The sequence below is a fragment of the Echeneis naucrates genome, chromosome 14, assembly GCF_900963305.1.
Source record: "Echeneis naucrates chromosome 14, fEcheNa1.1, whole genome shotgun sequence".
In the NCBI taxonomy this organism is placed as follows: domain Eukaryota; kingdom Metazoa; phylum Chordata; class Actinopteri; order Carangiformes; family Echeneidae; genus Echeneis; species Echeneis naucrates.
This window is the reverse complement of record NC_042524.1, coordinates 1,671,425-1,813,309: the sequence shown is the minus strand read 5'-3', so window position 1 is coordinate 1,813,309 and position 141,885 is coordinate 1,671,425. Positions and strand designations below refer to the sequence as shown.

The 141,885-nt window shown below is 43.0% G+C and overlaps 9 protein-coding genes and 1 non-coding gene across 13 annotated transcripts in view; 7 read left to right on the top strand and 3 right to left on the bottom strand.

Moving 5' to 3' along the window:
• Positions 1-38,128: 38,128 nt before the first annotated feature.
• LOC115054468 (rho GTPase-activating protein 24-like) lies at positions 38,129-42,423 on the bottom strand. The gene is made up of 9 exons (XM_029519712.1): positions 42,342-42,423; positions 41,794-41,907; positions 40,996-41,203; positions 40,752-40,884; positions 40,573-40,646; positions 40,258-40,379; positions 39,817-40,051; positions 38,689-39,636; positions 38,129-38,366 (listed from the first exon to the last, which is right to left on the bottom strand). Exons 1-9 carry the CDS (start codon positions 42,391-42,393, stop codon positions 38,129-38,131), a joined length of 2,124 nt encoding a protein of 707 aa, XP_029375572.1. The 5' UTR covers positions 42,394-42,423.
• A 9,303-nt stretch (positions 42,424-51,726) lies between these two features.
• LOC115054466 (dual specificity protein kinase CLK4-like) lies at positions 51,727-55,280 on the top strand. Its single transcript, XM_029519710.1, has 12 exons — positions 51,727-51,766; positions 51,852-51,946; positions 52,026-52,182; positions 52,563-52,629; positions 52,720-52,833; positions 52,956-53,104; positions 53,554-53,636; positions 53,774-53,894; positions 53,995-54,077; positions 54,526-54,605; positions 54,955-55,045; positions 55,125-55,280. Exons 1-12 carry the CDS (start codon positions 51,727-51,729, stop codon positions 55,278-55,280), a joined length of 1,236 nt encoding a protein of 411 aa, XP_029375570.1.
• Positions 55,281-57,874: 2,594 nt separating this feature from the next.
• gpr119 (G protein-coupled receptor 119) lies at positions 57,875-59,780 on the bottom strand. Its single transcript, XM_029519709.1, has 2 exons — positions 59,279-59,780; positions 57,875-58,557 (listed from the first exon to the last, which is right to left on the bottom strand). The coding sequence occupies exons 1-2, from the start codon at positions 59,772-59,774 to the stop codon at positions 57,875-57,877; spliced, it is 1,179 nt and encodes a 392-aa protein (XP_029375569.1). The 5' UTR covers positions 59,775-59,780.
• Positions 59,781-66,199: 6,419 nt separating this feature from the next.
• On the top strand, positions 66,200-76,253 carry slc25a14 (solute carrier family 25 member 14). Its single transcript, XM_029519931.1, has 8 exons — positions 66,200-66,323; positions 66,762-66,900; positions 67,801-67,895; positions 72,004-72,089; positions 72,238-72,333; positions 72,495-72,619; positions 72,764-72,977; positions 73,220-76,253. Exons 1-8 carry the CDS (start codon positions 66,260-66,262, stop codon positions 73,259-73,261), a joined length of 861 nt encoding a protein of 286 aa, XP_029375791.1. The 5' UTR covers positions 66,200-66,259; the 3' UTR covers positions 73,262-76,253.
• Positions 76,254-83,362: 7,109 nt separating this feature from the next.
• btg4 (B-cell translocation gene 4) lies at positions 83,363-85,760 on the top strand. The gene is made up of 4 exons (XM_029519947.1): positions 83,363-83,535; positions 84,089-84,226; positions 84,803-85,091; positions 85,545-85,760. Exons 1-4 carry the CDS (start codon positions 83,363-83,365, stop codon positions 85,758-85,760), a joined length of 816 nt encoding a protein of 271 aa, XP_029375807.1.
• Positions 85,761-88,326: 2,566 nt separating this feature from the next.
• On the top strand, positions 88,327-93,391 carry LOC115054149 (heterogeneous nuclear ribonucleoprotein A/B-like). The gene is made up of 9 exons (XM_029519199.1): positions 88,327-88,411; positions 89,467-89,657; positions 89,925-90,093; positions 90,400-90,558; positions 90,979-91,110; positions 91,256-91,358; positions 91,655-91,801; positions 92,366-92,456; positions 93,023-93,391. Exons 2-8 carry the CDS (start codon positions 89,491-89,493, stop codon positions 92,434-92,436), a joined length of 948 nt encoding a protein of 315 aa, XP_029375059.1. The 5' UTR covers positions 88,327-88,411; positions 89,467-89,490; the 3' UTR covers positions 92,437-92,456; positions 93,023-93,391.
• A 589-nt stretch (positions 93,392-93,980) lies between these two features.
• trnav-cac (transfer RNA valine (anticodon CAC)) lies at positions 93,981-94,053 on the top strand. Its single transcript has one exon. It is a non-coding gene; the product is annotated as a tRNA-Val (tRNA).
• A 5,064-nt stretch (positions 94,054-99,117) lies between these two features.
• LOC115054460 (cornifelin homolog B-like) lies at positions 99,118-101,415 on the top strand. Of its 2 annotated transcripts, none has more exons than XM_029519703.1 (4): positions 99,118-99,209; positions 99,387-99,500; positions 99,732-99,886; positions 100,414-101,415. In XM_029519703.1, exons 2-4 carry the CDS (start codon positions 99,395-99,397, stop codon positions 100,534-100,536), a joined length of 384 nt encoding a protein of 127 aa, XP_029375563.1. In that variant the 5' UTR covers positions 99,118-99,209; positions 99,387-99,394; the 3' UTR covers positions 100,537-101,415. The 2 variants fall into 2 exon arrangements, with proteins under 2 accessions (XP_029375563.1, XP_029375564.1); XM_029519704.1 differs by having other exon boundaries at positions 99,175-99,209; positions 99,364-99,500.
• Positions 101,416-135,232: 33,817 nt separating this feature from the next.
• Positions 135,233-136,721, top strand: LOC115054579 (heart- and neural crest derivatives-expressed protein 1). The gene is made up of 2 exons (XM_029519849.1): positions 135,233-135,796; positions 136,433-136,721. Exons 1-2 carry the CDS (start codon positions 135,317-135,319, stop codon positions 136,526-136,528), a joined length of 576 nt encoding a protein of 191 aa, XP_029375709.1. The 5' UTR covers positions 135,233-135,316; the 3' UTR covers positions 136,529-136,721.
• A 1,683-nt stretch (positions 136,722-138,404) lies between these two features.
• The window catches only part of sap30l (sap30-like), a 6,820-nt gene continuing 3,339 nt past the window's right edge, over positions 138,405-141,885 (bottom strand). For all 3 annotated transcript variants that reach the window (XM_029518684.1, XM_029518685.1, XM_029518686.1), the window contains one exon: positions 138,405-140,502. In XM_029518684.1, the coding sequence (XP_029374544.1) occupies positions 140,374-140,502 (129 nt within the window). In that variant the 3' untranslated portion in view covers positions 138,405-140,373. The remainder of the gene's footprint in view (positions 140,503-141,885) is intronic.

Here is a 141,885-nt window from a genome sequence, read left to right as displayed (position 1 = left end):
AGGTGCCATTTTAAAGATGGCCAACAGGAAGTGGAGGGAACCATCGACGGCTGAAAGGGAAGGTGGAAGGGGCGAGGAGGGGGCGTTCAAGTTCAGTTGATTCTCTTGAAAGTTTAGCCCGGATACAGTTAAAGTAAATCTCTTCTGTATATGGTTTCTTTTCTGTATGTTCATGTTCCATTATTACGTCTGTAGAGGTTAAATGTTGGTCTGTTGTTGGTCAGTCTCCCCCTTTGTGTCAAGAATGGTCTAGTCCACCTGTATTTAACCCTGTTCTGTCATTTACAGGTCAGGAAGTTAAGTTTGACTGCACACTGGTGGAATTGTTTAGTCCATAACACACCGATTTATTTAACAACAACAAAAAAAAAAAAAAAAGTGAAGGTAATCTACTTAGTGTCCGCCGATCAAAATTAAAAATGAATCTTTTCAAAGATTTTGAATCAGTCTTACTAACTTCTAATGTCTAAAAATACAAGTATGTGTGTTTTTTTTTTTTTTTTTTTGTCTGATTTTACCCAAGAAAAAGAAACGAAATACTTAAATACTTAATGTCTTTGGTAACCTGATGCATTCAAGGAGTTATTTAAAAGTTTTACAATTGCTAATGTTAGCAGTTCACTCAGCAGACTCAGCTTCAGAGGATTTGGGCTGACCTCAGACGGACCGGACCGGCTAACCGGACCAGAGCTAGCTAGTCGGCATGCTAACTTCAGAAGGAGAGAACAGGCGAAGTGATCTGAAGACCAGAAACAGCGGTCATGGTTTCACTTGGACGCAGCCGCAGTAACAGGTAGGAAGCAGAAACACATTTTGAGTGAAGAGCATGTTCAGTTTCAGCTCTTCCTGAAGCTCCTGTGTTTGAGCGTCCACGTGGATCAGGATCTCAGGGTTCATCAGTCAGGTCTTCCTTATGAGCGGATGCCATCATGCTTTAGATTCTGTGGAGAGAAAGTAGTTGAAGTAAAATATGCATGACGGTGGTTCTGTGAGCTGAACTGAGCAGCCAGGGCAGGATGTTACCGTGACGGAGCGGCCATGTTGTGAAACGGCTGGGGAGCTGCCAGGATTCCTTCAGGATGAGTTTCTGTGCGTTAACTCACGAGTCAGAGGAGAAGACCGGACCGGACTTCGACCACGCTCGTGTTTTTGTGGGCCCAGCTGGGCCTGTTCATGGGGAACCCATGACAGCGCTGATGTTTCGCCCCGGTCATTGTGTATAATGTTCACGGTCGCAGCTTGTTGCCTCTGTCGTTTCTTATTCAGGGTTTCTGTATTTTTCATGGCTACACCTTTCATTATCTCCACCGCTTCACGTACGTCTCTCTCCTTCTCGATCATCGCTGCTTCTTCTAATCTGCTGTCATGTCCGTCTGCGTCCTGCAGTCGGCCTGTTGATGGGCGGGAAAGGAGTAAAAAAATGTGGGGAGGGGAAAGAAATAAAAACAGCAAGCCAGAAGTAAAGAGAGGCCATGACAGAATGAGAGAGAGAAAGACAGACAGTAAATGAGACGGAGAAAGAGAGAAGACATATTTTGAATCAATAGATTAACTGAGTGCTCATGTATTATGCATCCGAGCCCTGCAGCACTTGCACATAAAGGGAATGTTGGGCAGGATTGGCGTGTAAAAGCTTTATAACTGCGGGCCTGTTTACTCCGAGCGTACGAGGGGACCGCCGTCACGTCGAGCTGAATCAAAGCGGAGTCCAACTCTGAAACCATCCCGATCGGAGCAGAGCAGCCTGATTGGACCTCAACACCAACGTCAGAGGCCTCGGAGCTCATCGTTACAGTAATAACAGAGACGAGTCCGCTCACGTGGACCAAGCGTGAATCCAGAGAACCGGCTCCGTTACTGAACTGAGGCTAAAGTTAGACTTTAATGAATAAAAAAATAAATGAAATAAATAAACATTCATGTTTTTGAATCATCGAGCTTCAGGTTCATACATTTTATTCAGTCAGCAATAAATGGCACCAGATTATTACATTTAGTTTAGTCTCCTTTATTGTTTTAAAGATGGCACAGAATGAAATGAGTCAACACCGTGATTGAGGATCAAGGAATTCATACGTCTAACTTAAACACATCCTGTCAACTTCTGGGGGAGAATAAAAGTTTAACAGCGCACAGCCACAGTTAGCTTTAGCACAACTGCTAACATCCACTTTCTCCACCTTTAATGTGGGAAAATCACATGAATCATCTTTAAACTTCCTCTTCGGCTATCAGTGGCCTAACAGTGACCTCACAGTTTTAAAACTTGGATCAGTTCAGTGACGGATCACACCGGACCAAACTAAACATCCTGTCATCCCGTTACGTGTTTGTTTGACAACTGAAAGCTTCATCTCATGTAGATAAAAGTCAGAGGCATTAATCCTCTAAAGAGCAGCCATTAAAATAAAAGCTGCCGCACGAATGAAATCGACTAAATGAATTTATTCTCCTTTCTGCGCGGTGAACTTTGACTTCTTAATGCAACATCTGGGTTCTTCACGCCACCCTGCTCATCTCTTCCCGTCTCCTGAGGTTAACTTTTCTCGACAGTGACGTCCCGACACGCCGCGGAGGGGCCAGGCATCAAACGGCTCAGCCCTCGGAGCGTTTCCCCAGAGAGCCGCCGGGCTGATTTCCATACAAACAAAATCCTCCTCTGTACTACAAGAATAGAGAGCAGTCGAACAAAGGGGAGAACGAGTAAACAAACAAAATGATGTGTGAACATGTCACTGGGATGAGGGGGGAATCACGAGGATTAGAAAAGAGGATGTATGTAAATTAAAATTACATACATCTGGAGGGAGAAGCAGGAAAAGAAACGGTGATACTCTGAAGAATCAGAGTTATTTGAAGAAGCTCGACTCCCTGATGTAGCCACGATATGAAGACAAGTGAATAACATTCAGCTGGATGAATGACAAGCAGAGCGGATACTACTGCTCCCATAATGCAGCTGAATCTCTACGATAACGCTTTCCTTGGTGAATCAGGCAGCGTTTTATTTCATAAACACTCAGCTGTTTCATATTCCTCGTTAGCCATTAGCATTTAGCTACTATAACAATGAGCTTTATTGGCGAGAAGTTTCATTGCTATTGAATGAAGCAAAAGGGACACATGCTAGCCAGTTAGCATGCTAATAAGCTAACATGGGCAGAGCATTAAATGTCCATCTGAACTTTGCAGGATTTCTCCTGGACTGGAAACGTTTTCCTTTAAGATGGAGCAGAACTTCCAGATTTTTGGCTGATGTGGGCTCGATGCTTTGCTGAGAAAGCACACTGGTTAACGTCATGTCAGCGTGATGGCCCAGCCCGGCTTAAAAACTCCCCGTTTCCATTTTTTTTTTTTTTTTTTTTTTTAGGGCTTTGGATCAGGATTTGTTTTATTCGGGGGCTTCATCTATATCCCGATCTAGCTGGGAGGTTTCGGCCTGCCAGCGGGGATCCTGACTCGGTGGGATTTGAACTGAAAACCCCGACATCCTGTCAGACTTGATATGACTGGATGGATGAGTGAGTGAATGAGTGAATGAATTTACTGTAATGTGCGTGCTGTCAGAGGGGTATTCAGGTCTCACATGGAGCGCGGGGCTCCAGCTGGTGTGGGACGGTGGGGTCTTTGTGTCCCATATAACTCCCCCCAATTTTCCAACACTCCTCCGTCTCCCACTAACAGGATTAGGAGACGGAAGGTGCTCGCTCAGCAGACCTCAGGACGTACACGTGTGGTAGACGGCAAGCTATAGTGGTGGTCTGTGTGTGTCTGTGCAGCTCTGAGGGACCCCCAGGGAAAAATGACACAACTGGGAGTCTGTGTGTTTTTGTGTCGGACCATGTGTCTCAAAGCGTATACACATTTCCCCCCTCACTATTTCTTCTATTGTCATTTTTAAATATGACAAACATTGAATAAATAAATAAATTACAGCCAAATATTTTCAAAGAAAACTAACTTTTGTTAATATAGTTAGCATAGATAGAAATACGTTTGGACTACAAACTTTGTAATAATAAAATGAAGGGAGCTTGAAGAGTAGGTGGTGAACTGAAGACAATCATAATTGAAAAGTTGAAAATTAATTCAGAAATGACCTTTAATACCCAGATTTAGGTCCAAAAGACAAAAAAAAGGATAATTTTATAAAAAGTCATGTGACATGTCTTTTATGCAGCAATAATGCATTTGAAACACTTTTTTAAATATGTATGTGTCAAATCTAGTCAGATATCTGAGAGTGAATATATTTGAGGAAGTCTTCTTGCATTTCAGCTTGATTCAAAACCAAAAATGGACAAAGTGAGAGAGAGAGAAAGAGACTGAGCAGTAAAAGAAAGAAATAACCGAATATCTACATGAGGAAATGTTTTGACTTGGAGCATCTTTCATAAGATTTTTATTTATTTATTTTTTTTTTTACGTCTCAATATCTGGAAGTGTTTCAGCTCACCTGTTGTGCGTCTGAAACCAAAGCACACACACACACGGTGACAGACACTGAAATATTTAGAGGCAAGTCAGCAGTGAAGTACTGCTGGGGAAAAAAAACAGGACAGGAAATTCCGTTTTTGTTTGTGTGTTTGTTTTTTACCTGCCCGAGCTAAAGAATGACAAAGCAGAGCAAAAAGTTTAGGCTTTGTTTGTTTTTTCACACTTTTTTCACTTCTTGGCTCCAAATGAGGAACATTTGGACACTAAAGTCTTGATGATGGCAAAAGAAATAAAAAGTTGGAGAACCTCAAAAACCAGAAAATGACCTTAAACCACACGGAGCTGTGTGAATCCTCGAACTGAACATAATCCAGGTTTCATGTGTAATTAATTATTTTCAGCACAGGTGTGGGGGGGTCCAGGTTCTCTGGGTCTTGCCTCTAGGTCGTGGTTTTCTGGAGAGGCCTACCTGGCAGCCCGGGGAGCTTCGGGAGGGCCGGCGCTCTCATTACAGCTACAATGAAATAATTATGAATGGCGCGCCGAGACCTCATCACAGCAATATCTATTGTATTATTTATTCAGCCGGTCCCCTGGTTCAGGGGGAGAGAACACATATAAACTTCCAGCCTCGTTCCTCTCCTCCTCACTCCAGCTCCTGTTTGCTGCTCAAAGCAGAGGTGCCTGCTCGCTCGCTCTTTCTTTCTTTCTTTCTCTTCATTCTTTTTCTTTGTTGTTGTTTTATTTTTATTTTTTTGTACTCTTGGAGATGTGGCACAGGGAGCATCCGTCGGAGCCCTTAGGCCTTAACACAGACCGGCCTGCCAGCTGTGGACGTGCTGCACTTGGCCTCATCTTTTTTATTTGTTGTCTCTTGTTTTTCTGTTGTCTCTTTTTTTTTTTCCACCTGAAGGACTACAAACAAGAAATAACTGGGATTTGTGGGATGCGTCTTCAGGTTTCACACACACAATTTGGCCTGAGACCAGATGTTTGTTTGTTCGGCGTTCCCTGATGGCTGCAGATTAACATCCTGCTCAGGTCTGTGCGGAAGAGAGGAAAAAGTAGACGCTCTTCTCATGACGGCCAAAGAAACTGGAGCTGGACTATGAGGAGAAGGTTGCAGAGTTTGGTGGGGGGGGGTTGTTAGGGTGGAGGACGGTGCAGCAACAGGATGGATGCTGCACAATAGGCCTCATTCAGAGGCAGCGCTGGATGAGAAGGTGGTGCAACAAAGACGACACAGAGAGGGAGAGAGAGCGAGCAGTGGCGTGGCTGGGGTGACAGCTGCATCATGGGGAAGAGGGGGAGGCGCCGCCGCCGCCGCCGCCTGGGGCACAACAGGTGAGTGATGCTGCTGCCCGGCTGACTGTCCGGCTGGCTGACTGGAAGCAGTGAGCGATGGCTAATTGTTCCTGATTGGCTGAATGAATTGAATGAATTCACAAAGAAGTGACTCACAATTAAAAGCAGTGACATAAAAGAAAGAAGGTAACTCGAGGCTGCATCTTCGGCAGCAACACGTCCAAAGACGGAAATAACACTCAACTTTCAGCCATGAAAAGTAAAAAGAACCAATCACAGGTTGGGAGGTAAAGTGTGAGTGACTCTGACAGGATCCTTTATTCTCGTCTCTGAATCTGTAAACTGACTGAAAGGCCGACGTCTGTCAGGTGTGTCAGCCCGTCAAAGTCCTGCGACACTCGACTCTGATCCCTGCTGCACACCGGCCTGCGAGTGTCGTGTTCAAACAGATCCTGTTCAGCTCACGCTGCACGTCACACACGCGACTGTTGCCAGTCTGACGGGTTTTGACATGAACTGAAACTCAGTCCAGCAAATAAGTCTTTTAATTTTTATTTTTTTGTCCTTTAAATTTGTGAACCTGCAAACTTCAGGTTTGCTTTGTAATTATAAAGAAGTTTATCAGTTTGAAATAGATAAATATCAGAACAGTTTGCACCAGAGTCTCCCTCTGTTTGCCAGCTTGTTGTTTTACGTTTGTTTGCTTGTTTTTTATTGATTTCTTGCTCATTACTTTCAAAGTGCTTCATGTCCTGGACCAGAACCAGAACCAGAACCAGCTCCTCACCAAACTGACCACTTTTTCTTGTCTAGAAGTCTTTGGGACAGATTTTAGAAAAAAAAAAATCTGATTTTGAAAAGTGCATTTTAGTAAACATTGTTCTAAACGTCACTGTAGTTTATTTGGTGCATTTTGCCAAACAAATCTAAAACAAAACACGCTTTCCGTTTTAGTTTTACTGTCAAGTTGATTCAGTAATTCAAGTAATTCAGAATCACTTTTTACTCCTTGACAAACAGCAAAAGCAGAAATTTCTCACTCTCTCAAGGAAAAACTGCTTTAGACATAAAAACTGAGTCTTTAGTCTTTTATTTATTTGGCTCTTGCAGGTTCTCTCTCTCTCTCTCTGCTGGGACAGTGCTGCTTGGTGGGACTCGATGAGCGCACTCCATCAATAATGCAGAATGTTTCCGTGGTAACTGCCTGGTAACCGAGGGTGCAGCGCTTGCATCCCGTGTGTGCGTGTACGTGTGTGTGTGTGCGTGTGTTTTATAGAGAGAGAGAGAATGAATAAGACGAAGAGGGAAGGAAAAGAAATGGGTGAAGGCAGACGGGGTGAGACGGTGGCAGGTGGGGGAGTAGAGGGGTGAGAGGAGGAGGAGAAGAAGATGGGGGGGGGGGCACCTGTATAACAAACAGTGTGTACTGTAATCTGAAGAGCAGCACAAACATACACACAACAGCTGCAACTGAGCCTGATGACTGTGTGTGTGTTTTCCCACAGTATTGTGAACTTTACATTACCTTTGCATCAGAGTTGTGTATCTGCGGAGATAGTGGCAGCGTGTGTGTGTCTGTTGTTGGTTCGAACAATGATGGAAAGATTTTACTTGATGTCACCTGTTGGTTTGGACTGATGATGATGATGCTCACAGCGTTTCAAACTCAAATATGAAGCTTAGCTTAGCTTAGCTTAGCTTAGTTTAGCAGAAAGACTGATAACAGCTCGACACCTGTCTCCAAAAAATCTGCCTGAAAGTGCCAATAAATGCTCGATGAATCACAAACATCACGTTTGTTGTCTCGTCACAGAAACGTGTGTTGAGTTGTGGTTTGTTGGCAGAGAAAGTTTGGTGTGTGTGTGTGTGTGTGTGTGTGTGTGTGTCCAGCAGGTCAGCTGGTGATTCTCTCTCTGTGTCCTTCCCTCGCTCCTTCCCTTTCTCTCTCCTTCCCTCCCTCCTTCCTTCCTTCTCTACTTCCTTCTCTTCCTCCTTCCTTCCTTCCTTCCCTCCCTCCTTCTCTCTCCCCTTCCCTCTCTTTCTCTCCTTCCCTCTCTCTCCCCTTCCCTCCTTCCCTCCCTCCTTCCCTTATTTCCTTCTCTCCCTCCCTCCCTCCTTCCCTTATTTCCTTCTCTCCTTCCCTCCCTCCTTCTCTCTCCCCTTCCCTCTCTCTCTCTCCTTCCCTCCCTCCGTGCTTCCTTCCCTCTCTCTCTCCTTCTCTCCTTCCCTTCCTCCTTCTCGCTCCCCTTCCCTCTCTCTCTCCTTCTCTCCTTCCCTTCCTCATTCTCTCCTTCCCTTCCTCCTTCTCTCTCCCCTTCCCTCCTTCCCTCCCTCCTTCCCTTATTTCCTTCCCTCCATCCCTCCCTCCTTCTCTCTCCCCTTCCCTCCTTCCCTTATTTCCTTCCCTCCCTCCCTCCCTCCCTCAGTCTGATGGGATAGTACAGATGGACGGGGATTCCTTCCTCCTCACTCTCCCATTCCCTCCTTCCCTTATTTCCTTCCCTCCCTCCTTCTCTCTCCCCTTCCCTCCTTCCCTCCTTCCCTTATTTCCTTCCCTCCGTCCCTCCCTCCCTCAGTCTGATGGGATAGTACAGATGGACGGGGATTCCTTCCTCCTCACTCTCCTTCTCTAAAACACGATTAATACTTGATGCTGAGATGATAGCTATCCTTTGCACAGTAGCATTTGGTGGATGCTGGAGACTATGGGGAGATGTCACTCTTTGTGTGTCTGCTTGTGTGTGTGTGTGTGTTTGTGAAGGGGTTTTATACAACTTTGTCAGGGTGATTAAGGCCACATGTTATTGATTGGCAGACCGCTTGAAGTGCAACATCATCATAAATAATTCTTCTGCCTTCCAGAATAAACTATCACCTTTGTTGGCCGTCCTGACATCTCCCATTGAAGAGGAGATGCATTTTTTATGTTTTTACTTAACCTTAATTTAAGTTGTACAAGGGCAATTTCTTATTTACGAGGTCTGGAGGAAATCAACAGATGTGTAAACCATTTAAGATACTCGATTTATATAAATTGTACATACTCGCTGTTAATATCTACATCTAATGTCTTTTCTTGTGATTTTTTTTTTTTGCAGCATCCCTCCTGAATATATTTAAAATTTTGCTCACTTCCACTTCAGATTTGCTCGTACCACCGAAACTGACAAAATGCCCCAAATCCTTCTTACCAGGAAGCTCCTCAGTTGTTCTTCAGTTAGCAGGTTAGCATTTCTCACAGCCGCAGTATCATCCCAACCGAGGTCGCAGATTCTGGATCTGGTTCTGGTCCAGGTTTCTGCCTCTCAACAGGAAGTTTGTCTCTGTAAATAAACAATAAACAACAAAAGGCTTCAAACCTAGTATTTTTTATGAAGCGCCATCAGCTGACTTCTGTTTCAATTATTACAAGCATTTGATGACAAATTATAATATGTGAATATTTAACCCAAATTAAAAGATCCAGGTCACTTCTGGAGAATCTAATAAAGTCATCACCATCAAACAGTTGTTGCTATCATTTTTATAATTATTATTTTATTTATTAATTTTTGCATATGTGTCATGACACGTTTTCATTAAGTCACGATTCCCCTCCATCGCGGCAGCCACAATACAATGACTTCCCCCTGAGAGAATATAAATATTTAAAGTTAACATTGTTGGCATTCATGATTTACCAGCTGTGGAAGTCAGACGCTCCGGAGCGGAGCCTGTTTCAGCCCAGGAATCTGCAGCTTCACCAGATTCTTCTGAAATAAGTGTTTGGTTATTAAAACCAAACAAAAGAAGATGTTCACCAACAGCTGTCCTTCAAGAGCAAAAGATTTCAGCTGATTTAAAGCGTTTAACAATCTGAAAGTGAAAATATGTAGAAATGGAAGTGTGAGGAGGAAAAAGAAGCGTGGGGGGGTGGGGGGGTAGTCTTTTGGGTTTGGGATAAAAGCAACCAGTGCAAAGAGTCTCTAAGCATTTTTCTGCATCTGAAGTCGTTCCCTCGGCCTTCTGGGAAACTGCCGGTTTGGTGCCTCAGAGACGACCTCATTCATATTACATCGTCTTTACCATGAGCTCTGATCGCTCCTCATAGAGACATAAAGGAGGACAGACAAGGAGGGAGGGGGGGGGGCGGCTAGAAAAGGAGAGAAGGAGAGAGGGGACGAGAAAGAGGATGAGGAAGGGGGGAAGGGGGGAAATGGAAAAGGAAGATGGGACGTCCAAAAACAGAAGAAGAGAGGAAGATGCTTTTATGCTCAATGACACAACAGACTTGAGTCATCTTTCTCTACACACACACACACACACACACACACACACACACTCTCTCCCATCAACCTCCTGTCCCTGTGCATTAGGAGCTGCCTGGGGGCATGCGAGGCAGGGAGATACTGAGAGAGCGAGGGAGTGGAGTGGTGGCGGGGGGGGGGTTGGCCTGTTAAGAGCTGTCATTTAAATAAAAGTTAGCTTTAGCTGTGGGAGTGAAGGGGAGCAGCCGGAGTGTGTGTGTCGGGGGGGGTGTTTATATTTTCCACTGAAATCTACATGATTTTATTTTATTGTTGCGTTAAGTGTTTTTATTGACTTGCATCCAGTGAAGCGTCTTTGTTAAAGGTGCTCATTCAATAATGTGTATTCTTCCCTGATCTTAGTCAAAGTATTAAGGAATGAGCCGACGCAGTTGTTTTTCTTCGAGGAGCCGAGAAAATGATGTTTCCTGTTCGTTTGATCTCTGAATGTTGCTCCACATGTCGCTCCTGAGAGAAACAGCAAATCCATCTCTTTACCTTTTAACTGATACACTTCTGTAAATAATGGATAACAACTGGAGCCAATCCCAGCTCGCTCTGGGCGAGGGGGCGGGGTCACCCTGGACAGGTCTGCAGTCCGTCACAGAGACGGACAGATTAGAGTCAACCCAAACATGGTGTCTTTGGACGGTGGGAGGCTCGGGAACCGAACCTATGACCTTCTTGTTGTGCGCTAACCACTATGCCAGCGTGTTACTATTCATGGACATAAAGTGAGCTGAATAGAGAGACTGAGGGAGGGAGGGGGGGTTGATGAGGGGGGAGGGTTGATGGGTTCTTTAGTGGCTCTGTGATCTCGGCCACCAGTTCCACAGCTGGTGCACCAGCAGGCAGCCCGGCCTGGCCATATGCTGCCTGGGCTGCTCCCATTGCTCCCATTATCCTCGGTGCAGCAGCCCCACCCAGCCCCCACCACCCCCCCATCTAAAACCCCAAACCACCACCACTATGCTGTCTTACCCTCCACCTCCTCCCCACCTCCACCACTTTCAACCCTCAAGTGTGCGTTCTTTACGCTGACTTTATTCTTTTTACAACAACACGTCTTCATGTTGGCTTTTTATTTCATTTGAAGACTTCAGGTTTTGTGAAACTTCACCCGACTCGCCGTCACGTAACGTCTTCTCGATCAGAAAATCCAAACAAGGACATTTAAGCAGGACATTATCATGTTAGTTTAGTTTAGCTGCCTGATGTGTGAGAGCGATGGGATTCCTTCACGTAACTCATGGCAGCGCTCCTGCTTACTGTAATTTAACAAGGAACTCATCTTTAGTCAGTTACTTAATGTCACTTAATGTCCAAAAATCCTGGCAGGTTACCGTGATGGTCCAAAAGCGACATTTCCAGTGAGTTAATATTTTAAATCGATGCCATTTAGACTAAAAAGGTGAAAATTATGTTTCATTCATTGATTACCAACGAATATAATTGATCTCTTTTTCAAATCTTACACCTGAGTCACAATAATTTGAAATAAAATTAGCTCCATGAAGGCAAACCTTTTTAGGCTCAGTTTTGTTTGTCATGTCGGACGACGTCTTCACGCCAAAATGTCCCAAATACACATATTTATGTACGTGGAGGGCGTCATGAACACGACCAGCTCCAGCATAATGAATATTAGTAGTAATAATAATAATAATAATAATAATAATAATAAATGGCAGCAGAGACGCCAACACACAGTCAAAGGATTTCACTCTTTAGTAGTTAAAACAAAGAGCCTCATAAGATTCAGTTTTCCAGGAAACGGGATCTTCTGTAGACCACGTCGGCTGATTTCAGGTCAGCCTCTGCGGTCCACGTCCTCATTGGGGATCCGTGTGTTAACTTCACTGTTGCCACGACGACGAGCATCCTAACTCGACTCTAACCTCCTTTAGCGTAGCGCCGTTAGCATAGCAGAGATAAAAAAGCCTCCTGTGGCCACGCTGTCCCATCATGCCCCCCCCCCCACGCCCCCCCTCAGCATTTACCCCCAGGCTTTTCTCAGGCTTCATAGCCCCTTTTAACCCCCCAGGTCTCCACCCTAAGCCTCACCCTCCCTCTCATCCTGTGTGGGCCCCCGTCAGCCGTTCAGAGTCGGCTACTGTTTCACAATTCCTGCTCTCACTGCTGTCACCTATCTGCTTAGTTGACCCCCTACACACACACACACACACACACACACACACACATCAGGCCACATAACTATACCACTGATGCATCGTTTTCATCATCTCCTCTGTTTTGCTTTTTTGACACATATTCTGAAAATCAGAATTTTACTTAATTTAACACTTAATTTAAGTGTTGGATTGTTGGTTTAAGAAATCATGTCACAAGAAGGTGTGTTCGATGAATGATACTGAATTTTAAAATTTTAAAACAGCTAAATAGTCAGATCGCTCAGAAAGAGGTCATCATTTAGTTAATGAGCATCTATCCTATTGTGTGACATGGAAGAAGTTTAACTGACCCATTTCTTCCTTTAACAATCTTAGAAATAAAAGTTTAAAACAAGTAACTTTAATTTGATGCAAAATTAAATGAACTGGTCTGTCAAATCCAAGTAATCATTTATTTCTTTAACACCTTTTATGCAACAATTTTAAATATTATTATCATTAACGTGCAGTTTGTAAAAACTGATTTACACCTTTAAATGGGACATTAATACATAATTAATACCTTAAATCAACAAGCTTTACAAAGCTTTTGTTGAATTTTAAACAAACCTGCACAAAAAAAAGGAAATAAAAATTATATTAGCTGTCAGCTAAAATGGTTTGATTTTAGTTTCAATTCATTCTTCATCTTTAATTTGTAGTTTCTTATCACCTGTGTTTTCCAATATTACACAGCTGACTTGCGGGCTTCAGTTGCGGTTTAAAAATTTTGTGGAAAAGAAAAAGTGATGACAATAAGTTGTCACGCTTCATATCTTCACTATAGAGGAGTGAAACTGGATTAGCGGACTGGCAGTTAGTCCTCATTACATATTGATACGGCAGAGCATACTGTAAAGTGTGTATTAAGTATTAAGCACTTTAAATTTTTCCCACTCTCCAAATTTGTGAGCCAAATTTGTGAGTCTTTCATGTTTTATTTACTCGGAGCTGGTGAGCCGCGGTATGATAATTTCTGCCTCTGCTGTGGGGAGTTGTGTCGCACTCAAGTGTATGACAGTGTACTGACTCACACACACACACACAGCAAAGGATGGACTGATATGCACAAACACAAGAGGAAATACATAAATATGGATTTAAATGCATAAAATCAATATGCACATGTGACACTGTTGCTTTTAAGTTCTTGTTTTGAATTTCATTTTTGAACATTCGATGAGCTTCAGTATGAAGCTGAACTCTTTAAATTTGAGATAAACACCAAAAATCAGCCATTGTACAAAAATCTCCCTTTTTTCTTCTATTTGGTTATAATGCATTAAGAAATATGACTGATCCTACAATACTTGGAACTCTCTCCCACTTTCTGATCACAGACTGAGTTTTAATAAGATTTTCACCCTAAACATGGTGACAAGTAGATGTAGCAGTTGATGACATGAGCATTAGATTGTTATTAATAATAATGATGATATTAATAATATTACGAAGAAGAAAAAGACAGCAAAGTGTGTTAGGGTTATGTGTCGTCATGACAACACCAATAAACAAGTTCATATGGCAAAGAAACGTTCCCGGTCCGGTCAGATTTACGTTTCAGGTTCTGGAGTCACAGATTAGTCAGCCAACTGAGCGAACACACAGTCACAGACAGGATGAGGAATAACCCCCACTAACAGTGTGTGTGTGTGCGTGTGCGTGTGTTGCTGATGCTACGAACCGTGGTTTGTGTGTCAGGCCTTCCTCCTCCTCTTCCTCACCACACGACGCAGCAGCGGTCAGTGTTTGTTTGGTTAAAACAGCAACAACAACAACAACAAGGTCGGATTTCAGAGAAGAGAGAAGGCAAAGATGACACCTCTGCTCAGCATCTCTCAGAAACACACACACACACACACAACACACACCTTTGTTTACTAAACTTTCCGCCTTTGAAATATTTATTAGATTTGGGAGGCTCTGTGTGTGTGTGTGTGTGTGTGTGTGTGTGTGTGTGTGTGTGTGTGTGTGTGTGGACGTGGGAGGTTGCCCAAGAGACACGCAACTATCAGAGGAACAGGTGATGAGTGTGTGTGTGTGTGTGTGTGTTTAACTTCGGCCTGATGGAGCAGTTTTATTGAATGTTTGTTTTTGTATTTTGAAAATTTCCACATTTCTGGACTGGAAAATAAAATCATTCATCATTATGAGTCATAACTTTAACTGTCACTTCAAAACAGCCAAGACATTTTCCAGGTTTTTTCAAGTTAAAGATAAATTTGGTTTCTTTTAAAATACTAAGAGGAAGTTTGAGGCAGGTTTGGTGTCACTGTGTACTTCAGACGTTATTTAACAATAAAGTTATTTTTCATAAATAAGCCAAAAGACACAAACGACTGTGTATTCATTTTTTTATATTTTTAAGGATTTTGATTCACTCGTCTCTTTAACCTTTGGCAGAGAGAGAACGCCAGAGGTCGTTGCGGGGTGTCACATGGGATGTAACCGAAGACAGTAAGGCAGGTTAAGAGGTCGAAGGTCACCAGAAAGTCATCATCTCTCTGTCACGTCCTTCTTGTTTCCTTCCTTCTCTGGTTTCACGCTCCGTTCTTCGAGGCTTTCCTTTGACCTCAGAGCCGCCGTCGCACACTTCTGGTGTGAAAACACACACACACTAACACAGTCACAATCTCTTGCTCGCTCTCTAATCTCATTTTGTTTCATTGTTTTAATTTGCCAGCCTTTCCATTTCCCTCCCTTCTCCCGATTCTCATTGGACAATGAAATCAGGAGTAAAGTGGGACTGATCCTCATAAATCATTAAGCAAGGTTTGTTTTGCCTTCGCGAATGTAATTAATACATAATTAATATTTAAAGATCGGCTCATTTATCAAATTTAATTTCTCCACCACAGCAGATACAGTGGAACGAGGAAAACAAACAAACAGAGAAGGTGGGCTTTGGTTTTTTTTTTTCTTGGAGGGGGGGGGCTGTTTGCTGAGATTGTGAAAAGAAGAGAGAATGAGAAATAAACAAAAGGAGGGAGGGGGAATTAGCACTAATGAGGCAGAAATGAGGCGGCGTCTTAATTAGCCGACAGGTAGCAGCTCGGTCCCAGAGGCACAGGAAGTTAACTCAGCAGGTTTTCCCGCCTCACTGACTCACATTTTTCTTTCTCAAAGTAAAACCGGCGTAAACAAGGGTGCTATTTTCTGATTTATAAATTCAAAACATAAAACATGTTTCTAGTTCATGTCACAGTGAAATTAAAAAAACAAAAACAATAATAGAGCTCGTTGTGATTTAGATTTAGTTTAAAAGTGACAGTTTCTTCAGTGCGTTGAAACATTCGTCTGTTTCATCACTTTTAATTTGGCCGTTATGGAATTAATATCACTGTCTGCAAAAATCTGCTCCATCTGCTCTGATTTATTTCTCCCCCTTCCTCCTCGTCCTTACGCCTCTCGAGACTGTCGTGAGAGCGAGACGCTTTGTGCCGTTAAGTAGGACCACTTTACCCTGTCAATACATCCAATAGATCTGAGCTACATCTGCTGGAGGGGGGGCGACCAAGAAAGGTGGAGGAGAAGACAGTCAAAAGTACGGAGTGTTATTATCACCGCCATGAACTGGGCAGTTTGAAATGAGATGTTTTTAAATGATTTCTTCATTAAATTCACATTTAAAGTTTGACTTTAAATGTGAACTGTATAATTAAATGAGATATGTAAAAATGTTTTTTTTTAACCGTTGTTCCGCAGAGACGCCAGAATATTTAGCTGAACAACACTAAACTAAATACACAAAAATACAACAACAACAACAAAAGAAAGGCAAACAAACCAAGTCAGGTCTGCACATCTGCATTCGTCTCATACTTTGTGTGTGTGCACGTCTGCATGAGTGAATGTTAGTGCTTGTGTATCGCCCTCACCATACACAAGCACAGACACGCACAGACACACACAGACACACACAGACACACTTCCTGGGCCCGGTGCTCCGATGAAAGCGGTTCCTGGCTAATGGGTTAATTTCATTCCACTGCTCTCTGCCATGTTGAGGACAATTAGCCCAGAATGGAGCTGTGAATATTTAATGATCCACTGGAAGGTAGAGAAGGAGAGAGAGAGGAAAACAGAGCGGGGGAGGGATGGAGGAAAAAGAAAAACAAGTGGAGAGCGTTGGAAATCTTGGCCGGGTGAGCCGAGAGGGGAGAAAATCAGAGGATATTTTAATATTGTGGCTGAGCAGAGACTGTTTGAGTTAGCAGCCACCTGAAGTTCTCCTGATGGGAGCTTTGGAGCACTCCGATTAACTTGTTCGTTGGTCGATTCAGCAAAAAAGTAATTTAGCCAAGGAGAAGCATCAGGGGAACACGTTTGCATTAAAACTCCTGAAACTACTGAAAAGTTTTCAAGGCACGAATGAAAGGCATCGCACATCAACCAATAATGCCACAACGGGTGCAAAGTCATAGCTAGTGACTAACACGGCAGACTGTTTTCTTCCAACTGTAAAGTTTTGGTTAGAAAGTTCTCTTTCCTAATCCAGGCGTCACCTTTTGAATGAACCTGAGTGACTTTCTGGATAAACCAAACACAAAGCAGAGGTGAGCCCCGACAACATGCTGCTGCCCGAGGCAAATCCTTTACATTATCCACAACAACAACGGGGACAGATGCTGCAGCCACGTCCTGCAAAATAAAATAGCACATGAAGTCTCAGTTTAGATCAGTAAGCTTACATCATTTGATGAAGGGAGATATTCACAAAGCGCAAAAGTGGCCGCTTTGTTTCGTCATTTTGTGAGCTTTTATTAATGCTCAGATTGTGTCATCATGCCATCGTGTCTGTTGTTCTTTAAATTTACAGCACGTCTTTGTCCGACTTTTCACTTAAAGGAAAACTTCGGTCCAAACTTTTACCCAAAAGTAAAAGTTTGGGCCAAAGAGCGGCAGCTCTGCTCCGCTGGGGCGTTTCTGTCTGTTGACTTCTACCACCAGAGTTGATACAAACTGAAGAAACGCAATCAACTTACACAACTTTTCAACACTTGGAGCTCAACTTGGCAGAAATGGAGCGTTGCTCGGCCTTCGGTCCCGGCGGGGCCTCGTTGATCTGTTTTCTAACGTTAACCTCTGTCACCTTTTGAATCAAATTTGCAGTTACAGCGAATGTGAGATGGCCGACCTGCAGACGGGTTTCTGATCTTTGTGTTTTCTGCCCCGAGGTGACAGCTGTGATGGCCGCGCTGTGGGCACGTCAGTCAAAATCAGCTCCAGCGTCTTTGATTTCCACAGAAAAAAAAACTCCACATGAGACCCTCGATTGGTTAATTGATCCTCATCTGCCAATCAAAGGTTTGAATAATTCATTGAAAACATGACGGAGTTCAGGCAAAGATCTGTGGAGAGAGGCGGATTGATTGGAGGATACTGATGGGTTGTTATGGCGATAATGGAGGACAGGGGAAGGTATTGATTGATTGTTTGACAACTTTACTGCCCCTCAATGTGTGCTTGTAAATGATTAGATCACAGTTTTGATTCCATTTAACATTTATTTTTGATTTCATCCACACAGTTGTTGAGTCCGTTTTCCGTTTGGAGGAATTATGCGATTCATCACGCAGCCAGTTGATGTTAATGACAGCACATTGACAGCAGTTCTACCGGAAACGTCATTACGCTGAAGATGTAGTCGAATTCGTTGGATTTAGTTCAACATATTATAATCGTACTGCCAAAGCTGCTTCTGTAAGACCTTTGATTCAGAGTCAGCTCTGGAAGAAATACGTCCAAACCTTTGACAGGCTGAAAAAAGAAACTTTTGGTTTAAGTCAGAAAACAATATTTCATGATATTTCAGGGATTTTACCAAAACTGTACAGCACGACACTTAAAATGATTCAAACCATTCCACATGAACAGAATCTTAGAAACAGTATCGTTCCTGTCGGACTGAGTAGATCACGTTTACGGCAGCAGGTAACGAGAAGCTGCAGCGCGGAGCATCTGGCACACGGACACACGAACCATCAGCTGAATACTATCCTGTTACTCTGCCGTGACAGCTGCTGCTCACGAGCGGCAGGCCTGCGCCAGAATCCACGCCGCAGCCAGAACAGCGTGTACATCTTGAATTAGAGATTCAGCCATGAAGGGCGAGGAGGAGAAGAGTGATGCAGGAAATTCAGCACAGTCATGTTCGCCTGCACTTTTATACATGAAAGCTTCCTACTTCCTCTCTCCTGCCTAAAGCCAGTTTTCTCAAACTTTCAGGTCACCGTCAGCTTCCCATCGCGCACTCAAAGCAGTTTTCTCCTCCTACTCCCAGGCGTACCTGGATAAAATTAAGTGCAGGAGCGTAATGCACCGTATCGATATCTGACATGTCAAAACACAGCAAATTACCATGCTCCATCCTCCAGGCTGGCTAAAGCCCCTGACTTGACCACAAGTACATAACATCCGCACTTGGAGCCCATCGAGCGCTGTCATTCACCCGCCGGCAAATGCATTCAGCGTCCTGCTTCTCTAAGCTGCACCGAAACCGGGTTCAACAAGTTCTGGACCAGGAGAGCTCTCCCCATGCTTTTGTATTCATACCAAAAGTTGAAATATTCACACATCTGACCTTAGAGCCTTTTACATTTTTCATATTCTGAGCGATTCAGATTTTTAGAGTAGAAATGTGACAGGAGGAATCAGAGCTCTTTAAACAAAAGACATGAAAACACTTTCTCAGCACATTATGACAGAAATGTTCACATGGTGTTCACTTGTTGTCGGTTTCAAGCATTCGGATTTCTTACAGTTGCTGTCTGACTCTCTGTGTGATTTTGTCTCACAGGACCGTGACGACAATGAGGGCGACCAAACTGGACCTCCACGGTTCGAGGACCATTCGCACCACGATGGAGAAAAAAGAATCCGGTTTTACTGGAAGCAGCTGAAAATCAATGTGAAAAAAAACAAAAAACAAACCTAAACCCTAATTCTTTAGTTTGACAGCTTTATATTCTGGTACTTCTTTGTTGTTGTTGGGTTTTTTTTGGCTGTGCTTTATGGATGTTTTGGTTTGAACTGAAAAAAACATTTGAATGAATAGTTTTTTAAAAATCCTCTGCCTTCAGTTTTGTCATTTTATCTTTTTATTTTTTCAGCTAACATGCTAAAACTCGAAGAACATGATAAACATTATATCCATTAAACATGCCTAAGTGCAGCCTCACAGGCCCAGATCAGTTTTTTGCTCCAAATGCTGTTGTTTTTTTTTTAACTCCTATTCCCCGGTGTGCTGGGTTGAAATGAAGTGCACGGGCGTAATGCACCATATTGATATCTGCACATGTCAAAACACAACAATTTACCATCCTGCCGTCTTGGTGAGAGACTCCCTGAGATTTAATCCATAGATCATCGGCACTCGGCACTCATCAGGCCGTCTCACTCACAGGAGCATTAATGCATTTTGTTGATATCAGCGTTTTAGAGGCCATTAAGACGGGCAGAGAGCACTGAGAGAAAAACTGTAGGACAAGAGAGAGCGCAGAGAGCTACAGACCTACCTGATGGTGAGTCATTCATGTTCGGATGTCAGTTCAGAACGACACACGTCCGGAGACGGTCGGTTATTTACATGAAAATTTGATTTCAGCTTCTGTATTTTACACTTTTCCTGTTTTATTTTGAAGTGTTGATATCCACATGGAGCTCTTCCAATTGGCTGACTGATAATATAAATGTATATACATGGCAGATTTCAGGGGGGCGTGGCCGAGGGCGGGGACTGCTTCGTTGTGATGTCACAAAGTGAGTAAAATTATTTTACACACACAGACACACACACACACGTGACTGTCCAGTGATGACACGAGAGAACACACACAGAATAGCACAGAAAAGCAGCTGCACAGCTGCATACCTACACACACACACACACACACACACACACCATGGATCACAGGCATGTTTACAGACAGACAGACAGAGCAGACGGATGAATAAATGATGTGTGTGATCTATAATGAATGCTCCTCATTCATTACACATTCTCACATTCAACAGGCCTTTCCACAGGCCACAGCGCCGTCCTCACCGTCTGCGTCCTGATGTGGCAGATCTGACCGTTACTTAAACGCCCGTGTCTGGTCAGGCCGAAATGATCCGATTGGTTCATTCGAAGCAGATATAGGCGGGTCCGGTGTGTTTCTCTGTTATGGTGGATTTTATCAAATATCTGAGCATCTGATAAAAACTTTGAACGCTCTCTGTCCTCAGAGTGGTTTCTTGTTGCTTGTGCAGTAATTGTTTTTGCCCTTCGATTCAGTAAACCTGAAGTTTGTCAGAAATCCTTCAGGCTTTGGACGGTTGCTTTATCGGAACAGGTTAATAATAATAATTAATAAGAGGCGGAAAAGAAAGATTAATAATTAAAAGCTCCTAATTTATCAGTCAGGTAACTCCTGAGACGAAGGCCGAGGATTAAACTGCAGCAAGATGAAGCTCAAAGATCAGAGCGGAGATTACGGGACAGAAAGAGGACAGAGAGGGAGTTACTGAGTCCCCCTGAGGGGACGGAGAGACAGACTGAAGGGGTGATGACTTTTTACAGACGTCATATAATTCCTCTCCTCCTCCGTCAGGCTCACTCAGCTCGTCCTCCAGGCACAACATATGATGGGCGGCATTTAAGGAGGGTGTGTGTGTGTGTGTGTGTGTGTCGTCCTCTTTGCTTCATCTGGGTTTTAAAATCAATTTAACAGGATCCTCCCCTTAAAAGAAAAAAAGGTTTTTTTTTTCATTAATCAAAAATAAACGAAAATAAACAAACCAACCAAAAAAAAACAACACAGAATTGTTCCACTTTGGAAAAACCGATATGAACTTTCACATCTCACAGCAAATACTTCAGATGATGAAACAAGTTTCAACTTTAACAGGACGTTAAAGAGATATAATTAAAAAAGAAGAAGAAAACAAAAGCCCAAAAAGAAAAAAGATTCCCAGCTCGTCGTCATTTTTCACACTTAATACTCACATTTACACGCCGACGTTTGTGTCGTCGGGTCAGCTGGGGGAGGGAAATACTAACACAACATAATCGGGGGCTGACTGATTGGGGGTCATCTGGGAAATAAGGCCTTCTCTTTTAAAAGCCCATATCGCCGTCTGACCCGGTCTGGGGCCCCGCCGAGGCCGACTGGAGCAGAACAATGGGACCTGCAGGGCAGCGCAGCAGCAGGGGTCGGCCATGTTCCCATACGCTCACGTCTGGAGCTCTTAGAGCGGGCTTCACTGCACACACACACATTCCCCCTTTACCAATGGTGGACAGTCAGTTTGCACCAAACCTTTCAGCACAGATAATAAACTGTGGATTTGGGACGTGCAGACATGAATGAGGGCTGAAGCTGCGATACTGAAGAGCATTTATCTCTTTTCTCTTTATGACAGAACCGTTCGTAGAGAACAGACAGCGGTGAGATGACTCAGAGAGTTGGAGGAGCGTTTTGCATCAAGTGAAACAGAGCTGAGGCGTCCAGTTTGGAGAAAAGTGTGCGTAATGAATAATAGTAATGATAAATAGACTTGATGATGCTGGACTGTTGCATCACGGATTACAGAATCAAGCGTCCAGTGTCACATTAAAGAAAATATACGTCATCACATTTTCTCTTCCACTGTGAGAGAACTCCTTTTATCGATGTGGTGGTTGTTGATTTTGAAATAACGGATCTGACAACGTGCAATAATGAAAATCTGCAGAATGTTTTAAGCCTGAAAATGAGCTCAGGTAAAGACTGAAAGTCCAAAGTGAGGCCGAACTAAGTTTTAAAGGAAACACAGATTTAAATATTTGTAGTTTTTACAACAGCCAATCTAACGTGGATATCTGTGATATCTGTCTCCCAGGAGGAAAAGCACGAGGAGAAGTAACTCTAATCTTTTTCCGTTAACCGCTCATCGTCCATCTGTAACTTTCTGCCAGATCTCTTCATCTCTTGGACTTTCCCCAACAAAAGCTTTTCCTTCCAGGCGCGGCTGGATTGTTTGAACAAAAAAAAAAACAAAACAGAGAAATTCCTTCCTCCCCTTTTGTCTGTCTTTGTTTTCCAGACAACAGAGAGCATGGCGGCTCAAACCGACACACTCCTCCCTCTGCGCGGCGCGTGTGTCGCCTCAGGTGGGGGTATCACATGACCCGATGAGTGCGACGCTGGCGGGAGGTTCAAAAAGCTGAAGGTTTGGTGTTTGTGACAGAGACAAATAAAGCTAACACCTGAGAATACAAATTATTGGACAGAACCGGCGACGCATACATCATTAATCCCGTCGTTTCGTGTCCCACCAGTTTAGCATCTATCAACAAAAAAGGAACTCTCTTCCTGCTAAATACTCAAACTGGACCTTTAATGTCTGTGTCCAAGATTTTAACTCAAGAAATCAATAATTACTTGCAGAATAAATCTTCCTGTGTGTGTGTACCTGAGTGGCTGTCGTTTGGCCTGAGGCCTGGCACATAATGCAGCACATCAGTCTCTGTCCCGCCTGCTTTTATCACTATTGACCTGCCGCTCTCTGCTCGGTGTCTGTCGCCGTCTGTGAATCCGAGGCCTCGCCGCCGTTCACCCTGCAGGAGGTAATCAAAGCGAAGCTTCGGAAACAGGCGTGTGTTTCAGTGTTCAGACTGTTAAAGCAGATCTGACCTACTGACGTTTACTTTCATTTACCGTTCTGCTTTTTAAAAAAGTTCATAAATGCATTTCTCATCAGCTTTCAAAATAAATGTATATGTAGTGAAATCAACTGCAGCGTGAATGTACTGCACTTGTAAAATTGTTAATTGTTCAGTTCACATCTCAAAAAAGTGAAATACTTCAGCCAACAGCAGCGTTGAATGACAGATGTAGTTCAAATGTCACTTCCTTTTCTTGATGTTAAATCTATTATATCTGTAATTTTTATGATGGTTTCATTTGTGCTAAAACGTATAAAATAAACTTTTAAAAATGTTGTTCAGACTTCTTCACCGACCAAACCTCTGGAAATGTATGAACGGTATTTTTGGCGACACGTTGCCTGAGTGGGGCAGTGCGCAGTGTAAAAGGTTTGTCAGTGTGTCACACTGTGACATCACTGGTGGGCGTGGCTGCAGGTGCAACAGAGCGACCTTTAAAGTTCCTCTTTTTGTGTTTTAACAGCTGCAGTGTTCACCGCCTGGCTTTCACAAAGGGAGCGTCCCAACGAAAGATGAATCGACCTTCAGGTGGAAGAAAAGCTCGTACCTCCACTAACTTCTCAAATGTTTCCCTCTCTGTGTTGAGTCACCTTTTCCATGGATTTCTCTCCACGTCGGGTCCTCGGCCTGCACTTCAGACATCGCACATGATGATTAATCGCTGGCTTCATCTACGAGGCATGGCCATGATGGATCATTTGATTCAGCGCGGTGTTACTAATTATGGGTGTAATAGCTGATCCCTCTGAGTGTCAACACCCATAATCACATGCTGCTTTTGAGGGGAATGCCAATAAGGCCGCCTCATGCTAAAATGTTGAGTGCAGATTGCATGCGACCGCTATTGACTGACCGATGGGGAAACGTCTGCAGTGATTGTGCCCGAGAGCCTCTGAAATGTCTCCCCGATGGGATGAATAATGGGTCTGTAGTTTGAATCCAATCAGGAAAAGAACAAAGAGGCAATTAAAAAAGTGGATTATTGTCTGTTTGCCATGAACTCCTGGTTTGTTACTGTGACCAACAAATCTTTACTATCTGAGGTGTAAAAGGAAAATTGGAATACATATTTATTTATTTTACTTCGGAAAAAAAAAAAAACATCTGAGGTGCTCGTTGCTTATTGAGGAATTAGAAAATCAACAGCAGTTTAGCTTTTGTCTGATTTCAGGATTGTCTCAAAAATCAGTCATCGGGTATCTGTGATGGTTTTACCGACTTCAGGATTCAGTGTGAGAGGTTGTGCAGCGGGGGGCGTTCGTAAAACTGACCGTTAGCTGACGTTTGTCAAAACCCGCGAAGCCCAACGTGACTCTCAAACCATCAGGAAAAGAGCGGATGGAGTCATGAGATCAGCCTGAGCCTGGACGGTCAGGACTCGCTGGTGGCAGCATCCTGATGGGAGGTTTTATGTGGAGGCGATCAGCGCCGGGCTCAGTTGAGGTTGTGACAGTCTCTTTGGCGTCCTGTTGGGCTGCCATCAGCTAAAATGCTCCTTTCAGGGATCTCTTGTTTTGGTTACTCGCAGAAAAGCACAAACATGACAGCTTTGTTCGCTCTGATGCTTATTTGAACAGTTAATTCCTTCGGTGGTGCAGATTTTCATGAGGTTGAACTCACTGTTGGTCATAAAGCAGTGTGTTCAGCGTCTCTCTCCTTCAGTCTGCTGCGGTGGGGACCCCCCCACGTGTCCCCCGTGTCCCCAGTGGAGTCTTGTCACCAGGTTGTCACGATCGGCCTGCAAACATAACACGGCGTCGCACCATCGATCAATAAAAGGCGACGGGACAAATGAGGTCAGTGACAGAGAGAAGATGGATGGAGAGTGGTCGCGTCTCGTTGGTCCTGTTCTGCATTACCTGGATCACAGAGCACACACTCCCTGTGGGGCGCACACACACACACACACACACACACACACATGCATGCATGCACTGGCAGAGAGGCACATTTACATACACTGCGGTGCAGCAAGCCATTTAGTTGGTCACTTGGAGTTCATCGTTTGGTTTTAATCTTTACTCTGTATTGATTACAAAAAGAATAAAAATAAAATAGATTTCCACAGAAAGTGTGTTCAGGAAATAGACCAAATTTATCACGCAGATGTTTGAGACCTTCGATGCTTTCCCTGCATTAATATAGAACAGAACAAACATCCAGTATCCGCCATTGCGAAGCACAAACAGTGAGCCGTTTATCAGTTTCAACACAAACACACAAACCCGAGAGGCTTGTTTTCAGTTCTGCCTCGTAGACTCGCCTTCCTCCAACTGTGTCGGTCCTTCACCAGGTTATCGTGCAGCGAACCCGTACGTACCTTCCTCGGTCTGTGCTCTGGCCTGGTTATATTTACCAGTGACCTCAAATGACCTTAATGCCAAAGTGAGGCGATCCCGTCGCATTTCCCGACTCCACAAGTGGACCTGAACATGATCCATTAACCGAAGTAGTGCACGGTGGTTCATTATCAGATGCTGAGGGCTGAAAAGGCTGCGCAGGTCTCATCCATTAAATTTGAGCAAGTGAAGACTCCATCTATGTCTCTTAGCCTTTCAAACTGCAGAGGTCGAAGTAAGCCATTAAAGATGTGGGCCCTTTGAGGAGTCAGCCCCTCCTGGTGCTTTACAGGCACCTGGTCCATGATGATGTTTGATGGTAAATCTCCTCGTGGCCTGATCAGTTTAAAAAGTTGACTAAGCTTCTTTTTATGAAAAGTTTAATGCTCGCTCATAAAGCGTCTTCCACATATCTGCTGAAGAACAGATTCAGTCCTGGAGAGGATTAAAGAGGTAGATGGGTGTGAACTCTGGGCTTTGTGCGTTTTTTTGTTTTTTTTCTTCTAAATGACTGCCTTGAGTCAGTTGATGAATAAAAAGCTTTTCCTTTCTTGTTTCATAATAGGGCCGGTGGACGAGGGGAGCAGATGGGCGGTGTTGATCCTCTGTTACCTGATTTCAAAAACACTTTATCTCATCTTCTGCTGCCATTTACGCCGACAGCAGGTAACTGTTCGGTACAGACAAAGCCCTCAGGTCCAATTATTATTATTGTTATTTTGATTGTTGACCTATATTTTACCAGGTAAAATGTTTCGAGAGCTCATTCTCATTTAAAAAGATGACCTGGATTAGGATTCCCCGTCTCTCTGATTCACATTCAAAGCCTGGCTTCCCACATATGTGGAGGAGGAGGATCTTTGTCAGCGCATCAAACCAACATATACTTAAATTTAAAGCTGAATTGAGATACAAACATGAAGGTTTGAGGATAAAAATGCTGAAACTGGTCAGCAGTGTTTGTGTCAGTATTATCACATGAATCTGCTCTGCATGTCAGGAGAACAACTTTGCCAGCAGACAGAAATTTCTTGAGAACAAGCTCAAGCAAAGAAAATCTTGTTAAATGGCAACCTGACTCATACCAAAAGTCAAGCCAAAAAAAAGGATGAGAAAGAGCCTTCCATTCAAACTGTCTTCAGACAAATATGTTAAGATTATTTTCAGATGTTTTTTTTATGTATTCTGGCTCGATGGTAAAAAAAAAAAGACTCAGGTGTGGATTGCTGTCACAAATACACTAAACAAGATACCTGGCACCATCTGATCCCGTAAAGAGGAACCTCCCGACTTCCCTGGAACACCAACAGATTGATGTTTGGGTAAAATAAAAAAAAAAAACAAAAAACTTCTGTCCGCCTCGGGATGTCGGTTGGGACTCACTGTCTCTCCATATCATCTTACAGCGGAGAAAATTAGAATGTGAGATTGAAATGTGCAGAAGAGGCCTGATGGATATCTGCATAGTGAAGCAATGTCTTATCTCGCAGATGTTAACGTCGGTTTTTAAACGTTTGTCCCTCAGATCCTTCGGCAGCATCCATGAGAAACTTTATTCGCCCAGAATGAAGCAGATAAATGTGAAGCTATGTCGCTCATCCTGTGTGATCACTGAGCTCTTGGGGGGCTCTTTATATGCTTTTTCAGTCTTTTGTTCGGTTCAGTTCATTCTTTATCATCAAACGCTGGGAATTTGGTTTGCAGCAACCCAGAAACAAACTCGCAGAAGAAATCTGCACACCTGTGGACAGACAGGTTCATGTGAGGACAAACTGTTTCAGGCAGCGACAACAGGCACAAACAAACAGGAAGATCTTATGAACGAAGTAACTTTAAAGACACGCAGACATGTAAAGCTATCTCTGCTGTGGTTTCTGATCGAAAGAGAAAAGAGAGACATTACATATTCAAAACAGAAATGCTATCATGAACAGAATTAAAGCGTAGCCTTTAAATTAGTATTTGCATTTGGCTTCTGTAATTTGCATGATTTGTTTGTAAATGTTTTATTTGAACTCTGCACCTCTATTTATTTTTTTTTATCAACTCAATCTATAAGTTAGAATGATGATGAGAAACAGGTCTAAATTTATACTTAAATATAAAGCTTGGCTGACTGTTAACGACATAAAATAGGCAGCAGAAATTCTCATTTACTGCTGCCGTGTGTGTTTATTGTAAAGCACTGTTTACAATGACTGTAATCATTTATTACTTGGATGTGTAGCTACAAAAACAAACAGACCCAGAAGCAAGTGAATATTCATATTTGAAAAATCTTTCCTTTTTGTTTTTAACATCATTTAAAAAATTACTTTGAAAAGCTACTTTGAAACTAATAATAATGATGATAGTAATTCACTGGTCTCATAGTTTGGTATTTTCTTGGTGGTTCCTTTTTCTTTCCACTTGTTTGTTGTTCTCATGCCAAGGGGAGTTTCGCAATCCCTTTAAATCCGCTTCACTGCAACTTCTCCCTAAACAAATACACATCCAACAGCTCTGTGCCAAGCAGGGAAAGTCAGGAGAGCTCCAGCGTCTTTGGTTGTCTAACCTGAAGAAGACATGGCTCGAAGCTTTGATCGTTCTGTTCAGCGCTCAGTGAGCTCGAGACCAGACCTACCTGAATCATTCATGAAAGACTTCCTCCGTGTGCAATAAAGTTTATCAGCACCCATAATAACCTGCAACACTGATCAGATGCCAAATACTCCTCCTTATGTGAGACATCTGATTCTCCTTCTGTGAGCGGGGCTTTCCGTCCTCAGCTTGTCCTTTCTGTCTGCAACAGCCATCTTGTTTCCCTGTCATGTGCGTGTGATAGTACAATACATCATTCATGCTGTCATCTTTCTTTCATGCTGGGGGGCTAGTGTGTGTGTGTGTGTGTGTGTGTGTGTGTGTGGTCCGTCTGCTTGTACTTGTTTGTTCACACATGAACGCAGGTTCAGAGGGAAGCAGGTTGTAGTGTCTCGTCACTGCCAACAGGTCAACACCAGACAGCCCCCCCCATCCTCTCTTAATCTCCGGTGATTGACACCTCTTATGATTTCAACATCTCCTGCCCTGCGACGTCTGACGGCTGGACCGCTTCAGGCTGCAGGCTGAGGATGGATGACGAGCGGCAGCCAAATCCCACAGCTCCTTTTCCGTGTCTGTGCTCCCATCCCACGTCCCGACCTCTGACCTCATAAGGCCCGACCTCCCTGGGATCAGTTTGCTGCATGCGGCGGGTCAGTCAAAGGAGTACAACTTTAATATTTAATCTTCTTCTTTTTTTTTCCCACTTTGTGTAATCCAGCCGCTCTTCTACCTGTTCTGTTGCCCCAAAGCAATGAGTGACAGATACATAGCACTGTATGAAAATTTAAAAATGTACCAATGATCTGCCTCCTCAGACTATGAAATAATGATGCTGTGATCCCCCCATCGGCTCTCCACATCTGTCTCCTCCTCGTCACCATAGTCTGCCAGAAGTCCTTCAGTCCTGTCCTCATTCAAGCCCCGCCGCCTTCTCCTTAGTCCTCCTTCCTCTCAATGCGTCAGTTAGTTGCAGGTCATTAACAATGCAGGCTGTGTCTGAATCAAAGATGTGCTCACAGCAGTGATACACTTTGACATTAAAGCTGATTGTAAACTTTTTGCACATCATTGCTTACAATGTGACGACAGTTCCCTGCAGCAGATGAGCCTTTCCTGCAGACATCAGGTGGAGGCTGATACTGAACATGTGTTGACAACACTCATAATCCAACAAAATACACAAACCAAGCTGTCTGTAAATACAGATGAAGCCGCACAGATGAAGTTTTTGGCATAAACTTTTTGCTGAGCTAATATATTAGGGGAGAAGACCATTTCCCATAGACTTCAATACAATCCAACCTCTTTTTACCAGTGAAGTTGCCCCCTGGGGAAAAAAGTTGTGGCTCCGACTCAAACCTCGGTTTGGACTAAGCTCTAATGGTGTCGGGCTCCACCTGCTGAGCCAACGTGGCGCCTCAGCTGATCGTTTTAAATGAGACTTTCTGTTTTTATCTGTCAAAAGAAAACAGAAAACATTCGCATCATCACGTCAGCAGAACCGGATGAGCAGATGACTGTGGGGAAACTCTGCAGGGTCTCCAGCCTCCTTTCCCGCTTTATCCTGAGGATGAGCTGTGGCTAAATAAAAGAAAAGGTCTTAATAGACTCCTGGAGGGTTGATGAGATAAATAATTTCCTTACTTTCCATTTCTCCGCTGTTATAAAAGCATGTTGGCAGAGAAGCTATTAGCATGGGGCTCGAGGAGGAGCACGACATTAGCCCGGCGCTGCTGGAGGGGAGGACTTGAAGGAGATTGATGCTGGAGAGAAGGAAAGACTGAGGAATTAAAATAAGAGCTGGTTACTGATGGAACTTTAAAAAAAAAAAAAACACCTCGACTGCAAACAGAAAAGCTGGCTCGTCCTGCAGAGCTGGCACATGTTGGCTCCTGCACATGTGTGGATGCTGTGTGCTTTGTGTGCGAGTGTGTGTTTGTGTCTCAGAGGTGTAGTAAAGTCAGGGAGTGGTGTGGGGGAAGGAAAGGCAGGCTAATGGATATCATCCTAATGGGCAGCAGCAGCACGACTGTTCGTGCAATTAGACGAGGAAAGAGAATGATTGGTGATGATGGAGCTGGAGTGACTGCTACCACTCAAACCCCTGAACTGATGATACAGACCGGCACCTTCACGGGACCTTCAGGGTCTTTATTACTTTAAAACAGGAGCTTTCAGGACCAGGACATGTGCCGATGTGCTGAAGCCAACCGTAAACATTATTTGAGATGAACGTCAGACACGTTCAGAGTAGAGGAGCCGCGTGAATAACTGCAGAAACAGCTGAGCAATACGTGTTCAGCTTTAACGCACAAAGAGTCTCCAGCAGCACAGCGCCATGTGAGTTTGGTTAACAGGCCAGGCTTCGACACTCACACTAACTTTCATTACGGCCTCTGAAATGCTGGATGCAATTTTAATGAAGCCTTTACATAAACCTTGATACAAACGGGCCGCAGAGTCGGCGAGGGTGTCAAGGCCGAGTTTAGAAACACATTCTGCTGCAGTCTAACCGCATCTGGATTATTCTATTATTGGTATTAGTGCAGGCTCAGTCTTTACTACATTTACTGTCTGAGCGTGTAACGACATCTACACTGTTAAAATTTTCATAGTTGAACAGTAAAGAACTGGAAGCAGCGTTTATGAAAAATTTATCTTTACAGTTTAATTCTGGGCTGTTTTGTTTTGTTTTGGGTTTTTTTTAATGAATCAAAAAGCATTTTATTTTCTGGCCTCACAATCGGCTCCAACTGTACATTATTCCACACCTAAATCCAACTGATGAAAAAAAGGAGGGAAACTCTCGCTTGAAATGTTGGATGTGAAATACAGAATACATTTAATTTAGTTGGATGGAGGAAAGTCTTTCCCACTCCATAGCTGGATGCTTTCTCGTGTTTATTCTTGTTCGAACTATCTTCGTATCTTCTGGGTGGATCCTGAAGAGAATGGCAGAGCTCTCCCACCACTGAAACCAAAGATACGTTAACGTCCAGCTTACCTTCAGCAAACCAGGTCCAAAACCCCAAACCAAGTCCATTCCAGTAAAGACATGAGTGTAGCTTTGCTTCGCTGGATGGTTTGATTTTTTTTCATACATCTTTGTCCTGCAAACATGGCTGACTGTTTTTTTCCCCTCCAAAGTGCATCGCAAAAAATATACATATCTCCAATGCAGTCAAATTGAATTAACCCCAACCCTTTGAGCTTTTTTTAACATTTGAATTAAAACAGGATTATGCTGCTGAAACTGTACAATCCTTTCAATGCAACGCTCATTTATTTAACAGGAAATAGAAAAACATTAACGAAGACTCGTCTAATGGGGGCTGATCTGATGACTCGCTGGGTGTAACGGAGACAGTTAAGCCGGAGCTTCCCCACAGCTGTTCCAGAGCTGGATGAGGTTCACAACTGAAACCAGCCAAACAGCCCAAGGGGAACCGTGACTCAGGAGGGCTGGATATGCTTTGGGTGTGACGACTGTTGAGACCACATTCGACATGCTCTGTTGACAGCTCTTCTGATGAAAGGCTGACTCGATTATCTGTAAAGATCTAACAAAACCAGAATGTTCTCACAGGGTTCAGTCTGCCGCTCTGATGCCCATCATTCATCTGAGTTCTCCTATCCATCACCTAGTCGGTCGAACTGGTCTTCGTGTGCACTTTGTAGCTTCAGCCGGTCTTTGGTTCGTCCTGAGACAGCGATGAAACTGTAAAAATTACCACAAGCAGCAGAACTTCAGTCAATTTAAGCTGATTCAGTTCATGCACTGGAAAAATGCAGAAGTGTGTAAATACGGAGATCATTTTACAGAAATGTCCTCTTCATCATCGTCTCTGTGGCCAAAACACTCCACTCTAAATTAATCTTCCTGCAGTAAACGTTGAACCTGCTAATAAAAAAGACTGAAGCAGTTATAAAATTTAGTTAGATGGGTTTTAATTAATATTTCTTTCTAACTTGTACCAATAAGCATTTAAATAATCATCATAATGTCGACTTATTTGTGTTTCTTTTTATATATAAACTATTAAAAACCTGTTAACCTCTGAATTTATATTTAAATGGCTCTTTTTGTTACATACTTTATTTTTCTCTCCTTCGATCTCGCCACAACTGAACAAGAACAAACTCCAGAATCCCATCAGAGCAGCGTTCTGTCTTTTTGTCCGGAAAACTCATCTTTTCTAAAAACCTTACTGTGGCCTTTAAATAAGTGCAGGAAATCTATAAATCTATCTATAATATCTATAACACTTAATAATTTCACCAAGGCCTGCACTGATGCCTCACCTGTTGAGCATCAAATCAGAACAAAAGAAAGATTGATATATTGATATATTTGATCTACAAAGTTTTTTTTATTGAGAGAAAAAAGTTAAAAAAAGTTGTCCTTTATTTAAAAAAAGATAAAATGTGTTTTATTTATTTAATTCATTGACAGAAAAATTTTGCAACTGCATTGAAATATCTTAACTCACCTCAGTTTTTGGATATTAAACTGCGTCTTCAAGCAAAAATACAAAAAGAAACCTGCCACTCTTTAAAGTGACGGATTCTCCTGTTCATTAGCTTGATGGTGTTTTGATTGGAGCAGGCTGTTGAGCTCATTAGTGATTTCTGTGTGTGTCTGTCATCATGTGGGCTTGTTTAGCGTTTCTGTCTAAATGCTTACATCTTAATTACCAGGAGTTGGTATCGTTTCGACCGCATGTCAGGAGATTTGCCCCTCTGTGGGCCCTTCTGTCTGCCTCTGTCTTCATTAAGTGAACATCAGGTGCTAATTAGCCCAGAATAACTTGTCCCTAATATAAATATGGCTCTATGCCAAGTAGAGGAAACTGTCTTTGACTTGGTGGGGGCCTCTGACCTTTACTGCCCCCTGGTGGAGGGTGGGGGCCCTGACGCCGACCCCCTCTGCACGCTGTGCGGTCTGCCTCTGCTCTCTGCTGGCAGGTGATCCACATGGAAGCTGAGGCCGATCACACACACACACACACACACACACACACACACACACACACACAACAGTACAAATGCAGGAGCACCTCAAAAATAAGAACACAACTTCAACATTTAAATACGGGTCATTTTCATAAAAAAAAATTCCTTTTGAACCAAAAAAAAACCAAAAAACAATAACTATAATAATCATTCATTTTCCAGATAAAACTGATTCGCTATTTAAATTTTTGACTGTTTCACATGTACAGATAGTAACACTGTACAGAAAATGATAATAATAATAAAGTGCCACCCTCATCTCCTCTTTGTCTTCTAATTTTTTTCTAAACAAATACGGTAGATTAAATTTTCTGAGTCTGTTTTAATTAAAACTAATTTTTTTTCTAAAATTGGGAAATTTCACAATGAAACTTCCCAATTTTAGAAAAAAAAGAGAAAATTATTTCCCAGAAATTCTGCGAGTGCCTCGGAAGTTAATGACGTCAATAAAAATAACAGCGACAGCGGGTCCTCTCCGGTCTGCCCACTGACCTGCCTGATAAAATTAAAATCGAGAAATAAAATCAAGGATTTAATTTCTTGGTTAGTAGCGGTTACAATTAAAAAAAAAAAGAGGAAAGATTGTATATACGATTAAATAACTTGAATAACGTTACGGCTTCAGCTGGCGTCTTCACCTTGGCAACGGTTGCTGAGGATCATGGGTATTGTAGGCTAATGTAGCCTTCTGCTAACGTCCAAAACCACCATTGATCTCTCAGAGTTGGAGAGGAAATTTAAACCGATAACATCAACCGGTCATAATGTTGGGATTAAACATAAGGTAATATACATTGAAGGCTGCACTTTATTTTGAATATTTTCACAGCTGTTAAAACAGCTCGTTCTTTTGGAGTTACACCGGAGTTACACTTAGCTTATTAATATGACAGGTCAACACAAACAGAAAGTCTGAAGGTAAAGAACTCCATCTGAATTTAACCAGTATTTTGTGGATCAGACTGTTTATGTTCATCACTCGGCTGTTTCTTTAACCTTACAGGGTGAAGTGAGTGTATTAAATGTACCAACAAGGTGGCGCTGTGGTGACCCAAAGACAATTGTGTGTAGTTGTTCCGAGCCTCACAGCGGTGTGTAGCCGAAGTGCTTTTCTCTGCCTGTGTTCAGAATAAAGTGTTATTTAGAGAGGATTAAGTTTGGGCAGACAGCTGTGTGACAAAAAGAACAAAAACAAAAGATGTTGATTTAAAAAATCAAAAATAACAGTAGGAAGTGCTGCTTCATTGACAAAAACAGGAAGAATGTGAAGGTCTTTTTTTTTTCGAAGCCAATTTGATTGATAGTGCAGATGTCTTGCTCAGTTCAGAGAAAAGACAATTCAAGGTTAAAGGACATTTTCACCCCAAAAACACAGCGCTATAAATTTCACTCAGGAAGCCTGGAGAGTCACTAATGCCATATGACATATGTGGTCGTGTTGTTGTAGATGGATTAAACACAGATGAGGTAATGTTTGCACTGTACAAGCTGGGTGTGTTAGATATAATGGCAGATGAGCCATTTACAGAGACACTGACAGTAAGATAAGATAAGATAATCCTTTATTGATCCCCATAGAGGAAATTCAAGATGACTGAAACACAGTTGGAAGTGACTGACTGGGTGTACAAAACACCAGAACTACGCCAATGCTGAGTCCGACTTAGGACATATACAGGACAGAAAGTAAATGTTTTAAGGGCAGCTGGAGTTGGTAGTTGTGACAGGAACAGGTCTAAGTTTGGCAGGCATGGAACTCAAAATCCACCACGTCCGGGAAGAGACCCCAGAGGGGGTACTGGGGGAATACAAACAGGAGCTGGGAAGATGTAAAGGGCCCCCAGCCAAGATTTATGTGGAAAAGGATGCAACCCCCAGGGTTTTTAAAGCCAGACCTGTCCCATATGCAATGAAAGGCCGAGTTGAGGCTGAACTTGGTCGTGTCCTACCCCAGCAGATAATTGGGCAGTGTCTGTAGTTCCTGTTTCAAAGCCAGATGACACAGCCAGACTGTGCAGAGACTGCAAACTGACTTTAAATCAGGTATCAAAACTTGAACACTATCCTATTCCCAGAAATGAGGATTTGAGCAATGGGTTAGCAGAGAGAGTCTGTGCAGACATTTAAGAAACAAGTATTGTGCTACAGTGAGGAAACAATCGGAAAGGGAAACCAAGCTGCCCAGTTACCTTAAAGATTTTCAGTTAAACTAAGAGGACATGTTAAATGTGTGGGCAGGCACTGGGGAGAAAAGAAAAGAGAAAAAGTATTGTTTCTGTTGATTGCATAGAAAGGATGTAGTAAGGTGAAGTGAAAGCATTAAGTGTAGCCACAGGGTGGTGCTGTTGTGACCCACAAGACAAGTGTGTTTGTTGTTCTGAGCCTCACAGCGTGTGTAACCAAAATGCTTTTCTCTGCCACTGAAGTGTTAGTGTTAGTGTCACCGCCGAGGAGACGCGCCACCACCACCGTATGTCCGATTCCCTGCAGGTGAAGATAACACACATCCAAAATCCACCACCCAGACGCAGCTGATTATTTATCAGTGGATGTCGGGACAGAACACAGTTTGCTGCTTCATTCTCCACTCTGACATGAAATAATTAGAGGAAGTGCAATTTGGATAAAAGATCCGTTAGTCTGAAGACTTATCAGACGCTGCGCTGCAGTTTGTTTCACTGAGCGAGGGGATTTCACAACTCGGGAACGTTGCCATGGGGACGATCCTTTTTCTGTTTCACTGTAGAGATGTGACCCCCAAGTTAGAAAGAGGGGTCAGCACTCAGTCCAGTTTGGTTTGAGCAGCAACATCTGAGTGATTATTGAATCCATCCATCTTCTACCGCTTTTCCAATTGCAGCAAACGTTGTACACCCCAAACCAAATCTGAGGGAATTACCTTTCACAGGTAAGACTTAACAGTTACCTTTGACAGAATTTGGTCCATAGACTGCATTATTTGGCCATTTTAACATAGTTTTGAGAGCATAATTTGCTGATGTTGTGGAAAACATTATGGATTCCCATGCATTCATTCATTTATTTAGATTTATTCTGCTAATGGTAGTATATATTTTCAACAAAATATATACGGTTAATAATTTAACAACTCAGTTTACACATCCATAGTAGGAAAGGAACAGGAGGAAGAACAGCTATCTTGTATGTTACCTCTAATTCAAAACATAAACCATGAATTAGCACGGTCAAACAATGAAGTCTTCATTCTTATTTTATTATTTTGCCCCAAACATTTTAGTAAGATTGTTGTTAATTGCTTGGCAAACTTTTGTCTTACTGCATCGGTTTCCCAAAGATAGCAACAGGAGGAAACAGTGGGAAGTAGCTCTCTGGAGGGATGGGTTCAATGCAAGCGCGTGTATGTGTGTGTGTGTGTGTTTGTTGTACATAGCCTGAATATTGTGTGGGAAAAAAACATTTGCTGTCTGAAAAATAGACAATAAATAAATAAATTAGAGAAGTGAGAAGATGTTTCTTTATTTTTAAGCCACGTTCAATTCTGTGTGTGTGTGTGTGAGCAATAAAGTTCTTATTTTAGTCATCTGAGAAGATTAAATACATTAAATACATTGTTTTTGGTCTCTGTCAGCCCGCAATAAGAAGCGTGCAGTTTCATTTATTTTTTAAGTCACTTGATGATTAAGAGACATATTCCTTGATTTATACAGTCTCCATGTAGTTTATTTTTCTTTGCTGAAATTTGAGAACAAATGTTACAATCTCATAACAAAAACAAACAGAACTGCTTTGCTTTATTTTTGGTTTGAAAAAAGTTTTTTTTTTTTTTTGTAGGGCTCCACAAAACAGAACAGTTTGTTCTCGTTAATAATGTTCCCTGTTGATCTGCAGTAATTTATTTCAGCCTGCAGAGACTCGGTTCACCATCGATTCACTACGACAGGCAGTAAAGAACAGAAACAGGCACATCCTACACAAACGTGTGCAAATAAGACACAATGAAGGAGTATAAAGTCTTTGTGGCAGCATCTGCTTGTTTTTCCTTCGTCAACAGTCAAAGATGGAACTTCCTTTCAGATTTGAAGGACAAATGTAGTCATTTACATGATTTACCAAGTCAAAGACAAACTCATTTATTTCAGCTATTTCAACCAGCTCAACTGGACACATGCATGTTTGAAACCGACAAATAGCTCCATCAAATTAATTTTTCTTGCATTTTATTGGAAACCTTTCCTCATGCAGAGCAAACAGGTCATGTGGCATATCTTCCTGTTTCTGTTCAGACTTCAGGCTCAGTCTATTTCCTGCAAAGCGAGTCCATTTAGTGGCTTTCAGTAAGCATTATAGCCAGAGTGGGAACATTAGATACATAGATCTTCATCTGTGAGAAACACGGGCTGCCCTGAAACACACACAGTGATGAATGAGCGTTTGGTGCATCAAGTTGATTGTGATTGATTTTCTTCTTCTTTTTTTTTTTTTGTCTATTCTTCAGAGGAGAGACATCGGGGCGTGATGCTGCGTTCAACATCTGAAATTCCCACCAACTTTGGACCTGAGCTGTGACGAACCCGAAGAACTAAAGATGTTCAGATGCTCCATTTGCAGAAAACAAGAGGCGAGTTCAATAAATGTGAAAGACACTGTCTTTGCAGTGTTGTCAGAAGCCTCGGGATCAGGAAATCTTTCTCACGTGGAATTTAAATTTTCTATTGAACTTAAAAATGTCCATCTTTGACTTTAAGTCAGACTGATCCTTATATATTTATTTATTTATTTTTTGTGGAAGAGAAATCACAATTTCTCCATCAGGTTGATGTTTGTTCTCAAAATGGCTCATCAACCATGTTTGATTGTGTCATAGTCAAAAAAACAAAAACAGGAAGCTTCTTCTTCAGTGGAACCAAAGAGCAGCGTTGCTGTACTCTTGTCTTCTACAGGAAGGAGAGGTGGACTGACCCTCATCTGGATTTATACATCTGACATGCACATGTAGTCAGTTCACCTCATCATTATTTTTAGGTTGGTCTCGATTTCCATTTCCATTTTTCCACCAGATCGTTTTTGATCAGGAACTTGGTTCCTCAGATGCTCAAACCTCTGGCCTCCCTGAGAGACGGTTTAAAAAGTCCTCATCAGGTTCAACCAGTCCAACAGCCCCGTAATGGGGAAGTCCTCATGGCGCAGGATGGGGAAGCCAGTCAGCATCCAAAACTGCTGTCTCAGGATTTAATGCCTTGACACCTCCCATTGTTGAGATTGTGTAACTCTGACTCTTTGTTAGATCCTCCTCTGATGGCTCTAAATGCCTCATATGCATCCTCAGAGGCTCCCTCCTCCTCTTCCTCCCTCTCCTCCTCTTCTTCTGATCTCTCCATACATCAGGAAGAAGAGCTCCATCTCCCGCTGCAGCGTGGAGTTGCGGCGGTCGGCGTCAGCTTTGGCTTGCTCCATGTTGCGGATCTTGATCTCTGCGACACTTTGGCTTCGCTTCTGCTGCTCCAGCGTGACCCGGAGAACCGCAACCTGCCTCTCCAGGACATCGTTGCAGCGCTCCAACCTGCAGGAAACACACCCACACACAAAACATGGAGAGCAAATATGGCAAAGAAAGAGCAGGAATATATAAGATACTGAGAGCTTATTGGGTAATTGGGAATAGGTGAGCAGTGAAGAGTCAGATGGCAGAAAGGCGGGAGATCAGGGGTTACTTCAGGGCAGGAAGGAGGTGCGAGGTCTGGAATGACAACGGAGTTAGTGAAATGGAAAAATGGAGGCAGGAAAAGACTGAGAATATGAATGAACAGTGATAAGCTGCCATATTGAAAGAGGATACAGTGACCCGAGGGGACGTCTCCTTCTTCCTGGAGTTGGTGTCTCACCTCTGGATCCTGGCCTGATACTCGTTCTTCTGCTGGGCCATCTGCCTCTGCAGCTCAGCCAGGAGCGACTGAGCTTCCCTGGGCGCTGATCCAGGTTCAGGGCCCTGGAGGTCTGGAGGTCCAGAGGGGAGGAAGACCTCCGAGCTGCCTGTGCTGAGGGATCTTCCACTGAGTACAGAGCAGGAGGCCGGGGAGTTCGGAGGATGGATGCTGTCAACGTCATCAGGTTCATCTTCATCGTTGTTATTGTTGTGGTCCTCATGGTCGTATTTATCAGCGTTTCCCTCCTCTACCTGACTCGAAGGTAATCCTTTACTCTTCTTCGGTGAGACTTCAGGACTCCCCGGCCAGGCGGTGTCACCGCTCTCATCCAGTGGTAGAACCTCACAGGAGGACCACGAGGAGGAGTTCCTCGTCTGTTCCTCCAGCTCTGCCTCCCCTTCAGAAGCTCCAATATGGCCTCCTGGATCATCAGTTTTAAACTCTCCTCCGGTGACGTCCTCCATCCTCTGATGTAAAGACACCCTGTCCAGGTTGTCGTATGCCGACGGGGTGCTTTCTTGCTGAGACTCACTGCTGCCCCCGCTGGCTGTTTCTGGCACTGGTCCTTCTTCCTCTGCAGCACCAGAGCTCCAGAAACCAGCCTCCCCCTCCCCCGGGCCCGGCCACGCCTTTGCCCAGTCCATGAGCGTCAGTCTGGGCTTGGAGGTGTCCGGCAGCTGGAGGCTGTTAGTAGAGGCTTGAGCTTTTGCAGGAGATGGTCCTTGGCCTGCGTGTTGATGGTGGTTCTCTCTGCTGTGTCTGTCAGAGTGCTGCTGGGGGGACTGACTGGAGGAGGACGGGAGAGGGAAGAAGCAGTTCTCTGGGTGGGAGGAGGTGTAGCGATGTCCGAGAAGTCTCTTCTGAGCCCAGGACGAGTCTGAATTGGCAGCAGCAGAGTACGCACAGCTGCAGGAAGCAAGAAAAATGAGGTCAGACTTTCAAGACCAGCAACTTTACATCAATCCAGGGCTCCACATCAGGACTGTCCGATGCTCTTCATGGTTCTCCCCCTTTGAGGGAAGCGTTTGTGGCTCATTTGTGTTCATCGGAGGAGTTGTGAGTGTTTGTGGATCAGGTATGCTCTACCTGGGGTTCCCCGTGTCTGTCGTGGAGTGCCCCGGCTCTCCGGACCGCTCGGCGATGAGAGGCATGGACAGCTGGCGAAGGCAGGGCGACGGGTGGAGATGTGGCTGCCTCAGGGCGCTTGGTGACGCGTGACAAGGTCCAGGTGGACAGTTGGAGATGTTTGGCCCAACTTTGGCAAACAGAGACTTGTGTCCTCGGATCATCTCCAACATCAGAACATGGACCAAAGCAGCACCTTGGACCCAGATGGAGGAACATGACTGAGAACATCACCGTCATGTTCCAATACATTTTTTTTTACAAAACACAAGCCCTGTTCCTGCATTTAGTATAGTTCTGCTGACAAGATATAAAAACACCATCATTTCCCTCCAAACTAAACAATGATCGTAATGTTGGAAACGTAGAATAATTTATGGTGCTCTTGGCCAGTTTGTCTACCTCCCATGATGCTTTGTGGATCTTCGGCTTTGGCTCGGAGGATGTTTGGCCCAAACACAGTGGCCAAGTTTTGGTCACTCATCTTGTTGCTGTCAGAATAACTCTGGACCTCTTTTAGGAACCTGCGCACAAACAAACAAATAAGCAAATGAAATATGTGAAGCACCTGATTGTAATGTTTCAGTCACGATTCTTCACTTCCTTCCTACTGAGTATTGAACACATTCCTGACTGAGATTAACCATTTCTATCCTCCGCTGTTTCACAATAAAAAAAGAAACATGGCTGCCAGTCTAAACGTAGGATGGCTCTTACTGGCAGATGAAGTTGAGTAGGTTGAAGTTTGCAACTGGGAGCTCATGAAGAAGATTCCTCAACCCCTCCAAACCCTGAGAGAAGACAAAGGGAGGGACAGTCGGCCGTTTTGGAAGTTGGGGATGGAGGAAGAGAAGAAAGACGGTTTTATTTCTGCAGACAGGTTAAAGCAAAATTACCTGAGTGCGGTCGCTCCTCAGCTTCTGGCCACACAGCAGGAAGTCTTGGTAGCGGCTGTAAGGGACCAGAGGCTCAGGCAGCTGTCTGAGGTAGAGCTTCAGCAGCGATGCCACTGTGTGGACGTCTGTGCTGCTGCAGCAAGAAAACAAACAAACACTCAGACAGTTAACTTCCTTCACCGAACCCTCCAAAGGTCACACGGTCAGAAAGCAAAAGAGACGACAAACAGGCGGTGGAGTGCACCTGTCGAAGGACGGCCGCTCGCCGGCATCGAAAGCCTGCTGCAGCTCCTTCACCAGGCTGGCCTGCCCCGGCTGGCGAAACAAGCCTACTTCGTGGAGGCCTCGCTCCCGGATAAAGTTCACGCATTGCTCCACCACCAGAGGAACCAAACGCATCCCATATCGCCGCTCGTACAGCACCGTCTCCTCCAGGCGCTGCCCAAAGACCCCTGAAAGGAAGGGAGAGCTTAAAGATTCTCTCTCTCTGGACTTTTTGTTTTCCTCTAAAAAAAAAAAATAAAACATCATGCTGTAGTTAAGATGACCTGAAATTACAGACTGGGGGCCAAATGTTTACTGAGCTAATAGTAGGGATATGGCCATTTTCCCATAGACTTCAATACAATCTGACTTATTTTTCCAACCAGTGGATCCGACCCCAGATGGTCATTAGGTACAAAGCAGGTTCAAGGCTTTGCTTTTCAGACAGCTTCCAGACAAACTGCTGTTTTGCTCCACTAACTTCTCTCCAGGATTTAGCTGTTTTTTTTTTTTTATTGTTGTGTCCCAAAATGTCTTGTTTCACGGCAGCTTTCTCAAAAATTTGTGATGTGATGTTTTGTTTTGTTTTTTGTTTTTTCAATAAAAAACTATTGTTTCAGCTTCTTCTAAATGTTTGAACTACTCTTTGAAACCTGACCCCCTGACAATTCTAACAAAATCTGCTTTATTTGCGAATTATAATCAAGTGCAGAGAACATTGATGAACATTGACAACCTCCAGTTTCTTCAATAAACTAATCCAGACAAGTGTGTTGACCTGTGAAAGGAATCCAGACTCCCTTGTTGAGGCTCTTCAGCCACTCGTCGCCCTGACCAGCGCTGTTGGACAGGAAGAAGTACGAGCCCGGGCTGGCCAACACGTCCCTGTTACCTGCAAACACACAGTCCAGGTCAGATCTTTTGTTTCCTACATGGTTCACATTTCCATTTGAAATTAGGAAAAAGTTTGACAAAAAAACACAAAGATCATCACATCAGTATCATCTGATAGATCTGTATGTTGATCTCAGTTTACGGCACGTTTTATGAGGATTTTGATACTTTAAATTGATTTATGTACACAGAAACACACACACACACCGTCTCTCTACTTTCATCTTTGCGTTGCACCGACTTGTTAACACACTTTTCCTGTCCCATCATGCTTCACTGTATGTCCTCCTCAAAGTCACACCAAACACACACACACACACACACACACTGACTCAGCATTTTGCTGATTTCGTTGAAGGGCAACACACACAACAGCCACGCACAATTACGGAGGGATTAGCAAACAATATGTTGATGGTCTGTGTGTGTCACCTTTGTGGCCGGCGCTGTCATGTTTCCAGGACTTGAAGCAGCTGAGTCCCATGCTGCAGCGCTGTACTGCTCGCTTGCTCCGGTTGCTATGGTAACGGTTGTAGATGCTGAAACCTGGATTACGACGCCGCAGCACGGTGACAGCTCTTCGCTGGCTTGTTATGAAAGTTGAGACAGAGAGAAACAGCAGAGGAGCAAAAATGCTGCATTACGTGGACGTAAAAAAAAGAAAATAAATCCTAAAATCAGGAAATGACTCAATTGAAGTTCCTGCCTCTCCTTCTGGGATGGATTAAAAGCTCAAAGCTCAGACTGAGGAGGATTAACCTTAAAATTATTGCTGGATATTGTGGAGAAATAAGTTGAAAGGGAAGCTGAAAGGGAGATTTATGCTTTAAAGAGAACCTTCAGGTTTAAACAGTTCTGGGAAATTCCCCTTTTACAAAAATAACATTCCAAATGTCTGTTTTTCCAAAAGGTTTCAGATATTACTGGAGTTCTCGGATTTCCGGGAGCCTTTCTGTTATTTTACTTTGTATTTGAGGAGGAGCTGAATATGAAAATGTAAAGTTGATCAGCAGGGTTTGAAGGCTCCTCCTCGATATTTTATACTTTTTTGGACATTTGGGTGTTTTATCTTCAGGAGGAGAACCGATCATCTTCAGTTTCCTGGGAAAAGTTTTCCAAAGAGTTCTTGTGTGGAGATGCAGCATAAATACAAGTTTCCTTGAATCAGCCTTTCTTCTCCCTCTCTTGGACTCTTCCGTAAATCTTTTTCGCTGCTCTCCTCAGGGAGCACGGACAGTTTGATCCGATTTATATCCCGGACAGAGCCAACGCTTTCCAACACTGTCGTAATTCCAGCCTGTCACAAAAAAACGCTGGAAACACAGAAAGAGCTGCTGGATTCTGACAAATAAGTTCAACTGTCACAACAATCGTTCTTCACTGAGGTCTGAGACGTCCACATCCTGAAGCCCAGAAGTCTTCACTCGTCCTCTGATTGTGAATCTCATGATGAGCGTCTCGCTGTCTCATCTCCGGTCCACCTGTTTCTTTCTCCAAACATCTCAGATTTTATGTCATAAAAAAATCACTCCTTTTCCTGTCTTGTTTTTTGCTTCCGGCGGCCAGTGAGTCAAAGCGGTCCATTGTCCACCAGGCCAGAGACAATCTTAGTATTCCCTCCTGCGTCCTCCCACCCTCCGTCTCCTTCTCTGTGTCCTTTGCTTTATTGGCTCTTTAACTGGACGTCCCGCTCCATTTCCAGAACACAGACTCCACATCTGAATATCTTGTCTTGGCCCCCCTTCCTCCATCCCTCCTCTTCTTCCTCCTTTTTCCTCTCTATGTGTCTCCGTTGTCCATCTCTCTGTCCCCGTCTTAAACGTCTTCCTTTTTCAGTATCCTCACCCTCTCTCCCTCTCTATATGTCTTTCTCTCCCTCGCTCTCTCTCTGTCTCCATTTCCCAGCAGTGTGTGTGCCCCCTTGTTGCCCCCCTTCCCATTTACCTCATCAATAACCATGCTCAGTGTGTGTGTGTGTGTGTGTGTGTGTGTGTGTGTGTGTGTGGACTGTGCATTAGGAAAATTGGTTCTCTGCGACGCGGCACTGTTTTACCAAAGTAATCACAGCTGATGGTGAGAGAGAGACACAGAGAGACAGAAAGAGAGAGAGAGAGAGAGAGAGATGATCTGGCTCCAAGTCTTTAGCTGCTGAAGTACGATCTGCAACACACACACACACACACACACACACACACTGTCATCATGATTCAAGTGGACATTAAAGTGAGAGAGGCCGGTCGGCCCAGTCAACTTTTGAACTCAATTAAAGTATGAAGAAACTGTCTCTCTCTCTCTCTCTCTCTCTCTCTCTCTCTCTCTCTCTCTCTCTCTCTCTCTCCCAATACAGTTCAATTCAATAAGCTTCATCAGCCTGAAGTACAATACAGCAGAGACTACAGTATATTGCTAAAGCTTTGTTATTAATCAATACATGTATATAAAGTCACTGCTGTACCTACGAACAGACAGAGCCACAAGTTAAAATTGTGTTCACAACGCTCCCCTTGTGGACCGTCAGATCAATTTATTTTTATTATTATCATCACCATTTATTTAGGTTTTATGTATCCTTTGTATTGATAAACCGCATAGTCACATTAAATGTTCATTATCATAAAATCAGGCATCTATGTTTTGTCAGCATAATAATTAAATGACTTTTAGGCTTAAGTTTTCTCTCACTTTGCGTTGTAAACAAATGTAACAAATTTTTATTAAATTAATTTAGTTCAGTTTCATCATTTACAATTTAACTGAGCAAAAAACAGAGTCAACTGCATAATGCTGCTTTCTGCAAATACTACAAAAATTATTTTGTCTAATATTTAACACATCCTGTCATTTGTCCATCGCTGTAAAATGTCGAACGGTTTATACTTTTGTGTATAAAATAACAAAAACGTGAGATTTTAAGTGCGACAAATTCCCGAGAGATATGAAGCTTTAGTGTACGTCTGCATGTCTGATGGACTCGGTTCTAATCACCGCTGAGAGCTTTCACATCTGTCCGTCAATACAACTGAAACCGAACAGCCAGCTCTTCATTACAAAGTGCTGTGTGTGAATGTGTGTGTTTCTTTATGTGTGTATGTTTGTGTGCTTTCCACTAAATGAAATGTGCCACCTCCCCTCCTCTTTACCTCAACAGCATGTCTGTGATAAATCACATGCATGGAAATATTTCCAGCCAGAAGCTGAACCCCCCCTCCAAAAAAAAACAAAAAAAAAAACACTGAGCCAGCTGGATCTAAAACACAAAATCCAACAACAGCACCCTCAAGTGATCAAACTACACAACCAAAGTTGGACCCACATTGTGCACATATCACTTCACCATCAATCAAATTTTTTCAGTTTGGATCAAATTAGAAAGTCACTGTTTTTACATTACTGGCTGTATTATTGTACGATATTTGCTATAATTCCCCTCAGATGAATGGAAATCGTTAAACTTAAAAATAGTAAAAAAACTATCCTTCCTCATCCGATCAGTTGGACCTGCTGCCTGTTGGCCCATCTGACTCTATCAGGATTTGTAAAGTTCAGGCCTCAGGCCTCCCGTTGGTCCTGCGGTGGACCACGAGTTCTCATCGATATCACATTTCATGCCTTCTCTGGACGTGCGGCGTGGAAAATATCTTCTGGAAGGTCAAAGGGAGCCCTGGCAGTCCAGTGAGGACATCTAGTCATTTGTGTGATGGTCATAAAGCCTCCACCTGAAAAGGTGGTGCACACTGTCAATCTCACAGCAGCCACGCCCCCGATCCACCCCCCCCCCCATTTTTCTCCAAGTGAACAGCACGTCGTGTTGAAGACTTCAAACTAGAGACTGAGACCAAAATCAGGGAGAAGGAGGGACATTTTCCCATAGACTTCAATAGAGCCCGACTACTTTTTGCAGCCAGTGGAGATCAGACAGAAGGAAGCCTTGCGACTCTTCAGCGTTGGTTTGATCTTATTTATGCTGATTCTGCAGGTCGTCCAGAACAGAAATCGGTTCCTCGTGGATCGTTGTGATTTCGGCTCTTCGCTCTCTGACTCACATTTTTTTTCTTCCTTTGCCATATTTTTATTTTCTCCTTCAGCTTCATCCACAAAAATGAATGTGTGAAGATGTATAACCTGGTGAGAGCAACACTTCACTGCTGTACTCAGGTTCAGCTCAAAGAGCGTGCAAAAGATAAACACTGATATTTAAAATAAAAATATGAAAAATAAAAAACGTAGTGTCCCTTCACAGCTTATCGCTGTCTAATATCAACGTTCGTCCAGGTCTCACCCAACAACAAAAAATCCACTTTATCTTGTTATTGCTGTTAGTTCTAACGTAAATGTTTTTCTTTGATATTCCTCCATGGGAGCTTTTGTTTTGTTAGTTTTATTTTGATAGTCTGACCATCCCTGTGTGATGTCACATCCCGTTTGCTGCACGCCGTTTTTCTACATATATATTAAAAAAAGTTTGACATGTTTGTTTTTCTTATGCCACGGACACACACGTTCTTCTGTTGAGTGACTGAATGTGTATGTTGGTGTGTGTTTACAGTTGTAGGCCTGCTGTTATTTCTTCTGTCCTCTGAAGATGTGTGACCGGAAGGAAAAGAGTGCCAGCGTGTACGTACCTGTCCGCAGGTATGTGAGCTCCCATTGCATTTGTATATTCTTTACTTTATTTTGTATTCTTGTGTAGCCCATGTGGGATGGCGGTTGAAGGACGAGGAGGAATTGGTAGTGTTCACACAACCACAACCACCACCACCACGCATCCGTCTCTGTGCTTCACATAACCTAAACACACAGAACGACAAAAGAGAACCAGTCTCTGCACGTAGTTCTGAAACTGGGCAGCCGAGCACTTTTAACTGTTACACATCGTTATATTCTCTTATGTATACAAAATAACAAAAGTATTTCCAGTTGGTCTTGTGGCTCTTGGCCCAGTAACAAACAATGTAAAAGACTTCTGACTCCCTGTAAAGTTCATAAAATGCAAAAATCGTAATTTTTATTAAAGTAAAAGAAACTTTTCATGAACTGTCAATAACTTTATCAACCGTTTTCATTAATTTACACGCCACCATAATCAATACAGCAATAACTATAATGATGGTTTGATCCACTGCCTCTTCAGATAAAGTCAAGACAAAAACAACAAACAGACAAACGAATGAGGCTTCCATTTTAAAAGGGGAATAATCATACTTAGTTTGTTGTAGATTTTAGCTGAATGTTCAGAAAATATAAAAGAGCAAATAAATATAGAAAAAGTAGAAGAGAAGTAAATAAGTCCGAATAAATAATCAGTGTTTCAGATGAGAACAGCACTTGTGCCTGTGATGGGGTCCACATCTACAGTTTCAGAATTTGAACCACGGCAGTTTTTAAAGGTGAGGTGGATATTTTTATTTTTTTATGTTGCGTCCTCGCACCGTCACAGTTCGCTTGATAAATAAAATCACAGCCGCTTTTTCTCATCAACAGTTTACATAACAGTGAACGTTATCATCAGTTTGACCGTCGAGTTTCATGCTTCATTCAGAGACAAACACTGAAGCTGAGAAATCATTTTAAATATCTGATTAACAACACAAAATTAAGCTTCCTAATTTCTGCTTTCCAGCTTTTACTCTTTCTGAAAAAAAAATTTGATGTTCTTCAAGTTTAAATCATGAATATTGGAAATTTCCTGAGAAAATATCAAATTTTACTTTTCTTAATTCAGTCAGAGAAATCTGGAAAACAAAGATTGAATTTATATTTATATATGCAGCATTTATCCTTATTTAGTTTAGTTAGCCGCCCAATTACATAATGTGTGAAGATTTAGCTGCAGTGTTTTCATGGTAATTTTAACTCTGCTGGCAGATTTAGCTCAGTTACAGGTTGTAAACGTATGTTCAAATGTTTTTACAGTGAAGTCATAACCACTAATGTATTTTTTATAAGCGTAACACACACTTATGTCCCCACACGCCTTCAGGAACGGTATGAGTCCATGAATCAGATTTCATGAGCCGGAGCATTAACAATGGAGCTGGTGACACAGTTAATCACATTACTGTGAACATGGACGTTTTCATCATTTAGCCTCATTAAATCACCATTTAGAGGTGAATGAGAATGAATTTATATTCAGGTAACGTCCTTCTTTATCCCAAATCTGATAAAATCTGGACGGTTTGTGTGTTTTAAAGCACTTCGAGCTGCGTTTCTTCTATTAAAATCACTGTACAAGTCAAGTTTATCAGTAAAGTTGTAATTTTTCTTATAAGAACAGGAACAGTTGTGTAACTCTGTGTGCAGCTAACAGTGAGGCGACTGTGGGGTGATTGTGTATTCATGGTCCTGTATCATTCATAAAAATCTGGCGTACCATCCTGCAGCTTGGGATCGGACACACTACACCATGTTTTCTCCAGAGCGATGAAAGAGGAGCCTCTGCAGGGTCATGCCACGGGTGGAGGCCGGAGCAGCTCCCCGTGTCCCTTTTCACTGCTGTTGGCTTATTATTTTACTGCCTCGGGGACCGCAGGAGTGTCCACGTCTTGGTTTTCTGTGGGTCATAATATTTTATTGCACCTCAGACGCAATTTCTGTCTCCTTGTTTGGCAGCTGTGCAGCGAGGCAACAAGTGTTTGGACTTTTTCCTCTGAGACAGAAGAAGAAGAAGAAGAAGAGGAGGGTATGCCGCTCAAACTGACCAGACATCACAGCTCCAGCAGGAGAGGAGCAACAGGAGACGTCTCAGATTCAGGTAAGAAGAAAATGCAGCACATCATGACAGAGTTTCTGACAGCTGCCTGAAATGCTTTTTGACTTTTAGATTTAGAAGCTGAATTCATATCTTAATAATTTTAAGCGCCTGAGGGACTGTTCAGGACTGAGACTCGCTGCCCTGCGGTCGGCCGACATAGTGAGAGTTGTTGGGTCGGTGTGTGACGGGACAGATTTCATCTAAGTGGATTTTCAGCCGTATCAGATGAACTGTGAAAATAGGACTGATAATCTGCTTCAGTTAGATCCATCAGTTCCTCATCTCAACCATTTGGACTGAGTTTAATCTTAGTGATCTCAAAGGGGAGGAAAGAAAAACGTAGTGTTATACTGCAGGACAAAATGTGATAGATGCTTTTTGTTGTTGAATTATGGGAAGAAGAAGCTGAAAGGAAAACTTACAATCCTTTGAAACATCAGCAGTGAAGTTAAGAGCAAAGAAAAGCAACAGCATCAGTCATTTAAGGTGAAATACTCCCAAAGTCCAATATCAGCATCCTGTTTGGATCATTTTCTTCACCTTTAATCAAGAATTATTCTAACGTGATACCAATGATCTTAACCCTCAACTGGGGAACTCATCATTTGCACTTTTAATTTCAAGGCTTTTTTGGAAAGGGCAGCGAAAAAAAGAAATAAATTAGGCTGAATTAGTTTTGAAGAAAATATAAGAAGACTTCAACTGTTAAAGATAAAATCAGCAGGTAGTCTCATTCATATAATCCATTCAGTCGGCCTCATTAGCGTCTCGTTTGGGTCTCTGCAGTCGAATCCTCCACATGGTGACGGCCGGTGATGTGTCGATGTGAGTGTTGGGTTGACCTTAAGTGAGTGACAACAGGCCTGCGTGTTAGCAGCCAGATTGAGCCGTCCTTCATGCAGAGGACGAAGAGGAGGAGGAGGAGCCTGCTCTGGAACGACAAACACTCGTTTTTGGCTATAAAAAGTCCTTCAGCTGGTCGACCACAACATACAAACATTTCAGTACGGTCACAATGAAAACAGTTGACAGTTAAATGTCATAGTCTGCTCTGGATACACCTGAAATGTTTGGGTGTAATTGAGGAGTAAAACTTTAAATCAGTTGAATTTATTATTAAATTCAGGCTAAACTGAGGTTTAACAAGGCATATAAATTCTAAAAAATCTCTTTTTGGTTTGTTTGTATTGAATTTGCTTGACTTTATGTTTATTTTGGTAGAGGAATGAAAAGATAGGTAGTCAGCGTGCTGTATGTTGTCGCTGGCTATTATATATTTATTTTACAGAATTTCTAAATATTAGTTTCGCCTCCTACATTTGGAAAAATGTCAAGAAACGATTTGTTGTTGGTGGCGCTGACATTTAACTCCTGCAGAGGAGGCACAGGTGTGTGGGAGAGGGTGATGAAAAGATGAATAAGAAATCAGAAGGAGGGTGAGAGAGCCCCCACCCCCCAGCTGTGAATGGCATGTCTGCTATTTGTGGAAGAGGGAGGTTTCCACTGCACAGAGATACAGTGGAGGCAGTGACGAGCGTGATGACCGACGGTCAGTCAAGAAGACGACTGATCCAGTCACAATTAAAACCTGATATTTTATATTCCTCCCGGCGTCAGACTGCATCTGTTGACAAAAACAATCCTCTGTCTCTCCAAAGTCTGATATCACCCTTTACCAGCTGATGTGCTGCGGGGTATTTTCCTTCAAGGACATGAAGATGGCCACGCTGATTTATTTTGAGCCAGTCCTTCAAACGCCGCCCGGCTGCTGGAAGTCCGAGAGAACTAAAGGCTGAAAATAGGCCCAGGAGATAGAGGGCATTGATCTGGTTTCCTGTGTGATGTGGTCCTAAACTCAGATCTAATCTTAATCTGTCTAACAAATACAGACAAACACATCTTTTGTCAAGTTAAAGCTTTTTTGGTGAATGAGTAAAAAATAAGGGAACCCTCGAAGAAACAGTCAAACCTTCTCGACCTTTTCCTGTCAGGACCTCCATAAAGATCCAGATCGAGACGCTCCCTCCACCTTTTCCCTTTGGGATGATGTTTTCAGCTTGATGCGCGACATCATGCTGCATCTTCTTCGTCTCATCAGCGCATCAAATAATTTTTTTCCAGTTTCTTTGTTGAAAATCAAGCTGCTCTTGAGGCAAACGTGTCTCGTATTGATATATTTATCAGTTTCACGGGACTCTCCTCTTATTTATCTGCCTTTGCTGTATCCAGTGACCCATCCAAAAACCCAATTTCCCCACAGGGATCATTATAGTTTCATGTTTTCTTCTCACCCCTGTGGAAGCTGCTCTGCCCGATGGGGGGGTGAAACTAAGCCCCCGTCCAAAAAGGCCAGGGGAACCCCTGGAGATAGAGGCGCCAATAGGTTTTTAGGTTGAAGGGCCTTACACTATGTATAGCTTTGAAAACAGAGATGTGGGCATTGGGGGCTGAGGAGACAGGGGAGCCTTTGCTCACCGTAGATCCAGAACTGCTGAGGAGGAAGGAGGGTTCGAATATCAGGCAGCGCACCGACGACGAGCTGCACGCTTTTCTACGTCCGAACGTGACTTCACGGTTTATTAAGTTTTACTTTTCATTCTGGATTAAACGAAGAGAGGCGGAGGAAGATGAGGAGCAGTTTCTGACCTTCTGACCTCTAAAGAACCGGCTTCTTCATTTAGTTGCAGCTGCAGATCCTGTAAGTTATAATGATCCTTCCAGCTCAGACAGAAGTGTTTGTTCAGATATTGAAAGGAAGTAAAGCATCTCAATATTTATCTGTGAATTTTGGTCCCAGTTGACCGCCTGACGATGAACTTGGGTCAAAAACGTTTAAAATGGATAAAAGTCTCATATGGTATCATTTTGTTGGTTTGCTGTAAATTTCTGCAATTTCTTTTTAAATATAGGGTTTATTGTCAACCAATATAAAGAAAGAAACTAAGCAAATAAGTCAAATTCCTGCGACAAGCAAAATCAGAAAGTTAAGATAGAAAACTTAGATTTTTCCTTTTTTTTTTATTCTGCAGTCATCTGAGGAGGAGTTACAGCTCAGAGTGAAGTATGGGGAGGAAGGACGACGACTGTCCCTCCTGGAGAGGAGGTAACCTGTCTCTGCCTTTTTGTTTATAATAAATAACAATATCTAAAAATGACTCCTGTCTGCTGAATCTCTTTTCTGCCAATAGTTGATAAAAAGTCAAAAACAGACCTCCACAATGAGGGAAAGACCGGGAGCTTCAACCAGAGTCCAGATCGGCTGCTCTCAGACACCGAGGACTCGGTATGATGGCCTTCATCTTCTTTATCCTCTTCCTCCTCGTCCTCCCACTCGCTTTTGTCTTCACCGTCTGTCTCTTCAGGACAAGTTGCTCCATCTTGGATCGGCTCCTCGGGATGACGTTAGTACTGCCGCCGATGATGACGATGAAGTGAGGAAGAGCCAGGAGGCCGAGAGCTGCGAGGACGATGAAGAGGGTCACCTGGTCTACACCATCGGCCTCGTGATGAAAGACAGATGTAGGCATCACCTCTCTTTATCGTTACTGTGTTTTTTTGTGCCGCAGTTGAGGCTGTTAGTGACGGTTTGTTTTGTTTTATTAAACAATATTAATTGTATACATTTTAAATAATTTTAGAGCCTGAAGCCTCTTGATCAACCACTTAATTCATAAATGTAAAATGACATCAGTGAATATAATCAATACATTTAAAAATAGATAATTACACAAGTAAATGTATTAATGAATTCTAATCCATTTATCAATAAATTAATATTACCAAAATGATTTTCTTTTGTAATTAATCATTACATTGTAGATAAAATTACTTACTAATTTATGTACATTTCACATTGTTTCCTTTTTCTGCTGATCCTGCTGAACTATCCATTTGTTCAGATGAAGTCGTTTCCACTCTCGGAGCCGGAGCTTTTGGGAAAGTGGTGGAGTGTATCGACAGAGACAAGTAAGAAAACCAGCAGCGGTTTAGTTGTCATCTAAAAGTGTTCGACGGCAGTGGTGTTAATTTATTTATTTATTTATTTTTGGTTGACAGAGACGAGCACGTGGCTGTGAAGGTCGTGAGGAACATCGAGTGTTTCCGTAATGTGGCCAAGTCTGAGATCTCGGTGCTGGAGGAGATCAACAGCCTGGACGACGACAACAGATTGTAAGTGCTGCAGCAGAATGTAAAATCCTGCAGAACTCACGAGTTCACTGACGTTATTAAATCCAAACATCCTTTACGTTCCACCAGTAATATATAAATCTGAATGAATCCTGTGCCGCCAGCGCCTGCGTCAGGATGCTGGACTGGTTCGAGCACGAAGGCCACATCTGCATCGTGTTCGAGCTGCTCGGCGTCAGCACCTTCGAGTTCCTGCCATTCAGCGTGGAGCAGATCAGACAGATGGCCTTCCAGATCTTCAGAGCCGTCTGCTGTGAGTCCGGCGTGAACGCAGCAAATAATTTCTTTTAGTCTTTTTTTTTGTTGTTGTTGTTTTTGATCAATGAGAAGACTTCTGATTTATCATTTGAAGGAGCTAATAGTTCATTTAACGTTTTGAACTGTGATATTTTTCACAACTTTTCAGTTCGTGCTTCATCAATCAGTATGTTGATGAATAAATTATGAAAAAGGCCAAAAATCAGACAGAATGAGTGGCTATATGACACATTAGTGTCGCATTCAGATAAAGCTCAGAAAGATGATTAAATCACGACGTATAAAAATATCAGCGCAGACGGACGAAGAAGCAAAATCACACTTTTCTATCTCATCACAGTGATTTGAGGAAGAAGTATGGTAATTGTGTGAAGAGAGACCATTTCTAATGAACACACACTAACAAAGTGTGGTTTTCCCTTTGTGTGTCTGTGTGTTCGACAGTCCTACATCGGAACAAACTGACGCACACGGACCTGAAGCCGGAGAACATCCTGTTTGTGTCGTCTGCCTACGACTACGAGACGGTAAAACGTTGGAGGAGATTGCCTCCTGACAGAAAATATGTTTTGTCAAGTAGTAAAGGAAGTGAAACTGTGTGTGTGTGTGTGTGGGTGTGGGTGTGTGTGTGTGTGTGTGTGTGTGTGTGTGGGTGTGTTTTCAGGGGAGGACTCTGAGGAGTCTGGATGTGAAGGTGGTGGATTTCGGCACCGCCACATTTGACCACGAACATCATGAATCCCTGATCTCAACACGCCATTACCGAGCGCCAGAGGTCATACTGGGTACACACAAACACAAACAAAAAAACACACACACACACACAAGCGCTTTTGAATCTTTTGAATCATCCACTTTTTAATATTGATCTGGTCTTTGTCCCAGATCTGGGCTGGAACCAGTCCTGTGATGTTTGGAGTCTGGGCTGCGTCCTCATGGAGTTTTATCTGGGATGTACACTTTTCCCGGTACACACACACACACACACACACACACTTTCTTATGTCTTCAGAAAGACTTGTTGCCACCAATTTGAAGCATTAACCTTTACCTTTGAAGTAGAAGAGGCGGCACGATGAAATACGATGTTCAAATTAAATCAGTAAAGTTACAGCTTTATCTTTTCATAATGTTCATCATATAAACTTTATTTAATTTAAAAAAACAGCTACATGCGTGCCATAAAAAAAAAAATGCAAATTCAATCACATCACAATCTTGTTGGCTGCTGGTGCAACAATCAGATAGATGGACGAGGCGTCGTGTAAAAAAATTATATAAATAATAATAATAATAAATTTGACTTGTGAACAGCCTACAATGTTCCGACTCACCGTTCTGGCCTCGCTTGTTTCCTTGAAACAATATTGTCCAACAAACACACAAACTCACACAGGAGACGTTGTGTTGTTTCAGACTCACAGCAGTAAAGAACATCTGGCGATGATGGAGAAAGTCCTGGGACCGATTCCTCCCCACCTGCTGAGACAGACCAGGTACCACACACACACGCACACACACACACACACACACACACACACACACACACACGCACACACACTATCTGCCCATCCATCCATCCACTTTCCTGCTCTGGGTCAAAGGTCAGGCTCACGGTTTTTTAGGATCATCCCTGCAGCTGCATCTTGGATGATCAGGTGAGATACTGAAGTCCAAAGTCCAGTCGAGCTTCAGTGTGTGACACTCAGGGCGGATTTCGACTCGGCCTTTGTGGTCGACATTGACAACCGAAGGAGCGACGCCTGAACTGAGACACAGCTGATGTGTTTATGCCGTTTGGTGTCTTAACAGCAGCTAACTTTGTGCGTCATTTCTTGTGCACAGGAAGCAGCATTACGTGCTCCACGAGCGTCTGGACTGGGACGAGCAGAGCTCCACCGACGACTACGTCAGGACGCACTGCAAACCCCTCAAGGTATGAAGCCGCCGCCGCCGCCTTGGCCAATGAGCTGAGGGCGCGACAGGAAGTGAGAGCGAGTGCTTTTGTCTCTCAGCAGTACATGCAGAAGGCGAGCGAGGACGAGCGGCAGCTGTTCGACCTCCTCGGCTGCATGCTGGAGTACGACGCCTGCCGGCGGATCACCCTGGAGGAGGCGCTGTGGCACCCGTTCTTCGGCCCGATGAGGACGCAGGGCCACCAGCGCAGTTAGAGCACGCACACACACACACACATTCAGCAGCTACCTCATGGATGTGATCACTAAACTGTTTGGGTTTTTATTATTTATTGGATAATTGTTATTGATATTTACAGTCACAATATAAGCTGTGGAGAGCATTCCTGTTTATCTGAAATATTTATCGTCTACATGTACAAAGTCCCTTCTAATGCACAGCAATTCCACGTGTCCCTTCACTGATCCTCCACCTGAAGTTTGTTAATAAATATTTAGCATTTTGGTGTTTTACACACTGAATTTCTGCCGTGTTTTTTTTTTTTTTATGTTTATGTTTGAGGTAAGTTTCATACATATTATTTATACAAACATTATTTCATTGTATTTATATGTCATATACAGAAATTCAACGTGGGTATATTTTACATTTGGGTGCAGGCATCCTGATGAAAGTGACAGTCAGTGACAAAACAACTGAAGGTGAATTAGCTCCATTTCCAGCCCATCTGATGAGACTTTATGTGGTCGGTCGTAAATGTGAGCCATCTGACCCCACATGGAAATCCCTGACATCGAGTCATTTAACTGCTTTGTTGATTCAGACTGCTGATACGTAAAGACAGCGACATTTATCAAGCTTCAAGCAGCCGAGGAAGTTTCCATGACTGAATAGTTATCCAGCTATAAAATATTACATGTGCTCGGACAAACAGCGGACTCGTCTGCTATCTGAGCGACATCAGTTTAAAGCTCCTAAATCACACAAATGTAATAAAGCAGCATAAAACAAAGAGGCACGGACGGGCCGAGTCCCGTCATCTGTGGTTAATGTCGCGGGTTCCACTCTGTCTCGTGACCTTTTGCTGCGTGTTGTTTGTCATCCGTCCTTCTGCATCACTAAGAAAAAAATCAAAAAACTGTTTTACTTGATGGGATGTTCAGACTGTTTCTGAGCTGCATATGAGTGATATCTAATTTTAATTTTTAATCTCTGAACTCATTTTGAGATCCTGCTTCTGTGAATCCTGTCAATGAACAAAATCCTGAGCAGCTTTGCCAGATTGGACTGAAAACAATGAGCCTAGAACTTGTTAATTTTTTCTAAAATGTTGTTTAAATAAAGATGTGACCTTTAACCCCTGGATTTTTAACAAAAAAAAAAAAATCAAACTTCTTTTAGATAATGCCACATTTGTCAGGCTGGGACTCACACAGGACTCAGGAGCAGAGGTTTTGTCAGTCACAGACTTTATTCTCAGTATCAATGACCTCAGAACCGAGTGAATAAAGGAAACCAGGCTATGAAACCTTAACTGTAGCGGGGAGTCACGAGGGAAAAAGGGGAACAACACAAAACTCTCCGTAGGGAGGAAAACCTGACTAAACAAAAGAAAACTCACTCGCGCTATTAAGCGGAGGATCAAGGTAACTCTATAAAAATGTATAAAAACTCAAAATCACTCTCAAGGAGGAAAAACACAAAAGCTATGAACATTAATCTAAATAACAGATTGTACAAACAAAAAATCGCTCATATAGAGGAAAAACAAAAGGCTGTTGTTGTAAACGAGCTAACTCAGATATAGAAGTTTACAAACAAAAATTCACTCCGTAGAGGATCAAAGGCTTACGCAAGGAGACGAGGACTGTGGCTAGGACGTACGCTGGTGTGAGACATGAAATGACGAGACACAGTGAGCCCAGACAAGACAACCTCACCACGGTGTGACAACATTAAGGTTTTAAACTTCGGTCGAATAATGTGTTTGCAGCAGAATTATGTTTAAAATGAGTCTGTGCTCTACTTTCATATTATTTAGCACTAAATCAGATCGATTACTGCAGTCAGTGTGATCTGCTGCGTGTCTGTTGGCATGTGAGGAGCTCGATATGCTCGAAGGTCTGCTCATATATCATTGCTTGCATGTGATTGAAAGAAGGAAGTCGTCTCTTTTTCTGACCCACTTTGACCCTCCGATGGACGAAGACCTTGGAGCGACCACAGAGAACAAAAGAACTTTTAACCATTATCTCTCCGAATTAAAGCCAGAGTGAAAGGTTTTAGTTGTGTACAGATAGTGAATTAATCTCTTAGGTTAGCATGAAAATAATTCTCGTAATATACGATGAGATATCCAAAGGCTGTCGTATCTCTCTGTTATATGACGACCAGGTCTGCTCATGGAAAGTTGTTTTCGTTTTGGACATCATTGGTCTCTGTGGGACGTCACACTTGCAGCCAGTGTGCCTAAAGTCCATCATGTCCTCAAAACTGGACCGTTGGAATTCCTGCCTCCTGCTACCACTGACCTCTGACCTCCTCTGGTCTCACAGGGAACTACGGAAGAAATCTGTAAATATTCCTACAGTGACGTCACATTAACGAACACGGGGAACTGGAACATCTGAAACAAAAATACACGTCCCATATTGAGCTTAAAAGGGACCCAATTTTAAAAATCCGACAGCTGCTGCTGACTCCAACAACACATGGACATGAAGGACAGAAGTGTTTATATTAATTAAAAACTGTACTATTTGATATATGAAGGAAATCATTATTTTGGGCTTAAAAACTGGGCGGAAATCTGTTTCAAGGGGCATCATTGACTTTACGGAGTCGCCCATCAGCCACTGGGGGCAGACGGGGCCACAGTGTGAGTCTCATTGTTGCAGGGAATCGGCGGCAAAGGTGAAGGGTTAACCGTGTCTCCGCCGGAAACAAGGGCCTGAGGTAACGGAGGGTTGTATCTGTCTGCGGCGCCTGTCGGCCTCGCTGCCCTCGACCTGCCCGTAAGGCAGGAAAACATGGCCGCTAACTGCAGCCGCACCTCTCGCTGCCAAAAGGCGTACACCAGGGGGTTGATCAGGGAGTTGGACAGTCCCAACAGCCACAGGTAATTCTCCAACACGCCGGCGAGTTGGCAGCTTTTGCACAGGATGTGCACAATGCTGACCACGAAGAAGGGACACCAGAGCACCAGGAAGCAGCCCACGAGCACCGTCACCGTCCTCAGGGCCTTGACGTGACGCGAGTAACCGCTTCTGAGAAGCTGATTCTGCTGGTGGTGATGCTGATAAGACAGAGGGCCGTGACGGTCCGCCGTCCTGGAACCCGCCTGCCTGACCTGACAGATCTGCTTCTGGTGCGAGCAGGCGATCTTCAGGATGTCCAGGTAGATGTAGATGAACACGGACAGCAGGGGGAAGAAGCACAAGCTGAACAGCACGATGACGCCCACTTCCTGAATCACGGAGAAGAAGGCGCAAAAGCCGCCATAGCCGTCCGCCTGCAGCTGCCAGACCATCACTGAAGAAAAGAGGACCGGCGTTGTGTGGTGTGTACAGATTATCAACACAACAACACTCAAAACAAAAGTACAACTGAGTCAGCTGTGACTAGTTTGAAGGGAATTCAACTTTTGAATCTGTCTGAATGTTTTACTGCCTTTCTCATTATTTTACTTCATTCAAGTAAACTTTCAGCTCGTCAAAACCTTTTAATACAAATCAAGATAGAGATATTTTACCCAGCAGGCATTGGACATCAACCCAACAACAAGAAACAGCTCTCATGTTGGTCAGACACCAACTTTTTGTTTGAAATCTTAGCTGACTGTTTTTGAAGCAAACCTTGAGCAGTCAATGGCTTTATTCTTTATTTTATGTGTATATTTGGAAGGCGTTTGATTTTGGTTCCTCAACAAAACAACTAAAAATCTCCAAAATATCACACCTGCTGTCATCAGGCCAAACCCAAATTCAACAAATTCAACCAACGAAGCTGAGAAGAGATTTGGAAGCTTGAAGACCAGATAGGCACCTGTACTTTGGACCATTTTCAGAGATTTTATCGGACATCCTGGCTCAAGTCACGAGGAGACGAGGAATTAATGCTGCCTGCTGAGCTGAACTCGACTATATTTGGCCTCCAGTCAATGATCTGAATGTGCTCATTTCCAAAAGGAGAAGACGTTGAACCAAAGTAATTCAACACCAAAACGAATCAGCTTCACATTTATGGCTCTCACCTGGCAGGAATCCCACAGTGATGGCGCTGATCCACAGAGCCAGCAAGGACCCGATGGCCGTCCCCTTTCCGGCCAACAGAGAGTACCGCAAGGGCATTTTGATGGCAGCGTACCGGTCCAGAGAGATGAGAAACATGGACATGATGGACGCCGTACAGGGCAAGGTCACAAAGGCCATCCGCATCAGACAACGGGCTTTCCCCTGATCGGGAGGCGTGGTGTTTGCGGGAGGGCTGATCTGGTTCTGATGGAAGTAGCTGTCATTGTTGAAGTCTTCTGTGGCCAGGCCGGTGATGGCCACCCCCACCAAGGCGTCAGCCAGAGCCAAGTTGAGGACGAAGCACCAGCTCTGACTGCTCCTCTTCAGAAGCAGCTTCAGTAGAGCGACCGCCACCACCAGGTTGGTGGAGACGATGAGGCAGGCGGCCACGCTCAGGATCATACCCATCACCCGAGGCCTCATGTCGCTTTGGGTCCTGGACTCGTTGGCGTTCATGCAGTCCGAGGTCGGCGCCGTGTTGGCTTGTCCAGTCGAATATGACATGCTTGCATCAAAAACAACTTAAAGATTGAAAAGTGAAGATGTTGAGACGAGCTGAAACTCAGTTTTAGTCATTACAGCCGTCGACCATCGTAACACAAATTGTGTTAGAGCTTTGCCTAAAGCAGACTTCAGGATTAATGAGGACCCAAAAAAACATCAAACTTCATGTTAAAAACAAGCTCCTGTAGTTTGACATGTGACTGCACTTGAACTGCTGATATGAAGAATGTTTTTTCTCTCTTAACTCCGTCCGCTGAAGAGAAACGCCAACGTTTTAGAAAGTCGTCCCAGAAACGTCCTCATCTCTGTCCCTGAAGTCCCCATTTGAAATGCAGAAGGTGAAAAGCACTCACAGCAACATGAGCAGCAGTCCCCTCCCCTCGCACACACACAGTAAGTACCTTTCACTGTTTATCCGTGGCTGTTGCTGCGTCACTGAGACTGACCCTTGTCCCATCCATTTGCCCCCCCGCCCCCCACCCACCCCCACAGACAGGATGATCTCAATCTGTGACGAATTCATTTTTATTCTCAAGTTTTTGTGAATAAATCCAAAGACAAACCATTATTCTCTAACAGGTCCATTTTAGGTTGTGCATCCTCAAATAAACTGACAAAACCTTACGTTCTTTTTTTCTGGTTTTACGTCCCATAAAGTGTTTTATATCCCTAAAAATCTACAACTGGCTTTATTTTGTTGTTGCTTCTACTATTAGAGTGTTGTTTTTTTTTTGTTGTTGTTGTTTTTGTTTTTTTTACTGTTATATCTTGTTGGAAAATTTAATCAAATTGATATTTTTGCTAAATTTGTCATCAGGAATTAACAGCTGCTTGATAAATGGCTTTCACGTTTGTAGCCGTTTTTCTTTTTCAAGATGTGATCATGTTTTCTTGATTTAAAAACATCTTTCTAAGATGCTCCTTCTCACGTGGCATCAAATGACAGTAAATATTCATGTTACAGCTTTAATCTAAGTGGACCGGAGTGGAGATGATTTTGAGTTTGGTGTAAAACACAAACTCTTTGATATCTGCAGGATCAGAAGTGAACTCTTCGGGGCGTTAATCTAAACTAAACTTCATTCAGCAGCTGCAGGCGTGTTTGTGCTGCACCGAGCTGAGCTCAGTTAAACTCTAACTCCGCTTGGCTGCCGTCGTGTTCAGGCCCCCGGAGAGACATCTGGCACGATGGGACCATTTTCCACCACGATTCACACACAAATAGATCCGGCTAATGATGCTCTCTCTGTCCGCTCAGACAGAAATTATTTTAAGAAAAACATAAACCTCACAGTTGTTTTTCCTGACTGTGACCTTTTCAATTCTGCCTCCATAAGTAAAAATATTTCCAGCCAAAACAGAATGTCAGAGCTTCAAGGAGGATATTTAATTAATGAGGATAAAAATTAAACCACAAACTGTCCCTAAAAATTGTTCTTCTGCAGACAAAAAAATCAGCAGGTGTGTGAGAGAGGATGTGATACAAGTAGAACAGAAAAAATATCAATAAATTAAAACAATATATTGTTTTTGATATTCAGAATTACATAATCATCATAACTGACATGTCAGTGTAAGACATAAACACAATATTAATAATTTGAAATAAATCTTACATGATGAATAGAAAAAGCCACTTCCCCTTTTGGTGAGACTAGTTTGTGCCGAACAGAGAAGTTCTTTTAGAGAAAAATAACGAAGAACGTCTTGATGGGAGCAGAAGAGCAACGGAAGCAGGAAGGACGTGATTTGAAAAGCTCGGCCTTAAGTGAGTGTTGAGCTGCTGCTGGAGATGGAGTTGGGTATTTAAAGCAAAAGTGAGTGCGGATGATTTGCAGCCTGTAGCCCGACACTGGACCGTAACCAGAGCTCGACATGATGGCCGTGATAGCGAGGCAACGCCGGGCCTTGACGGCGTGAGTGCTGATTCTCAGGCATGCACGCCACATGTGACATATCTAAATCCTGGCTGTGAAAAGGAACTACGAATGAAAAGGTTCATTTCCTCTTTCTATCACCGGTTTATGATCAAATGCTTGTGAAACTACCAACATTCACATCAGGCTGAAAACTTTTTGCTTTGAGATTGTCTAAAATGAAGTTATTACAGTGAATTTAAAAATCGGGCTTGGTGTTGTGATTGGGAGCATGTTGACATTTCAACAACGTGGCTCCCTGTGGATTCTTGTGATGATGCCTAACTGGACTTTTACACACAGACCTGATGAAAGTGTGAGTGCTTTCTCAGCCGGACTGTTGAGTGTGTTCACACCTCATCCAGTCGCACAAACACATCCTCCAACTTCAACACTGGGTTCACTTCGAGTCCACAGCAACCTGAGAGGAAAGATCCTCGTTTCATCACCACCACCACCACCACCATCCCCTCCATGTCCTCCCCGCCCTCCCTCCCGACCGACAAACCAAAATAGCTCCAGCAGACACACAATGTAGGAATGTTATTCACCCCTGCTAGACCTTTCAGGATCTTTCAAAACAAAGTGTGGGTCAGCAGTAATCGTGCCCGATGCCCAGCAGCACCCAGGGAGCCGGGATCCTGTTTACACCTCTGCCAACGCCGCCCTCCACCCGCTGTGACGGATACTCGTGACCCCCGCCCCGGCCTGGGATCTGGTCTTTGAGGAGCTAAGTGAGGAGTTCTCCAGTTTTTGGAAGGAAAACATCTTCGTGCTGGATTGTGAAGGTGATGATGATGACGATGATGTGAAGTGTTGTCATGGTGATCGATTTGTTTGTGAGTTCCTCCAGTTTTCCTCCAGCAGACGTCGAGCACAGTCCGAGGTCTTCGGGCCGTCTTCAGACCAGAATCCTACATTTATTATATTTCCACCTCAGTGTTACAGATCTCATTTCTACATTTAAGCCTGCTGCTTCGAATCTGGTTGGGTCACATAGAAAATAGGAGGACTGTGTTATTCTTATTTAAATAAATCATTTTTTAAGACTGTAAAATATTTCATTTGGTTTTTTAGATCAGATTATCAGGACTTCAGTGTCCCTACACATGCCTGCATCGTTTAGCAGACAAATTTAATTATGAAACATTGCTCACTTTTTAAAAGTCCAGTTATCTCCTTTAAGTCCATTAGGCCTTATTTTATCATGTGAAAGTTGTAAGAAATTTTTTATATTATGTTTTCTGTTTTAACTGTGTAACTATTCTAGCCAGCTGTCTATTGTAGAGCTGAGCTCGTATCTCCTGGTTCATTAGATACTAATTCAAATAAATACATGTAGCCTCCCACACTGACCTTTTGTTATTGAAAAAGCTGTAAATTAATGACTTTATTGTTGAATATGCAAAGAAAATTCTTCAGATTTTTCTAGGTAAGCATCATTCCACCTTTTACTTACAATCTGTAAAGAAGGAAAGGCTTTATAATATGTACATTTTACGATGTTGGTATTAAATTTTGAATACTTTGGCCTGAGCGTAAAAGGCCAGGCCTGGGACAAAAGAATTGGACAGACGGTGTCATTTTCTGACGGTCTGAAAACAAAAGCTGTGAGACTGATCAGATTTCTCGCTGTCAGACTGAAGATGTCTTTAAAGAGACGGCTCCTGTCCATGTTGTTGTGCTGTGTTTACTGCGTGGCGTCGCTCTTCTGCCTCCACCCGAACCGCAACAACTGCTTCTCTGCCGGAGCTCGGTGAGTTTTTTAAAGTTCAATGTAGACAAACATATAAGAAGCTTTGTGGTACAATGGCTGGTGTTCTGCAAACTGATGGAAAATTTCAATAATCACCTGAAGCTGACAAAAAGGCTCACAGGGCCAGACTAGTCTTTATTCTTTTTAGAGGAAGTGGCGTCAGGCCTGGGCCATCATGGATCACCTCTCTGATGATGATTTGGATTTGGGGTTTATCAACAAATTTCTGTTTCCAATCAAAACTTATTCAGTGTTTAATATCACCATTCAGTGTAGTTTTGTATTTCTCAAACTGTATAAAGTAAATGAGGTGACCAAATATATATTTGCGATTTCAGTTTGACTTCTTTGTGGTGACATCAGAAAGTCCAGGAAGTCCTACGAGCTGGTTTAAATATTACTTTAAGACTTGGAAACATATGTTTATATAATATGGGACCTTTAAGTCACGTTCCCAGTTCGGTGTTTTCCTCTCCTGCAGGAATCTGGCTTCAGTCGTCCAGCAGCTTTACCAACGTGTCATCCGGCTGCTGCGCACCACTCTGTGATTGTGTTTGAACCAGTAACCTCACCCTGAACTGGTCCTGCTGCTGCGGTGGCCGTGGTCCAGCATGCCAGGAGGAGGAACGGCATCGCTCCACTTCAGGACTGTAAAGTTTCCATCAACTCAGCTTTGTCTCAAACGGGCCACCTGCCCTGATTAGCTGAAGAAGAGGGAGGGTATCAGAACATGTCTATCTTTCCACTGATGAATGTGAACGCTGTGGATATTTGCTGTGAAAGCACATTAACGGTCCTTTTAAATGCAGGTTCGCTGGGAACTTGGCTGCCCTGCTGTTTACTGTATGAGCAGAGAAATTATGCTTGAAGAAAAACCTTCTGACCAGGAGAACAACGGTTGGATTTCCTGAACTTGCTAATCGGATCTGTCATTTGTGAAGCAAATATTCTCTTCCTTTCATCATTAACACCTACCTGAGTTATTCATGTGGACACAGCAACAGAGTGAAGGTGAAAAACATATTAAAGATCTTGACGGGTCTGATTTCCAAAGAAAAGATCTGTGATAACTGGTCCCATGTGGACCTTGGGGATAAAGTAATAGCAATACATGATGACAGATACACAACATGAACACATTCATTATCAGAGTTTATGGGGAATCTGCAGGGATGCACTCTTACATATTAATACACACAGAACACTGCTGAATCCCTTCGCTGCTGTTCTATTTGCAAAACTTTCAATTAGCAGATAGCTACGTCCTCTCAGTGTTTTCTTGCTTCCAGTGTTTGCACAGGTTTTGAGACATCTGTGTCAATCCAAGGAGGTCAGTGGAACTAAAATGGAAAAATGGAAACTAAGTCTTCTTTGTCAAGGTTTTGGCTTAATCTAAAGAGATTTAGAAAACTCCATCGGCTCCTGAGGCGTGGTTAATAAAGTGCCAACACTGGGATAAGAAAATCCACGAAGGTGATATTTTTGATGACTTTAACCTGAAGTCCTATTTCTGACTCCCTGAACAATGAAAGCACAAACAGAGTGTGTCTGGAAACTTTTGAGGTCTTTAACATCATGATTTAGAAACTCTGTAAACAAAACAGTAATAAATTCTATAAATCTAAACTAAATCTGTGTTGTTATTCTCACTAAGTCATAAATATGCTGTGAAGTAACATTTCAGAATGACTAAAATAACAGTTGACCACATGAAGAATACAGTTTTTAAAAAATAGTGTCCATTGAGTGTCCAGGTCACTCAATGTCAATTGAAAGAGTATGTTGCATTCAAAGACCGAGGAAACAAATCCCTTAGATGATAAAGAAAAGGATTCAGTAACATTTCTATATACTGCATAAACTATCGTTCATGGCAGGTGTAAAGATGATGATGTTAGTGGGGGATATTTCAGCAAACAAGCAGTTTCTTCCTTTTGTTTATGTTGGGGTTTTATTTTGAAAAATCAGGAAATCCTGTTGTTTCCTCCTTCAGGTGCGCTTCACGTTAGCCGACATGGGAAGCTAACAGCGGCCGAGAAGTTTTCCGCCTGCACTTTTCCCCGAAAAGTCCGGCCGTGTGTCTGTGTAAAATCATGGAACAACGAGTCGAATAGCGAGGTGGAGAGACCGACACAGGCACCGGCACCGCGGGCCCGTCACGTCTCGGCTGCATGTAACGGTAACTAGTTGCTAATCGGTAACCTCGCTAACCGAGCGGGCTAGTTACTTCCACAGGTATTAGCTGGTTAGCTTAGCTGTTAGCTTAGCAGGTGACCGTTGGGAACGGTTGGCTCGGACGTTTCTGTGATAAACTGCCGGAAACGACGCAGTCTTCTCTCATCAAAGTAGCCAATCTTGACCAGCGGGGTGATTTATACTGAGTTAATTTCTCGTTTAGTTTTTTTGTTGTTCTATGACAGCGTGTGTTGATGATGATAGATAACTTTATTTTTTAATAAAGTCGCGGTCGCTGCGGCGGCCGGTCACCGTGTGTCCGCGCGGACGCTCCAGCCAATCGGAGTCGCCGGACGGTTTAATTGACAGCAGCCGCAGCCAATAGGAGCGCCTCTGCTACGGCGGCGCAGTGAGCTGGGATGCTGATGCTGAGGAGCCCCGCTGAGCATCTGTAGCATCAGCAGAGCTGAATGTGTGTCGACATGTTGTTTTGTCTGAGTTTGCATCACTGTGTTGACCTCTGTCTGGGCGGCCTGCTCTTGCTTCTAGCGGGGCTGCAGCAGGTGGAAGCCGCCGCCGCCGCCGGGGAGATGACCAGCCTGAACTGGAAGCCGTTCATCTACGGAGGCATGGCCTCGATTGTCGCAGAGTTCGGTACGTGATGCACCACGAAGCACAGAGCCGGACCGGGATGTGTGTGATGGGGCTTCAGGGGTATCTTATGAAGGCTGAGTTTGCAGCCATTATCCTTCTCCAGCACCTGCTGCAAAACGGGAACGATGCATCCAGCTAAATGGTGCACATTGTGTACATTACCCTGCAGCTGCATAGTTACAATTTGCATACAGTTCAGTCAGCTTGTTGGTAAATATCTTTCACATCCAGAATGCATATTGTCTGCTAGTCTCGTAATTGCGTTTATCCTGCCGGTTATCCCTTATTTTATTTATTTATTTTTTTTATCTTTTTAGGTGTTAACATTATTACATTTTCATATTTAAAGATTCTAATTATGTCACTCATTCTAGGCATGACAGCCAATTTTTTAAATTGTCACTTTATTCTTACTATAATTCTGTTTTTAATCCTCAGGGACTTTTCCCATTGACCTGACAAAGACCCGTCTCCAAGTTCAGGGTCAGTCCCAGTACACAGAGGTGCGCTATAGAGGCATGTTCCACGCCCTCTTCAGGATCGGCAAAGAGGAAGGAATCAAAGCGCTGTACTCTGGGTATAGAACAGCTTTTTGTGGCTCTTTTGGACTTTTAAAATACAGATACTGATGTGCTGTGTCTGTTTCGGCTATTACGTTTTACAATTATTGAGTGCTATGTGGAGATCCACGCTGCTCTCTTCATAGATCTGCATAAACTTACACTAACATCAATAATGCTCACAGCACAGGAGCATGTTGGGGGGAATAAAAGAACCTGACTCTGATATAGTGTTAATGCAGGCTGTGCAATCTGTTCAGTCCTACTTTACCAGAGAGCTCAAAATACATCATTTTTACAGTTTTCCACTGGAAGAGCCTTATTCAGGACCAATACGCTTTAAACTAGGACTTAAATTTTGTGTTAATGTTATAAACATTTCCGTATAATTTCAACAGTGGGGACTGTTAGCTCCAGGAAGCTGAATCTCAGAAGCCTTTTTATTACCACTGACAGAGATTTTGGTGAAACTGTAAAATTCTGTTAAGTAAATCAAGTTACTTGTTCGTGCTATGCGCCTGTGATCTGCTCCATGCTGACAGGACCAGCATGTGTTCAGCACAGCATGCTGTAATGAACTTTGCACAGAGAACTGTTTTTACTTGGTGGGTGGTTGAACTGTAAATCCATCCACACATCTGAAAGAAACCCAGTGGGACATGGAATGTGCTGAATTCTGAAAACAGATAAAAAGGACGTTTGTTTTTTTGTTTGTTTGTTTGTTTTTTTTACTTTTAAAGCAGCTGGTGTGAGTAACACACTCTCAGCCTTGATATCAAACTGAGCAATGAAAACTGCATTTTTTTGTTGATGTGCAATTGAAGTCACCAGAAGCAAATTTGGGTGAGATTTGTAAACTGCATTTAGTTTGCCCACAAAGTAAAAAGTTAATAAACACCATGCTTCTCTAATCCCAGGATCTCCCCAGCCCTGCTGAGACAAGCTTCTTATGGGACAATCAAGATAGGAACTTACAACTCTCTGAAGAGGCTGTTTGTCAGCCATCCAGAAGGTGGGCGTCTCTATCTCTGCTTTAAATATGCTGCACGCTGTCTTCTTCCTGTCTGATAAACTCTTTCATCTTAAGAGTCTAAACTTCCTATCTGCCTACAGTGTAGGAGACAAGCCGTCAGTTAGTCAGTGAGCTCAGCAGCTGGCTCCACAGAGAACTATGGGAAGAGATATGACGGAGATGGACAGCATGCAGCGCAGTACATTTAATTAAGATTCGTTTTTGCATTACGCCTCTGAGTGGTTTGAGGCTGATGCAATCTCCTGTAAAGAGTGTGCGCTTTTATAAACATAAGTTCTAAACCAACCAGAACCCAAGTGAGCAAAATCATCAAAAGCCATTGAAGGCAACAACAACCCAGAGGGATGTAGACTGGTGAGAGCAGCACGAAAAGAAAAGTCAGCCATTCATTTTCTACATTTCAGCCGATAACAGATGGAGTTATCCAGAGAGAAGTGTGTATACATTTGTGTAGCCTGAGAGTTTGATTGATGGATCTTTTGAGCACTGAAGGTGACGGATGAATTAATATTTAAATTTTACATCAGCTGACATAATGACTGACTGGACGAGCTGAGATGAAGATGAAATCCATGTAGATCGATGTAGGTCCTTTATTAATCCCTCAGCTCATGTTGAGGCCTACTTCTCTCCTCATTTCTGTTTTTTGTTTTTGTTTTCTCTTTCTCTTTCTGTTTGGCCTTTAAACATTTTCTGTGCCTCAGGCAGCTCTTCCTGCCTTTGATTGTTTGGTGACACTTTGCATGCCTGTTGTGTGGTGTGGTGGCTGTGTGCTCCTGTACAATGCTAACAGGATGAAAGTTAATGATAGTAGATTTTGTTTTAAATGGCCGTATCTAGGGAGATTTAGTTAAAAAAAAAAAAAAAAAAAAAAAAAACTATTTACTTCTGGAAATCTACGAAGAATTATCTCATTAGCTAACTGTACCATCAGCATCTATCAGGTACACATGACATTTACAGATATTTACACTGGTGATGTTGATTCAGTGACATCTATCTTTACCTACAGTTTTCAATGAACAGGTTTCTGTGCACAGTGACAACTGTGTATAAATGTGTGCGTGTGCTGCTCGAAACAGCGAGCATGTTAACCTTTCTGGCACAAATTTGAAAGTTAAATAAGCAAAGATTTTCCTGGAATGGAGGGAGGAAGGAAGGATGCGATAGAGAACACAGGAAACAGGGATGAGGGAGTGAGTCAGGTTACATTCACCCTGCAGCTGGGATCTACTTCTCACCCTGCTAACGGACATTTTCACACAGTCCGAGACGGAATTAACCGATGGAAGCAGTCAGTACTGGACAATGTGTAGCTAAAAATTGTGCCAAAGAAGTCAATAAGAAAGTTACGTGACAATAATTGATCAATTAAACTATAAACAATTCACCTGCAGTAGTAATTGTGTGTTAAAAACTGTGGCACTTTCATGCTGTACAACTGTGGCGATGAAAAAGAAGCAGGGAAATGTCACGTCCACTGCGGGTTGCCAACCGTCCAGAGTCGTCCAGTATTTAGAAACACATCCGATATTGAGCTTAAAATGGACACACTTTGTCCCGTCTTTCTGTGAGGATCAATAAAATCAGTGAATGACAGGGTGCTTTATCTGATAATTTACGGTAATCTTATTGCCAGCCTCCTCCTGCTCTGTGACCAATGAGCTGAAAGCGCACACACACACACACACACACACACACACAGAATCCGGCTCATCTCATTGGTCGAGGTACTGCTCTTTGCTAAGAAGATACCTGAAGAGACAACTGGGACAACAAAGCAGCATTGGTGCCACCGGCTCCATGAGCAGTTATCGACTTGCCGACCGTCCCTTAAAATCTGGATTCATCCTGTATGTAGAAACTAAAAGACATTTTCCTTATTGAGCTGAAAAGGGACGAACTTTGTGCCGCTGCTAACGCTCCTTCTGCCAGGAATCAGCTTCTTATTGACCAATGACACACTATAGTGACAAGACATCTCTTGTTTGTGTAAGGCATTATAATCACCCCCTTCCCCACATAAAAAAGCCCAAAGCTTCACTTGTCAGTCCAGCATGTATCTAATAAATGTCATTTGCCATCTCTGCTCTCACTGGCTGGTTCCTTATCCGCTGGTCTTTTTCCTTCCTTGCTCTTCAGTCCCTCTCTCCTCAATATTTAATGGCCAATTAGTGTTCATCAGCTAGATAATATGAATAATGGAGCAGAGTGAAGTATGCGAGTCACACTTTGTTTTATAAAAGGAACATGTACATTTTTTTGTTCTTGTTTTGCGTTACCGCTCAGTGTGGGTGTGTTAAGACGTGCTCAGCTTTAGAACAACTGGCCTGGTTCTGTCCAGGGTGAATAAAACGTAGCAACGAAAACCGGGCCATATGTTCAGCATCTCTTCTGTCAACAGTGGAAGCTGAAGAACAGAAATAACACGGCCTCAGTGATTCAAGGCGTGTCCTTTCCACCTTTTACTCGGCTTTATGCTGAGATCAGATAAACTAGCAGCAGTTAACACGTAAACATGGATGGAGCTCTTACTGTCTCTACAAAATGGTGCTGTGGTCACAAACTACATCATTTAACACCATTCTTAACAAAGCAGGGTAAATGTCTGAGGATGATGGGAGCATGTTCACCAACATTTAACTTTACCTTTTTAATTGTGTGTGTTTTACCAAAAAGTACATAGCACTTTTTTTTGCCTTTGTGTTAATTGTGTGTCTTTCCACTCTGCCTGCTTTGTGCCACGATGGTGCCATTGTGTTTTGAATGCTTGTTTTGATACAGGCTTGGGTTTGCCCTGTGGTTGTGGCGGGATGGAAAAGCCTGTTCCCCTGCACAAAAAATGAGCGGCGTGAGGAGCGCCACACTAACTGTTGGTCAGATTGATCAAGGATCACTGTAACTATCGCTCCAAACTCAATCCATTATTATTTCATCTCCTCTTTCTTTTTCTTACTTTGCTGTAGACACCACACTGGGTTACGACTAATGAGATCCTCCACTTTCTAACGCTGACAAACTGTGTCTAGCCTAATTGCTAACAATGGCTTCTGCTTGTTGAAATGGACGTACAGAGTGTGCAGTCTCTCCTACAGACCCAGGTTTGTGTTGATCCACTTGAAGTGACACGCAGGTTGAGTTTTAACTTGGTTGAAGTCAACTCGACTTATGTGACGCTCCAAGCTGATTGAAGCAAACCTGCAGACGTGTTCAAAGACATGAAATCAGACGGAATGGTAATCTAAAACGGTGAATTTCCCCTCGGCATCAATAAAGTTCTATCCATCTATCAATCTATCTGACCATTAATTAGAAGATAATGAAGTTGTGTTCACCTCAGTTCTTTTTAAAATCCTTTGACTTTAGCTCCTCACACTCAGACTTCAGAGCTGATATTTTATTTATAGCTTTGATCAGATAAACCATCTGGATGTCAAATGAAATTGACCAAACAAGTTTTATTCTTCATATTTTTAGCGTCACTTTCAACACACTGTCGGCTGAGTAATAAGTCCATTTTATTTATTTCGAGGCAGGCTTGGCTGATTTTGTCAGTCAGACTCTCAGTTAAACTGAAAAAGTGCCAACCTGAATATTTGATGAAGTGAGACTTGCTGTAATGCAGCTCATATGTTTTCTATTTCCATCTGGACAGGATGTGTTGATGTCCTGTCTTACATTTCGGTGTTCACTTTGCTGTAGCACCAATAAATCACTCTTTACCAGATCTGTATTGGAACTAAATGCTCAGGCACAGATATTTATTTTCAGGATGAAGTGTGACTTTAAACCACATACATAACTCAGAGAAGTGAAGCGTGAATAACAAATAGGACAAAAGAATATTTGAAAACAATATTAACAGAAGGATCATCGGATTTGTCCTGGACGAGATCAGCCAGTGTACTGAAAGTGACAGAGGATTTCTAAAAGTGGAGAAAGGAGAGCCTGCATAAGGATTTTATGGTTTATTGGAACAACTTACTGTCCCTCTACATCTCTATACACAGCTATTAAAGGATATTTTCTTTACGCATTTTAGGCTGCGTGTTGTACTTAATTTCCTTTCTTGTCTATTTTCTGATAGACGAGACAATGGTCATCAACGTCTTCTGCGGTGTCGTGTCTGGAGTCCTGTCGTCCTCTCTGGCCAACCCCACCGACGTCCTCAAGGTGATTCTTGGTGCAAATGTCGAAATATTACTTATTGAAGTCGTTAAATCCAGCTGTAATGGACTGCATCTGAAAAAGTATGTTTAAATGCACATTTTTAGAAAACTGGTGACAACTTTTGCTTCCTTTTTGTGTGTGCTTGTTCCAGATCAGGATGCAGGCTCAGGGCAGCCTGCTCCAAGGCAGCATGATGTCAAATTTCATCAACATCTACCAGACAGAAGGCACCAGGGGGCTGTGGAGAGTGAGTGCTGCCTTTACACTGAACGGAGATGTGTTTTCACGCTTTTATTCAGCGTCACATTCAATAATGAGATCCGGGATATGTTTAGCGTAGCTTAGCACAAAGCTACATATGATGTATGTCCTTAAAGACATACAGAATGAGTTTGTCCTCGTACACAGGGCGTCATTCCCACAGCCCAGCGAGCAGCCATCGTTGTTGGGGTGGAACTTCCTGTTTATGACATAACGAAAAAGCACCTGCTTCGCTCTGGCCTCATGGGAGACACCATTTTAGCACATTTCATGTAAGTCGTATTTATTCTCCACCTCTTTTCAGACCGTGTGAATATGTAGTATACCTTCAGGTGTTTTTGCAGTGATGAAAGTACACGGTGACGGTGATGTTGACTTTTAAATGGAACTCCGGAGCTCTGGCCTGTGTTTATCAGTTCCAGCTTCACGTGTGGCTTGGCGGGGGCGCTGGCCTCCAACCCTGTAGATGTGGTCCGCACCCGTATGATGAACCAGCGAGTCCTGTCAGGAAGCCCGATGTACAAAGGCACACTGGATGGAGTGATGCAGACGTGGAAGAACGAGGGCTTCTTCGCCCTTTATAAGGGCTTCTGGCCTAACTGGCTGCGACTGGGGCCTTGGAATATCATCGTATCCTTTTAAACAGGTTATATTCCATTTATCACCTGACACTGGGACCTGCACAACATGGAACCCAAAAACAGTTTCATTTAGGACCACTGCTGCATGGAAAACATTTAAAATGATAATGGCATGATTTTAACCAAACAAGCATCCCGTATGTTTAGAGAGTGTGCCGTAGGTTCGGCTGTCTCATTTCAGAAGACAGTTACAGCTCTGAATCATGACGTTTTCCTCAGCACGCTCCTCAGTTCTTCATCACCTTCGAGCAGCTGAAGAAGCTCCCGTTCTAACTGGAGCAGGAAGTGGGACTGGTCTGATGGACTGTTGGGGATTTGTGGAGTGAGCACGGCAGCACCAGGAGTTTTGACAGCAGTACTTTTTCCACACTCCCCGTTAAATCCATACAAATTTTACAACACAGCATCAACTGTCAAAGCTTTACACTGATTGCTCCTGTTCTTTTTTTTTTTATCTTTTATTTGCTGTCATTGTTGTTTTTATTTTATTTGTTTCCATGCAGTTTTAAGGAATTTAGCTTTGATGATTTAATGGCACCTTCATCCAGCTTTTGCACTCCCCAGGCAGCTAAATGTCTCTGAACGTTTGGAAAACTTGGGTTTATTTCCCAGAGCTAACGAGAAAGACAGACTTGGCCTCTGTGGATTGGGTGAGTGAAATCTCGTGAGCTTTGAATTTAAAAAAGAGAAGATGACAGATAATGGTTTCCTCGATCATTCGTACATTCAGAGAAATTTGTTTCTGAACACTTCAGTTTGGACATGCATGACTGCGTTGTTTGTGGAATTAGGTGAAAGAGGTCAAGAAATGAATTTTTAAATGAATGTTATGTAGAAGTCCTGTGTTTTTTAAAGGACACAGGAGGAAATGTGGTAGGAACATAACTGGATGTGGAGAGATTGTACAAACGGTACTTTAGCAGCAAGAGCCGCACTGAATGAATGAGATTTATCCGATGAGGCGCTCAGTGTGATGTAGAACTAATTCTATTTATTGTACAAAGAACAATTAGAAACAGAAAAGGGAAACACTTTTATTGACTTGTGTAATTTATTATCAAATCAGTCTAAACACTGAATCCAGAGTCACTCCTGCTGAAGGTTTGTTTTAGTTTGTTTTGTTCACCTCCGGTCAGCAGTGTCAGGAGGACGAGTCGATCCAGTGGACTGTAAACTGCTGTGGATGTATTTTATCTTCAGCTTGTCCTCGTGTAAATACGTGACGTGAGGAAGAGCTGTGCTTCTGTGCCAAACGCGTTTCCGATGTTCAGGTCTTGTGAAATCTGTTTTGGCGGACAGTGTTTGAAAGTCACTGGAGTTAGAGCAGACTGACTGTGTCAGGTTTGAATCTGAACACAGACCAGTTACAGAAATCCATAATGACTCTGATCTGGTTCATCCTCGGCCTTCACCGTCTTATTTTCATGTTTGCTTTTTAGTCACTGCAGTGTGTTTTCACATGGTTCATCCTGGCAGCGTCGAGTCAACATTGTACCGTTGTAGACTGAACTTCAGCAGCTGCAGTAGATTGATTATGAACCAGCTCGGCTCCATCTTTAGTCACAGTTCATCCATAAATGTCTCCTTTTTTTTGTGAAGAAACCAATGAAGTAAAAATTCAGTTTTTATATTGATATTGATCTCCACAATCAAAGTTTCTGGAACCTAAATCTGCCTCCAGTGTCCCATTTTCCCCACCACAGGTAAAAATATCCAAGGAGCTGTAAGCTCTTTGTGTGGTTTCGTTGCACCTGCCAGTGTTGTTATTATTTTAACAAACATTTCATGCCGATGAAGTCCATCGACACATCAGGGCAGCTTTAGTTTGCATTTTGTCATTTTGTACGTGTACCTCATCTTGTTATGTCTGTGTTGAATAATGTGTGTTCGTACTGTTATGGCCTCACATGGCTCACCTGTTACTGACATCATTCTGATGTCGAACTTCTCCATATCGAAGAGATTACTCTGTGACGCAGCAGATAGATAGGTCCAATACACAACTCCAACCTGTTAATAAAGCAGTTTGTAGACATTTGTTTTGAACAACTTTCTTGTGCGTTCCTTGAGCATTGTTGTGAATATAGATGCTGAGCAGCAGAACGAACTTGAGACAGTCAAGAAAAGTCCTGCAGTTTAACTGTACTTGTGTTGTCACTTTGGGGGAATAGTTCGTGTTTTAGGGTCATAGAGTTTTATCTAATTATTTGAAAGCGCCATCAGATTTTGACTGAAGAATGATTCTTCTATTTGAGTATCCAGTGAACCCTGAAGACGGTTCAGCTGATGCTGCTTTTAATTCCTGCTGAATCCTTTTGCTCATTTCCTTTTTATTTTTGTGTAAATCTGAAAATAGTTTTTGTTACCAAGAGTTCAGAGTCTACCACAATAACAGCTCTGCGCTGATATGCCAATAATTCATTCCCTTCGCCGCCTTTTTCACTGATGTGTAGCAAAGAAATTGACCCAGTAAATGAACCTTCAGTGGATTTAAAGATCATTCCCAGGAGATCCAAAGGGGAAATCTTAATGTGGCCTTATTTTGATCACATCTATTTCCTGAAACGTTTTGGCGGCTAAAAACAGAGTTCACCTTTGACCTTGTAATAAGTAGTCCTCCTCTGGGGGGGGCTGATGGGAGTTGAGTCCAGATCATTTGGGTAAAGTTATGATTTCAACACCCGTGTGAATTAGTCTTTAATTCAAGATTCAGCTTGATGTGACAGCTTGTTTTAATGAAAATGTGTGTTTTTGTGCAGAGAGGAGAATTTGGAAGTTTTTTTTTTTTTTTTTTGCCTTTTTATCTGCCAAACCTGCAGAATTCACCCGTCAGCATTATTTCTCCTGATCAGAGCAGAAGAAGCCTGAAAACAAACTGATTGATTGGGACTGTTCTGGACTTTTAGCTCGTAACAGCTCTGTTCATGTGAAGGCCGAAGACTAAATTCACTTCGGCTTGATTAAAATAACATTATGAGGCTTCAGCTCAGGCAGCGTTCGGTCCTTCTGACTCTAAAATGGTTGAGTTGAAATTAAACTGACAGATCTGCGTCTGTGTGGCAGTCTGACAGGAAACACAAAAGAAAATATGAATATTGTCAGCTTGTAATAATACTGTGTATAAAAAGCCCTTTGCCTGTTTACCTGATGAATTTCTATAGTGGAAGTTTTAAAGTGTAAAGATGTTTTGTTTTTGTTTTGTTTGACAGAATGGGTTTGGCTTTATATAAATTCAATGTTCACTTAAATAAAATATATGCTGTGATCTGTTTTTGTCTTTGGCCTTGGTCAGGTTTATGATTTAATGTACTTAAGAAAATTTAAAGGATGCTTTAATGTCTACACAGTTTTTTACACTCACACAGCTTTTCCATCAGGTCTGTGTGCGCATCATTGTGTGAAATACTACAAAAACACAAATAGAAGTTTCTTGCCAGCCTGTCTGTTGGTGAGCTGTACAGTGAACAGAAGTCAGTTTCACATTTAAATACGCAGAAAAAGCCTCAATTTAAAGGAGAAGAATGAAAAATGGACAATAATTCAAAATATTATCATTTTAAGTTCTGGGCCTAAAAATAAATGCATCAGTCAAATTACTGTTAAATTATTTTATTGGAAAAAAAATATGGAATTACTGGATTCTTTCATTCATCCATCTTCCACCTCTTACCTGTTTCAAAGCAAATCATTTATAACAAAGTGGCATCACTCGGGGGGGCACCCGGAGCAGAAAGGCCCCAGGCTGGGACCGCTCCTGCCGGCATCAGTGCTGCCCTGTTTTTATACTCAATACTTCGTTTAAATTCAAAATGGTAAGATTTCAACCAGAAAACATCTAGACTAAATAAAATAAGGATAAAAATAAAAATGTGCTCCCTGACGCTGCTGTTTCTGTTATAAACTGAAATTATGGGCTGTCCAATCAGGAAGGGGAAACAACCTTCATGCAACTCTTGAAAGGCCTCCTGATGGCTTGGGCCAAACGGGAGAAGAACCTTAAGAAGCGGTTCTTCTTTGGAGGCGGAGCTGCCATCGTCAGGTGATCCTGCAAGGCCTGCACGATGGTGTCGTCAGCATCCTGGTTCTGTGACATCATGGCCTCCAGAAGCGCCTTTGCCGAGCCAAACTTCTGTTTCAGGTCTCTGAAGAGCGCCCTGGAGATGGACTTGATGGTGCGGTTGTCTGAGCTACAGCTCATATTTCTGAGCCCATCCTGTTTCAGGGCATGGTAACTCAGGTTCAGGACGGTCCTGCTGATGGTGTCCTGGGGGATCGAAGTCCGGGATTGCTTCATGGCCTGCAGCACCAACTCTGCAAGTATCACCAGAAACAGAATCTGCTTGGAAGCATCCAGTCTTTCAGAGGCCTCAGGCTGGTCCTCACATGGTGAGTCCAGACTCACCGGCTCAGGATCAGAAACTTTGTCTGTGTCTTTTTTGTCTTCTTCGTCTTCATCTTCGTTGTAGACGATTTCGGCAGGCGACTGGCTGGAATCCTCAATCCAGTACTCATATTGTGAGTCCGGACTCACCGGCTCAGGATCAGAAACCACTTCGTCTGGATCTTCTTCAGAGTCCATATCTGCCAGGATGTCCATCAGGGCGAAGTTCCAGGTGGAGTAGAGCACCTCACAGCGGCCCCTCTGGAAGGTGACAAACGGTCGGTCTCCTTGGAGGAATGCGGTGCTGCTCGCCCACTGGGGGATATCGCCAGGTGGCGGGTGCTCTAAACACACACCATGCATCCCACATCTCAGTATTTTGGGGAGTAGGTCAACCATGTAGCACAAAGTCTTCAAGGTGAGACATTCACAGTTGTAAGCTGAACACCTCTGGTACAGATTCATGGACTTCATCTTGACGGCGATCTCAAAGTTGACCTTGGCCGTCACCTCTTTGGCGACAGTCTGGATCAGGCAGTCCAGACTATCACACCTGAAAAACATCCCCCTGAAGCACTGGGGGAGGATCACCTTCATGTTCTCCAGAACATCATCCTCACTGATCCCGAAGAAGCAGTTGGTCGACTCGACGAGCTGGAACAACCGGGGCGCTTTGATCATCCAATCAGAGATGATCAGATCGATGTTCCACAGAATGCTGCTGACAGACTGGTTAACCATATATCTGTTGATTTGGCACAGCAGAGGGATACATCTGTCTATCTGATCAAACAAGATCTCCATCCTGTAGTTGTTGGCCAATGTGTTGACAAAAGTCCCGATGGGGATTTGAGAACTTCGCAGTGGCGGGAATCTGACGTACGCGACCAGTTTGGCTTCTGATGGGTCCATTGTGTTTGTTTTTCTGTTTCTTTCTGTTCTTCTGTCCTCCTGGGTCCACTCCTATGAACAACTTCTGGTTGCCTTTGAATGCGCTCATTGTGACGTCACAACATCAAAGCTCTGGCAAGAAAAAAAAGTGTTCTGGAATTTTACAGAAGAAAATCACTCTGCTGATTTAATCTCTTTCCGGTCTTGTCCCTTTTTATGGTTTCTAGATGCTTTTTTCTAGTTTGCAGCGCTGCCTTGCCACATCCAATATGGTGGCCAAAGAGCAGGCCCAGTGCTGGGCAGGAGATTGGACCTCTAAGAACTGATGGAGGGAGAAACACTGAACAAATGAAGCGACAATGGACCACAGCAGACACCTTCTCATCATACCGCAGACGGAGGTTCAGGAGATCCTTCGTCCCCACAGCTATTAGAACGAATTCCTCCTGCTTCCTACTCCTGCTGACTGGATGTTTTGTTTTTTTATATTTACATTTTGATGAGCTCCTGACGAGGTGAATTTCCCCTTAGGGATCAATAAAGTCTCCGTAAATATGTTTATGGGTGAAACTACTCCAAGTTGATGAAACCAAAAAGTTTGTTGAACCTGCTTTATGAAACAGAAGCTGCAGAGCTGCAGGTAAAGTCTCAAACACTGACACTATCTTAGCAGGTTTATTATTCAGTCTTTGACGGGTGTCCGATGATTTCCTTCCGGTCTCCTCATCACGTTAGCTTCAAGCTAACTAGAGGTAAACTCCTCTGTTATGTTGTCTGAGAATAACTTCCCGAGCAGACGGGACCGAATTTGGCCCGAACTGTAAGAGAAGTTTGTTGTTGGCAGTTTAAGAACACTTTGTGATCTCTCCTTTTCACCTGAGGCCGGGGAAAGCCGTTATTTAAGTCCGTTATGCTAGCTGACCGCGTAGTGGAGCTGTTTCCGCTCTTTTTCCAAAATAAAAGCCTACGTGACTCCAAAACACCTGTGACGTTAGATTTCAGCTCTGCTTCCAGTTTGATGCGCAGCTGTGAAGAGACATTAAATCAGCAGAGTGATTTTAAATAAAAACATCATCTCTATTTATTTGGAGTCTCTATTTATTTGGATCTCCCCGTGTCCAACAGTGTCATTTCAAACACTAATAGTGTAAAATGTTGACACCAATATGGATAAATTTACATTAATTAACCATACAATAGTGTTACTTCACAAACCAAGTGTCAAATATTAACACCAGTTTATATTTGATCAACACTATGATGTTATCACCAGTAACACTGATGTAGAATGTATACTTACTATACTAGTATTTACTGTGCTGATGATACAACATACATGGACCACTGGTATCAACAGTTAAAATGGACATGAAAATCACTTCAAAAATTACTATCAGGAATGGTTTTTTTTTCCCATTACTAAGGAAAATTACCGGTGGCCTGAGCTGCACTGATCTTTTGCAGAGGGCTGAAGTGGCAGGATATGCAGGAGTAACAAGAGATGCCACTGTCACTGTCCCAGTCTGTAGAAAGAAAGAACTATGGAGAACTACATCATACAAGGACAACGTTTGGCTGCTAAACCCACCTCTCGCTGATCTTGAGGGCTATTATTCTAACTTGTAGGAACCTTTAACTTTGCATCTTCACTTACCTGAAGGCTGAGAACATTGTAGGGGTTCTTGTGGTCCTGTTGATTGCTCGTGCTACAAATCAAAATGGACAACATTAACTGCATAAACACAAATGTAACATGTGTATCAGCTTCATCTTAAGATTTGAATTAAAAGACTAAATCATAGAAATTTAACTAACCTAACAGGCTAACCTCCAGCCCAACTGTGATTTTACACGTAGCGTTAGGGTTACCCTAACAAAACCCTCACGTAGTTTCCATTTAAGCCCCACCCACACCGGAAGGGAAAACAATCAATAGCTCTCCTGACTTTGTATTGTGTGAAGGTGTCGCTTGTCACTCGCCGTGTGCCAGCAAACACAAACAAATACCCCAAAGCTGCTGTCTAAGGTAGGGTGACCTACCAACAGGGTAAAGAACCCTGGTCTAAGTTTTTAGAAGCTGCCAAAAAAAAAAATTAAGACGAGAGAAGTGATACAGGAAGTAAGATGAGAGGCACCGCTACACATCAGCCTTGAAGACTGGGCAGTCAGCGTTGGCTGGTTTATGGTGGAACATAGCTTGGACCTGGTCACTAACAAAAAGAGTTATTGGCATTCAAAGGTGTATGATTTCTCATTGTTGTGAATGTATATTTGGAACAAAAAGGAAGCTACATAACAAGCAATTAGCCCTCACTGGATACTCTTCTCATGCCAAGCTTTTATTAGAATATTTTGTAACATAAGGGATGTAATGTTAAATTTCATAAAGCTAATAAAAAGATAATTAAGTTATGCACATTCATTATTTTCAACTCTAAATTAAGGTTGCTCAATTGGAAAGGCTAACTGTAGGAGTTGAAGGCAACTACAGATTTGAAACATTTGGATTGTACGCGATGTTATGAATCCTACTATGGCCACTGTCAAGGTGGCAATAGAAATAACTAAACTTTATGTGTTTAGAGTCCAATCAGAGGCAGAATAAGGCGAGCCTTGGGTTGGCTATTGTAGGATCACAGATAGCAAAATTACATTGAAATCAATGTTGATATATGGTCAGAAAGGTTGAAACTGGAGCCGCCGCAATGTGTGAGTATCAGAGAGAGAGTGTGGGTCATACCATCGGACTGTAAATGTAAAAATGGGTTAGACCCGCCTACGATCGAGACTAGAGAGCCGTCTATGCCTCTGATTTCACTGCTGTTCGATTTTTGCATTTGGTGCTGCTACACCTTCGGTAGGTAGAGAATCGTTTTCCGAACTGTGGGTGTTTTGTTTCATATTAACGGACGTATTTACAGCATTGTTAGCCGCCCAGGTTAAGCTCTTAGCACACAAAGTTACCTTAACGTTTTAACTTTGTGTGTCCGTTGAGAGTAGAAATTTGTGATTCATTAAATGTCTGAAATCACACTCAATCATGTTTAGTGATCATTAAAAATGTTTTGCACATTGACAACACTGCATGTATTATCTTTTAGCTGCAGCCAGACAGTTTGAGTTCAGCAACACCATCAAAAAGTCTCAGATGCTCCTGAAAGAGAAGATTAGGGGATCCTCCATCCAAATGGATTATTTTAATAGCTGCTTTTCAATTCAGTTCTTAATGTTGTTTCACAAGTTTTCAGAATAAATGTGAAGATCAAAACAATGTGCTGTTTTGTTTTTTTTTTTAGCAATTACAATTTAAAAGACAATATTTCACGGTTCAAATCGAAGCACACAAAGGTCTTTTTGAACTAAAATAATATCGGTATTTATGTCTGCTTGAAATGAATACCATTTAGATGTTGGTTGAGTCAGTGGTGATTCGGTGTCAGAGGAGGTTGAAAATATGACGTTGATTGAACACTGATCTTAAATCAGGGTATATTTAAGGTGATTTTGCTCTCCGATCAGAGTGATGTCGCAGCCGCTGTTTGCCGATGAAGACCACGGAAGCCATTTTAAGTCAAACAGCCGGTTACGTCACCGAAGGCTAACCAAGCGCTAACGTTAGCATAGCAGCAGCATAAGCGGTCGTCCGTTTTATACGAAAACGACAATAACCACCGTTTTCCTGTGTTTCAAATATCGAGCCAACACAAACACGTTTTGTGCAAAATATAAATGAACAGAGATTTAAGTCGGCATGACGCTCACCCGTCACTCGCGTGGTGTCTTCTCGTTGAAGGGAAAAGAAAATGGCTGCCGTTCTGCTTCCTAACGGCAGAGTGCCCGGATGTGTCGCTGCAGGTGTTGGAGATCGTGAACTCCGTGAAGTTCCGTCCAAATGGATGTTTCCTCACCAGCACGGAGTTCGTTGCATCCGAATCAACGCTTCACTCTGAAATGGCTAAACATTAGCACTTCCGCTCCAGTGATTCAACTGCGCATGCTCCGGGGTCGGTTCGGGATCTGCTGCGACCAGAAGTCCGCCATTTTAACCCGCTCTGTGAAATAAATGAACTGATGAGACACAAAGTGTGAACATCTGCTCATTCTGAAGAACTGAGCCGATAAATCTGCAAAGGCCGGCTCACACACTGTTCATTAATCATAATAATATTCAAAACTTCATTTATTAAAACCTTAATTCTCACCAAAATAAAGCAGCGTGATGAAACCAGGGTGAAGGATTATAATAAACCAAAAATATAAAATCAGAAATCAGTATGTGGGATAAAATATCAGAAAATGTTAGGAAAGCTGTCAAATCCAATCCCAATAATAATCTAAAATGTTAAAAAGGAAAATCTCTTCAGACTTTTGGAGAAAATCTTCTGGTCTAATTTGTGTCAGTTTTGGGATTCATGGTGTGAAGAACTTTACCAAGAAGAGCTGAAGTAAATCCAGCGCTGAAAAGATGCTCTTAACTTTAATCTGAAGAAAAGCTGGAGCAGTTCCTTCAGATTTTAATCCCCAGAATGACTGAAATCTGAGTGAGCTGTGCAATGTGGGAGAAATTACCCTGAAATAGTTCATCTGCTGGGATGTTTTCACATTTTTCAACAAATTTCTTCATATCTGGGAAATTTCAACACAGAAACCAAATGCGCCGACTGAAAAAGACAGAGAGAGTCATTAAGTCAAAGAGGTTCAGGTGTGTCAGCTTGTCTCACAGCTGAACTGTTGCTGTATTAAACCTCAGGAGACGTGGAGGAGGAAGAGACTCTGTTGGTGTCTGATCTGTGACAGTTTTCCTGAACTGGATGTAGGAAAACTGCAGACTGACACATTCATGTAGTTTATTGGTGGTGCAGCAGAATTAGAAAGCAGAAACCAAAGCTGAGTTCTCTCCAGAGCTCCAGCAGCAAATATGTTTGCTTGACTTAACCAGCCTCCAGTTTGTCCTGTTAGTTTTATTTGTGGTTTTTTGTTTTTCTGGAACAGTAGGATCATCCTACACGTGTTTTATTCCCTGAAGAAGTTTTAACAGTTCTGCTTTGGGTCTGCTGAGTCTGGTTGGGTCCATTAAACCAGATCCTAGACAGAGTCAAGCCATGAAGGAGGAGATCGCCGCCGCTGTTTTCTTTGTGGCTCGGCTGGTGAAGAGATACGGCTGCCTGGATAACGACAGCAGGGAGCGCTTCGCTGCGGCACTGACCTCTGCCCTCTTTGAGACTTACAAGAACCACTGGCACCCAAACGCACCCACCAAGGGACAGGCCTACAGGTGAGTCAACATTTAATCGGGCCTCCAGGTCAGTGAACAGTTTCAGGAAGCACAAAGTTTCCGGTTCACTGAGCTTGGTGGAATAGCTCAGATTTTTGAAAAAAGAAAACAAAGTGATTTAATTCAACTAATCTTGAAAATTCAATGAAAATGGTAAGTTACTTATGATGTTTCAAACTGTGGGAGACTCCCTCTCTTTAAAGGACCTGTGTCTTGTTATCATTGTCGTTCCAAACTGACCATGAGTTACGTAGTTCCAAAACCTCAAAGTTCCTCCTGTTTAGTGAGGGAACATCTGCTCTGAATCTTGTTGGCAGATTTTTCTATTTCTAGAGTAAAGCTGTAGATGTAAATTGGTTTAATTCACTTCGACTGTTTCTCTGGCTACAGTTACACTTTTTCAACAGCTGTTAAAATGTTTTGTCTTTGAACTGACTTTAGAATGAAGAATGAGAAAGAAGTTTCACTGTCAGTAACACAAAACCTTGTGGTTTTCAAACTAAGTTTGTGGCACTAAAAGAACTCTTGTTGTGACTTTACTTGCTTGCTTCAGGTGTTTGCGTATGAACCGTGTGCGGTTGCAGGATCCGGTGCTGCAGCAGGCCTGCGAGCGTAGCGCGGTCCGGTACGAAGACCTGGGCCTTCCCCAGGAGCTGACGGTGTGGGTTGACCCCGGAGAGGTATCCTGCAGGTCGGGACGCTTTCACCTTTCGCTCCACCATCTGACTGGATCAGTGTCAAGCTCTCTGCTTCCTTATGCAAAAATGGATTTGGTTCTTACACAAACTTTGTTCTCAACAAACCAGCTGTTCTTTTGCCTGTGTTAGCGAGAGTCTCAGTGATGACTGAATGAAAATTTGAGATCACCTTTCTTTAAATTTCAGTAAAGTACTGAACTTCTTTAAAAGGAGTTGTTGGTCATGCAGGGACTGATCATCGACCTAATGGTTCCAGTATAAACTGCCCTGTAAAACCAGAATAAAGAATTAAATGTTTTTGTGTCCACAAGCCTGTTTAAAAAAATAAAATAAAACTAAAAATAAAATTCAAAACCAGAGTTGGCTCGATAACAATATTTGATATATTCTAATACAAGAAATTAAAGTGGTGGACATTTTCACAGCTAAATTGAATAATGGATTCCCAGGACATATAGGGATAATTTCCTCCAGACTTCAATGCAATTGGACCTGTTTTAACAACTTATTTTTTTTTTAATAAAGTGTGGTGTTTGTATGTGACTGATATACCATCTTCTGCCCTCCAGGTACGGTGAACACAGCAGTCCATTCTGCGTCTCCGTGGTGAACAGTCGCCGTGCAGATGGAGAATTTTCCCGTCGCATCCATGATGCTGTGGAGCGGGCAAGCCTTGATGTCCAATCAGGAAGCTCCTCAGAAGAGGAGGATGGGGGCGAAGACAACACCATGAGCAGCAGCAGCAGCAGCAGCAGCAGCAACGGAGGTCTGTCTGGTCTTGGTCCGGCTCCGGTCCCCCCCACCAACCCAGAACCCAAAACCATCCCCACCGTCAGCAACCCCAACAGCGTCTACAGGGTGTGTTCCACATACAGCCCCCAGTCTTTCTTGTGTCCTGGTCCCTCTGAGCTCCGGGACAGCTGGTTTTTTCTGTGAGCACCAAGTCAAGTTGTTAATTTATTAATCGCTGTAAATGAGCTGACTGAAGTCAAATGTCATTTTCATCCATTCTCATCAGGAAATTACAGATATCAGATTTATTAAAAAAAAAAAAAAAGTGTTGGAAGAAAATTAGACATCTCACTTTCAGGACTTCTGCACATTTTAAGACACCGATGCAGGAATATGAGGAACTTAAGGCCTTTTAAGTGCTGCTGAACGGGACGTGGGCCAAATTTCAATCAAAGCTTTTTTTTTTTGGTTGTGTTTTTTTTTTTTTTTTTTTTTTTTTTTTTTAAAGCGACAGGAGCTCTTCTTGTATTTACAATTGAAGATTGTCTTGTTTACCATGTGCCCTTCTCTCCTTTTTAGTTCAGTGAGTTCTCCCCCGGGGCCCCTCAGATCTGGCTGAGGGAGAAACGAAAGGCCTACGCTGGCGACCCCTTCCCGCCTCACGCTCCTTTGGGTGGGGGAGGCCCCACCTCCCAGTTCTCTGGACAGAAAGGCCTCAAGCCGTACAGAGCCACATTCACCTTCAGCGGCCCTCGCGTTGACAAGTACCACTGGGTCAGCAAATCCAGATCCTAGACTGAGACATGCCCTCAGCCTAGAATCAGGTGGCTGCTTGGGACCAGAACTGACGCTGGACCAATTTTTTTTTTTTTTTTTTTTTTTTTTTGGGGGGGGTGTCGAGACTGTTGTTGTGTCTTTAATGGAAAAGTTTATTCTTCATATGATGATTTAAAGTAATGATTTAAAGTAGTGCTGTTTAAGCATGTTTTTAAACTACATATTGAGGTATTTTAACTAAACCCTCCCTTCTAAATGTTTTTTAACTAAAATTAAAGTAAGTGTGAATAAAGTAACATTGACCTGTCGTGAAAAGAAATAAAAATGTCTTCAGCTCTGCTGGTTATTCTAAAGCCTTTCCTCCTATATTATTATTATTTTTATTATTATTTATTTTATTTTTTTTTCATCAAGCAGATGGTAAAAAAATTGCACCGCAAAGTCAAACAGCATTAACATGTGTTGACCATTAACACAACAACAATCTAGAATGTTTCATCTCAGTAACTGATGTAGTTTCCTGCTTAAATTCAGATTACTGAGGGCTTTGTTGTTTTTCCCTGGCTGGTTGTGTGTGGTGGTGGTTGTTCTGGTAGTGTAGTTAGTGATTGGTGTGTTAGAACAATCAGCTAACGACACTGCCAGCACAGCAACCCCAAACATCCTCTTCAGGAGACAGCAATGAAACAACAGATACAAAATACAATCACACACAATAATTTCAACATGAAGCTCAGAACAACTGAATGATGTTGAATCATATTGGTGGGAAGGTGAGGAAGCAGCGGTCTGATTGGCTGTTCATGACTGACAGCAGGAGAGCTCTTCCTGCTGATGAGCCGGTTGAAGGTCCGAACTTTGAAATGTGTGTTTCCGGCTCGGCCAATGTGATCATCATACTGTGGAAGTTTGGACCAGATGCTGAAAGCTCTGTCCGCAGAAGTAGGATTATTTAAATCTCGCCTCAGAGATGTTTGCACACCTGTAAACAACAACATTGGATAACTTTTGTCACATTTGTATGTGTGTGTGGTGTTCTTACCTGTGTAGTTCACTACTCCGTTTACAAGTGACCATTTAAGATGAAACGCTGTCTCCAGAGCTCCACTCTGCTGAGTGTGTGTGTGTGTGTATGTCCATATTTCAGGTCATGCCTCAACTTGCCTCTGGCTGGCAGGTACTGCTGACGTTACCAGGGTGAAGCTGTCGGTGGTAGAAGAACACTCGCCCTCACCCAGACCAGCTGGGCTTTTCCAGTTTTATCTAGCCTCATTAAGTCCTCACTGTATTTGGTGCAGTCTGAATAATAATAATAAATAAAATGTGTACATTTCAGGCAACTGTGACCTTTTTAAAGATGACAGAAACACACAGGTTAAGAGAGAGGCTGGGTGCAGTAGATAGGAAATTGATTTACAACATGGAAACAGAATTAAAGTCCCCATTTCCCTCATTTGTGCAGAATATTGAATATTTTAAAATTCTGACGGTTAGGAGTATCAGTGATTGTTCTGGTAAGAGTTGAAAACAGCTCTAGTTGTTTTAATGTTAAAACATGGGCCTGGTGACACTGTGCCTGAACTGCAACAAAATATATGGATTTAAATGTGATGGTACTTTAAAATACTGCACTGTCGCATTCAGTACAATATTTCTGAACATAAATATTTTAAATTACATGTCAACACACAGACTCACTCTGACTTTTATTGCAGACACAGACACTTAAAACTATTCCAATCAGTGAGGAGTAACAGTGATCCAAACCAGCAAACCCCAAATTACACATTTTTAATCAGCTTAAATGAAAATAAAGCACTGCTCATCAGAAAAGCTCTTTGAATTCTAAAAGGTTGTTTTTGTGTAAGAAAAAAAAAACATATACTGAATTATTTAGTTATTGTATCACATTAAAGTGTGATGTTTCATTTGCATACTGACTGTTGCACACAGCTGATAGTTCATATCAGCTTGTTCTGTTCCATCTATTTCTGTTGTATTTTATATTCTATTGTGTTATGTTTCTATTGCTGTTTTTGAGATTGCCCTGTTTTATTCTATTTTTCCATTCTCTACATATGTTTGGCATTCACTGTGGACAGCAAAAATGTCATTGAATCTTGAATTAAAGCTTTGTTTAAACAAAGATCAAAATAGAGAGAATATTTTATTAATTTATCTGCCTTTTTAAAATGAGTGCAAATCAATTAGGTATCAACAACGCGTTTTGGCCCCCGAGCCCCCCCAGGAAGTGAATCCGGCCCTGTCTGTATTCGTCCTGAAAAAAGTCTGCACAGAAGAGCCCTTAAACTTTCCAAATGTTTTTTTATTTATTCATCGAAACAAAAGAAAGGCATACAAAATTAGAACGAGTATTAAATCGTTTTAAAACAATAAATAATAATAAAAAGAAAGCGAAAAGACCGGAAGTAAAAAAAATATATACAGCTTTTTTCAGTCATTGCGTCATCAAGAGAGCGCTAACAGCCAATTGCGTGACGCTTTTAATCGCCGAAGAGAGCCGTGTGTCCAATCACAGACGTCCTCTTTGCGACGTGCCTCGGTGCTTGCTCACATCCGGTCGTATATATGATGCCACGAGTTAGCGGCGAATTTGGAGAGTGTCCATTTTGAGCAGCAGCTCGGCATCTCCGGTATTTCCTCTTAAAGTAAGCAACGTTTCTTGTTTTTATTCGCTTCGTTAGCTGCGGAAGAAGCCGCCCGGGGTAATTCAGCGGCCGGTCCCGCAGCGGCTCTTTGTTTTGTGGCAGTTTAATCGGTGCGTTGTCCCTCTTGTTAGCAGCTAATGTAGCTAGCGCTCCGTTAGCCGCCGCGATGCTAATGAGGTTTAACGCGCTTATTGCATTGAATGAAAAGTTCAGTGGTCGACTGGAGCAGGAATAAACAAGTTAACCCTTTTTTCTGGGTGCTTTGGTTTTGTTTTTCCCCCAGTTTTCCCCGTGCTGGTTGTTTTCTGCTTCGGACCCGCTCACTGCCCGTTAGCCGGGCCTGAGTTAACTCCGAGCGGCAACGAAACGGAGCAAAGCGCGGTCCGCTTAAAACCCCAACATGGAGACCCAGTCCACTTCACGGCTCCCTTTTCTGTCTTTGTCAGCCAACAATCATCCAATTGTCTTTATTTACTATCTGCAACCGATTTAACCCACTTTTAAAGCAATGCAGGCGATTATAAGGATATTTTAAAGGTTTTAATCGAAATGGGAGAAATCTGAAAGAAAAGGTTTCTCTGCTCATTATTGGGGCTAGAAAATAAACGTGCGTTCGCTTAGGATTAATTGTGCACAAATGAAATAATTTAGTCCATTAACAAACTTTGATTGGACGATTTGTAAACAGACATTTTGATCAATTTCTACCCACGTAAGCTTTTTCCTATACTTTTATTAAAATGTAACTCTTACAAGCATCTGCAGGTTATTTGATATCATACTTGATTTACAGATTTACAGCCCTCAGAGGTTTAGTTGTTCCTCAACTGGTGTTTAAAAATACATGAGATATGATTGAATTGGCATTCAACCATCAGTTATTTCACATCAAAGATGCAGATCCTGTATAGCATCTATTACATATTTCCAGTTTTTGTGGCTCATTATTTGGCATTAATATATTTTAAGATGTTATATATATATTTGACCGTTGCATCGGCTCCGAGCTTTCCATTCAAGTAAAAGAGGATTCACTTTGTTTTGTCTTGTTGCAGTCTGTTGAAGAGCCCACAATCATAATGTCAGACTCGGAGAATCTGCTCATGGAGACATCGGAGCAGAACGGAAATGAGGGAGAGGATGACCAGAACGGAGCCGAGCAGGAGCTCATGAGTGGTGAAGATAGTCAGGACAATGGCACGGATGGAGGCAAAATTGATGCCAGCAAAGGAGAGGAGGATGCTGGGTGAGTGTTTTCAGTTTCTATTGGATGTTTATGATCCCCCTTTTATATTGTTGTGGGACATGCAAAGTAGTTTCACTTTTGATGAACTAAAAACTGAGCCAGGACTAGTCTGTATCAGCTGATCTCTGTTCTTGACCCATTCAGATCGCTGCGGACATGACACATGATCCACAAGCTATTTATTGCATGTTGCAGTTAAGGATACCTGTGTAATAAGCTGTAAACACAATCACAATAAATGAACAAGTGTTCATTGTCTGTCTGCAGAAAAATGTTTGTGGGCGGTCTCAGCTGGGACACGAGTAAAAAGGACCTGAAGGATTACTTCAGTAAATTCGGTGAGGTGTCGGACTGCACCATCAAGATGGACTCCAACACCGGCCGGTCCCGGGGATTCGGCTTCGTTCTCTTCAAAGACTCGGCCAGCGTGGATTTGGTGAGCCACCTCTGATCACCTGACAGCTGTTTTTCATGTGATCTTATCAAACAATGCCGTCAACTCATAAACATGCAAACCAACAGATTTGTTATGATCAGATTAAGGCTGTGCTAATGGCCCCATGCTGCCTGCTTTAAGCGCTACTTGCATAGTTAGATTCTTGTCCTGTGCAAGAAAGATCAGGGCTGGACAGCGGCAGGAGCAGTGTGATCCAGTTCAGAAAGCAATCATGCTGCCCTGTCCAGTTCTATCTGAAACTTGTCAGCATCTTACCTTGGACTCCATTTGCCTACACATCTGCAGGTGCTGGAGCAGAAGGAACACAGACTGGATGGGCGTCAGATCGACCCCAAGAGGGCGATGGCCATGAAGAAGGAGCCCGTCAAGAAGATCTTTGTCGGAGGCTTGAACCCTGAGGCCACTGAAGACACCATCAGGGAATATTTTGGAGCGTTTGGAGAGGTCAGTTCTTCCTAACAGAGCCAGAGAGCAAAACCACCCAACCATGGCACTGGAGCCCAATAAGTGCTTTAACAGATGGCTGGAGGAATAGAGCTGCTTGTGTTTTTAACAGAATTAAATCAGTAATCAGACAGAATGCAATTTGAGTCATTGGCTGAAGTGCTCATGTTTCTTAGACACAGATAATTATGGATGTATAGATTTCTGAAGTGGGTTTAATCACATTAATCTTATTACACCAACTTTGTTTAATCAGGCCAGCCACCTTTTTAATACCAGCCAATCAACAAGTGGCTTATTGACGCCAACGTGCCAGTTTATCTGAAGACAAACTCATGTTTTAGGAACATGAACCAGAATCTGGAGATGTGTGTGGCAAACATTTTAACGTGCATCTGAAATATCTCCTCCTCCTTCCAGATTGAAACTATTGAGCTTCCAATGGACCCCAAATCAAAGAAAAGGCGGGGTTTTATCTTCATCACGTATAAAGACGAAGCAAGTGTCAAGAAGTGTCTTGAGAAGAAATACCACAACATCGAGGGTGGCAGGGTACGTTCACACAGCGCCGCCTCAGCAGCTCTTCATTATTCGTGATGTAGATGTTCATATTTAAAGTTGCTGCAGCAGTGTGAATTTGTCCTTATCAAATGTTTTAGGATCAGAGATCATAGTCTGTTTCACATGTTTTCCTCAGTGTGAGCTGAAGATCGCCCAGCCGAAGGAGGTGTATCAGCAGCAGCAGTATGGGCAAGGACGCGGTGGTGGCTACGGGGGCCGCGGCGGCCGGGGCCGTGGAGGTAAGGATGAAGTGTCAGCATATTGTCCTCATTTTGTTTTTTCTGCTCAGTGTGTTGGCCCCAAATCTGGAGCAAGGAAATGCAAAAATATGATGTATAAGAATGTCTCTACCCTCGTTATGGTGAATAGTTTGATCAAGAGAAAGCCAAAGACTAAATGCAACCTTCATTTGCGTCTGTAAATAAAAAATGTAGTAATTTACATAAACGAGAAGTGGGTAGTTTTCAGCATTTTGTGGCTCTCAGAAGGTTTTCAGGCAGCTGGAACTTAAACTTTTATTCATTTGGTCTCTCAGGTCAGAGCCAGGGCTGGAACCAGGGATATGGAAACTACTGGAACCAGGGCTATGGTAACCAAGGCTACGGCTACGGTGGATACAGTGGCTATGGCAACTATGACTACTCTTCTGGTTACTATGGATATGGTCCTGGATACGATTATAGTAAGCAGAAACACCCTAACTTATTGTAAACTAATTCCCATCAATCCAATGACAAGTTTGTTTAGCCCCTTTTCACCCCACGATAAGGTATTTTTGTTTTTCCTCTCCTTGTCAAGTTTACATTTTAGATAATATCTCAACATGTATATTTCCTCACTGTTATAGGAGATAGTGGCTGATAAAGTTTAAACAAACTGTAAACCATAAAAATGTCAACAGAAAGTTCCTCATGTATTTGGGTTGTCTCTATCTTTATCTGATCAGGAGTTGAAAAATCTAAATATGACTGCCTTTATTCTGTCAACACAATAAACTCAGACCAACTTACGACATACAGGACTGATCCAGAGACTTTGACAGCTAGGCCTCTGAATGAGACGCTCTGATTGGTGTGTCAGATGTAGAGACGTGACTCTAGATATCACTGTCAAAGATGGAGGATGAGAAAGGATGGGCAAACACAAAGAAGTGAAGTTTTGCTGTCTAAAGTGTCTAAAGATGATGGATCAGTGGTGGTGGTAGTTTATTTTTTTTGTCTAATCGTCTGTTCTCTCTACTTTACAGACCAGGGCAACGCCAGCTATGGGAAGACCCCGAGACGAGGGGCACACCAGCAAGGCTACAAGCCATACTGATGATCATGTGACATCGCAAGGTATGTTGATGTCATATCCTCCAACTCTTATCGTAAGGACACATTGCCTGAAAGCGCAGACCCCAAAATTCCATCTACATGATGTTGTAGTTCGGATTTAGGCTCGATGGAGCTCATTAAGTCGGTCCTGCACAGCTGTGGTTCCAACCAGCACAGCGCCAGAAGAAAAGCAGATCCTCTCGTCTTACTCTCTCACATCTCTGTGGGACAGTTTTGCATTTGACAGCGTTTCCTCTGGAAGAGATCTGACCAATGTGTTCATGGCTGCCTGACATCAATCAGCGTCAGGCAGCTGTTGATATTTGAGGCTTTGGACTGGAGGCGCAGCAGACGTCCTCAGATACTCAGCCACGGATCCTCGGGGTCATGGTCGGCACCTTCAGCCAGAACTCCAGGGACTTCACTGATGCATTTATATTGAATCCACCTTTCGTGGGTCCAAAACAAGACAGATGTGGAGAAAAGTCAAGCTCTGGGAGAATTTGCTCATCCTGTGCAGTGCTGAATTGTGTATTAGTTGTATTTGTTGAACACTGTGACCAAAGCTGTTGTGTTTTCCTCCTCAGGGCTCCAGTGAGATCGACTGCTGAACAGACCAAAGGAGCCCAACTCGACCTCTTTTATGACAGAAGACCATTTGTACAGAAAACATCTGACATGTAACTTTTCTTTTTTTTCTTTTTTTTTTTTTGTTTGTTTGTTTTCTTAATCCTATCATTTTTAGGTTTTATTTTTCCCTTTGGTGTCTCTGTTTTGTTTTCCCTCCCTTCCACATTTCCACTGATGGAAGTGTAATTTTTACTGTACTTTTTGGTACCTGTTTTGATTCTAATGTATTGTAAGGGTTGTATTTTACATGTTTGCTGACTTTACAGGTTGAAAAATCTTGGCGCTGTAAAGGGGCTTTTTTGACAAATAAAAACAGTTTTCAGTAATTTCCTGTTTCCTGTGATGTTTCCAGATTCTGAAGTGGAAGATTAAAATTAGAATTAACACCCATATTGCTTTTTTCAGTTTTGTTGAAACATTTATTAACTTTTTTCTTTCCTGTTCAGTTGTAATCCCTTTAAAGTGAAATGAAGTGATCTTTATTTTCTGAACATGACTGGAGGATATAATGGGGGACTGTAAGCATTTTCTTATGCTTTAAAATATAAGCAGTCAACTCTTTCTGTTGAAGTGCATGATAGAATAAATCCTGCCAACTGAGCAGAAGAAGTGGATGAAACGCAGGTGTGGACGTACGGCCCTTTAATGAAGTAAAGGTCAAAGATCACAGAAGAGTCAGCCGCTGATATTTTAAAAACTAACTTTTTTTTTATTATTATTCCAAGGACAGGAATAAAACTCCAAAGAAATAATTTTTCTATGGCTTTCTTTTTAGAGTGAGGACATTAAAGGGTTAAAGTGAACAAAATAAAATTAAATGCAACAATGAAAAAAAAAAACCTATAATTTCTCTTAAATTCAACACGCAGCATATAGTAAAGAATAAGAGTGACCTGGGGAGCACGTCCCTCATCGGTTTCCGTAGTGTAGTGGTTATCACGTTCGCCTCACACGCGAAAGGTCCCCGGTTCGAAACCGGGCGGAAACAGCTTTTGTTTTTTTGTTTTTTTTATTTGTTTTATTTCTTTAACTGACCAACTAAAGCTACCGTCATGTTTGTGGAAGTTGTTCTTCAGTTTTTCAGTCCTGTTGAACTTTTTATTTTTTGAATGATGAAGAGCCTGAAAATAAAAACAGAAGAGCTTATTTCTCCATAAATTTTCTCTCTGGAGGGAAATTAATAAATAGTTTAAATTATGTTTCCAGAAGCAACAATCAAAATGATGTAATTAGGTTTAATTGCCTGTTTCGTTTTGTTTCTTTTGTTTTCATAACATCTGTAGTTTTATGTATTTTAATTGTGTATTTCTCTCTTTAAACGACAAGTGGCGCTGTTTGACATCTGGTCTGTTGAATCACATTAAATGTCCAAAAAAAAACGAAGAAGAAATTCAAACTCACGAAACACTTCAGATTAACTGCTTTTTTGTGTTTGTGTTTTAATGAAAGAAATTCATCATCACTGAATGACATTATGTCACCAAAGAAACGACTTTCTTCAAACCCAAAAGGTGAACATTTGTTTTTAAATGGTTGTTTCTTTTACTTCTTTTTCTTTTTTGTCATTTGTCATCAGTGTGACAATTAGAAACTGCAGCACTGAAACCCATAACACAGAGCTGTTCTTGTTCAGTATTAATGATATTCTTTTTATCATAGAGAACCCAAACGATATAAAATGAAAGAAATAATAACGAACTAAGATATATTTGTATATTTGAATAAATCACACAAAGCTGTTGTTAATATTTCTCCTGAAAAAAAAAAAGACCTTCACTGTCTCACTTTGCATTTTTGTTTCTGTTGAACGGCGATGATAGCCCAACGTAGTCCCGAGGTCGCTGTCACTTTATGTGTTGTGTGTGTTGGCAGCATTTTTAAATATTTGACTTTAATGAACAAAATGTGCTGTTGCACGTTACACAGTACACACAATGTGAATTCAATCACATCGTCAGGGTGAGACAAACTGCAGAACTGGAGGGGAGTTGTCTACATCTCAGCGATGACCGGCAGGATGGGGCCTTTAAATCTGCGGGTCTGTCTGCATGTGGCGTGACAGCCAGACCTCCAGATGAACACAACGTCTTTCTGCCTGTGAGCTGAAGGCGTCTCCTCAGCTGTCGTCCGTCTGGTCCAGGAGCCCTTTGAGCAGATCTCAGCACGGTTCGGGCCCTGAGGTTCATCAGGCCCGTTCAGACGGGGTTGACGAGAAAACTGGTGCCCCATTTTCTTCTTCTTCTCCTCCTCCTCCTCTTCCTCCATCCACGCCCTGCGGAGAAGCCGAGCCGCCGTGAGGAAGGAGTCCGTCTCACTGGGCCGCATCTCCGGGGGTTCTGGGTGAGGAGGCTCAGGCGTGGCTGAGCTCCGACACGAGGACGGAGGCGAAGTCTCCAACTTAGAGCTGCCGTCCATTCCTCCGTTCACTCCTGTCTGAGGTAACAAATCAAATCGGCACATCACATTTTAAAGCAGATTAGAGGGACGGTGCTGGATTAGAAGAACCTCCAGGTGAGGGCCTCCGTCAGGGGCCATGAAATCTGAACACTTTTCTACTTTTGTGGTTTTCAAATAATTTTTAACTGAAAACAAAACTCTGATATATAAAGCTGTTTGTGGAGTTTTTTTCTGGGAACGTGGAAAAACAACATTCTGGTATTTACAAAGAAATTTAAAAAGACGATTTCCTCGAACAGGAGAAAAGGAGAGACAGATTTTATGAAAGGCCTCCACAAGAGAAACAAACAAACAAACCAGATAAAATTACTTCAAACCGTGTCGTCACCTGTTGGTTAGTGAACTGCTGTTTTGAAGCATTGAGACTGTTTCCACCTTGTTTTTCTTTTTTTTTATCTGCACTGACTGCTAATAAGGAAAAGAAGGTGGAGCTGAGGCTGTCAGTCACAGTAGCCCCGCCCCCTAACCCCTCCCCTCCTTCCTGCTCTGTTTCCCTTTAAATGGAACATCATCTAAAAATGAACACCATGTTGTGTTGAAGACTGTAAACTAGAGACTGAGACCATAAACGTTTACTTAGGAGGAAGAGGGACATATTCCCATAGACTTCAATCTTATCTGGCTTCTTCCTGCAACCAGTAGAGTTGTTCCCTGACGGTCATTAACAAATGGAGGTTTAACCACTTTGGTAAACAGTCTTTGGCCCAAATTAACTGAACTTTGAACACGTCAGCCTCAAATTTGGGAACATTTGTCTGAAATGATGGACACGTTTAGATAAAACTCACTCGGGATGAAAGATTAACCCGTTTAAATGAGCTTTCAGCTCATTTTGGTTTGGTTTAACAGAATTTACCAGAATTACAACAAAGAAGCTCATCTGAGAAAAATAATGTGCAAAGATATTAAATATAATGACCAGCAGATGTCCAGCCCAGTTATAGTTATCACATTGATACTGAAACACATAAAGATACGAAGTCCAAACTATAAAAGAGCGAAGCTTTATCTTTAAAACAGCAGTCTGACAGAAATACACAAAGAAAATACCAGATTTTAATGCCAGGTCTTCATTTCTTCCTTCTCTCCTGTTCCTCCTCTCAGGATTGACGATTCAGTGTGACCCCCTCTCTCTCTTTAATTCTCTCTCTCTCTCTCCACCCCCCCTTTAGTTCAGCCCTCATGTGAAATGAATTTTACTGATGCAATGTATGATTCCATATGTGACCTACATTTTAGAGAACGTGTTGCTCAAAGAAAGAAGAGAGAGGGGCCAAATAGAAAAGTAAACAGCAGAGCAGGAGCGTAGATGAGAAATACTTCGATGACAAAATAAACTGAGTTTAGAGGAAAAAGGCATCAACGGGGGATCAACTCACCGGCTTCGTGGGGTTTTCGTCCACAGATGGCGTTGGGCTCAGTTGTTATGGAGATGTAACGTGAGAAGCAGCTGTTATGTTTTAATCCACGGCACATTGAGACGTTCTTCAAAAGCCTGAAAACATTTTCAGCAGCTGCTTTCAGAGGAAGTCCACCTGCTCTGCACCAATCCACAAACACCAGCTAAAGTTAAGACTGTTAATTCAATATGAACACTTCTTTCAAAATGTGTTTGCTGCTTCTCATTTGTTGGCAGATCCATGTGAATGAAACTTTGGCTTGCTGATGAACTTGGCCACCTCTGGGGGAAAAGCCCTGTTGGAAGTTCAGAATAAATGTCGACACAGTGTTGACAGGAACCGGCCTGTAACCTCCGTCTGCTGTCTGTTTGCTCTCTTCAGACTCTGAGTTCAGCAGGTTTATTTGAGGACCATCAGATAGTGAAGTACTGAAGAACTGTTCCTGCCTGAACGTTCGGTTCAATGAGGGCCGAATGTACGGACCAGAGTGTGAGGAGATTCACGCTCTCACTGAGGTACAAACGATAAATCAGGAGGCGTCCAGGTCCGCTGTACAAAAACAAACAATTTTCACGCCTCATGATTTAATTTAAAAATGAAATCAACTGCTTCAACTGGATCAATTAACAATAAGACAAAAAATGTCACGTAAGTATGTTTATTATTTAGCAGTCAGGAAAACACAACCTGCCAATTTTTCTGCTTTTTATTCACTGTGTTGGATTGTTTCTCCAGAATGTGTGTGAATAAGAGCAGAAGTTCATCATGAGACTGTTGCATCACCTCTTTCCTCTCAGCCGGTCCAAATATTCCAGCGTTTCACCGCATCATGTGCTCATCGACCCGTAAAAGCTGCTGCTCACATTTTCTGGATCAGAGTCGAGGGTCAAAAGGTCGGACCGTGGTTGTCAGAGATCTGGGTCTAAGGTGACAGTAAGGAGCTAATTCATGCCACAAACATTTAGAGATGAAGGAAACTGAGTCTAATGTGTGCACAAACACACAAATGTCTTTAAGCTCGACTGCACAAAGATTACTCTGTTTTTATGGAAAAATGGGAAACAGAAGCTGAATTTGGGGGAACCGGACTCGGTTCTGACCAAACTGGCCAAGAAGGCAGCTCCTCTGGTGAATGGAAAGAAGTTCAGAGTCTGATAGCTTTTCTCTGTTTCACCTGTTGAGGGAGTGGCTGCTTGGGGCGACAGGTTAACGTGCTCACCTTCATGTCGGCTCCCATTAAGCCTCCGATTGACGTCATGGATGCTCCATCCATCAGAATCGACAGCCTTCGAGGTCTCAGACTCTTTCCAGTCCTTCCAGTTACAGTTCTGGTTAATTACTGTAACTGAAGATGGTGGAAGTGCAAATTGCTCATTGCTGAGCTGTTTCACTGAGCAGGTGATCAGTGCCGATTTCTTTTTTCACTGAAACTTCCTCTTGTTCCGCAGAATCTGGAGACAATAAGTGTGAATCTTTACCAGCTCCAAACTCCCCCGTCTGTTGGCTTCATTTCAAATGTCAATTGGTGATTTCATTTTAGCTACACAAAGGTTTCATGAGTATCGCTCTCTAACAATACTCATGAAACATCTTGTTCTCAGTGGTTTTAGTTTTGTCCTCTCTGTCATGCCTTATTGATAGATATCTTTATTATAATGATCACAGGAAGGGAGTGGTTCATTTCAAAAGAAGACATCTCTTTGTCCCAGAGCCAGAACCTTCTGCTGAATTATTTCATCACATTGTGTGCTATTGTGCGATGGTCCTGTCCTGAAAGCTTGATCTCTTTCATTATTGGTCAAAGTACAAAATAAGACGGCAGAAATGTCTCTGCGCTTAATTCCGAAAGCAAAGTTCCCGTGAGAGCGTTCCCTCAAGAAGAGTTGAGGAGAGAAACGATGATGGTCACCACATGAAAGAACTTTATTTCTTTAAACCACAAACAACGTTTGGCTGACGACAGTCTAAACTTCACCTTTGGTGGAAAATTATAAAGTTTGTTCATCCTGTTTGTTTGTTTCTGCACCAAAAGCTTCTCGCTGAATGAGTTTTAAATAACACTAAACATTGGTTCAGATATTTCTCTGCTTCTTTTGACCTTTAATTATAAATCACAGCCTGGCTGGCTGGATTAATGGTGACAGAGAGCCGGCCGACCGGTCCGTCCGGTTTGTCCTCTCAGCTTTTCTGCTGCAGATTTTTCCACCCAGAGAGAGAAGCGCCAGTTTCTCAGAGATCAGCTGTGACAGGACAAGCGACTCGGAGCTCTGAGCACCCAAACACAAAGGTAACACAACTCACTTTAACTATATATAAATATAACCACACAAACCCAAACTAATGTTATTTATAAAGTGTTTTTAAAGAAATGCGTATTTTCAGTCATTTAGTCATCTGACTTTTTAAATTTTTTAATGAATGTAAACGTCTCGAACATGAAGTTTGCATCCTGGTTCTGCTCCAGACACCGTCATGACTTCCACGGTGGTCATCCAGCAGCCGGTGGTGGTGATGAACCGCCAGGACTCCGACCAATGGGGATCTGGGATCTGTGACTGTTTTCAGAACATGCCCGAGTGTAAGCAGCCGCACATCTGTGTTTTATCAACGTTAATGTAAATGAAATCAAAAGAACTATGGAGACGGTTTCAGCTGAACCTGCGAGAGGTCAGAGGTCACGAATATTTCCCGAATGATGCTGTTCAGTGAAGACACGAGACGGAGACGGAGGCTTGATTGGTTTTCCCTCCACGTGTCTTCGTTACTTTCCACCATCAGCGACTTTCAACTGTTTTGCTTTCTGGAACAGGCTGCTTCGCTTTCTGGTGTTTTCCGTGCTTCACCTGCAAAACCGCCAGAGACTACGGCGAGTGTCTCTGCCTTCCCCTGCTGGACGGATACCTGTGCAGCCCGCCCATCACCATGTCCATGAGGGCGTCCATGCGGGAGCGTTATGGCATCAGAGTAAGTAACAGGATTTCGTTTTTTTAGTTTTTGCTGGAACAGTTCGGTCTGTGTTGGTTTCAGTCCGTCATGTTGACACCGGATACAGCTCACAACATTTTAAACAGTTCTTCTGTTTGCCTGGATTCTGTTTCAGAAAGTCTTTAGTTCAAATTAAAAAAGAAGAGTTAGTCGAAAACGTAAACAGACTCAAAGTATGTTACTTTCATTTTTCAGTTAAAGTGAAAGATAAAAATGACGAATAATTATTTACATACATGTGAGAACAGAAACTCAAAAAAAAATGAAAAAAATGATGAGATTTTAACCAAAACCTGAAGTTTCATCAGGACTTCATTTCACATGATTGGTTATGAGCATGTCTCTGGCTTCCGTCTGTGGTTTTCAGGGTTGGTCTCCATCAGCTTGTTGTGTCATAATGATGCATATTGACTCACAGGTGAATAATCTTGTTTTGGCCGTTCGGGGCTTTAATGGTGATGTGATTTGTGCGCCTGCTGACTGATGTCACTGTGTTGTGTCTGCAGGGCAGCATCTGTAACGACTGTGTGTATGCGACCTTCTGCAACGCCTGTACGTGGTGTCAGATGTCCAGAGAGATGAAGAAGAGGAAGCACCAGATCGTTCTGGTCAGCGCCAAACACACATGACATTTAAAAAAACTCATAATAATGTTTCACACCAAAAAAAAATAAACCCACCACCATCAAACTTAAATCCCCTTCTTAGTTAAATTCTAACAGAAATACACAGGCATTTAATTTTTTCATGTAAATTGCTGCATATTATATTATTAATTATTTGTATTTAATTTTTACACTTCAAATAAAATGAAATAAAAGTTTGTAGTTTGCTGTAATTGTTGTGTTGCTGCCAAACTTGCTTGGAAGGCGGTGACACTTTCACACAAAAATATTTCAACTGCACCCTGTGTAGAAAATGTAAGTGATAATAATAGTAACTTGTGTTAAATGTAAAACACAACAGATCCTTTAGAGGGAGCCAAACTCTTCACAATCATCCAGCTGCCTTATTTTTGAGGTCATGTGGGGTCACACAGATCAGACTGATGACTGTCTCATCATCTGCTGATCTGTCAGCTGCCACAGATGGGCTGGTTCATCAAAAAAATATAAATATAAATATATGGTGTTTTGCCCCCCATGTCTCCTGCAGCTCGATGTTTTGATGAAGACAAAGGTTAAGGGTGTGAAAATTTCATTTATTTTTGCATTTTCTTTCACATGCAACCCATTAATTTGTTTAGAAAGATGCTAAAAGAAGAGATTTATAAAAATCAGGTTTTTCATTAAAAGAACGATGAATGAATGTTAAAGTGGATTAAAAACTCATTAGAAAGAAAATTAATTTGAGGACATTTCACATTGTAATTTATTTCAATAGGTCATTATTATTATTATTATTATTATTATTATATGGAAACAATCAAATATCATAATCAAGCAGATTGTGTTGTTTTCCACATCATGTCTGACAACGACAAGTCCAACACGACATCTTTGTAAAAATATAAACAGTCTGTGATCATCTTGACTTAAATGGAAATAACATTTTTAAATGATCCTAATTTGATTATTTCTATTCTAAGCATTATTTTATCATGTTTAACCTTCTCTGTCTTTTTTATTTCCAGTCTGAGAAAACTCCTAATATAAAAATATGGTGAATACTGGAACTACTTTGTCGAGGTCGACGCTTTTAAGAACTGTAGAAGTGCTGGTTGTGTTTTTTGGGGTTTTTTTTTGCCCCCGAGAGGCAAAAAAAAAAAAACCCCCAAAACAAAACGAGATTAACGACAACATCTGTGCTGCGTGGTCATCCAGACGTTCGCCAACAGCCATTAAATTTAAAAGAGGACGGGGGAGGAAAGATTTAACCTCGTTTCTGTCGTTCAGCCTGGACGGTAAACTCACGGAGTCACTATCATGTCATATTCGGTCAAATTACTGCTAATAAACTTTGCAATTTGTTTAGTTGAGTTTCCCCCCCCAACAGAAACTCCACCCTCCAGACTTGGCCCTGGTGTCCACTGTAAATTGCTCAGTGGGTTGTTTTTAATAGGATTATAATGACAGTTATGGTTGCAAGAATTGATGTTTTTGACTTTTACGAGGTGTGAGTGGGGGGGGCGGGGCCAGGCGGCCCATAAAGGCTGCAGGAATGTTAATTGGTGGAGGCCACTGCTGCCCTCTTTGTTCTGCTGCTCATACTGGGCTTCTGTTGGGCCCGTTAAAGGCCAAAGAGCTTGATTTAAAATCTGTGACTTTAACCCCCCCAACACCAAACACATATACATACACAACCTATCCCACTTACCCCCCCCCCCCCCTCCATTCTTTCTTTCTTCTGGGTTTTTCCTGCTGGAGAAAATGGACCCCTTTTTGCTTCCCTCATTTCCTCCATGTTGCTTAATCAGGTGGTTGGTCGGTGCCCCCCCCCCACACACACACCTCTCTGCTGGGTTTGATCCAGTGTTGGGGGAGTAATTTTATCACAGCTTTTCTTTTCTCCTGCGGCCACACGGACGGCTGCACCTCCAGCCGGTCAGGGTGGTTTCCTGAGAGGAACGTTAAATCAAATAATGTTGAAGAAATGATTCAACTTAAAGTTTCTGTCGTTCATACTGTTGTTTTAAATCCTCTGGATTTAGTATTTGATCTTGTTTTTCTTTTGTTGTCTTTAATACTTAATTGGTCTTTATTCTTCAGATCTATTTTAGGTTTTTCCATTTAAAGACACGTACCAAATATATAAGCTTGGCTCGAGTTTTTGTTTGCTGCTAACTCATCAAACTATTTAAAAAGTCTCAAAGCTCTGTCTAAACATAAATGCTAACATGCTAAGGCATGTTAAAGAATCACAGTTTAGCATGTTAGCATGCTAACATACAGCTAAATTATCCGTGAACAGAGAGAGAAAACAGAAATAAAGGAATTTCTAAAAAATAAACAATAAACAAACATTAAAAGTGACATGATGTGATAATAATGCAAAGAGAAGACAGACTCTGAAGGTCATTGCATCAAAAACAGAAGGTCACCTCATGAATTCGGATCTGGACCAGATGATGGATCAGAGAAACTGGAGGACTCATCGTGGCCTGGACCAGAATCCATGCTGATACAGCCCGACCTCGTGGTGCCGAGAACAACAGGACGACCGGTGCGACTTCATGGCATTTTCTTTTGATTTGAAAGATCGCACAAGGACCGGACTCTCCTAAAAACCACACTCAGTGAGTATTTTTAACCAAATCTGCGAAATCAGAGGTCACGAGATGGATTTGAACCTGGAGGACGGAGGACGTCTCTCCGGACGGATAGAAACGCCGTCTATCTAACCCGAGGTCCCTCCATAATTTCCTGTGGAAGTGTTCCTTTTAGAAGACAAGGCCGAGCTGCCGGGGGGGGTCGGCTGATAACGGCTCAGGTTAAGATGAAGGGGGAGGAGGGCAGGGGGCCGGTGGGGGGGGGGTAATCGGCCGCGTGCTATCAGACGACGGGCCTCCGAGCAAACAAACAGCCCTGACCTCTCAAAACGACGGCAGCAGGGAGCGGCTGATAGAGGGAGACGGATAGGTGGAGGTTGGTGATGGTGCAGCAAGTGTGTGTGTTTGCAGGGGGGCTGAGGAGCAGGGGGCAAAGGGGCAAAGGGGCAAGAACTATCTGATCCCTGCCTGATCTTAGTGTCTATTAAAATCAGAGGGCTGCGTGGGCGTGTGTCGTAGTTTGCTGTCGTGTTTAGTGAGACCTCCTGAAATAAATTCACAAAAAAAAAAAAGAATACACAACAAGTTTTAACAAACAACAACAACCAGTGAGCTGGCATCCGTCCCCATTTTTGTCTGAGAACACTTTAGACAACAAAACTTCACTTCTGTGTGTTCATCCGTTCGTTCTCATCCTCCATCTTTGGTAGTGACGTCCAGAGTCACGTCTCTACACCGGGCGCTCCTATTGGCTCCGCTGGGTGATGTCACAGCCAATCAGAGTCTGTGGATCAGTCCCGAATGTTTCTGAGTTTATTGTGTTGACAGAATAAAGACAATCAGATATTTGGAGCTGATTTTTCATCATGAATGAGCAGAAACAACCCAAACACATGAGAGGAACTTTTCTTTGGAAAAGAAGGAAACATTGAATAGATGTTTTTTTGTTTCCTCCTTTTTACCCAGCGAATTATAAATGATTATAATCAGCTGAGTTGTGCTGCTTCTGAATATCTGGAGCAGGTTTGAAAAGAAACACACACAAAAGCTACAAAAACTTTAAAGAACCAGCTGGGCAGATTTTGGAGACACTTCAATCTGAACCGTCTGCTGATATCACCCATCATGCAGGTTTATCTGCTTTAGAAGCTCCATCGCCTCGACTCAGATCCAGAGTCAGATTTATTTCTGAGCGTGAGCGTCAACCAGATTTGTCCGTGACACATACAGACAAATGAGGCGGGCGAGAGATGGGAGGCGAAGCTGCAGAGGGGAGCCGGGTGAAGGGGAGGAAGGGTCAACAAATACTTTGATTACTGAACCTTGTCATTCAGATAGAGGAGAGTCTCTTTAGCCTGAGCAGCAGAATCACTTCCCCCCTCGTTCTCAATAAATCAGGTTTACTCACCACATTTTTAAATTTCATCTCACCAGAGTTGTTGTTTTATTTTTTATTTTCATTGATTTATTTTTTTTTTGCCTTCATTGTATTCATCTAGTAAAAAATGCTTTCGAACTCTCTTTAGGTTGGACATTTAACAAAGTAAACAATTCAGTAATTACTGTTATAACTGAAGAATGTGATCAGTTATTCAACGTGCCATTCCCCCTTCTCCCACCCGGGGGCAGGGCTGAGGGTCGGGGCTCTTGTTAGCTCTGATATACGGCTGCTGCAAACATCCTCTAAGTGCATCTCAAGGTTCATTGAAAGGGTGAATAAGATCTATAACTCTTGCGTGGATGCCATCTGAGCTCCGTTGTGTCAGACGGCGACCTCGTTGACTCGTTGAGATTCAAGAGGGGGAAAATTTTAAGAGTCTTTATTTTGGTTTGTAAAAAAAAAAAAGATTAAGATGTTTTTTTAATCTCATTTGGCTGCTGACAGCTCTGTTAAAGAGGATGATTATTCATGAATAAGAACTGAGAGCTTTTGGACTTTGACTTTTAATCTCTCCTTGATTGTGAGTATGAATTTATATTTTGTGGTGATTTTCTAATTGGCAGCATCAAAGAATTGCTTCACAAATGTTTTCATGAGTGTATAAGACTCTTTTCAGCACAGAAACCTTCATGCTTCATGTCAGATAAGGCCGACTGTAATTCATGGAAAAGGAAAATTTATTATCCTTCACGCTGACAACACACTCACTGCACAGCAAACATGTGAACGCAGCAGCTCGTTATGGAAAACGTAACTCTGTTTCCGAAACTCGTCTCCCCTTCAAACCTCGAGAAGATTCAGTTTCATTTTGTTTTGATGTCTAAAATCCCCCTTTAATCATCTTTAAAAACTTTAATGCACAGAATATTTTATCAGCAGATTTAAATTAAGAGCTGGCATTTCGGAGCTGAATGTTTGTCTGTTGCTCATTTTGCACATGTCTGTATCATCAGCACTGACAGAACATGTGATCAGCAGCTGCTGGAAAAATAGATTACTTAAATATAAAAACTTAAATCAGCGTGATATTTTGAATGTTTGGTTTTTATAAAAGAACAGATTTCTTACCTGCCGTCCTTTTATTTTGCAGCTCAGCTCTGATTCTGTGGCAGCTTTTGGTCATGCAACATGACAAATAAAGGGCAGCTTCACAGATTTTCAGTCTGATTTATAACACTAACGGCGGCAGAGAGATCCCTCCTAAAGCCAAACTACAGTTCTGTCAGCCTGCAGTTATAAATCAAAGCAGCATCTTCAGACTTTTCTGGCTTTTGTGGACGTGCCAGCTTCTTTTTTCTTTTTGTTTTGGTGGCAGTAAAAACAATCTCAGGACATTTCCTGCTCTACATGAGCTTGTTTTAGAGGAAGAAGAGATTCATTTTAAACTCTCGCTGCAGTTCAACATTACACACCGTGACGCTCGTGGATTTGTTGTTTTTGCTCTTAATGTGAAATCTCACACTTCCTGTGAGCGGAGTGGAAAGCTACATTTTCACAGTTAGAAAGCTCACCCATACATCTCTGCGTGTATTTTTAGATTTTTTTTTTTTTTGCCTCTGAACCCACCAGAGCCCCCCACCCATCCCTCCATCGCTCACCTCTGCCTCCACCCCCTCCAACCCCAAAAACCTAGACTCTTTGTCACCGTGGTGATTGGTAGACTAAACAGCACACAATATTCACCAGATCCACAACCCGCTGGATCATTACAAACATTAAGACGATACAAAGGGAAACAAAACTCATGACCCCACCCCCCCCCCACCGCCGGCCGGCCTCACACTCTCCTATTTTAAGTGCACGGTCACATGGAAGTGCAATTACACACACACACACACACTGAGTGCTGCTTCTATTCCCAACATTCTTCGGCCAGTAAACAAACGGGCCGGACAGATGCATCACCCCCCCGTGTCTCCCCCGTGTCCCCCCCGGCAGACAGATAGATGCTGAAGGCTGGGAATGTTTACACGGTCCTGTCGCCCTCCGAGGCCTCATCCAGAGCCGCAGAGGGCCCAAGACGGAGCGGAGAGACACCGAGAGGCAACATTCGTCAGGTCAGCGCCTAACACGCAGCTTTCTGATAAAACTGCAGGGAACCGGCTGTGACGGGCCCAGAGCCGCCGCTTTGGACACAGAAACCAAAAATAATTCAGCCGCTCGCGTCCCGGCTCGAGCTCAGATTGGCAGAAATATAAACATGTAACAGGAAGAACACGCTGCGTAGACTTCAGAGCTGCGAGGTGAAGCCGAGGCCGGAGATCCATAAACCTGCTTTCTGTCTGATGACCATCAGACGACAGCTCCAATGGCTGTAAAGTCAGGGCAGATTGTATTGAATTCTATGGGAAAAGGGGAGTAGTCCTCATTTAATGTGATTGATTTGAGTTTATGGTCTCAGTCTTGTTTCAATTCTTCAACACAACACGATGTTCATTTTTTTAAGGGCTAGGGTTGCTTCATTTAGAGGGGGAGGGGTTAGGGGAGGGGCTACTGTGTGACTGACAAACTGTAACACCCAATCAGGATAGAGCATGAAGCAGGTCAGCCCCGCAATGGTTTAAAAAAACCAAGATGGCCGAAACAGGCGAAGTCACAGAGGGTTGATAAAAGCTGTACTTTTTAATATTAACAACAATTTTTGCAGAACTTCCCACCACATTGGATGGATTCCTTTGTTTGTGGTCATGTGACCTAACTATGATGGCTGGGTCACATGACATCAGGTGTTCTGATACGACCTCTGCCTCTGTGCGGAGATGCTCTCCGCTCCTGGATGTGACCTTCTGTCCGTCTCACCTCAGCTCGGTGCTTCTTCCTTCCAGCTGATGCGATGGCGGATATTTAAATCTGATTCTTTGGACTGATCAGCCTGAGCCTGTCGATGAAGACTGTGCGGTCGGAAACCTGTCGGAGAAAGCGATTCTCTGTTTTATTTTATCGGCTGTGGCTCTCAAAGGTAAAAGTGAACTTACGTCGTCGGGTCACGTTGGTTGTTTTGCAAAGCCTGAAAGAGAAAAAAAGTTTTTAAAGTTGTTGTCGGGGCCACTCGCTCTCAGAACGGATAGTTTTGCTGCCCCCTCTGGATAAGATAAGATAAAATAACACTCAGTTGATCCCCAGGGGGAAACACGCAAAGTGCCCCCCCCCACTGAAAAAGCGCTTTTAATCAGCACCAAACTTTTTAATTAATCTGCCTCGAACGAAGGTCTCGGGGATGAAGTGACTCCGGGCTTGTAACAGATTTCGGCGAAGATTTGTGGGGCTGAATGAGAAGCAGCCAGCAGACATGTTGGAGTCCCCGCGGCCCCGGATACGACCGCATTCTACCGTGACTCCACATCAGTCAAAAAGATATACGCCACTTCCTCCACACACACACACACACCGTCTCCATCAGTCAAATCCTGCGGCCAATGAACTTCCATCGTCTCCACGGTTGATAACAAGCCTCTTAAGCTTGGCGGCTAATCAAGCTCAAAGGAGGGAGAGATAGTGTGGCAGAACAAGAGGCCTGCTGTGGATATGCTGATGTCTCTCTCTCTCTCTCGCTCTCCCTCCCTTTCCTCTTCATTTTCAATTTTCCTTTATCTTCCTTTCTCCACAGGGGGAGGCGGAGGAGGGAGCGGGGGGCTAATAGCTTGCAAATGGGGGGTTTGGGGTTGGGAGGGGGGCGGCTCTCCACATACCAGTCATTTACTTTAACTGGAGAGAGAAAAAAGAAGAAGAGAAATGTCTTGATAAATCATCCAGGGTCACACGGCTTCCTTGTTCACCCCCACCGCCCGACCCCCGAGTTACGGAGATAGTGAGCAACCAGAGTCGGCCTCAGACGCCCGTCTCCTCTTTGATGTTTGTGCCATCGGGCAAACATCGGCGAGCTGAAATAAACTGAGACAAGTGGCTGCTGCTGCAGTTCGTACCGACGTCTTTGTGCCTTTAATGAGCTTCGTTTCACAATCTGCATTTTTGCTGGACTCACATCTCCGAATCTCAGAAGATTAATCCAACTCTTTTATTTATTATATATATATATTTTTTTTTTGTTTTTTGGCTCGGGGAGGTGATAGCAGTCCAGCTTTATCTCCTGCTAAGACTTCTCTCAGTTTTTATCTCCCATCTTCTTTCACAAATCTTGGTTTTGTGACATATCGCTGCTTTATTTCTCGTAAACTAGTTGCATCTTATCGCCGCAGATCGCTGATGCATCGTGGGAGCAGGAAAACACCAGTGACAGGACAAATGGATGAAACAAAACGACCGTCTCTGTACATTTAATACCAACATTATCACGCTGTTGACGATGTTTTGCATCTCGTCATGGCAACACTCTCTGCAGTAATCCCCAAGTACCGCCGAGGCCGATGGGAGCGTCGTCAGTTTTGCTGTATCGAATTAAACTCTTCAGAGCCGCTTCAAGACTTTTTCATTTTTTAACGGCTTTGTCTTTTCCCTTAAAAAATAAAGTTGACATTGATGTCATGATCAAAGATGGAGGAGATGTTCCAGTCAAAAGCTCTGAACTAGCCACTGAACCAATCGGACCTTGGTCCTGTAGTCCCGTCTGGAACTCAAACCACCAACAGGCAATAAATCTCCGATCGTTACATTTCCAGTGGTAACGACAGAACCACAGCTAATAAAACATGTTCATATATATCAGCTAACGACAAAGAAGTGATTTTACAATCAAAGTATTTCTATAAACTAACGGTGGCACCAAAGTCACTATTATGAAAAACACTTGTTGTTAAAAACTTCAACATATATTGTCCTGTTTTAATCTTTCTGCGGTTGGTGTCCTGCCTCCACCTTCATTGTTCACAACATGTAAACTAAAAAACATCTCAGACAACGTGATCTATTAATCTGCCTTATCCAGCAGATATTATCAGTTAAGGTTTCACTGGAAGGCCGGGGGTAAGTCGGACAGTGGAAAATAAATGTGGTTTGGTTCTCCGTCCAAACCACAGAGGAGACGGTCTCCGTCCACAGCTGGGACGGAGCCAGATGTTCGCTCATGTTGGAGGAGACTTATGGCTCAGGATGCTGAGTGTGTTTAAGAACGTCTCACTCTCCGTTTGTTTAATGTTCGGCCCTGATCGTTTTCAAGTAGCACAAACTTAAAATAACTGAAGTGTTTTATTCCTAAATATACTGCGTATAACTGTAATATAACCGCCTTTCCAAAAAAAAAAAAAAAACAAACCTTTATGTTCCTGAGCTCCTTTAATCTGCCAAACGTCTCCACATGCTGACGGCCGTGTGGTCACTTTGTACTAACACATAAACAACACAACGTCTGTTTGTTTGAACCCACATCCCTGCAGATGGACCCACAACTGGACAGGACCGGTTTTATACAGTTCAGAGTGCCGTGAATCACCGACAGCTCCCAGAAGGGGGACGTATCAGAAGAAAGGTGTTTTATTTGTGTGAAGATCACCTGCAGAGGCTCACATACGTCGATCCACATCGCTCATTTCTTTCCCACGACTCTCTTACCTCATGGCCCCTCCCTCCTTCCTCCCTCCTTCCTCCCTCCTTCCTCCCTCCTTCCTTCCTCCCTTGTCATCTCTCCATCTCCGATCACCTCCTCCAACCCGAGTGCCGTTCAGACAGCTCTACTTTCTGCTCGTCTTTTCTTCGACAGATGACGATGAAGTACCGACAGGAGCCGAGGCTCGTTGTTTAGTCGCAGGCTGTTTTTAAAGTGGACGTGGTCAGGTTGGATTGAAGTCTATGGGAAAATGTCCCTCCTCCTCCTGCTCAGTAAACGTTTTCCTGATGAGTTTATGGTCTCGGTCTCAAGTTTACAGTCTTCAATCCAACATTATGTTAATTTTTTTGCTCCTATTCTCCTACAAATACACTTAAAAAACAAAACAAACAAAAAAAGGCCAACAAACATCTAAATCTGGAAAAAGACAAGAGTTGTATTAAATCAAAGAATCAATTTAAGAACCAATTTAATCTGTTTTAATATCCAATGACATGGAAAATTTAAGTTTGTGTTTTTTAATGAATTCCTCTTTCTGGAATTCAAATCTCAATCGGTCATAATAAGAACTGAAACGGATTCAGCTTCACTGCCAATAAAGACGAGGACGACAGATGTGGAGCAGAGGAGCATGTAGAAACGCACAAAGATGAAGTAATGTATCACAAAAATGATGCGAAACAAAAGATGACACATAAAGTTTAAATGTAGTCTCTTTAAAATGATTTTATCTTTTTCAGGTGACGGTGTGTTTTCCTCAGCCAGCAGCACAACCAATGCACTGTGTCGACACTATCTGTGTGTGTCTGTGTGTGTGTGAGTGTGCGTTCAGGCTGAATCCAACCATAATGAACTGCCTCTCCTACACTTTGACCAATCTGTTGGTCATTATGAGACATTTCATGCTCCCTAACTGAGGTAAGAAAGTGGCCGAGCATCTGAAGAGGAGCAATAAAGGCAATAAAAGAGTGTTTGTTAGAGAGGGAAACACAGACACACACACACACACACACTCCTATCTGCCCCCTCCCTCCCCCTTCCTCCCCCCTCTCTAACGTCACTCCAGCAGTGCAGATAAGGCCGAGCCAGGCTGTCAGCGGACGCCATGTCTGTCACAGTTCACACAAAAATACACACAAACACACACTTGAGAGCTGAGAAGAAACAGTTGGATTAATTTATACCAATTAATCCGTTTTGGGGCCGATGCTGTGCTTCAGACTGAGATGTAATCAGATCGGTTTTACCAGCATGCCTATAAAAAACCCCGAAGAAGAGTCTGAACCGAACGGAGAATAAGAGCCAACAGGCAGCTCAGAAAATGCAGAGCGTCATCTCCTACAACAAAATGAAGAACTGCTGGACTACAAAAACGTTGTGTTTTCACTTCAACGTTAATGTTGTGTTCTTTTCTTCAGGTCACATTTGACAATTTTGACAGAAATTGTGTTAACTCCTGCAGGTTTCCCTGAAGAAGGTTACCTGACATACTCGCTCACGGAAATTCACGTAAACCAGAAAGTCCAGCTGAGCCCCAAAATCAGCTTTCTCAGTTAGTTTAGCAACTCTGGAGATGGTGTTTCTGGTTTTTGTACTGAAGACTAAATCTACAAACTGAGACCATAAACTCATCAAGAAAACGTTCACTGAGCTGATAAATCATGGAGAAGGAGGGACATTTTCCCATAGACTTCAACAGTCTTTGCCTGTTGATGGTTTTCCTCCATTTTGTGACATTTTCAAAGTTAAATCTTTTTTAATTTAAAATAAACATAAAACCTTTAATGCCTTCACAGCTGTTTGAATGAAATGAATGAATGATGTTTGAGAAACCATCTAATTAACGAGGACATTTTCATAAAGAGTGTACAAATCACACACAGACGCACACAGACACACACACATCCCTCCACTCTCCACAGCAAACTGAAAGAGGCAACATTATACCATTAAGACGCTCACTAATCACGCTCAACCATTTTCCTCCGTGTCTCAAAGTGTCTCAGCTGAACCTCCATTAGTCAAACCTCCAGCAGCCCCCCAACACACACACAGACACACACAGACACACACAAACACACACACACAGACACATCTGCCCCCTAATCCCATAACAGGAGCTAAAACTCCAAAGTTATTCTCAGTTTTCTGGGACCAGAACACATTAAAACGAAGCTTTTGAAACTCCAAGTGCTTTAAAAAGAATCACTGAGTCTTCATGACAAAGTTGACCCTGATCTGGCCCCACCCAAGACCCCATCCCCTCCTGTGACCCCCCCCCCACCCTGAAAGAAGATGAGGAAAGGCGTCCCTTCACCCACAAATATGCACTTAACGTCCCGAAGCGTCTCCGGAGTCATTTCTCCGAAAAGTGCGGCCTCTTAAAAAGCTGAAGGTGTTGCATATTGTCAAGGATTAACACGAGAGGGAAGGGGGGAGGAAAGGCAGAGAGGGAGGAAGGCCGGAGAAGGGGGAAGAGGGGGGTGGGGGGGGGGCACATGAGGAGGAGTCGAGCCAGAAAATTTAAAATAGAGTAAAGAAGCTGCCAAAGGAGGAGTGAGGAATCTCAGAGGAACATAAAAAGGTGAAGGTTCAGAGCTCGTGGAGAAACGTTCATTTATTTACTTTTCATCCTAAAGCATAAACTGATAATAAGTCACTCAGCGGGGACCTTTGGATCTCCGTCCAGCCGTTTTACAGTAAAGGATTATGGGTCATTAAAAAAAGGAACTGGATCAAAACAATGTGCTGCGATGAAAAACGTCCAGGCGGCCGAACCGAAACTCGACGTCCTCACTAAACATGCTCGCTCGCTCAGGCCGCGCTCTGATATATATCCCACCATTGTTTGGGTGTCCCCCATTCCTTGTTGCTTTTCTTGTAAACGTCAGCGTTGCTGAAGTTTGGGGGGGGGGCACGGCGTTAAATCCTCCAGAGGTTGAACCCCGCTCAGACATTTTTCTCCCGAGCTTCACCTTGTACTGAAAAGTAAATGTTTAAGCGAGTGGCGATAAACAGACCTAAATCATCACCGAGTGGCTGCGAGCGCACACCTTAAGGGGGAATTCTGGGAAATAAAAGTTGTCCTTTGGCTGCAGGAGTGTGGCAGGGATGAGATGTGTGTGTCTGTGTGTGTCTTTGTGTCCACACAGTTGCCAGCCTCCGCCCTGCCGTCCCCTGTCGATGTCTCTGATGCTGAGATATGACGGCGGTCCGACGGATCCTTCAGCCTGCACACTCTGCAGACTCTGATCCCCAGAGCTTCGGAAAAATGGATTTGGAAAGCGCACGCGTCTGTGGGAAACGCTATCTTGTCCGATTCATAATGAAAACAAATGCCTGCCTCTGCTCGGGATGTAAACACGGATTAGTCTTATTATTTAACAATGTATTTACGTGACCCATTCCCCCTGCACCACCGTGGCCGCTCTGTCTTCCTGAAACCAAAACAAATCATTAATGATATCGCAGTTTTCCAGCAGCTCGGCCTCTGTGTGGCCGGGAGGTTAAACGCCCCGGTTCCACTGCAGCCAAGACACGTTTTCATGACTCCTCCGACGGCAACACGTCACGAACGTTTCACATTTTACACACAGGAGGAGTAAAGTAAAGTAAAGTAAGTAGCTAAATTGAAAATATAAACAGACGAGTTATAAAGGGATGGCGCGGTGGTGGAGTGGTTAGCACGCTGCGACCCTCGAGCTTCATCATTTAACCTCCTGAGACATCAGGAACAGAACATCATGTTGTCCTGAAGACTCATCATGAGGGACATTTTCCCATAGACTTCAACATGTTCGTATTGGCCTCGCTTTAGAGCTCCAGAGTTTATGTCCACTTTTATTCCCGCCAGCTTCCTCTCACCGTCCAAAGAACCTCGTCAGGTTGTGAACAGAAGTTTTATTCTTCATTTTTCCAGATCAAACCGGAGAAGACAAAAAAAAAAACACAATTTTTAACATTTACATCGAATCACAAAAGAATGAGAAATTTAAAGTGAATTTAAAAAAACCAATCCAACTGAACTTTTGCTGCTCGTGTTGGTGTGTTGTTTTGTTTTTTTTATTTTTTTGGTGTCTCACATTTAGTTTTTTGCCCAAATCACATTTTGAGTCGTCGGCTGCAGCTCCCGGTCGCTCTCGTCCCCAAACGCCCTTCGCGGTTCTTATTATTTCTTTTGGCAGTCCGACTGTATGCGCAGGCGAAGCAGGCAGCCCCCCTCCACCCCACCCCCCCCCATCCCTCCATCAGTAACCCCCCCTCAGTATCTCTGAGCTCCCAGGAAGCTGCCGGGTTTGGCTGGAGCCAGAGTTCTGCCCCATCCATCATCCTTATCAGGGAGAGTCTGGCTGTACTGAGGAGAAGGAGAGGAAGAGGAGGAGGAGAAGACGAAGAGATGAAGAGTGGAAGATGAAAAGTGTTTTGACTAAACAGAGGACAAGAAGAAGAAGAAGACCTGACACGAATGTGTGGTGCATGATGGGGGTGACGGGTGGGGGGGGCATCAGATTTGGGGCTTCGGCCGGTTGGGGGTGGATGCAGAAGCGATGTGGGGGGGTTGGTGGTGGTTACAGTGGTCATCAAAGCCTCAGCAGCGGTCTGACCCCGCACCTGGGCGGTTTGGGAGCATCTTTTTACGGCGGCGTTTCAAACAAACACGAAGGACACAAAGAGGAATGTCCAAACCGGCCTGATAAAGAGTTTTTACGGCGGGAGCTGCTGGCGCTCGCCGCCGTAGATAACTGTCAGCGTGTCCTCAGATGTCCGAGGGGAGAGCTGCTCTCTCTGGGAGTGCAGACTGGAGATGAGGATGTGTTGTCTTTTAAACCCCCTCCTGATAACAGGCAATGTCAGAGAAACGACTTCATGCTAAGTTACGAGACGCTGGCTGGAAATTTGTGAGGCGTAACAATAAAAAGGTGCACAGCCTGACGCTCATCGTCCGTTTTTACTGATATTATAAATTACATCTGGATGTTTTGCTCCACAACTTGAAGGAGCTTCGGGATATTTTAAAGCTTCCCTCCTTTTTAGGTTATTTATGAAGAACTGTTATAAAAGCAGAAAGTTTGACTTTAAACAAACTTCAGAGGAAAACAAAATGGAGAACTGGAGGCCGCTGATTAAATTTTCGTTTTTACGTTTATACAGATGGAGAACAAGAGAGCTCAGAAGAAACTGACATAAAAGTCACAAGCCAAGTCTAGTTAAGAATAAGTACGTTGCTTTTTTTTTTACTTCTATTGGTTTATGTTGGAGATTTGACACGAACCAGAGATACATTCTGCTAAAATCATTTAAATCTGCAGCTTTAGGAGCAACAAAAGCAACTTCAGCCTCAGAAACGACCAAACAAACAGATAAAAATCTATCTCCTCGGGGTCAATGAGGTAAAGTGATTTTTTTTTTTTTAACCAAATGAATAAACTCCAATCTGTGTTTACGCCGGTCTGATTATACACAGAGATACGGAGATGCAGGCACCGTGCACTCATCTACAACGCTGCCACCACCAGCGCCAGAGGGAAACCTTAACTCATTCATCTTGATGATCACAAAAAACAAGAGCAATCCATCTCACAGGAGATGAATGGGCTTCTCCAGGGCTGGAAACGTAATAAAAGTGGCCCTCTAATGGAGTATAGTTGTATTAGGCCCCGCTTATAAAAGCCATAAGGCCATTGTCAGGCTGGCAGGGAAATACAGCATCATTACAGCGCCGCACAGACATGGATCGGTCTCTGATAACATTAAAGCAAAGCTTCCTTTGTGTGGCGGCGGTCTGCTCTTCACCACCGTAACTGGTTTTGGCATGAGCCAGACGAGCAGCAGCTTTGAAGCTGCGAACGCGTCGCAGCAGCAGCAGCAGCAGCAGCCGAGGCTCAGCTGACGGCGCAGCTGACGGGACGAGCTGGAGGTGCTGCTGCTGCTCGCCGCCTGATGTAATTACAGCCACGTCCGAGAAAGAGGGGAAGTAAAAGGGGTGATTAAAGGGACGAACCAGTTGTTGTTGGGTTTTTTTTTTAACTATTGATTTACTATCAGGAGTAGAAATCTATAGTTTGGCCTGAGGGAGCTGGAAGCAGCGGCCATCTTAGGACTGAGCAACGCTGTGGTGGTTTAAAACTGCTTCATGTGGAAAATCGTGGCCATGAAGCACGTGATATTTGAAGCAGTCCAATGTTTGGATGGAGACCTTTCTCTTTTTTTAAATTTAATTTGATTAGAGTGGTGTGTTTTCCATCATTTCAGACAAAAACACATCACAGCTGGAGTTGAGTCGACTTGACTCACCTCACAGTTACTGAAACGCTTCCAAGCCGCGGCGCCGCCCGACCGGTCCGGTCCACGATGCCAGCAAAAGCTCCACGCGACGTCCACTTTATCGCTCTCCAATGTTTTCTGTCTCTCTGTGCTCTCATTTTGACCCAACGAGGGCAAAAACCGAACTCTAACCCAGAACCAGCTTGCCGAAAACCGAATTCTGGTCTCCGCTCACTCACAGCGAAAATGTTGAATGTGTGTATTTAATTTGTTGCTCTGGATGTCAGCAGAGGTTTGTTTTGTTTTATTCTTTGGTCACTTTTACGAAACAACCCGCACACTTAGAGAGTTAAAGAAAGTGAAGGCTTCCTGACCACTGCAGGTGCAGTTTGTTTCAGTTTGTTACCTGAAGGGGCGAAAAAGTTCGGATTTTAGAAAAACGGCGCTGATTTTCCTGAAAAAACTAATAAAAACAATAAAAACTAAGTGATTAAATAATCTGTTACTACTGCACTGATGCTGTATAATCTGCTCTCCTATTAAAAATAAACCATAATTATTTGTTCCTCATATTTTCTACCATCATCTAAAAAAAAATGACATATTTAGGAATATGTCATTAATAAATATAAAAATAAAAATGCAGTGAAAGGCAGAAAATGTAAATATGTAACTGTGACTCTTCCTAATTAAATTAGTCTAATTAATGAAAGAAAAATGAGCCTGTTGGTTGTTCACTATTTAAATACTTCAAAAGGGCCGAAATAAACATGTAACTGAAGGAACAGAAAAATACCCACAATCCCCCTGTGCCGCACTTTGATGACGCTGAATTTAATTTAAGGCCACGATTGAAGCGGGCCGCCCGAGCCCGCCGTGGCCTTTCGTGCCATCCGTCGTTTTCATAAAGGCCAAAAGCTCGGAGGCCCCTGACAGTCGCAGTTGCGGGTGTAATTGGAAGCGTCTGGCGTTGCGTGTCAGCCCGCGGCCTCAGAGCTTCTGTCTGCACGTACAGAGAGATGCCGACCTGTACACACACTTAAAGTCGAGTCACAGTATATCATGGCCCGCCGTCACAGGTTTGCTTTTACACTGATCTATTGGCTGCGAGAGACCGTGGGAGAAGGGGAGAGGATCGTTCACGTTTGGTTATGAGGACAAAACGAGAGGCGAACAACTGAAGTTTGTCAGTTCACATTTAGAAAGTCTTATTTCCGAGCAACACGCCGCTGTGAGTCAGAAAATGGAGGTAAAGGTTTGAATGAAGGCTGCTCAGATCTCACTGAAATGTATGCATGTGATGTTTTAAATGTAGAATTTACTAACCGGACTTCACGACTTCACCCTTTTGGGAAATGTGAAGTCACTGAAGCAGAAGTAAAACCACAACGTTTGAATATATTTGGTAGAGAAACAGTCGATGTGACGACGACGCGGTCATCATAAATAAGGTGGGCTAAAATAAACAGTCCTTCCTTCACGCGGGGCGTAAACGTGACGTAACGTGACTCGAAACAGGCCTGGAAAGCAAAAATTATCGAAGATGTCTGAAAAAAAAAGGGGGGGGGGGTGATCACATCTGACTCATCTGGCCGGCTGATGTTGGCGTGGCGCTCCGAGGAGGTGAAGGGCAGGAAGTTTCCAAAGCTGTAAGATGTTCGGGTGAAGGCCCCCGCAGAGCTGCGTCACCGCCGCCGACGCCATTTAGTCAATTTAACTGATTTCACAGAACATCTCAAATAACCCAAAGCCACTCAGAAGTCTCTGCGTTCTGTTTTTCCTCTTTGTCTTGACCAGATTGTATTGAATTGTATGGGAAAATGGCCCTATTTTCATTTGATTTATTGGCGCTGTGACGATTTTCCTGTTGAGTTTCCTTCAGTACAACGTGATGCTCATTTTTTAAATGACCATAAACCCAGTAGATGAATTAGGGGGCGTGGCTACAGTGTGATTGACGGACTCTATCACACACTAACCAGACAGATGTGAAGACAAAATAATATCTCACACCTGTCTTATGTAAATACACCGTTTCTTATTTTACAATGTCAAACAGCAGGAGTCACGCTTTTATTCCTTATCTCAATATTTATTTACTTCCTGCTTATCTCCAGGAGGTTAGACCATCCAAGGCGGCGGCAGCAGTCCACAGACACGGTAAGCACATTTCACAAGTCAAACACAAGAGTTGTTACACTTCGGCAGAAAATCCCAAACATCAGACGGGACGGTACCAGCGTGAGATCACCGATAGGGAAGCAGGACTAAACAACATGTGACACGAGCAGAGCGGACCATAAATCCCGAGCAGGGCTCAGCGAGAATGAGCAACAATGAGTGGCTGGAGCGAACGGCCAGATGTGGAGCGGTGCTGCTGAGGAGGGAGACAGATTTATGGCCTCTTCTTTAATGAGGTAACATCCTTTTCACTCATAAGACTTTTAAGAACTTTTTTTTCCTTCCTCCCACATGCTAGAAAAACCAATTCCTCGGACGTAGAGACGGGGAGGAGGAGGAGGAGCGGGCGGGAAAAACAAAGGAAAGAAAAGAAAACGTAAAATTGAACTTTTTCTTCTTACGTCATTGAGGGAGGGAGTTTCAGGAGTGAGCAGGAGGATGGACAAACAGATAAGACATAAACAGCTCGATATGATCTATGACACCTTCACTATCCCGTGTGAATGTGGGAATTAGTCACGATCATGCTAAAAATGAAAGATGTTGTGTGTTTTGTGGATTGACGCCACTTTACTGTACTGGAAAAAAAAAAGCTGAGGTGAGAACTAATGCTTTCAAAATAAAATAAAATCCATGGAGATGTTATTGTCTTCAGGACTGGAGGGTTCGGGTTAGCTGACGGCTGGAGGACATTACAAATGAGTAAATTCTGTTGTAGCTTCCTGTGGATGATCCACTGTAAAACAACATTAACTCTGTTAGGGGTTTTTATTATGATTAATATTATTGTTGTGTTTTTTTCCTTTTAAAGTTGTCATTTAAAAAAAATAATCTGCATAACTGCAGACTCTGATTGGCTGTGACATCACCCAGCGGAGCCAATAGGAGCGTCCGGTGTGGAGACGTGCCTCCAGACGCCACTATCAAAGATGGAGGATGAGGATGGACGGATGAACACACAGAAGGAGTCAGAGAGTCGGACTGATCAGATCTGAAAGGAGGAAACATCTCGTCTCCGCTACAAGAAAACTGTACGTGAATAAAACGCTAATCACCAAAATAACGGGCACGTCTCGCGGCAGCTCAGGACTCAGAAGGACCCCTGACTCTCTCAGGGCCCCACAATATGTTGCTCAACGAACATTTACCTTGCATCACTAACAGACCAGTAGTGGCGTGTCACTTTGTCTTCCAACAGATAGATCCGTGTCCTCGGCGTCACCTCTTATCAAACCGAAGCTTGGACTTTTAAAAAAGTCCGGAGGAGTGATTAGAGCCGCGCAGCAGACTGCGCCGTGTAAAACCGAAGCTTGTTTTTGCTGAGGTGGTGGGCGGCCATTTATGAGCTGCTAACATGAATGAAACAAGGTTTTAAAACAGAGTAGGTAACAGAGGATTTGTGTGGCTGCACTCGAGGGCCCCGGCCCCAAAACACTGGCGCAGATTGTGCTTGGCCCCTGAATGGCGGAGTCATCACCCTCTAACTCCTCTGCTCATTATACCGCCCCTCCGCCTTCGCTCAGCGGTGCTGAAGGACCCTACGAGAATGAGAAAACACGCTGCCGATTTCATGAATGGGCACCGGCCCCCTCGCTCTCAAAACAAACCAGAGGGAGGGGGCAAAAACACAAGGTGGAAGAAATACCGCCGATTCCAGCGGTGGCTGAGAGTGCCGAGAGTTGAAATTGAATTTCCGTGGAAGTGATGTAATCTGCCGGCCTCCGGGTCAGGCCGAGATGTTATTATCTTAATTTGGGGTTCATTAATCGCCCGTGCGGCGGGCTGATGACAAGGTTTCCACCTTGTCCCAGCTGCACGGAGCTGCCAGCTGATTTAGGACGGCTCCCTGCCTCGGTATGTAAACCATTTGCAGCAGGAATGTATAAGCAAGCTGTAAAAATAGGATTTGGGCTGAGACATACAAGACAGATCACGCTGTAAAACAACGCGCCCCATCTCCATCTCCACCGCAGCCGGGCGGGGGCAGACGGGGGGTAGATTGTTGGTTAGTTCTCACCAGCTGAGGGAAGCCCACAGGTTCAGAGTTCGGGCCTTTGGCGACAGGCCGTAGATTTGAGGAGGAGGAGGAGGGTGTGTTTAAAACCGAGAATGGATTATAGCTCCAGAACGATGTAATCCTCCTCACAAATAAACGATATATAACGTCCAGCTCTCACGGAGGAGACTGAATCAGCAGCCAGGAAGAGGCTGATGCACCAAATCTGGACCTGGACTTGGAAATGTTTAAAAGCACATGAAACTTGAATGAAATACACCAAATATATTTTACTTTTCACGACTTCACTTTGGACATTTACAGGAATCTCCACACACTTTCATGACAAACCTCAAATTTTATTCACTGCATTTCTTTTTTGTTCTGACACAAACTGATGTGAAATAAGAGAGCCTGTTTCAGAGCTTTCAGGACTTCAGTCCAAATTTTCAGCTAATTTGTTCCCAACGTGTTCCCTCGGCCTGATGAGCTCATTAAAGGCCACATGCTCTGCACACTTCCTGTGTTTTATCTGGAAGGGTTGAGATTATTGAAGAATGAACCAACAGCTCAGGGTGGTTTTACATCCTTTTAAAGCTCAGCTGTGTCTTTTCACTGTATTATTGTAGAGTCTAGAGCTGATTTCCAATCAAAGACCTTTAAACCTTTTGACCTTTAACATCTACGTTTAGATTTTAGGGAGCTTTAATTGTCCCAATAGGAAGAAACTGTGGCCTAAAATATTCAGACTGACAAGAGCAGGAGAATCCAACAGAAAATATTTCATCAATAATCTGCTGACCACCGCTGAAAGAAATCATACGATGGTTATAATTTTATTTAGAGCTTCAGGAAATAATTCCAAAACGATGTGCAGGTCTCAGCGATGCCTGAACAGGAATGTTTAAGAAACAACGACTTAACCTTAATCCTAACCCAAACAAGCCGGAGCGAACGCTGCTGCTTCTCTTTAACTGTTTTCTTCAACATGTCAGCTGATTAAACGTCAAAAAGGCCGTTTTGGTGAATCTGAAAAGTAATCACAAGAAGATTTCATATCATGAATGCATGAATATGAATATTTGGCCCGTTCCGGTCGTGCATTTCTTTGGAGCTGTGTATTTCATTCCTGGTGTGTGATTCAGCAGCTGAGGACCTCCGGGACGGCCCCGCCCTTCTGAAACATTTCTGACTCATCATCAACCAACGTCGGAAAAATGTATTCTCCTCAGATCCTCCACATTTCGATCATTTCAGTAATTGAATATTTTGCCGTATTTTGAGGTTTTTGTTACACGTCCAGCATTTTTTTTTTTTTTTTTTTTCAGGAAACATCACAGTTTGAGAACTTTTTCTGAGTCAGTGCTCTTTAATACAGCCAATCATGAGTTTGGATGTGAACAATTAAATATGAGTATAAATCAGGAGACATGAGCTTCACGGACTTCTGTATGTTTGGGTTTACTCTGGTTATTAAATCAGTTTTGTTTTAGTGACCCGGAGACACAAGCTGCGCCCTCAATGGAAAAAAAAAAACATTTTTACTAGACAAAGCTGATGAGGGCAAAGTTTAGTTTGGATTTGAGCGTGTAGCAGACGCTCCAAAGTTTGAGGTTCATACATGCCAAGACTTGAACATCCATCAAGCCGCCGTGCTTCGTGTCTGCGTCCGAGTCTCTGCACTGCCACGAGAAGTCAGATGGTTTTATTTTTATTTACGACGCAACAACCTGACGTAGCTTCAGGTGTCACGTGTTTTCACAGTAAAGGAGGAAGAAGGACTCAACATTTAGTGTCCTGACTTTCTGTCTCTCTGTTCTTATCTCACCCAAATGTAAAAAAAATGAAACGTTGAAATTCATCTTTGTGGTCGTTCTTTAGAATGAGTTATTGCCTCCGCTGTGACTGGAAGATGACATCATCTCACTTCGATGATGAGGATGAAGAGACATGATATCATCCAACTGCAGATATTAAACTTTGCACTTTTCATTCTGACTCCTTCGATGTGACGGCTACATCTACTGCTATTCAATTATTAATATCATTATTGTCAATCAACAACAACAACAACAACAAAAAACAAACGTCTTCATCCATTTCACTTCTTCAGCAGCAGCCAAACTAATTCATGTCTGTCCAGACGAGCTTTTAGCAGACATAATCAGCGTCCGCACAAATCACACACACGCCCGTTCGTGTGCACTGAGCACGTGCGAGCCAGCGTAAACAGGAAGCTGGTTCCATTTGCATTGTGGGTCCAGTCTCATTTATTACAGGGAATACTTTACCCAGTTTATTTGCACAACTGAATTGCGGCGGTGGTGGTGCGGGGGGTTACAACGGGAGGGGGCTCGGGGGTAAGATGGCGTCCTGAAGACATTCAGGACCAGAGACTGAACAAACGGAGGCTGGGCCTGATCTGGACCTGACCTGGACCTCAGGCTCTGGAGGTCTGGGTGGAGGTGGCACCAGAGGGATTCACATCAGGTGAGCTGGTGGAGCACCACGAGGGTTGTAGATTGTTGTTGTGTTAAAATCCAGAACTTTAGAAGCTCGTGATTCGTTATTTGTGCTGCTTCAAACTGATGACCTGGAGCTTTCAGTGGCTCGAACACTCTGGAGAAAAGATGTGGACGATTTTTCTCTCGACAGATCGATGAGATAAATCTGCGTCATGTTTCCTTGTTTCTGTTTGTGTTCCTCATTCAAAATCCGCTGATTTCTAAATGAACCACATTCATCATCACAGTTTAGTTTCTTGCTCCAGAACATCAATGAGTCCTTGTTGCTCTTCCTGAGATTTCTGGGAGTTTTTCCAAATGAAGGGTCAAAGGTCAGGGAGTCCCATATGTTGTACAGATTGGATTTTTGGCTTTGGAAGATTTTTCCTCTTCTCTCAGTAAATGTGATTTCCCCCCTTCTCGTTCATATTTGCCTTTTCTCCACTCAGCGGGACTGTTTGGGAGTCAAAATGGCAGCATCAAGCAAACAGAGAGACGCCGAATGCCACGGCTTGACAAAAAGCTGCTCCGTTTTGTAACAAGTAACTCCCTAACTTCCCAGCATGGTTCATAATTCAGTCTCCGTTATTTAGATTGAGAATAACCGCCGGTGTAATTCGTTCAGCTCGGTGGTGCAAATGCTTCTCATGCAAATGAGGTAAATGTGTACACCAAATTACAGCTTGTCATTCTGCATAACACGGCAGAGGGCGGGACGATCCACAGGGGCCGCCATCCAGACGAGGCAGCACGAGCGGAGCAAAGGAGAGAGCTGAATGAAAGTCTCCACTAGGCAGAGATGATTTCTTACTCTCCAAGGCTGCCGTTTGATTGGATTAAAGTACAAATGTGTTTTGCAGAGAATAAATCAAAATGCTGTTATCGCTGCTGAGAACTGGCAGAGATGAAGGTTTCTGGAGCTGGACTCGCCTCACACAAAGATCTGAGCAACAATAAGCACACTCAAAAGCTCAGTTCCTGCTTTATCACATGCTGTTCTTGTTTTATTTTGTTGTGTATGGACGTGTACATGCAGTCTAATGCATGGCAGAGGTCATGTGTTAGAAGCCCTGCCATAAAAAAAGCCCAAGGGGCAAAGGGGGGGTGGGGGGGGTGGAGAAGAAAGCCGGCAGAGGAGGAGGAGTGAGGGGGGGGGCAGCACAGGAGGCGTCTGTTTTTCCTCAGCAGCCTTGGCTGCAGAGCGAAGTCGACATGGAAAAGCCGGGAAATGGGAAAATGGCGCGGGGAGCGTCGGGATCGCGCCTCGGCCTCGGCGCCCAGGTTTACTGGACCCGGCTCCTCTGCAGGACTCTGAACCCGCCGGGGTTCGGATCGGCTCTGATCCGGTCCGGTCTCTCGGCTCCGCAGCTGCAGCAGCTTTTTCATGAGAATCATGATCAAGGAACTAAACATCTGCAGGAAAGTAAACATGGAAAATGCTAAATAATCATACACATGCATCCAAAGAAATAAAAATATTGATTCGTAGGTGCACCTTGTAGGCCGCCATCTGCTTCGTCAACTTCAGCGAACTGAAGGACTGGAAAGGTCAAAGGTCATCCTGGGAAATTGAGGGAGTAAAACCTTTTGCTGCATGAACAGAACTGATTTTCTAAACAGTTTTAGACTAAAGTCAGCCCCCTGTTTACTTTTTATTAAAAATCATTTCTCTCTAAAAATATTGTTCACATAACCTGAAAACAGAAAATGAGACATTGACGCCAATAAGCATTTCAAAATTGATTATCAAGACATTTCTGCTCATCACATCACAAATTCAAACCAAAGTCACAGCATCATTGTCGGCCCTTCGTAAAGGAACAAATCACATCATCAGTTTTATTCTGAACGATGCTGATATCTTCTGCCTCTGATCTGTTTCCGGGTCGGGGGGGTTCTGGAGCCAGTCTGCAGACAGAGATCAACAACCACTCAGACCTACGGACAGTTCAGTCACCAGTGAACCCAAACAGGACGTCTTTGGACGGGGGGAGGCACGGGAACTGAACCCAGGACCTTCTTGTTGTGGGGAACAGAGATAACCACCGTGCTGCTGTGCGGTGTATTTAATTGTAATTTTATTTTTCCCTTTGCTGCCAAAGAGCTTTTAGCATTAGCTGCCCCGCTAAGTGAACATCGGCTCCATTTCCATTTTTAAGTTTCTGTTTATTTTCCGTGTCTTTGTGCGTCGATGAATACGGGCTGATGGAAATACAGCACTTCAGAGCCGGTTAGCTAGCTAGCTCTTTTCCTAGCTGATACGAAACATCCGACATGAGAATGAAACTCCATCATTTCCGAAAATTTGGCTCGCCTGCCTTTTTTTAAACACTTATCAGCCTCAGAATAAACCGGTTTGTGTCAGAAAATTTTCATCAGGATTTGATGCCTCTCAGCTCGCCTGTTCAGCCGGCCTCTCTGTGAGACAGCGTTTGACCTGAGTCTGATGTCGACCCCGTCGTCTCAGGATCTGTCGGGGGAACCTGGGGGTCCGCTGGCACCAGCAGGGCTTAGCCCAGATTGACCCCGGGTCTCTCATCTCCCTGTTCCCACAGGAGCGCTGACCTGGGCAGCCGCAGAGTGCTCACACTCAGATTTATGTCCCGGCTGCAGAATTGTGGGGTGTGATTCTGCATCTCGAGCACGACTTAAAAGACAAGGAGTGTTTTGAAATCGTAAACGGTGATCTATAACTTTAATAATGAAGAGGGTTGTTGGAGGTGTTTCCACACCGAACCGTTTAAACGCTGTCGATAAATGAACGTTAAATCCAAATCTGAAGTGTTTTAAGGAGGCAGTAACTCTGACATATTGCTCCATTAGGAAAATATCCAAGTGGGTCCATTTGAATCCGATATAATGAAACATTCAGAAACTGCAGCTGCAGTCAAACCGGATTTAAAGGAGTTCCTTCATCTTTTTAATTTGCTGTCTGTCCGTGATGGACAGACTCGTTTCACTGGGTCATTCTGATCCGGATGATTCTCAGAGAAGCATCTTCTTTTTCCAGCACGTCAGAGGAGGTTGGCGACGGATGTCTGTGGGTTCAGATTGGACTGTTTCTCTCTTTAGAGCTCAAATCTCCAAACGGCTGTGTTGTCTTCTTCTTCTTCTTCTGCTGCTGTCCGCTCACCTGGGTGACACGAACAGGTTCGGCTGAATTAAGGCTGTTTATCTGGCAGCAGAAGGTCCATGTCGACTAAACTAAACACTGGTCACACTTGCAGCACATTCCTGGGTGCACACACACAGACACACAAAGTTTGACTGTTATTTGTCTCTGTATCGTTAAAGTCAGTGTGTGTTAATGCCCCTTCATGTCTTGATATGTTGCCTCTTTACCCCAAACTGGGCAAAAACAAACAACCGCCGTCCCTCTAAAGCTGTTAAAGATGTTCCTGGGGGACACGTAACAACTTCTGAGTTATCATCATGATGTGAACGATGCTGTTTTGATTTCATTTCCACTGCCTAAAAACAAACCGAGTTAAATATCAAGAGCGGGCTTAGTAATAAAAGAGCTGGGAATCAGCTAAACATCAGAACCAGAAGGAGCTGAAATATGTTTTCTGTTTGAGTAAATACTAACAGCCTGTCTGTGCGTAGTGTCATTATACTGGTGGGAGGTCGGCCTTCAAAGCAGGAACCAGAACATCATGCAAAGACGCTTCGCTAGCTTTTACGTTTAGTTCCTGTTTGACCTCATGGAGTAATTTAAAGGATAAAAAATAATAATAAAGCGCGCTCGGCGGTTGGTTGCCCATTTTTTGGGTCTAAATGTTTTCAGAAACGATGATCTGGTCTGTAAAATCAGGTCAATTTTAAAATCCCTGACAGAAATCACATTGTATTAGCCAAAACAAGAATCTTTTGTTTCTTCACATCAAGATACCGTCAGCATTTTGAATTTTGTCTTATTTCCATAAAGTTCTTGCAGCTTAAAGGTGTGAAAAAAAAAAAATGTAGGGAAAGTCCAGCGGCGGACGCCTCGCCCCGTGATGGCATCCCACCGCTGATACCACAAAGGTCACTCTGCGAACCAATGACTGGGTACGGTGCTGATAGGCATCCAATCAGAGCTCACGCTGCCACGATAAGCATCCAATCTGAGGCTGAGAGCTTGTCGGCGCATTCCTGAGGCCGATCTGACACTATCACGGGGCCCGATGCCAGCCGGGCCGCAGAGCTGCCGGGCTATTTTTAGGCCCTTCGCAGATAGGAAAGAGTTTCAGCGCTGCTCTGAAGCTTTCTGATCAGAAGTGACGTGTTTAAAGTTCCTATTTGGACGTTTGTGCTGTCGTTCACACAGCAGGAGTTAACCGCCAGCGTTCACGACCTTCACTTTCTGCTCAAGCTGGTCCCGTGTCAAACCTCCAATCGGCCTTAAAGTCGTCGCTCTCGTGTTATAAACACAACAAACGTCAGAGATAATGTCAAACACAACTACCCGCCCCTTTCAGGAATTTTAAGGTTGGACAACACCAAGAGCGTCGCAGCCTCCCCGCCTTTGCTCCACTTCGTCCCGGAGGTGTCGAGGTCGGGTCTTATTTACCAAACTGGGAAAGCTGTTTTATCGTCCAACTGTTTACCACAAAGTTAGACTGTATTCTGTTTTAGACCATAAAAACCAGAGCCAGGCCCAAAACATCTAGACGGGGGCCACATACCTCAGGCCACGGCGTGGATAAAATCACTTCTCTTCTCACTATCACATCTAAGAGCAATTTTTGATTCTGCTTCCGAGAATCTTAAAGCAATAAACGAACCTCGGAGCTGGAGATGCTGCTCTTCATGTAGTTCCTGTAAACAGAAGCAGCTTGAAAAGTTTTTTTGTTTGTTGGCCAAAGATTGATGCGCAGAGCTTTTTTCTTTGTGTGTGTCTGAAAAGAAAACACATCTGTGAGAGCATCTCCAGCTCACTGTTCCTCCTCCTCCTCCTCCAACAGCATCACCATCAGGGATGCTTTTAGCCTGGGTGGCCCCAGCGGGGAAACCAAACCCTCAACCTGGCGTTTTAACTTCACTTCCTCTAAGCTCACCTCTCCCAAAGCTCCTTCAGGTAAAACTAACAGGCGGCTCCACATCTGTGGCCCATTCAGCGTTTTAATGAGCAGGAGAGCGAGGAGGCGCAGAGAGCCGGGTATGAATGGACAAGCGGGGACTTTAACTAGCTGCCCCTGCCATTAAGAGCCCGAGGGGCAATTATGTTAGTGAGCACAATGACCTCAGCACCGCTGCAGCGTGTGACTGTACACACCAACACAACCACGACAACACACCTAACGCAACCAGGGATAAAAAATACAAAAACATCAACACTTAAAACGACTGTCCGCTCGCCATCGAGAAAATGAAACGAAGCCAAGAAAGGCCAAGCAAAATACTTTTAGAGCTTCCAGGATAACAAAACGATTATTCAGAGATAATGCTAATGATCAGGGTTAGTTCAGTGAATTTATAACGTGAAAACCAAACAAAGCTGCTCGATCCATATAACAGGAAAATTGTTCTTAGCTAATAAAATATATATATGATAATAATGTTGGAATTATCTGGTTTTATCTGGAATTACCTGGTTTACAGGCCTATTAAAACTTTGTTTTTAATCATGTTTCATTCTTTTAAAGACCAACTTCACATTATTTCAATTTGTTGGTCCACTTGCAATTCCTTCGCAGCCCACCGTTGGTCCACGGGCCACACGTTGGAAACCGCTGAAATTGTAATCATATTTAAAATACATAAAAAAAAGAGCAGAGCTTTCTACATTCTATTGAAATGTTGATTTAAAAATAATATGAATGAATATAAAAAAACATGAACTGGTGTTTGTGGTTCTGAAATCATTTAAGCTGAACTTTGGAAAGTGATCAGCATCATGTGGGGGGGCTGTGTTAACGTTCCCTTTCAGGTTAGAAAGTGTGTTTATAACCTGAGAAGTGATGTCAGCCTCTTTAGTATGAAACACGCTGCGGCCTCTTCAGTGTTAAAATGCTTTTAGACGAGTCGGTCCCTGAACCGTCTCCACCTCCACATTTTTCAGGGTCAAGCCTTCGTGTCGATGTTTTGACTGTCAGCCGCTCTAAAGCCTTTGGGGTCGTCTGACACAGAGCAGCCACCCTCTGTTAAATCTGCTGCTGTGAAATCATTAGAGCCCGACCTGCCGGTGGTCCACGAGCCCAGAGCAGAACCTGGCAGTGTGTGTGTGTTGGTGGGAGCTGTGGTTTGATGCTTCTGAGCAGTGGAAGTAGAAAATGAGGATCAACGCGGATAAGTGGAGCTTGCTATTGACACGTTTGACGCTGACCAGCACGTTCAGATTCGTGGCTCATGAAGAATTAAAGGTCAGACATAAAATAACGTTGGTTTTTTTTTATGTGTTTTATTTTATAATTATTTCAGATTTTGGTCTGGTTTGGTTTTCAAAGTAATGGAAAAACTTGCTTGACTTACATTCATTCATTGAATGGCGATAGAGTTAAAATAAATGCAAAATTTCAGTCGCAAATATCATTAAAAGATCATCCAAATAATCACCAGTTAACTTAACGTTGGCTGATTAATCGATTATCTGACAAAAAGCCACAGAAACGTGAAGGGAGATCTTTCCGCTGTTTCCTGGGCGTCATCGTGACCTTGTGGTGACCTTCGTTTTCCTCATGAGAGCGTCAGAACGCGAGCTCCTCCCCGCTTCACGGCGTCGTAAAGTGAATATCGGAGGGTTCATCAGCAGAGGATGATCGTCAGCTCATCCATCTGCTGAGCTGCAGCAGGTAGGAGGCCGCGCTTCGGCTGACCTTTGGCCTCTTGGCCTCTCGCAGGTCTACGTTTGTGTATAAATCTGCATTTTCGAGCCCTCAAAGCGTTTGTCTTCCTCGTTACTGTGACGTTCTCATTAAAACACGATGTCCACCAAATAAACTTTCAGAAGCTGTTTGCTTCATGTTGACATTCAGGAAGAATTCAAAGATTTTACATCCAACCTTTCAAAATAATAGCTCCTCTGCTAATGAAACACAAATAAAGGATTCCAAATTAAAAAGCCAGTTTTAATGAAGTAAAGTTTAGTTCGTACGTATTTCTGCTCTGTCTCATATATAACACCAGCTGATTTTAAATTGTACATCAATGATATGAGAGGAATATAACCCGATATTTATTTACCAACAGGAACCTGGTGAATCTTTGAAAGCATACACTTGTGATGTCGAATTATTGAAAAAAAAAAAAAAAATCGAAGATGATCTTTGAATTCTGGATAAAAGCAGCCAACGAATAATAAAAATATGAATTATTTGACCAAAGCAGCCACTGAATCTTTTAAAATTCAGTTGAAGATTTATGATATATTTGATGCTTAGTTTCTCTTTTATTTTATTTTTTTCATGAGGTTGTGATTCTTTTCTTTTGTTAAAAAAAATAAATAAATCACTTTCTGAACAGCGAAAGAAAAATGTCCTTGTTAGGAAACAGCTGCAGTCCCGACCTGTTTATAGATTTATTTTATAAGAGTCTGAAGAGTGTAACTGACATTATAAAAAGTGTCCGGGCCATTTGTCGGATAAACAAAAAAAGGTAAAAGGTAGTTACGGAACGTGTTGGCGTTTACGTCCCTTCAGCTCGTCACTGTCACCTCTCGGCTGCACATTCCAGCCGTCCCGCTCTTATCTTTATGGGCTGAGGACGGGCAGAATTACAGCAGCCAGAGGACCGTTTCTGCAGCTCTGAGGGCCCAGATGACCGCAGAGAGCAGACGTCTTTGGAGACGACAATCACTTATCAATGGACGGATGACAGAGGAGCAGAGGGAGCAGCAGATCCCCTCCACCGTTTGGAAAATCAAAGAAGCAGAAAGTGGGACGTAGCTGGAGAGGGAAGCTGTTACGGAGTGGCTGCAGTAAAAGTCGATGGTCTGCTAAAGCTCCTGGATGACAAACAATAAAGTCTCTTTACCTCGTGTTTCTGCTGGAGTCGGCAGAGCGCCTGATTCTGCAAGAAAAACTCTAACTCACATGAAAATCCTCATCGTGAAGCCTCTCAGGATCTAACTGATCCAAACCCCTAAAGCTTTCACTTCCCTTTAGAGCCAAGCAACGTTTACCAAAATTTGGATAAAATGCACTTTTGCTTCCTGTATCTTGTTTTTCTTTCATTTGATTTTATTCTTTCTTTAGACCACAACACACTTTTTGGCTGGTTTGCGCAAAAAAAAAAAGTGCAACATAAATAAACCGAACTAATGTCGGGTCAGTTTTTGTTGTTTTTCTGACAAAACATCCAAATGAGTGTTAACCTGACTGTTAACCCGCAGCCGCAGTCAAACACGCTGATCATCGGCGGCTAAATGACGTTACAGCATCTAAATTCAATGTTTGCTGCACGAGAATAACAACGAGAGCAGCTGAGGAAACCGTTAGACCAACCCGACCTGGTTTACAGGCCTGAAGTCTGACAGAAAACTGCAGCTATTAAGTTGGAAGGAAAAAAGACAAAAGAGGAGAAATAAATGACAGCGACGTGAAGATGATGATTTGGATCATCCAGAGTCGTTTTAACTCAAATGTCGTCTTCCACCGCCGTGCTGAGCTGGAGGCCCAAATCTTAGCCAGCAGAAGTGCATTTTCTTGCCTTGATATATTTTAATAATCTGTGTGAACAAAACTTTGAATGCTTTCAGCTTTCAGCTTCTGAGGTGAGTTTTTTGCTGAATATTCGGAACGAACCGGTAATATTCCTCACGTTAAAATTTAATACTGAGATTTTCTCCAAGCTGACCTCAGTCCGACCTTTGACAGAGCTGGATAAAGGTCACGTTTAGCATCCCGCTCCACTTTACCTCGACCTCCAGAGGACTCTGAGCGGGGGCCTCTGACGGGACTCCTGCGCCGCTGTGGGCACGTCCCAAGTTTGCCACACATTTCCCAGAACAAGGAGGAGCCGCCACGACTAATTCTGCCCGATGGGTTTTAATTAGCTTTGCATGACGGCGGCGATGCACGCCAGGGGTGGATGCATAATAGTAAGAGCCCCACGCTATGATAAACACTTCGGCCTGAGCCTGCTCTGCGGCGTTTTCCGTGCCGAGCCCTCGCCTGGGCCTTGAATCAGCCAGAATATTTGTTTGGAAATGTGGAGTTGAGGGTAAGCACTCTGAAGAGGAGGGAAGCAGTGTCTATTGAAAAATCTACACAATGACACAAACAATTATGAGGCGAATTCATAACACGGCCAAGATGGCTCCTTATGACCTATTTTGGATGTTTCCCTGGGCAAAGCAGCGACGGGGGGGTGGAGGTGGAGGTGGAGTTGGGGGGGAGAGGGGGGTGACTGGAGTCTATTGGGGTTGAAAGCAAAATATGAAGAGACTATTACAGCTGCCCAGGTCTTTCAGCACGTCCTGCGATAGCAAGTCAGGAGGAACAAAAAAAAAAGGAAGGAAAGAAAACGGGGGGAGACGAGGAGATCAAAAAGAGGGAAGGTTTTGGTTAAAGGCTTGCAGAAAAGTGATGAATTGAAAGAAAGACGCAGAAGAAGAAGAAATGGAGGAGAAAGTGATACAGAGGGATGGAGAGAAGGTGAAGACGGGGGTTGGGAGTATGACCAGTATTGTATTTCATCTCTGCGTAGTGGACGTCTTAATCAACAGTGTCAGGTTTTCTTTCAGGAGGCTGCATGGTGTTTTTCACGCTGACAGCGGAGGTACCATGTGACTGGCAAACAGGACGCAGAGGAAGACGAGGCTTCGGCCGGACCACGACGAAGGTTTCACTCGGCCTTTCTTCCACCAACACGTCAGCCACCTGTGTGGAAGCAAACGGGAACCGGGATGAATTTCCTCCCTTACAAAATAAAACACAGGACAAATAAGAAAAGTGAAAATAAAAGTGGGAATCTGTTTGTTTGCTTGTTTGTTTTTGTTTTGTATTAAATTACAGTTTGAACATCTGGATTCAGAAAAGTGAAGCAAAACACACCAACACTCAGCTGAGGAGCAAAAATCATCAGAAAGGAGGAAATATAGAATAAAAATAATAACTCACTCCTGTCGGTCTCTTTATGGAGACTTCAGAAATCTGAAATTAGTTTCAGCTGCTCTTCATCAATAAAATAATAAACTTTTATTTTAGGAAATGTAAACGTCAGATTCATAAAGCCTTCCTGTTTTCTGCTTCTTCTGACTTTTTGGATTCAGTTATTAAATGTGGATAATTTCCTTCATGTTATTTTGCAGTTTCTGTGATTTTATTGTGGTGATTATTTTGAAGCACAAAAACAAAAGCTACTGTTAAATTATTATTATTATAAAAGTCATGATAATATGTTATTTCAGTGTTCCTTCCAGCTTTACGTAGAGAGAGACTGGCTCCCTGTTGTTGCTGATCCAGGTGGTTTAACCTTTTGGCTAATTTCAATTTTGGGGGTAATTTAAAGTATAACAGCGCATTTTATGAGCCATTTAAATGTGAACCTCACAGCATCAAACCAGCTCATGAGTACAGGTTTAAAAAACAAATTAGAAATCGTTTTTTATTTTACTGTTATCTCTTATATTGGAAAGAAAATTTTAAAAAATGCAAAAACGTCTTTTTCATCGCCTCCAAATGAAAAATGTCTTTAATATTTAAATGATCTATATTATCATGTAGGATAAAAAATACACATGCATGCGAGATGACTTAAATAAAAGGAATATTATTATTTGCCATAATAATTACATTATAAACGCCATCGAAATTTAGCAAATATTAATCACACAGCAGGAAAAGAGGTGGAACCTGGAATTTTGTCTCCAGGTTGAAGGGCAGAAAGTGTCGACGCAGGCCCGGGGAGCTTCGGCGGAACACACCGACTTCCATGTGACCCCGCCGGAGGAAGGTGGCACCTCCTGATTTATGGCTGTATTTAGATAAGACTCGGTCGTAAATGGTTTCTAAATAGCGTCAAGGTCATGTAATGTAATGGGATAATGTTTTTTGGACGATGGAGATAAGGTGATGTGTTTGGTGTGTGAGGAGCTGCGCAGATAAAGCCCCTGTAATGTGTGTGTGTGTCCCAAAAGAAGCAAACGATTCATCAAACCTTTCATTTACACTTCTCACGGCGCCCTGAAATATACCTGGTGTTATTCCTGGAAAAGGAGAGGCGGATAAAATCTGCTCTGATAATATTTGACTCAGTTCAGCCGCTTCATACAAAAATGGCCATTACGCCTTCAAGAAAATATGAAAAATCATTTTAACAAGCATCGGGTCAGGGGAGCTGTGGATAACTGTGGGAAGCAGGCTAAATAATCTCATATTTCCTGAGTAAATTAATTGTGCTGAACACGGAATTACCGAGATAAAGTGCGCGCCCCGTTTTTAAAAAAGGAGGGGAATCAATGATAACCAAAAGGAGAACATGACTTGCTTTGAAAAGAAAAGCTACGTTTTTCAAATGTATCCAGATGTAATATAGGAGCTTTTATATCATTATCATATTTTATAACAAGAAGGCATTTGAGAGTTCAGTAGGTGTTCTGAAAAAAGGTTTTGGTCATTTGAAATGTTTGGACGCACCTTCCCAAAAAAAAAAAAAAAAGGAGAGACAGATATTTTTACATTTAAATCCCAAATTGCGGTCAGACACTCCACTTTCCCACTTCCCCACATCAGTTTTCAGTTAATGAGTAAAATGAGAGAAGCTGCTAACTAAACAGGTATGTCCTAACAGATGGTGCGTAAATTCCGTGCGTAAAAACCTCTCCAAAGCTAAGAGAGGACATTCAAACCGGAGCTGGTGTTTCCAAAAACCACTTTTTTCTCACATCTGCACTTCTGTGTATCCAAACACACCAACTCACACAGGCTGGGCCGGACTCGCTGCCTGTGCAGTGCTCTTGAGATTATGGCACCACGGCGCATGTTATTACAAAGCTCTCCAGACTCTCCTCCCATCCAGGGCGCTTTCCTCCATTGGCTGCCTCCTTTCCACGCTGACATCCAAATCATATAAACCTGGGGGCCTCACACCTTCAGCCGGGGTCAAATTTCTTGGGCAAAATCAGAGCAGACTCTTTTTGGAAGCGGAGACCAGCACGGCACATCGGCGACATTCGCTTTCTGGATTTACACTTTTCCCCCCCTTCGGTCCGTTTTCGCTCCTTTTTGGCTGAAGTCGTTTCATAATGTAAAAACTAAAATCCACTCCACCGGTTGATGAGTTCTGCGGGATCCACGCTGAGGTCTTGAATGAGTCCCGCTGGCTGCAGATCCCCGAGCAGAGACTGACAGAGACCGAGACACGGAAAGCGCACCGTCCGCTCCGCCGCTCAGCATGAACCTCATCGGGGGCTACCAGCATCACCACCACCTGATGCACGAACCCTTCCCGTTCGTCCAGCGGTGCCACCAGGACGCGCCGTACTTCCAGAGCTGGGTGGTGAACCACGGCGAGGTGCCGCCGGACTTCCAGATCCAGGCGCCTTACCCGGCCGCGGAGCTCGGGGCGCCGGGAGCGACGCACGACGCCCGGCTGGAGGGGCTGCAGGCGGGCATGGGGAAGAGGAGAGCGTCGGGGCCGAAGAAGGAGCGCCGGAGGACGGAGAGCATCAACACGGCCTTCGCCGAGCTGCGGGAGTGCATCCCCAACGTGCCAGCGGACACCAAACTGTCTAAAATCAAAACTTTACGCCTGGCGACCAGTTACATCGCCTACCTGATGGACGTCCTGGCCAAAGACTCCGGAGAGACGGAGGGCTTTAAGGCCGAAATTAAGAAAATCGAGAACCGGGATCTGAAAAGGAAACGAGATCTGGTAAGTTTGTCCGGAACTCCGGAACTCCGTTTAAAAGTGCAGAAATATCTGGAGGTTTGGTGACGCTTCAGATTGTGTTTTTATTTTTGCCTCGTTTTTTAGAGTCATGAAACGTATTTTATTTTTACCAGCCAGCAGTCTGAAGAGCCGGATCGTGTCTTTGATAAACCACATTTGGAGCTCCGCTGTATTTATGTCTCATGTGCATTTCATTTAAAGTCTTAGTTTTCACCGAATTATTCCAAAATAAATAAATTCAGGATAAATTCAGAGTTTTAAGAGTGATGATAATTTACACACTTAAATGTTGAGGTCACATTCTTCAGAAATATTTCTAACAGCTGAACACCACCAATAATAATTTAACATCATTATAGACCAACATGAAGAGAAAAAGAATCTCACTGTTTCTTTTTTTTTTTTGGGGGGGGGGGGCTTTAAAGGATGAATTATTGTTATTACAATATTTTATTCTATTAACTTTAATATTAATGTGGTTTTGCAGCCAAAAAGTGCAAAACCGCGAAGTTATAGTTTCCAAGTGCAGTTAATTTGGACTGAATTAAAGCAAATTGGAGTTCAGGTGTTGATAATGTGGTGTTTGTGGTGTTTGTGGTGTGCCCCCCCCCCCCACAGACTGACGGCCTGCAGGACTCTTTAGGAGCCGAGAAGAAAGTGAAGGGCCGGACCGGATGGCCGCAGCAGGTCTGGGCTCTGGAGCTGAACCAGTGAGCCTCCTCGTCTTCATCTTCATCACCCCCCCCCCCCAAAAAAACCATCAGAGACTTTGGATTCAAATCAGATGGAAAAATAAAAGAAACCACTGACTGGCTGAACTTGAACTGACCGCAGTGATCGTGCAATGATGCGCCAAAATGGGAGTGAATCGGAGAAGACGCAAAAACAAACCGCCAAAAACTTCACTTTTTTATGTTTTACATTTTTTTTAAGGTCGACTCACAAATCTGATTGTAGCTGTTTGATATTTGTGGTATTTCTGCCTTTTGTTGTTGTTGTGTTGTAATCCAGATGTTGTCACAGTGTCAGAAAAACAAAAAACTAAACAACAGCAGAAAAAACAAACAAACAAACAAACAAACCTGAAACAAAACATCTGTCTCCCCGAAGAAAAGGCGTCCTGGATCTGTTGTGGTTCTTCTTATTTCCTCATCGTGGAGTTTGATCAGGAAATAAAACTGATAGGAAAGAGTTGACAAAAAAAAACAACCAAACAAAAAAACAACAAAAGGCCAAAGAAAATATACAAAATAGAGTTAAAAATAATAATAATACATTTTAAAGCTCAGCGCGTAAAAATGGCGTCCGAAGTAACCAAAACACTATTTATTATCAGGCTGATCCCCATTTCAAGTCTTAATTGTGTTTCAGTCACAGTTTGTATTCAGAAACAAAATAAAAATTAGTTTTTGCCGTGTTGTCAGCAGCAGATAAAAAGAAATTAACTGGCTGATCGGTTCATTCATGATTATGATCAATTACAAACGCAAAAGAAAATAATTTTATTAACAATTTATTGTATTTATTTAACACTTGATTCCTTTTTTATTGTTTTTTTTTTCTTTTTAAAATCAACCAATCAGCCAGTTAATAAATATCTGAACATTGTGCTTTTTAATTTAGCTCAAAGAGTTATAAAAATGTATGGAAACTTACCTTTCATAGAGAAAAACGTTTTGAGGGGAGACTTTTGTTTTGTTTTTATTTTTATTTTCTGGGGTGACGTGATTTCATCCCTCTGAATTTGGCGCCGTCAGACTCCGCAGGTGAGAACTTTTTTTGTCCTTGTTGTTATCTGTTAAAAAAAAAAAAAAAAAAAAAAAAAAAAAAAGACTGAATATATTACTGAACTTGAATCTACCTCAAAATTAAATGTCACTGTCCGTTTGGAAAAGTTTAGACTGAGACACCGCGCACAGCTTCCGCTACTGCATCTGAGAAAACAAACAAACAAAAATCTGATAAAAATGATCAATAAAAAAGATAAAGTTTTATTACTGTGCAAAGACTTTGATGTACATTAGATGTGGAGTTATATATAGTTCCGTAAATAAATGAATTATTTTAAGACACTCAGCTGAGGTTCATTCGTCTTCTTATTTTATTTTAGGTCATTCGGAAAAATGATGGAGGAAAAGAAGCTAAAATTAATGTGAGAAGTCGATTTTCTTTTCTTTTTAAAATGTGTTCTCAGGATATGCTGACTTTATTTAATGTAATTTAATGTCCTTTCTTTAGAAATGTTAAATTTAACTTTGAATGGTTGACTCGTCTTTCATACGTGTGTGTGTGTGTGTGTGTGTGTGTATTTCTTGTTTCCTAGTTGTGATCTTGCTGATCTGATTTGTGGAGGAAATCTTTTTTTTCTAACTAATGAGTTTTGAACGTCTCGCCAGCTGCCTTCATGTTGTTGGAGGATCCACAGCGACACCTGGTGGTCCTGCCTGTTAATGAACAAAGTGCAGTCAACACAAACACACAAAACTTACTTTCATCCGTCACACACATTATATAATTAATACACAATAAAAAGAGCTGTGAGTGTAGATCTGAGAAGGAACAAAGGCGACACGGTTGCTTCTACCTGTACAATACATTTATTATTATTAGAATTATTATTAGGAGCAATAAAGCAGCCATATTTAAATATGTTTTCTTCTAATACAATAATCAGGTTAATGGGGCATGGCCTATGTGTTAATAAAGTTGGATGTTATCTACATGATGCTAACAAACCTACAAGCAAAAACTGAAAATACAACAGACACTAAAATCAAAATTAGAAGAAAGTCAGTGTGGCGGACAAACTGAAGGAAAACGTGACAGAAGATGAGATTTAAAAAATAAAATAAAACAACTTCCTGTAGCTACCACTATAAAGAAAATAAAGAAAAACAACTGGGGTTAAAGAGGAGTGGGGGCGGGGGGCGTTCAGCAGTACGTTAAGAATTGAACTGAACTTGTAGGTTTTCAGCAGTGTTGGATTCATTCGATTAGTATTGTTGGGTCATCTTCAGACGTAGTTTCTCTCCTGTTTACGGTCATTTCATACATGTTTACCTCCAGAAGTGATCGGTGACAAATCAACAACGGATCTAAAAAGGCTCACTGGTTTCAGCAGATTTCCAAAAATAGTCATGAACTGATAACAACCACACAAATCCAGTTGTGTTGTGATGCACGTTGGACCTTTATGACAGTTTCCACTGATTATTGCTGGCTGATGTGGAAGAAGGGCATCCTGAAGTTTGGGCATATTGTTGTTTTCAAAAATTCAAAGCTGGGGAGGAAAATGAGAGCTAACTAAAAATTAAACAGCTTTACAGATGAGGAGCTGGTCCTCTAGAAACACCGCTCTTAAATATTAAAATGGCGCTTATAATTTCTCTTATAGTCCTCAAACACACTCATTTGATTTCCAATTGGGGGGTGAAAAACAAAAATCAGACACAATCAAATAACTTTATACAACCTGTAGAGTTAAGGCGCAACTAAAGAGAAGAAAAACTGTTTCATATGTAGAAAAAAAAAAAAATTAAATAAAAAAATAAAGTAGCTACCAACACCAGCTGTGTGTGTTCATCCAACAGTGAGCATGAAGGAGAAGAGCAGGTTCATTCTCATCAGGCGGTGCTGGGATTTAATCTCTGTTTGTTTTGAGACATTATTGAGACAGAAGCTTTTCTGTGTGAATTTTGTGTCACTGCAACTTTTAGAAACTGAACCCAAGCCCTTAAGAAGCTGTATGTGACCCTCGCCTTCCACCTTCAGTGGAGGTGGCACCGCTTTTACTACAATTCATTCATTGACAAAAAACAAACAAACAAAAAACAAAAACAAAAACACCCAGCATCATTTGCTTCAAACTGACTTCTGTTTGGCACCAGCATTCTCTCGGATGGCGGATGTGTTAACAGTCAACTCGGCAAAGAATAGAAGGAAAAAAAAAAAAAAAAAACAAACAACAAAAAACTAAAAAACCCCAAATGACCAAAAATGTGTTTTGCTTTTTACTCTTAAGGCAGCTATTTTGTACATTGCATTCAACCAGGTTACTTGAGATCAGACGAGGTTTCTTTTGTACATATCGACAAGTTACATTACAGCATGACGACGTAAGAACCCTGCGGAGTGAGTCCTGGTCCGAAACAGTCTTTTGGGGACCGGACTTTTTGCGGAGGAAGAGATGGGAAAGAATACCTTTGGGGAGGAGGACTGGCCCATCGTGACAACATGTGCGCAGACTGTATTTACGTGAGACGGGAGCGAGGGGGAGAGCGGGAAGCGGACTTGTCCCTCCCCCACGGTGACTCCTCCACGGTCTGCTGAACGTCCTTCGAGGACAGCAGGAGTTTGTGTTCTGGTCTGATGGAGGAGTGGGACGGTGGCGGGGCTGCAGGAGAAGCTGGTTTTGGTAGGTGTACCTGTTAGTGGCGCCCAGCTCGTGTTAAGAGGTGCTGCTGCTGCTGTTGCTTGTTGCCGTTTGTCACTGTGGTTATGAGCTCCTGTAGATTTCGTTGTGTTCTACTGCTGCAGTCGTTGTTGTCGTTTTTCGTGGCTTAGTCCAGCGGTTTTCCGCCGTCCCCTTTCTGGTCCAAGCGGCTCTTGCTGCTCTTCACCATGTAAATAAAGTAGGTCAGCGTCTCCTTTTCGTTCACCGGGATATTCCTGAAGTGACGACTCACCGTCTGCGGAGGAGGAGGAGGAAGGTTAAACCGCGCGCCCTTTTCTCAACTGCATTTGTTTTCATTCATTCATTCTAGTTTAGTTCAGAATCTCAGAGCTTAAAGCTCAAAATAAGTTTTTGAGCTTTAAGTTTCAAGTTGACTAAGTTTTGTCTTTATTATTGTGAAGCAGAAAAAGCAAAAACAGAATAGTCAAGATACGGAAAAAAAAAAAAAAACAAAATGACATCATCTGCTTGAAGGGAGATCATGAAAAAAAAAAAAAAGCTTTGCTCCGCCTGCAACGCTTTTATGTGCACTTTAATAAACATGTATAATCTAAATATTACGCCATAAATACACCCAATTTCATACACATACAGCCTTCATATTCCTGAAGCATTTAAATGACTCACCTGGCGACACACACACACACACACACACACACAAATCAAACGATTTGTGATCATGTCACCTCCAGTCTCATCGACAGTGAAGGTGACAAGCAGGTGACCACCAACAGAAACTGCTAGATGAATTAGAAAAGACCTTTCCAAGTCTGGGATTTTTTTTTTTTTTTTGGAAAAGCAGGTGAAAGATCACTAAATCTAAAGGAAGTGAAAGTGTATAATCCACGTAGACCGTAACAGCTGAATACCTCTCCAGTGTTAATCTATCTTTAACTGAAGCCTGAGTAATGGCTGTTTGGATTTATAAAGTGACATAAAGGAGAAGAAAACAAACATCCTGTGTGCAGCCTTTCAGCCACCGGTGCTCCTGAACGGGCCGAGCACGAGGCCACAGCTGCAGCTGGTTGTCGGCCTGTTGACTGGAGCTTTATTAATGATGTGGGAGGCTCATTAATAGCCCGGTCTGAACCTGACTATAAGCCTGGGGAAACATTCAACTTACAGCCCAGCTTCGTTCATTCCTTAACCCTGCAGCCTGATCGCATCAGCCCCCCCGACACACTGAGAGCGCCACACATGGGAGGTATTTGGAAGGACGAGGGCTGAGCCAGCTGCATGAAGTCCACCTGTCGATTTGGCAAATTAGTCTAACAACCTCTCCACGACCAATTACTGCGCCAATTAGGACCTGCAACACCGCGTTTATCACGGCAAATGAGTAACATGGAGGCGAGGGGTCGGGAAGAAAGACTCCAGGAACACCTAATGAAGGCAGCTCGGGGGACAAAGAGAAAACTGTTTCCCCCAAGGACGCTGCTTAAAAGTTGTGAAACAAAGTTTTTGGCAACTTTACAAGACTGATAAATTTTAAAAGATTACAAGAACATCCACAGTCATAAAACATTCGAGATGTACTGATTATTTTTGCTAGAGAGCAACCTTTCACTGAGGAAGACTAGAATTACTGCCTCACGTTGGTGTTGAGCAACGGCCAGAG

Coding starts and splice junctions, on each gene's coding strand:
- LOC115054149 (XM_029519199.1), top strand. CDS start 89,491: ATGTCAGACTCGGAGAATCTGCTCATGGAGACATCGGAGCAGAACGGA. Junction 90,094..90,399: donor ACTCGGCCAGCGTGGATTTG/GTGAGCCACCTC, acceptor ACACATCTGCAG/GTGCTGGAGCAGAAGGAACA. Junction 91,359..91,654: donor CGGCGGCCGGGGCCGTGGAG/GTAAGGATGAAG, acceptor TTGGTCTCTCAG/GTCAGAGCCAGGGCTGGAAC.
- slc25a14 (XM_029519931.1), top strand. CDS start 66,260: ATGACCAGCCTGAACTGGAAGCCGTTCATCTACGGAGGCATGGCCTCG. Junction 72,090..72,237: donor ACCCCACCGACGTCCTCAAG/GTGATTCTTGGT, acceptor TGCTTGTTCCAG/ATCAGGATGCAGGCTCAGGG. Junction 72,978..73,219: donor TGGGGCCTTGGAATATCATC/GTATCCTTTTAA, acceptor CACGCTCCTCAG/TTCTTCATCACCTTCGAGCA.
- LOC115054460 (XM_029519703.1), top strand. CDS start 99,395: ATGACTTCCACGGTGGTCATCCAGCAGCCGGTGGTGGTGATGAACCGC. Junction 99,501..99,731: donor TTTTCAGAACATGCCCGAGT/GTAAGCAGCCGC, acceptor TTTCTGGAACAG/GCTGCTTCGCTTTCTGGTGT. Junction 99,887..100,413: donor GGGAGCGTTATGGCATCAGA/GTAAGTAACAGG, acceptor TTGTGTCTGCAG/GGCAGCATCTGTAACGACTG.
- LOC115054468 (XM_029519712.1), bottom strand. CDS start 42,393: ATGGGACTCAGCTGCTTCAAGTCCTGGAAACATGACAGCGCCGGCCAC. Junction 41,908..42,341: donor TGACAGCGCCGGCCACAAAG/GTGACACACACA, acceptor GTGTGTTTGCAG/GTAACAGGGACGTGTTGGCC. Junction 40,052..40,257: donor TCCACAAAGCATCATGGGAG/GTAGACAAACTG, acceptor TCTGGGTCCAAG/GTGCTGCTTTGGTCCATGTT.
- LOC115054466 (XM_029519710.1), top strand. CDS start 51,727: ATGGGGAGGAAGGACGACGACTGTCCCTCCTGGAGAGGAG. Junction 51,947..52,025: donor TCTCAGACACCGAGGACTCG/GTATGATGGCCT, acceptor CTGTCTCTTCAG/GACAAGTTGCTCCATCTTGG. Junction 52,183..52,562: donor CCTCGTGATGAAAGACAGAT/GTAGGCATCACC, acceptor CCATTTGTTCAG/ATGAAGTCGTTTCCACTCTC.
- LOC115054579 (XM_029519849.1), top strand. CDS start 135,317: ATGAACCTCATCGGGGGCTACCAGCATCACCACCACCTGATGCACGAA. Junction 135,797..136,432: donor TGAAAAGGAAACGAGATCTG/GTAAGTTTGTCC, acceptor CCCCCCCCACAG/ACTGACGGCCTGCAGGACTC.
- gpr119 (XM_029519709.1), bottom strand. CDS start 59,774: ATGAACGCCAACGAGTCCAGGACCCAAAGCGACATGAGGCCTCGGGTG. Junction 58,558..59,278: donor CACTGTGGGATTCCTGCCAG/GTGAGAGCCATA, acceptor TCTTTTCTTCAG/TGATGGTCTGGCAGCTGCAG.
- btg4 (XM_029519947.1), top strand. CDS start 83,363: ATGAAGGAGGAGATCGCCGCCGCTGTTTTCTTTGTGGCTCGGCTGGTG. Junction 84,227..84,802: donor CCCGGAGAGGTATCCTGCAG/GTCGGGACGCTT, acceptor TCTGCCCTCCAG/GTACGGTGAACACAGCAGTC. Junction 85,092..85,544: donor ACCCCAACAGCGTCTACAGG/GTGTGTTCCACA, acceptor TCTCCTTTTTAG/TTCAGTGAGTTCTCCCCCGG.